Below are 121,896 nucleotides of genomic sequence, written 5' to 3'. Positions count from 1 at the left end.
AAATTACCTTAAGACGTGTTACCCCCAACTAATCCCAGTCCCTTCCTGGATTGATGGTGCAGGAGAACAGCAGCATCTGTCGCTGGAGGAAGAGCTTCCTGCTGGGCAGATGGGGATGAGGATGCTATGTCCTGGGGGGACCCTCGCTCCTCCTGCAACCAAGATGCTGTCAATCATCAACACGAAATGGAGGAGAGACTGAGCAAGGCACCTCAGGGATGTCACAACTGCTCCAGTGTCCAAGTGCAGCTCCAGAGATTTGACGGAGGTGTTGGGGTTTGAAGGAAAAATTCAGCTTTGTTGAGTTTTGTTTTGTTTTTCTTTAGTTTGGGAGGATCAGTCTTAAAAGGAAACATCCCACTGCAGCAGTTCGCTGCCAGGCCGGATCACCAGGCTCTGACTGCAGCAGGGACACACACCTGCAGGGCCTGTTGTGACAGGATGAAGGGTACTGGTTTTGAAATAGAGAGAAGTAGGTTCAGAACAGATATGAGGAAAAGATTTTTTACAATGAGGGTGGAGGAACACTGGAACAGGTTGCCCAGAGAGGTGGTGGATGCCCCATCCCTGGAAACGTTCAAGGTCAGGTTGGACGAGGCTCTGAGCAACCTGATGGAGCGGGAGATGTTCCCGTCCATCTGGGGCTGCCCTGGCGCCCAAGGGCAGGGACGCGGCTGGGGTCAGCGGCCAGGGACCCCCGGGCTGGGGCAGAGGGCCCTGCCCCGCTCTCACCCTCACCCCCCGCTCCCCGACCGGCCAGGCCTCCCTCAGGCTGCGGGGCAGGGGCGCCCCACCCGCGGGGGCTGCCCGGAGTGAAGCCGCAGCTCCCCGCGGCGTGGGGTGGGGTAGGGTGGGGTGGGGTGGGACGACCCCGGGCATCGGGGCCGGGCGCGGCCGAGGTGGCGGAGCCGCCTCTCCCTTCCCCCCGCGCCGCTTCCTTTTATAGCGATGCGGCACCGCGCCCGCCGCCCGCCGCCGGCAGCCAACCTGGGGCCGTGACGCCGGGCAAACCCGGAAGGCCGCAGGCTGCGCCCCGCGGGCCGCCCCGCCGCCCAGGTAGGCTGCCCGCGCCCCCCGCCGCGGGCGGAGCGGGGCCGGGCGCGGGGAGGCGGGAACGGGAGCGGGAGCGGGGCGGCTGCCGGCGGGCGCCCGCCTGCCTCGGCGGCTGAGGGGTAGGCGGGGGTGGGCACCTGGGGGGAGCCGAGGGGGAGGCGGGGGCATGCGGGGCCGGGGTAAAGGCTCGCCCCCGCCCCGCTGCCCCGCTGGTTCGGCGCAGGGCGCTCGCCGCCGCCCGGGGCAGCCCGGCCCCTTCCTTCCCGGCCCCTCTGTCTGCAGCGAGGGCGGCGGTGGGATCCCTGTGCCGGCCCGAAGGCCCGAGCCGCCGCCTCAGTTTCCCCCAGGGCGCGGGGGGGCTGCGAGGGCCGCCCGGGGCAGCAGGTGCCGAGGGGGCCTGGCTGGTGTCTGCGAGGGGCGCGGGGGTGGCTGGCGGGGGACAGCAGATCCTGGGGGACCTGGGGACAGGGGTGACAGACCCAGCAAGCGACCGGCGTTGACAGGTTGACACCAGGCAGCAGAGAGCTGGGGCAGTGGGCTTCAGGAGGAAGCCAGGGTTTGGTCCTGCGCCCTGTGTGCGGTGGGTGCTGCTTTTGGGTGCTGCTTATGGCCACCCCGGGCCAGAAGCAGCGGTGACAAGGTTAGCTGGCCGCTCCTTGCGCTGAGCTGAGTGCGGTGCGTTCCACTGTCCCCTGATGCTCGGACAGGTGCCAGGCTAGAGACTTTTCCATCCTCATCGTTCATGCAAATCTTGCACCTGCTGCTGACTGAACATCTGAAAGTTCAGCCCAGCAGCCAGAAATGCACTGGACTGGCCGGCAAGGAGGCGAGCACTTCTGCTTTGTGGGATCCGGTGCCTCCTCGTCTGGGCAGGGACAGTGGTGTCGCTGGGATCGTGACTGCGTGTGAAAACTACCCCTCTCTTAAGCAAGCTGTAGCGTTTCAAAAGGATTAGTGGGGAAATAGAGAGGAGATAGATAGCACAGAGCAACCCCTGAACCGTGGAGATTAACTGGCTGTATGGTTTATAGCAGCGTTACCCTTTTGTCATTTAAAAATGAACTCTTATCCCCAATAAATTAGTCATTCTCTAATATATATAACCCAGAAAGCCATGAGGGGTGTCCTGTTTATTCGGTGTTTGTTAAGTGTGTGACCAAAGCAGTGGAGAGGCCCATTTTTTCATTTAAACAAAACAAACCCCACATCTGCACCCTGAACCGAGAAGTGTTTTGAAAAGATGTGGGATTTTGTTTTGAAAAGGTGTGGGATTTCATCGGAAGTGCAACGTCGTCTTTGTTTCAGTGCTTGACTGAAACCAAGCCTGGCAGCAGGCTGCCACCCGTTTAAGGTCGAGGACGCCGGTACTGCCGCTGCGGGGAGGGGGGAAGCACTCGAGGTGCCTGCATGAGCTCTGAGGGACCCTCCCGGGTGCACACGGGCACCCTGGGTCGTTTTGGTGCTTGACCGGGCACGGAAACGCTGCTCAGGGTCATCTTACCTTAGTGAGAGGCAGCGCTTCGCTGCGTGGGCTCCTGCCGTGTTCCCCGCTTGGCAGGGAGCAGGAGCCTGTACCTGTGGGGCAGCAGGATGCTCTTCAGCTGCCGTTGCAGGTGGCAGTTCCTACCTGCTGCTCTGCTCTTGCTCGCTCCGCGCACTGATCGGACCGAGAGGCCTCGTTAGGGCGTTTTCCGACTGTGGTCGCCACTTGCTTTCCCAGGGCGCACCAGAGGCGGGTGGTGCGGTTTCCTCCATGGCTCAGCAGGAGAAGCACCCCTGGCATGATGGAGTTTCTGAGCAGGTCTGAGGCAGTGCTCTGCACGCAGACGAGGAAGGGCTTGGATCCAGCAGGAAGTCATGCCAACAGGACTTTTACAAACATTTCCAACGGCGTCTAGAGCATCCGTTTCTCTAACAGAGATCGATAATTCAGATTGCTCAGCAAGGAGCATGTGCGATGGATTTTCCATAATCTGCACTGCACAGCACAGCTCAGGCTTGAGGAAAAAATAATCAGGCCTCATTCTATGCCTCTAAATGTAAAACCAGTGAAAGAACCTGATGCGGTGAGGGTAGTGAGCAGCTTAACACCGCCTGTAGAGTGTGGGAGGGCACGGCCACTCTTAACTGCTGGTTATTTTTACTCAAAGGTATCAGAGGATAAATAGCGATTCACACGAATAAGGACTGATGTTTGACCGAGATACTTCCTGTGCTCATTGGAGAAGAACAAGGCCAAATGCGTTTTGAAAGTAAAAGCTTATTTCCTGTGAAAAACTTTTGCTGAAGTGAAGGGCGAGGTTGTTTGAGAGCGGGAGTCAAAGCTGCGGTGATTCAGGCCCAGTCACGCTGGCACCTGGATGGGGCTGGCCGGGCTGGTCCGACGTGGAGTGGAGGGCACCAGCACTGGCCTGCCTAAACCTGCAAATGAGGAACAGGCACAGCATCATGTGCTCCTCTTGCTTCACAGGGAGCCTGCAGACAGCCTCCAGAGCTTGGTTAGAGACTACAGGTTGGTTTGTCTGTGGGTATAAACTGGCCTGCTCTGGCTGACTGAACTCCAGGGGCTCAGCTGAGAGCCAGCCTGGGTCTCCTGGCTGCCCAAGCGAAGTAGATGCAGGAGTGTCATCCCATCATAGGTATCAGCACTGTTTCTGGAAGCTGAAGGTCATTCCTGCAGCGGTCTCTCAAGCCTGACCTAGAAAGGCTTGTCTCTGAGGTTAGCTCAGTCCAAGACCTATCTTCCTATCCATCTGGTTTAGGTTTTCCTTTCGTGCTTACCATGTCTGTGAGCTTGCTTATCTGCTGAATCACTGCCTTCACGCAGAGCTGCAGGGTTCCACCAGGAGCTGGGCCAGGCCCACTGGCTCCAGGTGTCTTTCGCCTGCGGCAGCACCGCTCCGGGGGAGGCTGCAGCTGGGAGCGCCGGGAGCAGAGCGCAGCGCTGACAGGCTGCGGGAATACGGCTGCTGGAGCAGGGATTTCAAATCTGTAGTCAGGCTGTATCTCACGTTGGGTAGAAAGCCCTTTACGCAGTGGCTGCAGTTATTTGGCTTTGTTCTGCGCTGCGCCGTGTAGAGCTGGATATAGCTGGGATTTTCTTTTGGTGCCCGAGTTCTACTACTGTCCTTGCTGGGTACATTTTAAAACTCTTCCTGTCCGTGTACTTTTTTTGTTGGTTTTTGAATACTGCACACATGAATTTATTCCCTTAAGATCTTTCTACACCAGAGATGCTCAAGCTGAGTGTATGTGTGACCTTGAGGCATTAGGTGGGATAATAGGTAGCTTTGGTTTCCATTCCCAGCAGTTTTTTACATGGTGCAGACTGCTTTTCTATCATCAAAAATGCAATTTTTATAAAATGCTGGGTTTGATACCCGCTTTGCGGAAGTGCTGTACAATCTACTCCAGGGTATCTAATGGACCAATGCTTTGTTTCTCAAAGGCTTGCTAGATAGAAGGGGAAAAATACCTAATTTTCTGACTGCAGCAGAAAAATAGGAATTTTATCTGAGTCTCACTAAGGCAGTCTTTGTCTCAGCCGGAATTAGGAAAGCCCCTCCGCATCAGCCTTGTTCCCAATCTGAGGTCAAACCCCATGGCCATAACCCTCTCTATTTAAGAAGAAAATCTAGACACTAGTTGTAATTTGTGCTATGAAAATCTAATCTGTGACCTAATTTGTTGTGATACCATGAAGAACCTGTCAGTAGCAATCACTGTAACCCGTGGCGGGGATGCACTCCCTGCTTTCCAAGAGCACTCGCTCATCGTAGCCTCGGAGGGAGCGATGTCACGCCGAGCGTGTACGTTTGGGCTCCTCTGCTGCCAAATTTGGGGAATCATACACAGGCAGCTCTCAGATCACTTGTGTTCTTTTTGTAAAATGGAAGTGGCACGGGTAGAAGTGGGTGGAAGTGACCCTCTTCTGCAGGCGATCCCTGCGGAACAGGCTGGTTTGAAACGTGTGGGGAGGAAGATGAGGTGCAACCAAAACTGGGCCATTTTCTGTGCGTGTCGTAATAGCTGTTTACCTGTTAATCACTCATTCACCTTGTCCGTGGCAGCGACTTGGATGCAACCAACTCGCCGGGTGAGTGGTTCGAGGAGTGACTTGTCTGCGTAACTTCTCACCAGCCTAAGCCGAGGTTTCATGGGCTGGTTCTCAGAGTTGGCTGGCGTCAGGTACAGCCCCTTTGGGTCAAGTTTGTTGTCCTTTAAGGAAAAAAAAACCAAGATCTTCCATGGTGTGTTGCTGAAACTATAGCACAGCCAATCTTGCTCTGCAAGGCTAGAGAAGGAAGGAAGGTTTTAGAGGTCGGGAATGCACAAATAATAGGGTGAAAAACTGGAAATCCCTGGTCCCTGCACTGCTACATCTGACTGGGAGAAATCTTAACTGAGGAACTATTGCTCTATCAGAAACGGATGGCAGAGCTGGGCTTCCGGTCTGATTGTTCTAGAAATAACAGTTCCTTTTTTCTAAAATATTATCTTTAAAGTGCTTTACTTGGAAGTACTAAATTACAATGTGCAAGGCACACAAGCTATTAATAGACTGCTGCGTTCTGTGTCCGTGCTTCATGAGACATCTTCAGCCCGTTTGGACTTGGACTAGCTGGGTTTTTGGGGTCCAGTAAGACACATGTCCAAAACCAGGTCCTAATCTATGGCCTGATGCTTTCCCTGTCCACCCTCACAGGAGCTGCCTGTGCTGCTGGTAAGGCATTAGCTCTTACACTTTTTATTTTGAGCCTTCTCTTCATTTTCAGTCCTTCTATACGTCTTGTTCCCTAGCATAAATGAGGTGTATGTTAGCACAGAACACATGCATAGCAGTATTTTGTAAACTCGTTGTCCTTTTATCTATGCTGGGCTCTCAGTGCTTGAGTTTCAATGTGTTATTTGTTGATTTTTGTTCACTCCAGGCTTTTCCCTCCACCCACTCACTTCCTCTCACAAATGTTTCCTCACTTCACCGCTTACTTTTTCACACATGTTTCGCCTGCAGCGTTGCCGCCCATTGCGGGCAGGCTCAGCGCTTCATCTGCCGCTCGCCTCTGCGGGAGACGGGCGATGGGTCGGCGCGAGAGGAGCAGGGAGAAGATGCCTGCATGTCTGTGGGCAAAGGTGCAGCTGCGGGGAGCGGGGGTCTGGCTGCAGGTGTATTTTGTAAAATACAAAACCTTGTAAACAGGGTGGAGGGAGGGAAGGTAGAAGAGGGAGGATGGTTAAATGCATGCTCAGGGACAAGGTGTCTGTGTACGCAGGGCACTCAGGGCTGGCACACGTGCGAGGTCCGAGGAAGGTGTTCCAGGCCAGAATGCACCCAGGCCAAAGGCCCTGCTCCCCGCACAGGCAGGCTGATCTACTTCCAAGACTTGTTCTTGGAGGTTAACAGCATGATTTAATGTGCAATTTTTTTCTGTCTCCTTCTTGCTTCTCACAAAGGTTTCCCACCTCCCCTTGGACAACACCAAATTCTCAACCATGGGGGGTGTACCTGGCAGCTTACAACCTTTCAAAAAGAGGGAAAAAAAAACCAAACACCGTGAAGATAGCATGCCTGCAGTTTTAAATTAAGCAAGGGCTAAAATTAGTAAGAACAGGCCTATCTGTGGCTGTGCAAACCAGCAGATAATTAATATTCATCTGATGCGGAGCAAGGCACGCAGAGGTTTGCAGCTTGCACGTCCCTCGCCGTGTCCCACTCGTGTCCTTGCAGTTTCTCTTCCCTGAAGGTCTCGGTCGCTAGTTAGCAGAGAGCTGTACGGGTGCCGCTAACCTTGTGCCAGTACCAATGCTGCTCTCAACGTGAAATGTTATTTCCATGTGAAATGTTAGCAATAGCCAGAGTGTTGTGACTGCACTCTTTTCCTGTCTTTGCTCGGCTGCTGTGAGGAGAGCTTTGGATGCATCGCGCTAAGGTCGCTCGCTGTCAGAGCCCTGGATGTGGCCCGAGTCCCACACTGGGGCCACCCAGTGTTTCCGCGGCGAGATAGGTGCCCCCAAAACACTTGTTCTTGTTTCCTTTCCCCAGCTGTGGTTTACTTTCCTCTGCTGTCATTGTGTTGCTGTCAATGGGGCTGCAGTATAAACCCGTCGCTGAAATAATTCACATCACAAGAATAACTCTAGGTTGGCTTGGTCCATTTTTCATTTTACATCCTGGCATCGTTTTCATTTGCAGCATGACCCATGCAAACAGGTTGGTTTGAGCAAGTTAAAGTGGGCAACCGACTGGTGGTGGGGGGTAGAAATGTGCTGACAGCGATATGAAAAAAGGATCTTAAGTTGGTGAGGAAGGGAGTTGTAGGAGGGGTGGTTGAGGTGTTTGGCCCCACTGGTGGAGGTGACAGTCTTTGGGGGTGGGAGTGATGCGTTTGAGGGAGGGGAGAAGAGCAAGAGACTTTTCTTCTCTCCCCCATCCCCTGGGAACTGCTGGGCTAGGCCCTGCACTCGCTGCTGGAGATAAACTCCTGGGAGTGGATGTTCTCTACCCCTAGCATATCCAGAGGAATTGGAGGTCTCTTGGAAATCAAAACGAAACAATGCCCTAGTGCAGCTTTGAAAAGTTTACTCAAAGGGCTGGCATTACTCCAGTGCAGTTAAACTGATGACCTCCCTTCTGTAACAGTGCAAGAGAGGGGGCTCTGCGGCTCTGGTTTGGCCGTCAGCAGCCAGCGGTGACTGCAGACCTTCACCTGAGGTGGCAAGGCTGGATTCCTGCCCCTCTCACCTTGCTGCCGTCAGAGTGCGCAGGGTGCAAAGGCAGGAGGAGCTGGACTGTGTCTGGCACATTTCTGCCCAGCAGCCTCTGGCTGGGATCGTGCTGGGGAGCTGTTAAGTGCCTGGGCTGCTGCAGGCAAGGGTCAGCGTTGAGGGACCATCCCAAAATGGGGACAGCCATGTGGTTGTTCTCTGGAGGACCGCAGCAGCTCGCAGAGGACCTGGAGTTGGCTTCTTCCCCTGGGCCGTGCCTCCCCTGAGCTGCCCCACGGAAGGACAACCGGAGCCTTTCTCTGTAGGCATCATTCAGCAGTGTGCTCCGGAGGGTGGAAAGCTGCTGCCGTCAGGGCAGAGTTACGTGCTGGATGATTTATATTCCCCCCACAACTCAGTGTCTTGCTAGAGACACAGGGACAGGGAGTAGCGTGATGGGGAGTATCTCTGCAGTCTGCAGACTCCAGGGACAATTTGAGTTTTCGTGGTAGTGGGTCTGGACTAGTCAACAAAGCTGAAAGGGAAAAAATAGGAGCCCCGTTCCCAAGACTTTTCTGCCAGTCCCAGAACTGAGGAGGGCAGATGCTCCTGCCTACAAATCTGAACTCCCTGTGAAGGGGTAGCTGTATGACCAAATATGATCTTCTGTGCATTAGTACGTCTCTCTGGCATCCTGCTTACGTCGAGGCCTTGGGAAATATTTACTGTATGCGGCAGCCTTCTCGTGTTAGTGCGCTCTGGGTATCGCAGATACCCACTGGCAATGGCTTTGCAGCAATCTGTCAAATGAGAGCATTGGTAGGATTCCCCGTGAATGAAGAAGCCATTCACATCTCTATTTAAGGGTCTGGACTGAGTTTCTTTCCCAGGATTACTGCTTTGAAAGGAGATTGTTTGATTTAGAAATGGCTCCAAGTTGTAGAACTTGTGCTAGGACTTCTTGTGCCCAGGATCCACAGCTGATCAGACAGCCTGGTTATTGGCGTTACCATCATTGCATTTATGAGCAAAAATTGCTTTAGGTCCACTCACACCTGCTGTAGGTCTGCTGCTAGCCAGATGTACGCCTGGACATAACGTGAATCACACCACCTCTGAAATAACTGTATTCATTTGAGGTATGATTAAATCTAGGACTTGTAGGTGCTGTTCATACTAAAAAAAAAATAATATTTTAAACTTGCTGAAGTTCTTTTTGGTCTGTCATCTTTTTCTTAAAAATAACCTACTTGATGTGAGAAGCAGTTGGTGGATGTACTCAGAACTCTTGTTCTGCGGGGGAACGCCGCCCCAGTGGAGATTGTGAACCCTTGCGTGTTGTTGCGCAGGGCTCCCAAGAGGTCGTGTAGCTGGTACAGGACCAGTAAATTCTGCCCCCCACAGACTCCTGCAGCACATCAGTCAGTTTGAGGAAGCAAGAGAGGAGAGTAGGGGCGCAGAAGGAAAATACTGTGCTCGAGAGAGCATGTCCTGTAGAAAAGGACTGATCCTGATAACCTTGTGTGCCTGCCGATCCCGCTGGCAGGCTGGAGCGCTTACGCAGAGCCCTTGGTGGGGACCGTCCGATACAAGGGCACCAAAAAGACCACGGCTTATCAGCACGTAGCCCAATGCTGCGAGGGTTTGGAGCTGTTCCTGGGCAGTTATTTTCATAGAGCTGAATATGGTCGTTTGCATATTGCAGAGGGTTTGGGCTTTTCCGCTTCCTCTTCACTCTGTTGGGCACCGCTGTACGTGTGTCTGTGAGGGAAGTCGCGTTCTCAGTCAGCGCCCAAACTGGTGTAACTTCCCCGGCAGGCACTCCTCTCTCCGCCAGCCCTGCTGAGGAAGAGGAAGGGGAAGGGCAGAGGCTGCTCTGCGGGGGGACCTTGGTGAGGAACTTCCCTCGTGTTTGTTCTCCTCTCCTGGTTCCTCATGCATGAGATGATCTGAGTCCTCACGCTCCCCCTGTCATGGGATGTTCACCAGATGGGGTTTCTGCAATCGGGGATGCTCAAGAGGAGCAATGGGCTTCCTGTGAAATCCTCCTGTGAAATAATAACACACGCCCCATCCAGATTACTACTCGCGTATCCGACATGCCCTGGCCTCTCGTCAGCCCTGCTGCTGAGGAGACTTTGAGGGGCAGACAGAAGGTCTTTGCTGCTGGGACAAACCAGGGCCAGCCCCCACCGGGGGCAGGCAGCACGGAGAGCCCATGCCCCTTTTGCTCCCCTCTACTGGGGACTGTCCCACCTGCTGAAGTTCTGGGGGAGAGGAGGAAGGTGAGCCTTGGTTCTGTCCCCAGTGCCCTACCTGCAGCCATGCCAGTGCATCCCAAGCCTTAGTCGAAGCGCAGGTGGTGGTAGTCAACACCCAGTTGAGACTCAACAACTTGTCAAGTTGGTCCTGCTCCAAAGCTGCTCCAGGCCTGCCCTGCCCTCTTCTTCAGGATGGAGCCCAAACTGACGCTGAGGCTTCACTGGGTTTCGTTAAGGTTTGACCTACCAGGAAACTCATTATCTGTAAGGCAGTTGCGGATGTGTCCTAAACATTTGTTCAGATGTTCTTTCGCACAGTGTGCTGAATAATTTCTGAGCTGGAAGAGTGGCCGGAGCCTCTGTCTGGTACCAGGCAAGCTACTCCCTCTTGGTGCATTTTGTTTTGTTCCCTGCACTGTTTTGTTGGGCTCCAGTCCTGCCGTGAATTTCACCGACACCAGTAAAACAGCTCAGCAGGAGCAGGGCTCTTTGGAGATGAAAGCATATCCAGTAGTGCAAAAGACATATTTTTAGAGGTCGCTGAAACTCAGTTCCTCATCTCAAAGCCTCCTTTTCCCCTGGACACTACTATTGCAAGTGCAGTAGGTGAATTCAGGGTCCACCTCCATGAAAGGATGTACCAGTTAAAAGAGAGAACTTTAAAATTTGCCCTTCCTTTCTCTGATGTCACTTTAATCCCTTGGGTGTACAGAGATTAAAAGATATTTGATGAACATATTAAACATTCATTGCACATTTCTCTGCCAGTATCCAGCTGACCTCAAATCCTGAATGAAATGAATTTGCATTTGTTTCTAGAAGTGTCTCGTTTTATGAATCAAAATGTCAACACATTTGCAAATGGTCCCACGTGAGACGTTTGTATCTCTTGGAGTTCAAATTGCTGGATCAATTCCCCATTAATGCTAACTAAGGGTGTTTAAAGGACAAATTCTCTGCCTACTGCAGTGAAAATTTACCCCGAGGTATGACATTTCACCTGCCACCGAGTGCAAGATTGTTGACTATAATGGACTGGAATAGCTAGATTTGCACATACTGGTAACAAAAAGAGGGTGAGCAGTGGATCCCATTACAGAAAACCTTTCCTCCTTTTTTTTTTTCCCTCCTTTTCACCCATCAAAACTTGCATGCTCTTTGCAATTTGTATTAGTGCACTATTCAGAAGCCCCTGCCTGCATTTGGGCACAGTTTAATCATGGACCATATGAGTGGGTAAAGAGAGCCCTGAAGAGCTTCCACTCAAAAAGGCGTGAAGAAATGGGAGCACCAGCGTACGCCTAAGGTCTCACAGCTGAGCAGCAGCCGCAAAGCCTGGCTCCAGCTCCACCGGTTCCTGCGCTGGGCCACAGAGCGATGAGCCCCATCACCTGCTCTTCTGGTTGCAGCTATGCCGCCTGGCAGGGCTTTGCCGCAGCTTGTCTCTGCTCCTCAGCCTGCTCTGTTTTGAGTTAGGAGAAAGGAGGGAGACAGTTGGCAAGCCTCAACCCCCTCCTCCTCAAATGAAATACGAGGGCAACTGGAAGGAGCTATCAGCAAGCTAAAGCAGACGGGATAGCTGCAAATATTTTGAACCCAGGGGCATGGTGAACCTGAGCCTGCGCTAAGGCATGTTTACCCGAGGAAGTGCCAACATAACCTAGGAGAACATACCATTAAATTGCACCATACTGTCCCTCCCTTGCGCTCTCATGGAAACCAGATGCCAGGATGGAAAAGCACCGGGAGCTGAATAAAAAAGCTTCAAGTGTCAGAGAGCCCTGCTCAGCCCTACCTTCTGCTGCAGGCCATCTACGCTTCCCGGCATTCCCTGGTCTCTTGCCAGTTCCCATCAACAGCTGTGGTTTGTGGTTGTAATGCTCAGCATTTGTCTCCTCTTTCTCCTAGCAGACCTGCATCAAAGCTGGATGTGCAGCATGTAGCAGTTTGGGAGTCCCAGCACTCCCAGAACTGGCCACCAAGGGTGAAATCAAATCCTTCTTTGCTCCTTTATCTTCCCCACGGTCTGAGACACCTCACGTGTGGGTTTGTAGTCTTCTAGGCCCTTCTGATAGAGTCTGTGAGGAAAGGTTCTAACAAAGTGCTTTGTAATACATTATTTTGTTTCTTTTAAAGAACAGGGAAGTGCCAGTAGTAAATCTCAAGCTGGATTGCCAGCCCAGAAGCAGCCTACTTACTGCATTTAGCAGATAAAATGTTCTTCATCTGCCATGCTTATTCCCAGTTTCTGTGCCTCTGTATTACTGTTGAGACTGCAGTTTGAATAGGAGCGGCTCCAAGATGGAGGTGTTTGTTAGGAATCCCACTCCTTGTTTCAGGAGGCCCCAGAAGTTCATTAGATGTTTAATAGCTTCCAGTCACTGCTTTGCTGGATGGACCTGAACTAGTGACCGAGAGGGGAAAGGTTCTCTCACACATTTACAAACCCTGAGGCATCTGTTCCCCAGACACAAATTTGTCTAATTTCCCTAAAGCACTGATGACCTGCCCTGAAATGATACTCTCATTCCCTTAGGAAATCCCTTGGGTTGATATCAAGTAGATAGTTGTTTTTGGGTTCTTTCCCAGAGAAAGTGCACTGTATTACTCTGAACCCTACACACAAAATAAATACATCATTGGACTGTAGTGAAGGTCCAAAAAGCTTTATTGAAGTGGAAACAGATTATTAATAATTAAGGTTAGTTCACTGTATTGTTTTTGAGCCAAGTAAAGCTAATAGAGCTTTTATATAGCAGAGATAAAAGTGTAGAATATTGAGACTGAATTGATTGCAACATTTAATGGCAACATAAAAGTCAATTAATGAATTGCAATGGTTAACCCTGCAATAAAGTGAAACATGCAGCTCCCAAGCAATGTATTAAGCATTTTTAAAGATTATAAAAAGCAAACAGACAAAAAACCTCAACCCAAAACCTTTTATTGACTAGTAAATGCTTCTTTTTTTTTTTTTTTTCCTGGGATAGAAACTCATATGACCATATTTTTACTTATTTTATCCTAAAGCTTTGGCTGCAGGTATATATGTGTGTGCTTCTCCCGTAACACCTTTCAGAATTAAATAAAGCCTTTACAATAAGTTGATTGGTCATTAACTGAATTATCTCAGGGCTGCCTGCGATTTCTGAGGGCAGGGAGGGTGGTGGTGCAGAGGGAACAGGCTTTGACAGATGCCTTTGTAAGAAAGGCTCTAAACGAGGGGAGTTCCAAACTGCTCTGTGTTTGAACTGCCCCGTGCTGTTTATTATCTACCCAATTATAGTTTCCTGATTTAAAAGTATATCTTCTATTTCTCTGCAATAACAGAAGAACATAACATTGAGAAGAGAAAACAGAATCATTGGGTGCAAGAGCTGTACTTCTGGAGGATGAGGAAGGTCTTAAAATGTTCTGCATTGACCAAATTAAAGGTTTATTGCACAATAAACCTGCAGCCATTCCTCCTCACCAACAGTCATTATATTGTCATTTTGTCCCTTTGCAGCCTTTCCAAAACCATCCATTTCTCCTGAAACCTTTGTCCAAGCCTCAGTCTGACACGAGGTCTTTTCCTGCACAGCAGTCTCCTACTCTCTGCCTTATTTCATGGTAGCCGTTCAATCTTCCGGTGGGGACACACACCCCCTCTTTGCCATCTGGCCACATTCAGGTCCTCTGAGTGCAGTCCCCTCTGTGCTAAACCCAAGCTTGTCACGCTCATCTGCAAAACCTTTCACAAGCTCAGGGCCAGAGTCTGTCATCCAAACGGTGGTGCGTTATGCCTTAGGACAGAAGTGACCCCATTAAAGCCATTTAGAAGCACGCATACTTAGGACTGTCTCGCTGCCCTTATGTTTCTCTGCTCCCACGTGGTTCCCCAGGCCCTTTCACGGCCCTGCTTAAGTCCTTGAGCAAACCATAGAAATGTAACGTTCTCTACATCCGCCCCTACCATCCCTTTAAAGTAAAATTCAACAAATAAATAATTAGGATTAAAATAATAATGGGAATATAATAGGAGCATGAAGAAGCCAGTACCATTTGCCTTTTCATGGAAGAGAAGAAGATATAATTGAAAAATAAAGAGTCCTACAAACAGTGTAACTCATGAATCCTAATTTCCTCCTTATTTGGGTTCTGTGCACCCTACATTTTCTACTTTCTCACTGCCAAACCTCTGGGCCCTTCCCCACTCCTGGCTCTCTTCTTCTCTCTCGTCTGTCATGTTCCCAGTGCCTCTGCTGCAGTTCCCCTCAGTCTCTGTCTTACATCTTACCAGCTGGGCAAGAGATGAGATGTGCAGGTTGACTGGGCAGTACCTGCATGCTGTTCAGTGTCCAGCATCGTAAACCAGATTTCCAGGGGGAAGCAGGCTCTCTGTCCTGGGACAGGGAGTATCGCTACCACAGGCCAAGGGCTCACCAGCAAGCTGGAGCCAGCTCCGAGCGATCACGCTGGGAAGCATACGGTAGAAGCACAGTACTGCTCCATCTTTTGCACTCAGGTTAGTTGGTTTAGGACTAGCTTGGTGGCTGCTGTTGGACATTGTATTTTGCCACGTGGAGATACCTTGCTGCAATGGTAGAAAACCAGTGTGTACAACTGATATCAGTACTGTGTTTTCCTCTCTTCTTTGGCTTAGGCTGTGAGCTGCTTGGAGCAGGAATTGCGCCAGTGTTTCTGTAAAGCACCATACAAATCTTTCCAACTTAGTTTTTTACATATGAAGTTATTAAGTTTAACAGTATCACTGCAGACTCTTACAAATTATCAGACTGGGAAGTACCACTGACAGGCTACCTGCTCTTCTTGTTTAACATCATACAAGAAGTCCAAGGCAAGAAACATGGTCTAAGCTTCTGCAAGTTACAGCCTAGTACCTCACAAGCAAAGACTATTTTGCTTCTTTCCACTTTTTAGGTTGTTCACTGCCGGAGACAGGAATAGTTTAGAACAAGAAGTATATAACCATATATTTAAAAAAAAACCCACTGGTTTGTGATGCATTCCTGTAGAGGCAGCATGGTAATGGTGGGAAGCTGCTTGTTCCAGTCTGATCATGAACACAATATGCACCTAAGCTCTGGCTCCAGGAACCCACGTGTCTCAAATGGGACTGTATCCAGGTTGGTATAAACAGGCACAGAATGCTTCCCAGCTCATGCGTGGGCTGTATCAGCTAGACATAAAAATAATATCTTTTCATCACTTGGGTAAACTCAGAATAAGTTTAAGTAATTGCAATGTGCGGTGTCAGCTTTACTCCCTTTTCTTGCTAACTGAATGTTAAGCAGCTGCATCTGGTACTAGATTTAGTCCTAGGTGCCGTATTCATGCTCAGGAAAAAGGAAGAGAAAGACGTCTGGTGTGCAGTGTTTCAGATGCTTCAGTTGCTCAGCAAAGGAAGTGTTTAAGTGCATGCCTAAATGCTTTGTTTTATGGCAGCATTCATCTGCACCCAGTCTGTCCCTCACAGTAGGGGGAAAAGTCGAGGCTTACCATTTCCTCTGCTAGCAAACTCTTCTTTGCAGTTAGACAGACTTTGCTTGTGTGAGCAGTAAGGACTCTCTTTCTGTCCTTCTAAGTACCCTGGCTTCTTAAAATGATCACTCTCAAGATTATTTTAATGTCTGATGCTCCTTGGAGCATATTGATGGACTTGCAGGAAGGCAATAATATAATGAGATACAACAGATGACTGTATCATAGAATCATAGAATCATAGAATGGTTAGCGTTGGAAGGGACCTTCAAAGGTCATCTAGTCCAACCCCCTGCAAGGAGCAGGGACATCCCCGACTAGATCAGGTTGCTCAGAGCCTCATCCAGCCTGGCCTTGAACGTTTCCAGGGATGGGGCATCCACCACCTCTCTGGGCAACCTGTGCCAGTGTTCTACAACCCTCATTGTAAAAAGGTAGATACAGTTGGTAAGCCAATACCTAAATCATAGTCTTTTTTCTCTCATTATTCAGTAGCCTTGTACTCAACATCACTTAGATCACAAACGCAGATGAATTTGGTTTATAGTAGTTCAAGTGGATGTTGCAAAACCAGTCCAGGTTTTGATCAGCTAAATAGCTAAATTAAATTCTGCTTTTCAGATGGGAATAAACAGCCAGGTCCTTTGGCTGTTTGGCACTTTGGTCCTTTGGCACTCAAACTAGTGGTGCAAGGACGGAACAGTGACAACAGTGATGCTGCAGCCCCGTGGGGTGCTGAGAGCCCTCAGCTCGTGGTCGTGCCACCGGAGATTGCGGAACACATCCTATGGGATGCAGCACGAGTCCTTGCTCGTGTCTCGCCCCGCGATGCCTAACACTATTGTTCTATGAAGTTCGTGTTTGTTCACTGAATTTTTAAATTGGCCCTTGAGACCGACACTCTCCAGAGCCCTTCCCTGAGGTGCTTTAATTAACTTACCTATTTCCCCACCGAAAGATTGCAACATCCCCTGTGATCTGAAGAGGAAACTGAGCACCACTGCAGCAAAGGAAACAGCTGTGACAAAGTCAAATGGTTTCTTGGCAATGTCCCTTGGCAACACCTAGACACAGCCAAAAATCACTTGTGAGCCAAATGCGATTCTGAGGGATTTGAATAACAAATGAATTAAGCACTTTGGGGGAAAAAAAAAAGGCAATAATTAAAAAATTCCAATGATTACATCACTACAAAGAATGTGATCAAAGTAAAATACCAAACTCATGCTCCTGAGGTAGGCAGAATTCTCAATGAAATCGATGAATATTTGTTTCCATCAGAGCAGCACAATTGTGTTTCCTCAGAAAAACCAAACCAAACAAAAAAAAATGGGTTCTCTTGCAAAGAGTAATGGAACAGTCCAGCCCTCTTAAATATTGCCTTCCCTGTTCTCTGAAACATTGATTCTGTCCATTAACTGGAATGCTATTACGCTGCCGATTGATCTGAAACATTTCGGGAGGAGGTAGGGAAAGAGGCTTGTGAAAAAATTCCAATTCAGATACATGGCTTATTTCCTACCGTGGTTCACTTTTATTTATAAACTGGCTTGACTGAGGGCTAACGGGAGGTCAAGTGTAACGCCTGCCACTCTGCATCGCCCTCCTGATTTGCAGCTCCCCTCTCTTAGTGAAGCCCTTACTTAGAGGCACGAACTGCTACCCAGAGCGGACAAATCCAGTGATGTTGAGGAACTTTGCTGGAGAAAGATGCGTTTCATACAAGCAGAGGTGATGACCCAGCACCTGCTGAAGTGATGGTAGCTTTTCCACTCCGCTGAGCAAAGCTCTGCCGAAAAATGAGGGTATCTCAGGTTTTTCCTCACCTGAGTGCCAGAAATTTAGAAGGGCAGTCTGTGGCCATGACCTCCCGAACTTGACAATGCCAGATTATCTCGATTGCTTAGCAGGCCTCTTCTCTGGCTGCCCAGCTCACCTGTTTGCTAGCAGCACAGGTTTTACCACTGCAATTGCTCAAAGTGCTTCTCAGTGCAATGGTGTCCGTGCGGTGGTTGCTGAAGAAATTCTGCATTTCACAAAATTTAATAAGAGGCTTAAAGATCTCGGTGTCTAATACCGTGTTCTGTTCTTTTCTGTAACAGGCCTACTACTCTAATTTATCTTTCTATTTTCCAGTAGAGATAAAATATGATTAAAATAGCTGCAGTTCCTCTTTCCACCTTCCCTTATGCTTACTGGTCTACAGTCTTCTTTCTAATGCAGGCTTAACACCTGCCATTTTCTCTTTATTCCTCTTTTTGCTTCCCCGTCTCATACGGGTGAGCTGCACTGTTGAGGAAAGGCAGCAAAATGTGAAAACAAAAGAGGTTTACATTGTAAAATCACCATTATCTTTGATCACTGTCCAACAGTGAACCTTGCCGCGTCATTTGACTTAGAGAACTGTTCATTAATGGAGAGCGTGCTGCATCTCTTAGCCGAGGCTCCCCACACGAAGAGACCGTGCTGATCATTTGCAGGGAGCGATTGCATCAACAGATGAGCGAACTCGAAAATAATCTCAGATTTTGTAGTGGCAGAAGAGGAGATGACTGATGTTAATTAGTCACGTGAAGTGACTGGGGCACAGCATGAGGAGATGATAGACTTTCACCAGGTCTGTCAGAGTGAAAAGAATGAACTTCTGAAGCGCCTTGGTTTCCCCACTTGCCACCTAAATATTAAAATGACCTTTTTGGGGCGGGGAGGAAAAGGCACTTTGAGATTGCAAAGTGCCTGTCTCATTGCAAGTATAAAACATTGTAATTGTTTGGCATTACAGTATCTGGAAGCACTTCAGGCATCCTTGTAAGCATCCAGTGATTTGACCTTGGCTTTTTGTTTTGTCTGTGCTTTTCAAAATTTATGTAGATCATTCATATTTTGTTGCAACTGTTTATATTTCTGAAGAGCTACATTTATAGCAGAGGATTTGTAGTATCCAAAATGAAAGCCCTAAAGGACAGCGTAGTGTGAATGTGACTGCCTCTGCAATCCCTGATCTGCGAGCTGTGCACTTGAGAAGGTGGAGAAATCTGGAAGGGGGAAGGCAAAACCTGATGTTAGCTTTATCCGAACTGAAAGGTGCTATGAACCACAACAGTGTAGCAAGCGAGCTCTGCAAAGCCGTCTCTCTTTTCTGTTCTTAAAATTTTGCTGCAAGAAATCCCCTCTCTTTAAAAATTAATCTTTGGATATAGGGGGCTTGCTTTCTATTTTCATCCGAGGTTAGTGGTGTTCTCCCCTCCCCGACAAACAAGATTGTTGTCCCTGCCCAGTACAAGTGGGAGAGGATGCCTCCCTTTCCTCCTTTTGACTTTCTCCCCTAGGCTACCATTAAGCTTAAAAGTAGCCAAAGTACCCTGACTGTGCGTGGCACCTAAGGGTGGGTTTGCTTCTGTGGTTTTACTTACCTGTGTGGCCATCTATATATAAAATAAAGTCATCTTTTGTCACTGGAATATATGCACATGTATACAGTACATACACATCCAATAGTACATTTGGAGTTTAATAATCTTTGCTCTATGAGAAGGCTCTGACCTGTTTTCTTTCCTAAGTGTCAGCTGTACCTACCTGGCAGCAATACTCCCACTGACAAAGCAATCCACAGGCATTTAGCTTCAGGATAGCACTTATGTCCTGTTACCACTCCTTTATTTGGCGATAGTAGCTGGCAAATATAATCTCTAATTTTGTTTTTTATGGCTATCACAGTAATAACCCAGTAAAATAATTTTCTATTCAGAAGGAGCAATTAAAAAAATTAAAAGTGAAGGCAGAACTAATAGAAAATTTGTGAGGTTTTTTTAGTCATGGAACATTTTCCAGAGTGGTCAATAATTTTTTATGCTTCATTTATTACATGGGACGTGGATGTCTTAGTATGCAGCTGCTGTTAAAGCATCGGTGATGCTCTGGGTCTGGGTGTTCTTACTGGTACTCCTGAAAGATGACAGATCCAAATCAAGGGTAAATTTTTGAAAACTCTAAAGAGTAAATATCATTATATTTACCAGTTCCACTAGGAAATTTTTCTTGTCTCACCCCACACCCCAAGCAGTTTATAATGTTATAAGCGTAAAAAATAATTCATCCCTGAGGCTGCCTGTATGGTTTCCTTAGCTCTGTGTAATAGGACAAAGTTCTGCAGTTTAAGAGGTGACAGCTCCCAGATTTGTATTAAGCCCACACAGTAACAAGTCAAATGTAAACTCGGAGCGTGACTCTGCTTCCCTCAAGTTCCGTTCAGTGGGCCCTGGATTGCCTCCTGCCTGGCACATCGACTTTCAGAGGTCTGCGACTTCAGAGAAGTAGATGTAGTAGTGACCTGCCAGCATCTCAGGAAGGAGGGTGCATCGATCTAGAGTTCAAGATTTGTATCCGGTAGTTGCAAAAGATCCTTTCCATAGCAGAAGTGAAAAGTCATGTCAAGCACTGAGTTTTCCCACTTACACAAATCAAGCACAAGCAGAACTGGGACTTCTCTTCTTCTGACATTTTGCCCATAAGCTGCTCCTGTGAAAATCTCATTTCCTATCTTCTTGGATATCTGCCCTGTTTGCTCCAATCTACACTAACGTCTAGGAGCCTCCAAGGCTTGCCTGAGCACTCCCCTTTCCCGACTTAGGTGAAGGCGCAGGCAGTGGGGTGTGAGGTGTACCAGCCTTGGTGTTGCCTGACTGCTACCCAAAACTGAAGTGCAGTGATTTCCTTTGAGTTCATCAAGCAGGTTTTGCAGCTGACTATACTCACAAATGGCTTTCTTTATATCCCAGGATACTCTTTTATCTACAATACTTCAAAGTTTTTCGTGTAGTGAATCCATATATCTTGAATCCTATCACGTTACAAGAGGAGCTGAGTTTATCAGTTTAAGTCAAGATATATACATGTATGAGAAGAAAAAGAAGGTAAATATGTTGACATATAAATAAATCTCTGAGGTTCTTTCCATTTTCATTCTTTCTCAAAGTGGGTTCGGGGGAACTTGGTATTCGCTGATACTTGGCAGTTATCAAACTGGTGTTTGGCTTCAGAAGAGAAAGTAGCAGAAGTGGTTAGACTTTCAGGTGGTTGGTTTGCCTCTTTCAGATTGAATAATCACCTTTGCCAATGATGATGCTCTGCTGTTGGAGGCTGCAAGGAGTTTTGTCTTGGCTGTATCCGTTACGCTGTCCTGCTCGGTCTCCGAACCGCTCCTAGCGCAGGGTGCGTGGCCATGCTGCCGTGACCGCCGGCGAGGCCTTTGCCGTGGGCTCGTCTGGGTGGGTGCTGGAGTGGATCGGGTCCGCAGCCTCACCCAACACGGTGTGAACCATCCCTTGGCTTCAGAGGAACCATCCAACGTGAAGGCCAGATGAGATTTCGTGGGAAAATGTTGAAAATCATTGTCTAGATTCCAGGTTACTTTAAGAAAAAAACAAGCAGAACTTTTTATTTTTCTTTCTCTATGTGTATATGTGTAATTTTACTAAAGAAGCAAGCCCCCAAACAAGGTATTTGTGTTATCCCGCTGCTTTGGCAGATTTATCCACACTGGCAGTGTAAATAGTGCAGGGTGTGTGGTGTCCCAGGGTAACGACGCCAAAATCTGAGAGATACCATACAGGCAAGGAAAACGTGAAACTTCATCCATAGGATGTGTACGCGGCGAGGAAAGGATGTAATTAAACCCAGGAAATGCCCTTAAAATGCATTTTTTGTGTTTGTTAACACATTTTGGATACCATTTACGTTTTGGGGGAGATGGAGCGCAGTACGGCATCAGCCATGAGGGCCGTGGGACGCTCTTCCCGCGTGGAGCTCTGGCAGCGTGGAGCTGAGGGATGCGACTTCCCGCCTTTTTTTTTTTTTTTTGCTCAGATCTTACAACATGATCCACCTGAGAAGAAATTTGTGCTCGATTTCCAGCCAGGAACCCTGCTTTTTGCAAAGAAGGAGCCTTATTTTCTTTGCCATCCTGGCTTTGCCAACTGCAAACATTTAAAACCCCTGAGCCAGGCCTTGAAAAAATAGCAAAATCACACAGCTGGCTTAAGCAACGATCCATAATGTTAAGTTAGTGGCTTTAAGGACTTGCTAGTGGAAGCTGGGGAGACGCCGGGGGTCTCAACCCGGGCGCCGGGGGAAGATGGCTGCCCCCTCCCCGCGCCGCCCGGTGCGCTGGGTTGCGCGGCGGCCCCTTTAAGGAGCTGGACCCACGCGCCGTCTCGTCTGCCCGCCCGCCCGCCCGCCTCTCTTTCGCTCCCCCGCCCCTGCCTGAGACACTGGGAGTCGAAGCAGGTGCATGCGCAGTGCGCTGGCAGCCTGGCGCGCTTGCGCAGTCACCTGCTGGCTGCCCTCCCCCACTCTCCCCCGTCCTCTTCCCCGCCGGTACATCCGGGTCATCGCACGCCCGCCCGCACGGCCGGTCCCCCGCGGTGCCGTGCAGCTCGCTCCCCCTCCCCCTCCTTCCCCCTCCCCCCGGCGCGGGCGGGTCCGGCGCTGTCGCCATCCGCGCCCTCCCCTGCGCGGGGCTCCGGCCACGCCGCTCCTCTCGCTGCCTCCGGCCGAGCGGGGGGAGGCGGCGGCTCCGGCTCCCGCTCCCGCTCCCGTCCATATCGCTGTCTGTGGGGCGGCTCGGTGAGTGTCAGCGGCGTGGAGGGCGGGGGTCCGGGCGGGGCGCCTCTCTTCATCCCCCGCGTTCCCCTCAGCCCTGGCGGCGCGGCCCCGCTCCCGCCGGGCCCGGCCTGCCCCTGCGGGGACGGGGCTCCCCCGCCGCCCCGGCTCCCATCTGTTGCTCTCCCCGCTCCGCGGGCCGAGCCCGCCTGCTCTCCGCAAGTTCTCCGCCGTCCCGCCCCGGCCGCTTCGTCCGCGCTGACGGGGGACGGAGAGGGGGCTGCCCGCCCGCCGGGGCCTCCCGCGTCGGGGCGGTGGGGGAGAAGGGGCGGCCGCTGCCTCCCCCGCCCGGGGGAACCGCGGTATCTGCCGGGGACCTGCCCCGTGCCGAACAACCCTCCTCCGGGCTTCCCCGGCTCTCCGGCGGGGCTCCTTCGCCTGCCGGCGGCGGAGGATCCGGTTCGCTCCCCGCTGCGAGTGCGGGCGGCTCCCCTGGCCACCGCAGCTCGACCGGCTTGTGGCAGCCGCCCGCGGCGGTCGGAGGAGCCGGTCCTGGCCGCCGGCCCTCGGCCGGCCCGGGGTGGTGCGGCCCCCGCTGCCAGCCCGCCCCCCTGGGGTGCAGGTAACGCTTCGGGACGGGGAGAGACGGAGTGACAGCGTTAATGGTTAACGGGGAGGGGGAAACCTCGGCGGGGGGGGGTCACCTGTGGCCAGCCGGGTTGCGGCTAAAACGTGCAGCGAGCTGAGCAGAATGCGGAGATCGGTGAGAATTCACCCTCGTTGGGGTGTATCCTGCAGTTTTGTATGCGGTGGCTGTGATGCTGGGGCTGCAATTCCAGGTGGGGTTAAGGTGAGTTGGGAAGCTGTCACAGGAGGGTGTTGTTTCTAAGCTATTCATTAAATACCTGATAAAATCAAGTTTGAATTGGATTTTAATTCTCTCCTGGGTGATTCAAAAATAAGGACACTTGCAACTGTTCTATTTTGTTACTTCTTAATCTGATACTGTATTTTACATGGTAATAAAATACAAGAAGTTTCTTCACAGAAACGTTTCACATACCAAAGAAATCAAGAGCCTGTGTGCTATGAAGGTTTTTGCAGTGTTTTTTCTTTTTCTGTTCCACTGCGTCAGCGTCCTGGATCCAAATGTCAGTGACAGTATGACAGCTGTCTTTCTGCTGTGATAGTGGAGTCTTACTAACATTTAAAATCTGTCATTCTGAATTTCTGATAATGTAGTATGGAAATGCAAGTGCTGATTAGCATGTATGTTAATTCTCAAACCAGTAAAACATTCTAGATTGATCTAATAATCTATGTTCAAGTAATTGTTGCTGTTTCTTTTGTTAAAAACTGCAGTCTGTTTTGCTCAAACTACCCTCCCTTCCCAAAACAAACAGTTTTCTTTCTTTGTGCGCTGACTAGACTTTAAATATACTTTTAAGTTAACGAGCATTTTCTGTAGGAGGTGGTGGCAGATCGGGCTGTTGGACAGGAGACATTTTGGTGATTAGCCTGAGGTTACTGTTGTGAAGGTTGGAACGTGAATGCAAACTTAGAAGGCTCCACCTGACAAATATCTTTGTTTTGCAAAACATATTTGTATCGCAAGTTAAACAGTAAAATCCTAAAACACGTGAATGCAATACTGCTGTTACATGAAGTAGGAATTTTTTTTTTTTGTCTGGCATACAGAGAGTATATACAGAGCTTCTGAAACGGACGCTTTCAGTAGAAAAGTAGGCAGCTTTTTATCCAAGTCAAACTGTGAGACTTATTTACTGCATGTATTAGCTGTCAGAGAGTAGGGACCATGGAGAGAAGTGATCCCAGAATGTGTTTTAAAAAATCGCCATCAAGAAGTACCGTGTTTGTATGAAAGTAAGGAGTGAATTTGATTCTGTCTGTTACGCAACTTCCATTTGTCGTTAGGTGCTCTAGATTTTCTTCATTGTTTGCAGTTTAGTTGGGGCCACCTGAGGTGAGGGATTGTTGAAGGGATTGCCTTCGGAAATTCTCTGCCTCTTCATATGAAACCTTTTCCTGCAGGAGCCTCACTGACTGTAGAAACGTGATGTTAGCTGGTTCTGTTCTTGCATGCGTAACTGTCTTGTCCCCTTATCTGAGTTTTGCACGAGTCTTAATGTCTGGATAAAGAGAAAAATGAAGCAATTTTTTTTATTGTGTCTTTCAGGAGTTATATATCTTAGCAGAATAACTAATTTTGAAATTAATTGAATGCAATAGCTAAAATAGTTTAGGGACATTATGTGAGGAGCTTGGAATTAATACTGTCAAGAGACAGAAGAGTGGGGAATATTTGTATTGCTAACTACTGAATTATTGAGTAATACAGTAACAGAAATTGGCTCTGTCATTTTGAAAGCATATGTAGGGGCCACTTTAGACTTCTGTAGCCGCTTAAATGCAGTAAACAAATGCAGGTTTTTTTCCCCTCACTGTGTGTCTAGGAGAATAGAGACACACACACAGCCTGCAAGGTGAGGGAATAGATGGAACTAATACATACCCTGTAATAGACACAGGCAAAATTAAAGCCTAGATGCAAGGAGTCAGATTTGGTTTTAAGCAGTCAGGTTTGTGTGTGTTAGTTGTTTGTTTGGGTTTTGGGGGGGGGGGTGTTGGGTTTGGTTTTTTTTTTTTGAGAATTAATAGCACTAGTATAAATTGAGGCTATCACCTTTGCCTGTCCTTCCTGAAAGCTTGCTGTCTTATAATTAGACCAAGAGTTCTAGTCATTGATGTAGGTGGGCTTCAGTTGAGAAGAATAACTCCTGTCTGCTAAGGTAATGTTAACTACCCTGAAGTATATTATAAATCAGTTTTACGACACTTGTTCATCGTAAAAATGTTCCAAAATACATCTTCAAAGCTGAAATATTTTGAGTGTTGTCAAATTGCTGCTTCTGGACTCTCAGCTGTCAAGCAAATGTGCTACAGGTGAGGTGTGCAGGCCAAGTGAATGTATGTGCTGAGTCCACACAAGGTTTGAATGTTGGTGCTGCGCTCCTGTGCTTAGTACCAGGATGCAGATTGTAATCCTTTTCGTCTGACTGAATCCCTCCAAGTCTGTCAACATGGCTTCAGAGGCAATAAGAGCAAGGGGACTGGGGATATGAAGGAAGCTGTGCGTGGATGGGAAAAAGTTAAGTGCTGGGGAATGTGAAGCATTGGCACTGCTTACTAGCTGTGGCACCTGAAATACATACATCAGTTAGGCAGGGTAAGATTTATTTCAAACAAGTTTCCAGCAGTAAATGATGGCCAGTTGTATGCACCTTTTGACATCTTTTCTGCTCTCATTCATTTGCATATGTCAAGAGCACTTATAAATAAATGAATGGTCCTCTTGCATACCTTGTAAGTCTTCCTTTAATATTAATCTACGGACATATGAACTTTATGTAAGAGTATTAGTATTTTCTTCCTTGAATTGTGGAAAACTTAACACCTCTAACTACCCAATGTGGAGAAGTCTGCTTTTCTCTTCGTGTGTATGTAGACAATGCTTATTTGATTGCCTTGAATTTCAGGTTCTCTTATAAATTCACCTCAGTTTCTCTCCTTCTGTGATTCAGGAATGTTCTTTTGAGTGCTACTCAGGTTGTCTGCTGCAGCTGACGGAGTGTTTCAAAATTTGCTGAGAGTACTGGACTCTCTTATATAGGCAGTGTTTTAAGTTTGAATTCCGGTGCTTACTGGAGGTACGTGTATTGCAATTATATAAACAGCAGAGCTTAACAGAAACCAGCAACAAAGAATGAGCAGTTTTAGAATTGACTAGGTAAAGCTGAAAGTATTTTTAGTTACAGCAGTTTCTCCTGTGTTCCCCATCTCCTGTGGTTTTAGTTCTATTCTCCTTTTTGGAAATGGCATTTTGTTTTCTCTGTCACGTGAAAACCTGATGTGCAGAGAATACCCTCACTGTGGAAATGGTGAAACTAGTTATAGACCAGGCATATTGAAAGGTGCGAGAAAAATGGTGCATTCTTTTGCCTTTCACTCACGAGAATTTGAATTTCAACGTAGCTGTTAAGCAGTCATGGATATGAGGTAAAGGCTGACAAATGTCGTGCTGAGTGTGTGTGGATGTGTCTTCTGAGCTCACATCTGTTGTTACAGCTTTTGTCATCTGGTTATGCCACTGTCTTCGTTTGCTGCTGTTTCTGAATCAGGTGGTCTTGTTGAAACTTCTAGTCATTTATTTCTGTTTGACTCTGAAGTGTTAATATTGGCCATGAAATTGACTTGTAAAAGGAATTTTGGTACTAAACTTATTATTTTTGGCTGTTTTTTTACACTACATTTTCAGCACCTAGAAAAAGTTTTTGTTTTTAGTATCCAGACAACTATTGGCTGATTTGTGTGTATCAGGAAAGGTTGTTGTTTGCAGTAATGAGAAGTTGTAGTATTGCATTTGGGAAATGATGTATGACTGACCAAACCCGGCATTTTTTTTTTTCTACTACATGGAATCATTATGAGACTATAGGAGAAATTTGGGACTAAATATCTCTAAAACAAAGAGGTGGTACTTACGTACAGTCTTCAAGTCTATAAAACTAGCTTCCTCTAATAATGTTTGTGTGGGAGGATTTATTTTTATTCTTTTACTCCTGTTTGGTGGAAATATTCTATGGTTTGTGGTCTTGTTTACTAAGTGCTTGGCTGGTTCTCTGGCTTATATCTACAGCACTTGGGATTCCCAGGTGGTCCCCGTGCGCATAGCATAATTGGGTCTGGGACAGCTTAGCTTGTGAGATTGAGTGCATTCAGTTTGGTGTGGCTGTAGCTACAAAAATAGCATGCCTTGCAAAACAGGCCTTCTGTCTGCTACCCACATAAAAACCTAAAGCTTGATCCTGTAGGCAGTTAATACGTCTGTCTGGAGGGCTGATTCCTATCAGCAAATGCTTTACCTGAATGGGTGACCACCAGGCAAAAAAAAAAGTTTTCTGCCAGTAATCGCTTTTATATATAGAAAGTGCAGCAGAGCACTGTCCTAGATACATTTTTAAAAGCACTTTTTACTTCAGACTGCAGGGCTTAACTGTTCCTCAGTAGCAGGAGGCTGTTCTGTGAGTGAACGAATTCTGTTTAACTGGTGTAGTTCAAAAGACTCAAATTCAGCCGTGAGGCAATTCTGGGTCTCCTTCAGTACTAGATGATTAAATTAAATGGAGTGTTAGCGTGAGTAACTTTTTCTGGTGTACAAGGTAATAGATGAGTTCCTAGGAGCCCTAGTTGTAAATTAGCTGACTGGAAAGGCCTGTTTCTGTGACTAGTGGCTCTAGCAGTTGTGTAACTTCAAAAGTTAGATTTAATTGTGTATGCTTCCAGTCAGGTGGAAGGGGACACAGGTCCCCTTATTATAGCAGTCTTGAGGGGAACATACTCACAGGGAAAGGGAATTCTTGTCTCTCTGTGTTGGATATCAAAGGTGTTTGTTTTGGCTTCTGATGTGCAAATCAGTTCGACCTTTCTACTGGGGGCGTGGTGGAAAGTAGTTTTCTAAATTCTAGCAGTGCTAGTCTGGGGAAAAAAAACCCAAAACAACAGAACCTGTAAGAATTAATAAGAAATATATTAATAGCTCTCATTTTTCTAAAAACAAGACCTTCCTGTTTAGTGTCCCTGAAAGTGAAACTTCTCAGGCAAAGTGCATTCTGGGCATGAAAAGACAGTTCATTTCTTTTTGTTACATTTGCACCTTTTATGTGCTGAAACATATGGTTATTTGAAACTCTTCCTTCTTAATGTGGAAGTGAAATATGTAACCACTGGGCTTCATGAGGCTTTATCTCAAAGATAAAATTGCTGACCTTTTATATAAATGAAGATCATACAGACAAGGCAGAGCGTTATGTAAGGATTTCTTATTTAGAGTTTAGATTTCCTGCCTGTGTGTAGAAGTCTTATGTGGGGAGTTGCGGATTTGTCAGCTGAACAGGCAATTGAATTGTAATGATGGTTTTGAAATTTCTTGCCTTGGGTACTTCCTGTAGAAGATGACTTGCTGCTTGTTCCCATGTGCAACTGGCTAAAGTCATATTCTCCCAAACACTGAAGTAGTACTTCAAATGCTTTAACTGTTCTTACCTTTGCATCTCAGAGTTCAGAGTTGACTTAATTTCTTAGCAGCAGTGACAGAATAATGTGACCTAGTTGATATTTCTTGGCTTGACATTCAGAGGATGATTTTACAAGAAGAGCTTTCAACTAGCTAAACAAAACCCAAGTTGTTTTCTTATCTCTTCTGAAGTTTCTGGTTTTAGCAATATTCAAACTTGTTACGGAGAAACTATCCATTGTTCTGTAACTATGGCTTCTTAATAAACACGGGGTAGAATTGTGTCCCGGTAGGGAACTTACTGTAGGTGGGACTGGCAGTAAAGTCTAGTAAATGACAACGTGAGAGACTGTTGATTAAGAACTAATACTTTGAGCAAATAATGTTGAATTATATTGATGTTAATATTGTGGCAGGCCTTCAAAGGAATTTCAGTCAAACTGCTTCAGTAGCTGCCAAAAGTGAGGCTTGGGAACAGATGTTGTAACTGTAGTCTTAAAATTTTTTGACAGCTCTTCAAATAGCTCTATTGTATCTCAGCTTTACAGCAGAGTGTTTTTGCAGGGCTTATGCCTCTTACTTTGCTTCTCTCCCCATCCCTAGTCCAGACTGGGCCTCAGTTTGACCCCATTACATTCCTATGAAAACTCATGCTCTAATAAACACGTGTTCAGCCAGGCAGCATGGGAGAAGAAACGTATTTAGATGGAGAGGACAGCTGAGGTGAGGAGTGATGGCAATTAACTAGGAGGAGCAGCAGCTTACTTGAAGCTGAAAGCAGGGAAGAGCATTAATTAGAATCTGGGACTGAGTTGGGGACAAGTTGTTCAAAAGCTAGCGGAGGGGTGGGCTTGGGAGCTTGTTGGTTGTGTGGAGAGTATCAGTCAAGCACTGAGGGATCGTGTGGCAATGATGGTGCCTTTGACCCAGCAGCACTTGGGGACATCAAAGGACATGGGGACGTGCCGTACAAAGAATATGGAAAAGAGAGCTGAAGGGGAGAAGGCTGGACAGGAGAAATAAGAGTAGAAGCTGGGGTTTTGTAAAGAAGGCGCATAGGTTTGTTGGACAAGGAACTCGAGATGGTACAAGTAGAGTCAGAAAAACTGTAAGGAAGGGACTACAGTGAAATAAAACATGTGGAGTTTTGTCCGTAGCTGTCATCTCTTCAACACTTTAGCTTAATAGTATCTCTAGGTGATAGAAATTGGTGTCGTGAGCGAATAGTTCTGATTCTGGTGATGTGCCATGTAGCTATGAGGATGAATTGTCCCGGCTCATCTGCTAGTTAAGTGTTTGTACTTCATCTTCTCTGTTGGGCTGCGAAACAGTGCTTAAAAGTAAAGACACCGCAGAAAGAAAGCAGCCTTGAATACATAATTGTATGCAGTTTCTTCTGTTAGGACCCTTGCTTTATCCCCAGGGTGAAGTGGCTGGTGCCAGTTTAGTGAACAAGTGCTCAGTAGTTTTTTCTTCGTTGCTTAATACCTTACCATGCTCTTGCGAGATTGCTGCAGAGATGCAGTTACTTTCCTCTTGGATAGTCTGGTACTGCTTTCTGTACAGTTACTTATTATCAGAATGGTCTAGTGAGATGAGGAAGTGGTTTGCTTCCTATTTTGCACATGAGGAGCAAGGGCACGAAGAAGAGAAGTTCGGCTGGTTTTGCATGGTTAGAAATGACTAGAACCCAAGTCTTTTTAGACTAGTTTACATATTACAGCCACATCCTCATCGAACTTGCGGCTTTTCTTTCGCTGCAATTCCATTTTAATACCATTCACAGTTTTTCTTGTGTTGGTTTATAGTCTCTTTGGATATGTAGCTGCCATAACCGAATTGGAGAACATGGCAGTGCTCAAAGTTATTCTGTTTATCACAGCAGCAGGACATGGCCATTTCATTTTGTCAAAAAGGCAAAGTTATTTCTGTTTTCTTTGTGTGTAAATATGTGACTTGTTGAGAGAAATGAGGAAGGATTAATTCTGGCATTGTGCGACTCTCAAGAACTCATACTCTGGTATTAGTAACTCCCACAGACTTTTGATATTGATGCGGGTGATGGTGGTTCCTACATTCCTTAGCTGTGCTGCATTCACACAGTTGTAGGGCCAAGCTTAAAGGGCCAAACTGCTATGTGTTGTACTAAGACACCTATTTTTAGTGTTTAAATGTCATGGCTAAGTCCAACTGGTGGTGCAGCTTTATTAACAGAATTGTGGACAGTGAATTCATTTCTCTCCTTTATGATGAAGGAAGGAGGAATGAGCTGATTTTTGTTTATAAATTGGGACACCGTCGTCCACATAGCTCTGCTGTTTAATTTGACAGATAGTTTTGTCCTACTGTAGCCACAGAAAGGGAGGAACCATAAGCTCTTTCTGTTTTGTAGAGCCTTGTGGTTTCTCAGGTTTCTCTTTAGAAGAGAGACTGTATCAACCAATGGAAGAGGTATAAAGCTGCAGTTTCCTTTGTCTTTAGAAGGAAAGGTAAAAAGCCCTTGCTACCTTGTTGGCTTTTGTGAGGATTTTTTTTTTTCTGGATCCTTTTACTAGTTCATCACTCAGAGTTTTTCTTGGGAATTTCTGTTTAAGAGAAATACTATGAATGAGGCTTCAGGCTTCTGCTGGTTAGAAAACTGTATAGTATTAAAAAAAAAAAAAGGAAGAAGTGTTTACTCCTGGGTGAAGAAAAGAGCAGCAGCTTCTGCTGATGGAGCTGTGGTTTTTTGCCTTTTCTTGCCAGGCCTGCTGTGTTGGCGTATGTTCAGTTAATATTTGACTGATCAGCTTTGGAGCTAGCAGGACTAGGAATGCTTTTGCTGTAGATTAAATTTGGTGGAAACTTGCTTTCTCTTGAAAGCTTTGCATTCATTGGTAGCAAATCTCTTTCCAGGTCTTAAGGTAGAGAGTTTTCTCCCTTGTTAGAGAGGGGAATGACCACAGGAGTGCTTTTGGTCTGCGAACTCAGTCTGTACTCTGGGTTTCTTAGAAGCACAGCTGGCTTCTGATGGGATACTGGGTATGTGACAAACATTACTGTTCAAACTTGAGGCACTTTTATGTGGAGAAGGACGTATAAAGATTTTAAACAATGAGACCTCGGGTGCTGTTTTCGGCCTTATGTAGGCTTTTTGTGCGTTTAGTTATGTGATTTGCCGGCTCTGCCCACCTTTACCTTTGTGGGTGGATTTATGCAATTGAAGTATCTTCAGTTCAAGTAAGAATTATAGTGACGTTTTACAAAGGAGTATGAAGTGCAACATGCTGAAGCATAGCTATGTGCGACTGAGTCAGGAGAGAGCTGGAAGTAGCAGCACTGAAAATGAAAAGGAAGTACAGTCATGATAAAACTTTGTTTAAAAAGGAAGAAAAAGAAAGCGAAAAACCAACAGTAACCACCTGTCTTCAGAAGAAGGGAACACAGCAAGGTGATATAGTTTGTATCTTACAGTTACTCTTTGTGTGTATAGATTTTTATATGCTAGTGTGTGTATGTATCTGTAAAAACATACATGCACCCACGTACTTGCGTGTGTGTCCATGCACTGTTCAGTATAGTTAGCTGCTTTGTGTCCCAATCCAGTACTCAAGTAGTGCAGTTTGTATCCTAGGCAAATTTGAGCTGATGTAGAACCCACGTATATTTTTAGGAAACTAATATTTTAATTGCTGACCAAAATACTTAAGTGATTTTCAAGCCTCTATTTTGGTATAGCAGTGATAGAGGCTTTGCTTATGCTCTTGTTCCATCTGTTGAGGGCAGATCCTCTCTGCCAGGGGACAGGCATGCATGCGCTCACTCATCAGGGCATGCTATGTGCTGCTGACAGTTGTCAGGAAATAAAAAATACCCCATACAACATAGCTCAATTTTCACAATGTGATCTCTTTACAGCACTGCCAGAATGATTCAATGCTGCTTAATTTTGTGTTGTTGATGTATATGCAATAGCTTCAGAAAAAGAACTAAAAATCACTTACTTACTTCAAGTAATCTGTGTTTAGCTTCCACAATTGTATAGCTGTAACTTCCTCAGAGCACATACCGTCTTTGGTGTTAATATTTTTGTGTGTTAAAAAAAAAAAAGCTGAATGCTTAATTTAAAATGAAAATCACAGTTGTTGTGCTTAGAATTGGTCTATTTCCTAGTTCTGAATCAGTGTTAGAAAAAACCTAAATAATATATTTTACTTTAGTCCTGATAAAATGCTGTTCTTGGCAAAAGGATTGGGTGTTTCATTTTTATTGTATGTTATAAATGAGCACAGATTTGATTTAACAATTTAAGATATATCTTAATAACATATTTATAAGAAAAATAAACTATTTTGTGTTGGTACTTAAGTGTATCTTTTTTTCAAGGACAGTATTTGATCTTAATTTGAAGTAGTGTTACAACCCATCTTTGAAAGTTCAGAGAAAAAAAATTGGAGACAGTGAGTGAAAACTTCGTTAGATATGTCTGAATACTAATCTTAGTAATTTTATAAATATTGTAATTCTTTAAAGGGCATTTTGACACTCTTCTGTAGTTTTTAGTTTGATTTAAAGCTGGTTTAGTTTTAGGAGATCTCAGAGTACGAATTTCTGCACTTCATCTGCCCTTCACTGAAGGAGGACACCTCATAAACGTATTTTTTCTCTTATCAAGCAGTTACTGTGTGTAACATCATATCTTCCTTGCTACTGTCAGCTGTGCTCTGCTTCGTAAATTGCTGAGACTGCTGTTACAGGATAGACTCATAACGGAAGCACGAAGTGAGGCTGTGTCCTGCTTGTGAACAGTGAATAGAAGTAACTGGAAGGTAGGGTTCTTGCCCTTGTGTCTGAATGTCTGATGAGATAGTTTCACTCTTATTGTTCTGTCCTTTCTAATCCTCTTTTATTTGACTTTTATGTAGAAGGCTGCTCTTGCTCGTACTTCAGGAAATATCTGACATAGGTAACATTCTTTGTATTTTCTTGTCTTTTGCTTTGACCCACCACACTTTTCTCTGCTTTGTTCTCCCCAGAATACTAATAAAAACAGAATGTTTAGAGTAGCTACTACTGGTAGCATCTAATTCAGTAGTACAGTAGCTCTGGTTGTTATCCTAGTGCTTCTGTCATTTAGCATCATTAGTGCTTCTGATCACCTCTACAAAGTCAAGGCTAGAACTACCTGAAAAGGCAATTGTTTGAATTTTGTCTTTGAACTTTTTTTTTTTTTTCTTTCCCCTACTCCCTCTACTCCTGACTGAGTAGGTTGAGGGATCCTGGAAGCATGCTCCGTAGGGTCTGTTTTTCATCTCTTAATGCAGGGCCAGTTGGACCGTTGGACCAGAAGTCAAGACGGGTTTCGTTTGAACTGTGCTTTGGAATAGAGGATGGCTAGTTGAACAGGACACAGTCTCAAGGTTTCTCAGTACTTGTAAGTGGGGCAGATTGTATGCCTGTATGCCTGTCGTAGCCTGGTTTTCTGACAAATACTCCTTTTGGGTCTAAGTTTACAGTGCAGATGCGAAATTTTATTCTTTGTGAGGAGCCCTGAGCACTATTCTTATCCTTTCCAAAACAGTGCTTCCAGAAAAAAAACATGAAATTTTCACTTTTGCAGTGAAACTAATCTTTAAGGTCAATACTTCAAGCTTTTCTAGTATCATTTGAGAACAGAAGTAGTAAATTCAGCATCTCCTATTTTTTTTGTCAGCTGGGATAAGTAACATTTATCATAGGCTGCAGATAATACCTGTTGAAAGGTGCAACTCTTGTCAGTGTCTGTATTGCCTGAGACTTTATAATAGCATATATTTCTTAGTTATATGGGAGTAATTCTGAAATCTAGATGAGCTTTTGTAATTTGTTTGGAACAAGTCTGAAAAAGGTGATCTTCTCTTCTTAGACAGGATGTTGTCTGTCCACCTCATGCCTTCCCTCTACCCCCCATTTTGTAGATTAATTGTGAAAATAAAGCCTTTTGGGGAAGTTTGTCTCTGACACAGTAGCCATGTCCTCAGCACGGAAACTTAGCAGTTAGTTCCTCCTTTGCTGTAGCACCTGCTCCAAATAGTTGACTCTGTGTACCTTGCTGATTTACTGTGTACTGATTTATCTTTAAATAGAAATTATATGGTCATGGTTTTTAAATGTGCTGCATTGTTGTTATAATAGCTAGTTAGACTCCAAAGAAATTACTTTAGAAAATATTTCTGAGAGCTACAGCCCCAGAACTGTCCCATGCTTAATGAGACTTGCTGCTTTTGCAATTAGCTTATATGTATTAGTTTTATCTAAACCTGTGTTTATAGAAAACCACGGTACATGTTGAGACTGAAACAATATATCAGGGCTTTTAGCCTAGCCAGAGCTGAAAGGATGGAAATGTGTTGTCTAGTCTATTTGCCTCGTAACAGGGGATCAGTTCTGTCTCCTTATCACATTTATAAGAAAACTATTACTTTTGCATTTGCCTGTTGCTGAGCTTCTGACTCACTGGAAGAAGTGGATAGTAACGCGTAATCTAATGTGTAATACATATAAACATACTATTTAAAATATATCCATATAGAATATATACTTAAACACACAATATTAAATAATATGTGATATGTGAGTTGTTTGTTTCAGAATCTAACAGAGGGAGTATGCACTGACAAAAACTGTACCAGCAGATATGGGATGTTATTTCGTTGTCTTTGAGGAGCTCTAATCCCGATCGCTCGATAGTTCTGGCCATGCAGCTGTGTAACGTAGATGACTTGAAGAGGTCCGTCCATTTCAGTGTGATGAAATGAACTGGAGTAGTACACTGCATAAAAAGTAGCTATCTAAAGCTTGAATTTACCTGTTTTAAGTGAACAATGTTACTTGCCCTGGCCTGAGTACTGGTCAGACTGAGCAAAACAAACTTGGGAAACTGGTCCAGATTTCAAACAAACAGCTTATGAGTTATACAGGTTTTAACTGGGGAACTTACCCACATTAACCTAGTGGTATTCATATTGGTACAATAGAGGAAATAAGGCAAGAACAGTTTCTTCTGCTGGCAGTCATGGCTTAAAATATAATAGGATGAAAGCTTAAATTTATTTGAAGTACTGGAGGGACTGAACAAAACAAATGCATATCTTAATTTTATACTGAACTTGCTCTTTAGAAAGGCAGTCTGTTGTCTTTAAAGGCAGTTAAGCTTTCTACTTTCTCTCGTGACTTTTTTTTAAAATACAGTAATTTCAAGGAATTTGTTTGCATTAATTCAGTCTTCATAAGTGTTAAAGCTTTTTATTTGTCTGTGGAATCCTTGGATTAAATGGTTTGGCTGTGAAGAGCACCAGATTTTGCTTCTAACAGGAAAAAGGTGTGTGGTTCTCTCGTCTGTGCCACTATGGAAAATGAGCCAAAGAACTCAACTGTGTCCTGTGTCAGTGCCGTATGTTCTCTTGAATGCAAGTCTTCTCCATTTAAGATTTTTTTTTTTTTCCTTTTAACATGGTTTGTTAGCTTTCTAAAAGGAGACCTAAGGATGTGACTCAATCTTGCAGAAGGAAGGAAACATGAAATGTAGGCTGTTCTCCTGTTCTGAACTTACAGCCAACCTTTGCAGAGGGCTCAGCTTTGTTGCTAAATAAATGTAGAACCGTTGCACTGTGCATGGAAAATAGATAAAGCATAGCGATGTGTGAGTGTTCTTGGCTTTATGAAAAAGACATTGTGGTTAAAGACATCTTGCATGTAAGTAAAACAAAAAAGCAACCCTACCCCCTAATTTAAATAATTTCAATCCAAAGGTGTGTCAAGTCCCATTCTTCCCTTCTCCTGTTTCTTAGGATGTGGGAACAAAATGCTTTGTATCCTTGTTGGTATGAGATGGGAGTTTGGGATGGCAGATTCAAGTCTGCTGACACTGGTGTGCAAATGAGTGAATTGTGGACAGGAGGGCAATAATACTGCTCGTTCTCCATTTTTATAGGTACTGGAATCTATTTGTCATTTATAGGTCTGAATATAATGATTCCTGTCATCTGTGGACCTAGAACAAATTTGTGCTCAGTACAAATTTTGAAGTCAAAGTGATGAGCCTTCATATTAAACTTCTTGGTTTACAGTAGTCTTTTGTCTGAAAGTAGTGTGCTAGCTAAGGGATAGAAGATGCAGCAGCCAAACATTTTTCTCTTTTATTCAATTTATTATGCAGTTAGTGCTGAAGGAACCTTCCATATTCACAGGAATGATATCTTCTTCATGGTAATACTGTAAGGGTGTTTGGTGGGTTTTTTTTTTGTTGGGGTTTTGTTTTGTTTTGTTCCCCCCCCCCCCCCCCCCGACTGGGATATGGACAGTGCACTCAAGAACAGTTTTATAAAAAGTAAAATAACAACAACAAAAAAAAACCCAAACAGCCTCCAAACCCTAAAAACCAATGCCCACCCCCCAAAGCACAACTGTTGGTTCCTCTGAGCCAGGGAGAGGCTTGCACAACCATACAGTTATCTTGGCATTCATTGCAGCTGAGGAGAGTGGGAATTCCCAGTACTCGGAGGGCAGGAACAAAAGATTGTGATGTGATTGAGATGTAATTGATAGCTGATCCAGGACTTTTGCACTACATGCCTACTCTTGATCTATTCTGCTGCTTGATAAGTCTACAATTTGAGTAATAGGGTAAGTGAAGCAGGGGAGACCTTCAGGAAAGCAGAGATGGGAGGAGAACAGGTGGCAGAAGATGAACTTTGTTAAAGGTGCAGCCTTGTTGGCTTGATAGGGATTAATGTGCTGTTCAGATGCCACTCACAGAGTACAGTCATGCAGGGCACTAAATTTCAGCAAGGGATTAAACAAAAATCATAAAGCCTCTGAAGAGCAGCCTTACTCTAAGAAAGGCTGAAGAGTTAAAACCAAGCAAACAAAAACCACCGTACCATCATTGCCTTTTTCTGCTCATTTACAGAGACTGAATCTGCATGGATTTCAGAAAATGGCTGACCTAGTTTCTTCGCTGGTAAATTATAATATACATGCCTGCTTTCTGTAAAATCTGGTCATTTAAATCATTTAAACTGATGTTTAAAGTGATTGAAAATCTTAGAATGTAAAGATAAAATACTAACCTAAATATCTTAGGCCTTGATTTTAGGGAAGTTGAGAGGCAATGTGATAAAGGTGTACAAAATAAATGATACAGCACGGGCTGACAGGGGATGAGTAACTTGTCTTCATGGCACCTGAAGTTGGCACCAAGTTCTGAGGCAGTAAGTGTAAAATAAAATCGGGCTTTTGTTTTTCCCGACATGGTACCTAATTGGACTCTGACACTTGCTGCCTGTATTGGTTGAAGAGGCTGAAGATGTGCATAGCTATCAAATGTGCGGCTGTTAACTTCTAATTCACGCAGTCTCTGCTCTACTTTTGAAGTGGTCCTGAGGATATTCACCTAAATACCAGCAGTTGGACTGGGTGAGCGTTTTGTGTGAATCATTTTGACTGTTCATTCCTTGCCAAAAACCGTCCATCTGGATTAAGTAAATGTGAGTGTAGTGGGTGGTGATCTATGTTCAGTGCAAGATCCTTTAACTCTTAAGGAGCAGGTTCAGAGCTTTTGTTTGTCCTTGGATTTTAGCAAGTATAAAGGCAAATAAAAGATACACCAGGGAAAAAGGCTTCTGTTACAAAGAGGATATTCAGCTTTAAGTAATGCTTGAGTTTGTTTAAGTTCTGTAAAAGTAGGAGCAGATGTGGTACTTATTCTTGTATCAGTGCTGCAAATCAATGTATTTATAGTTAGTGGTAGTGCTGGTTGTGATACTTATTGAGAGATTTTTTTTTTACATGAAAAAATAGAGGAGAGGGGAAGCTGGTCTCCTTATCTTGATAAAGGCTACTAGATACAGAGTCTTGTAGCTTGAGAGTTACTTCTGAAGTAGTCTTAAATTGGAATTTAATGTCCCTCCTGTGGTAGTTTTTGTTGTTAAAGATACTGAGAATTACTCATTCTCTAAACTAGAGAGACATGGGTTTGATGGACGGACCACTCGGTGGATAAGGAGTTGGCTGGATGGCCGCACTCAGAGAGTGGTGGTCAACGGCTCAATGTCCATGTGGAGACCGGTCACGAGTGGCGTCCCTCAGGGGTCCATTTTGGGCACAGCCCTGTTCAACATCTTTGTCGGCGACATGGACAGTGGGATAGAGTGCACCCTTAGCAAGTTCACTGATGACACCAAGTTGTGTGGTGCCGTTGACACGCTGGAAGGGAGGGATGCCATCCAGAGGGACCTTGACAGGCTGCAGAGGTGGGCCTGTGCCAACCTCATGAAGTTCAACCAGGCCAAGTGCAAGGTCCTGCGCCTGGGTCACGGCAATCCCAGGCACAAATACAGGCTGGGCGGAGAATGGATTGAGAGCAGCCCTGAGGAGAAGGACTTGGGAGTGCTGGTGGACGAGAAGCACAACATGAGCAGGCAATGCGCCCTTGCGGCCCAGAAGGCCAACCGCATCCTGGGCTGCATCAAGAGGAGCGTGGCCAGCAGGTCGAGGGAGGTGATTCTCCCCCTCTACTCTGCCCTGGTGAGACCCCACCTGGAGTACTGTGTCCAGTTCTGCAGCCCCCAACACAAGAAGGACATGGACCAGTTGGAGAAGGTCCAGAGGAGGGCCACGAAGATGATCAGAGGGCTGGAGCACCTCTCTAATGAGGACAGGCTGAGAGAGTCGGGGCTGTTCAGCCTGGAGAAGAGGAGGCTCCGGGGAGACCTGATAGCGGTCTTCCAGTACCTAAAGGGGCCTACAAGAAAGATGGAGAAAGGCTGTTTAGTAGGGCCTGTTGCAATAGGACGAGAGGTAATGGTTTTAAAATAGAGGGGGGTAGATTTAGATTAGAAATTAGGAAAATATTTCTTATAATGCGAGTTATAGAACACTGGACAGGTTGCTCAGAGAGGTGGTGGAGGCCCCATCTCTGGAAACGTTCAAGGCCAGGCTGGATGAGGCTCTGAGCAACCTGACCTAGTCCGGGTCAGGGGGGTTGAACTAGATGACCTTTGAAGGTCCCTTCCAACCCTAACCATTCTATGATTCTATGATTTATCACTATTCTATATGGAAGGTGACTTTGTAAAGCTGCTGATGTGGGGCTCTTGATACCTCGCCTCAGTCACCTGCATACTTGCATGAGTCTACTAATTAGCATCTCTTACTCTGCAAATTTTCAGACTGAGTTAAGCTTCAGTTAGTGTCTTTTTTTTTTTTTTTTACCACTGTGTACAGCAGATTAACCTAATGAATGGAAAAGGAACAAGTTCTCCTTTTATTTGTGTGAATTTAGCAATGGTGAAAGTGGAGGAGAGAAGGGCAGGAAGTTGTCAGAGAGCTCTACTTAATGTTTTTGGATGTTTGATAGTCTTGTTTAGTTTGGAATTGTACAATTCTGCATGAAGATAATGCTTTAATTTTTGTGTGGTTTCTTTTCTGTGCTGGTATTGTTTTTCTTCTCTTTATATAAATATTGTCAAGACTGGAGTGTTGATATTGGTCTGTGTGAACTGAACTTGATGGTTTTTGCTGCTTGAAAGTGAGATGATTCTGCTGACAGGAGCAGTTAAGGTTGCTTTTTAGTTACAATGATTCCTGTTTGTATTTAAAGATTCTGTAAACTGACTTTTTGTACCTCTTCTGGTGGCTTCACTTCTTCTGAAGTTAATAGCCTGAGTGTAGTCTAGAATGCTACATGAAAACACGAGCAAAAGTGCCATGAAAATTATTTTAATATAACGCCACCCCTCCAACTGTACCACCACCTCCCACCCACCCCACCCTCATCTTCCCTATCTCCATCTTATCCCTGGTGTGAGTTTAATTCCATCTTCTCACTCCAGTACTGGTTGCGAGTGTCCTGTGCTTGCTGGGTGGATTTGGAAAGGTAATCTTCCGCTTTTCTCCTCGCCTTTCTGACATACCAGACTGGGGCATGCCAGGCGTGGGGGTGGCCGTGTCAGAGAGGCTGAGCTGTGCAAACTGCCTCTCCAAATCCATGGGAAGGCACGACGGCAGCACTGGAGGGGCTGGGACCACTGTTCTCTGCTGAAGGCTGAAGGGCATAGAGTGTTGTGGTTGGCCTTGAGGGGTCCCGCAGCCCCAGGGGCCACACGGGATAGCACCCGGCAGAGACGCAGTGCCCTGGCTGAGCGTGGAGGCTGCTGGTGGATACAAGTGGGTACTCATCCACTGGACACGGAAGATGCGAGGATCAGAAAGGCAACCACACGGAGCGATCTGCAGACCTGTGCGAGTGAGTGGGAGTTGCGATGGGCCGAGGGACCCTGCACCAGGACTCTCGACTCTCCACCTGCTGAGCTGGCCCTGATCACCAGTGTTCCCCACCTCTGTGCCAGGCGTATGGGGAGCTTGTGGCTGGGGCACTCCCCATGGGGCAAGGTGCTGTGCTGACAGGACAGGGTTGCGGGTCAGGGAGGAGACTCACTTAAATAGGAGGTGAAATAGGAGAGGTGGCCCCAAGTATTTGGGAAATTCTCTGTAAACTGTGTTTACTGTTTATGTGTCACCCAGGCAAGTGCAAGGACACTTGCTGGGGATTACTGAACCCTCATGCCAAAAATGCGAGGGAGATGTGCGTGCTGGGGATGCTGAAGGTGGCTGGGAGTCAGGGATGCAGAAGATGCTGGGATGCCAGAGCAGACACGGTGCCATACCTGCTGGAGGTGCGCAGGATGCCAGGCCCGCCGAGGGTGCCCAGGCTGCAGGAAAGGGCTGCCCCTGCCCAGGCAGTCGGCCCAGGTTCTTGGAGCCTGAAAGAGGGAGGAGTGATTGCTGACAGTCACCTCTGCTCTTGCCCTCAAGAGCATCCCCGAGCTGCAGAGGTTGAGGTCGGTCCCTACCTTGGAGGTAGAAGGTTTCTGGATGGACAAAAGGCTGAAGTAGTTGGGGCATCAGGGGAGCCTGGAGTCACGCAGTGGGAGCTGTGCTGCTGGCAGCACCGTGATCCGTTATGTCTGTTTGCTGCTCAGGACTCTGTGGTTGCTAGCTCTGGCCTTCTGTTTGAGCATCTCCTAGGAGGGAATGTGGGGACTCCCTGTGTTCCACCCCGCCCCCAGGAGCCTCCCCGGCTCCTCATGGGGAGGGAAAGGGTTAAGGGGGCTGGGGTGCCCCCGCCCTCTACTGGTAGCTATGGGTACTGCGGGTTGCAAAAGCCTTTGACTGGAAGCCTTGATCAGTTCCCAGAGCTATGGTATATAACGCTGCTGGTATTAGTGAGACTTGGTGGAATGAGTCCCATGCCTGGAGCACTGGGATGGAGGGCCACAGGCTGTTCAGGAGGGATAGGCAGGGCAGGTGAGGTGGAGGTGTCACACTGTACGTAAGGGAGAGGTTGAATCGTATTGAGAGCCTCTGGGTGAGGATTAGGGGGATTGAAAACAAAGGAGGTGTGTGCTGGGTGTCTACTGCCCAGCCTGAGGAGCTGTTCTACAGGCAATTAGGAGAAATCTCTTGGTAGCCCTTGTCCTTACAGGAGATTTAAACTTCCCAGACGTAACTGGGAATACCATACTGCCATGACGAGTAGGTCAGGGAAATTCTTGAAGTTTGAAGATAACTTCTTGTCACAAGTACTCAGTGAGTCAAACAGGAAAGATGCCCTCCTAAACTTGCTATTTGTGAATGGATAAAGACACCATGGTCGCCCACAACTGATGTACGGAAATAGACTCTATAACTCGGAAGTTATAAAGTAGGTATGTTTATTGCGCACAGATGCATGGGGGATCGCTCCACCACAAACGTGCATGCCCGAGGTAGCAACCCATTCCACTTTTATACAATAAAATGATGAATATTTAACTGACGCCTATACATATTCATTACCTAAGCCCTCCTACTCCCGCTTCGCATGCTAATTAGCTTATCAGTCCTTCGTGCTTGTGCAAATTCTCTCAAAAATTGTGGGCAGGGGTCTTTGGTGGTCTTTTGGGAGGTCGCCCACAACATCCTTCTCTCTGAATTGGAGAGAGATGAATTTAGTGGACAGACTATTTGGTGGATAAGGAATTGGCTGGATGCAACCAGCCAATTACATCCGGAGAGTAGTGGTCAACAGCTCAGTGTCTGAATGGACATTAGTGATGAGTGGTGTCCTTTAGGGACCTATATGGGGACCAGTACTGTTTAATATCTTCATCAAGGGGGGTTGAAGTGCACCCTCAGCAAGTTCACTGACAACACCAAGCTGTATGGTGCAGTTTACACGCTAGAGGGAAGGGATGCCATCCAGAGGGCCCTTGACAGGATGGAGAGGTGGGCCCGTGCCAACCTCATGAAGTTCAACCAGGCCAAGTGCAAGGTCCTGCACATGAGTCGGGGCAATCCCAGGCACAAATGCAGGCTGGGCAGAGAATGGATTGAGAGCAGCACAGAGGTGTTTGAGAAGCTCAGCATGAGCCGGCAGTGTGCACTTGCAGTCCAGAAAGCCAGCCGCATTCTGGGCTGCATCAGAAGGAGCAGCTTCAGGTTGAGGGAGGTGATTTTCCCCTTCTACTTCCTCTCTGAGTAACCCAGAATTATGGAACGGTCGTCTAGTCCAACACTCCTGCAATGAGCAGGGACATCTTCGACCAGATCAGGTTGACATGGTGCTTTAAAGGTCCCTTCCAACATAAACCATTCTCTGATTCTCAGCTGTGAGTGGTGGGTTGGGAAAACCTGTTTCTAGATTCTTCTCTCATCTGGTGATTTGCCTTGATTTTTATGTTGTGCATTCATGGTCTGGATTGCATGTTTCCTTCTTGTTCTCTAAAGGATGAGTAGTTCACTAGATTTAGAAGAACAGCTTAGAACAATGTGGTACAGTTTTTAATTCTTGTGTTTGTGAGTGTTTTCATCACGTACAAGCTTTTGGCTTCCTTTAGCATTGGTAAAGAAGGAGCAGCTTCACAAACATAGTTGAACCTGCTCAAATGGCAAAATTGAAATGAACTTAGCTTTTTTTTTTTCTAGCTGAAAACTATGAACAGTTTGTCCTGATCTGAAGGTCCTCAAAAGACAGTCAATAACACGCTGTTGTGGAAAGCTAGAATTTAACTTGCCGTCAGATACTAATTATGCTTGTTATTTCCTTGTGACTGTGCTGCTAGTGAAAGTAGCCTGGGAAACTGTAGGCATACGTAGTGCTGAGAGTTAGTGTAATATCCTAAAGATCCAAGAGTTTGCTGATTTATTCATGATTTTTCATGTTAAACATAAGCTCTACCAGAAGTTAAACAGCACATTCTTTCAGATTCAGACCTATTTCAAAATAATGTTGCACTTCTCATCCTTTCAGAAATCTGTTCCAAATGTCACTTCTGTGCACTGTGCGCATTATTTGAGACCTTGGTTTACTAGGTTTGTCTCTAAGCAAACTTGGGATCAGAACTATCTGAAAGGCTAGTACTTACAAACTGTGTTGTTTAAAGATAATTGGGAAACTTATCTTTGTAATGGCTTCATACTCACAAAGAAACCCAAACTGAAACTAAACTGTATCTTAGACTGGCATAAATTGGGCATGTAACTGAAACAGTCATTTGGCAAAAGAAGTATTTGTTAATGAGTTTTTTTACAACTTAAAAGAATTTTGGTTGCTGAGCAGCGGCTTTTTGTGCGTATGCGTAAAGATGAGCAGGAAATTATTGCTGTTCCAACTGTGCAGTGGATTATTGTGCTAGCTACTGTTAACATAACTGGCATGATGCTATAAATGGTGTCTGGGGAAATGAAAAAAATCGTATATATTCCAGCAAATTTTTTTTGCTGTTATCTCTGTTGTACACTGACAAAGTATTTTTTGTTTTATATCTCAGTTTTCATTAAGCACCATTTGATTAGATCTGACTTTAGATGACTGCATTTAAAACTGTCTTATGAGAGTGGACAGCATTTTTCTTCCCATGATATAGCTGGAAGCTATGTTAAGTAGAAGGACTAGGCTCAGCTGTATGAGAAATAGGATGGAATGTTTAAAAAAAAAAAAAAAAAACCAAAACGCAAAACCAAAAAACACCATCAAAACCAAATCAGATCTTGCTGATGGTGGATCTCTGGTCTGTAAACTCAGAAGACAGTACAGTCTCACTGCATAAGCCAAGTGTTCATGTTGGCAGAACTGAGTTTTCCAGGGAACTTCTTCCGAGTATGTAACAATCTCAGTGCTGTTGCAGTCTTTAAAGAGTAAGGCAAATAGGAGAGAAATCTTTGTTTATTCTTAGGAGCTTGGAGGAATTGTATTGAAGAAGTAAGAAAAATAAAATGTATTTTAGCGCATAACAGTAACGTGATGACTGCCTGTCCTGCGTTTTGAGTTGAGGGCTGTGTATTGGAGTTACTCTGGAGCATGGTTATTTGTAAGAATGGTAAAGCCTTCAGAATAAAAGAAGGTTGATGAAAAGTTACAGTTTTGACTTAACCTGGCAGAAAGAAAGTTGAGATTATTTTTAATTGATAGATGGAAGAAAGCTGTAAGTATATACAGATAGTAAATCCTTTAAGTGCTTGACAGGCAGAACTCCTCTGTTTTAACGCAGAAGTTGATGGAAGTTTGACTCCAGTAAAAAGATAGACTGCTGCCTACCCCGTAACTACAGCTGCTTTAATGGAACCTGTTACAATTCTCTTTTCGTTTATTGTGTGGCTCTGTGTTCCTGGCATGACAGCCTTTCCCCCTCCCAATTTTTATAATGTTTATTTTAATTTCCTGTTCTTTTTTGCAGCTAACCTTTTTGTGTTCTACAGCAATAAAAGATGTCTTCTGTCTCCTCTTGGGAGATAATGGAGGCAGGTGATGAAGTGGTTAATATTATTTCCTACCACTACCTCTGTCTAGTAGCTCCTTCTGAGCTTAAATAAATTTGTAGCTGTTCTTGTCAGCATTTATAGTTTATTATGTTCATTTTCAGTTTCAGGTTTTTAAGTTTGTCTCAAGGCTTTTCTTCTGATGATATCAGGCTTGTAAAGAAGTGGCAATAATTCTTGCTAATCCAACTTTGATAAACTGTTGTCACTGACGAGTTACTCATGAGGGAACTGAAAGGGTTATGTCTGTAACTGTCTTATGAAATTCCAGCATCCTTCCTGCTTTTAGATAGTTTCTAAGGGAAAAAAAATAGACTTGAAAGATCAAGCCAACTGATCCTTTTTTTTTTTTTTTTTTTTTTTTTTGTGGGGAAGGGAAATGGGCATTTTCAGGTCTGATAACAGAACAAATCTTTAAGCTAGGAACCCCTTACTGTCTTGCAAGTCCCTTTTAAAGGATGTCCTCCTGTCAAATTGTGAAGGCAAATGCTTTAAATAAGTTTGGAGATAAAGGTAATTGTATGATCTTTGTCAGAAGCAATCTCCACTGTCAGTGTGAATTCAGAAGTAACACGGGATTGATTGCTTTGATGCCTGCCTTTGCATTCTGTGTGTTTGTGCTGGTTAATTTAAGACTAGTTTTGTATGTACCTTAGGCTTTAATGGGAGACTCCTCTCACCTACAAGGAGGTGTTTCATTCACCCTTTTTCTTTGCAGAAGCTTGTTCATATATGTACAAGACAATTACTTTCACAGTTTGTTTCCTATCTCAACACTGAAAGCATCCAGGAATGGCATTCCATGATTTTTGTTTCCTTTCTGCCATGGCAAGGGACAAACTGCCAAGACTGCTCTGTCAATGAAGGATACTTTTATATATTCTTTGTGAATATAGCTATTTAGAGATAGTGTGAATTAAAGAATGCTTTAAAACCAGAAGTACATTATTCTAGACTGATCGAGCAGATAGTAAGTCTTGCTTAACTTCCCCTATTAGTCAAGTAACAGTGGTAGGCTGAAAGCCTGCCTGCGCTTAACCTTAATACAATCAGCTGTATAAATTAAGGTTTTTGAATAGTTCTGAGTTAAGAGATCTACAAGAACAACGCTACTAGCTGCAGATATTTTTTCATTCTTCCTAGTACCTCCCTAGGTTCAAAGTTGACCTCGTATTTGAAAAAGTTGCCTGTGAAACTTTGGACAACGACTTTCTTCCATTTGCAGTGATTTCTCACAGAATTGGATTATTTTGGCCTGTTCTCTTTTCCTCAAATAATTGTAGGACAGTTTTCTGTGTCTTTCCCGACTAAACTGTGAATCTGGAACTGCTTGTTCTCTGCTTTCAGAATGGAAAAAAAAAAAAAACAAACCAAAAATATATACATGTGGACAGGTTTTGGTTTCTCTAACTTAAAATAGTGTGTATTTTGGTCTCTGAGTATCTATTTTGTAAATAGGGAGAAGTAGACTTGGTTAGAATTTTTTAAAGCAGAAACAAAGTCTTAAAGGTCAGTCACTTCAGAAGTGCTTATTTTCCTTAAAATATCCAGTTAGGCATTTTTAAAGAGTACACAGACTAGAAATAAGTTTTAATTCTGCAGCACAGGGCTACAGGCTAAGGAAAAGGCTGAAAGCTACGGATTTGCATGCTGGGGTTGATGTTTGTTGTAGTGACTTTGAACTGTGTTGCAACACTTCTGAGTGCTTTTCTGATTTGAATATTTCTGATAACAATGCTTGCACATCAGAGAAGCTTGTTGAGGGTGAGTGAGTGTCCAGCTTGATGGCAGATGAAATTCACTGTCACCAGATTCAAAATAATGAACACAAATAATATAACTTATTAAAAACATTGTTAATTCTTAAGCAGAACATTTTATTGTTAAAAAATCTTTTAGAGAAATCTGACTTTTTATTAAATGCAGCCATAAATTCAGATTAAAACATTGAACTATTACATTGTTCTCTTATAGAACATATTTCTGATTGTCAGCTTGTGAAAGGTACTGATCTGGCTGAGTAAAATTTAGTGATTTCTGTGTAAAGAGAGTGTGAGTTGTTTAGGATTCTTTGCTTCACTTCTTTCCATTGGAAAGACCTAAAATGGTGTAAGATGTGAAATGCATGTCTCATTTAAGCATTTTATTTACTAAGGGCACACAACTGAACTTTGATACACATAAAATTGATAGCGTGAAATAGTAGTTCAGTTTAAACCAGGAATTTTAGAGCTGCTCTTTTGTGTTTGTGAGACAGCAGCTTTGTGGGAGTACCCCAGAGTACAGTGACTGCTGAAGACCTTTTCATCAGCCGAAGCATTTGGAAGAGTAGAATAGATCAGATATATCCATCATATCCATCAGTGGGCCCATTCCTTTCTTTTCTTTTCTTTTCTTTTTTTTTTCCTTTGTGTCCCTGTCTGGGCTCAAGTACACTTTGCCTTTTCACCTTGTGTATCTTTTGAACTTCCATGTAATTCTGCATAAGCATGACTTAATTCTACTTGAATTTGGGTGCTGGGGAATGATCGATCCCTTTTGCCTTTCACCTGCCCTTAACCAGTGACAGACGTCTGAAAGGAAGTGTTTTGCCTTTGGCATTAGGGAGTATGGGCTTATGACAAAAAGTAGAAAGAGCTGCAGCTGAAAGGAGGTTGAGACTCACTGCCTCTAGGTAGTAGCTTTTATTGGCTAGCAGGAAGGTTATAACTGTTTTCTGAAATAAATCTGTTTCAGTGGCTTGGCGCTACCCCAGTGTACCTCTTTGACATAAGTGAGATCTGAAGCAGCTCTTTCCTGTTGCAGGCAAAGTGCTCAATGGCAGAAACTAAGCGTCTGTGAAATATTGTTTGGTAATTCCTTATGATAATCAAAAATTTGATAATGTATATACAGCGGTTTATGGTAATGAAGAAGTTGCTTCCTCAGAGTTTAATTTCCTGCTGTGTGTTGCTTTTGTAGTGCTGTGTATGCGTGCAAAGGCAGTGAACAGGGCTCAGTAAACTTCCTTACCCGCATGGAGTTGCTCATAACTAGTGTGAATTAGTTTTCGTCAATGTCCTTCATGTCTGGTGCTGGTTTCCAGTATCAGCAGGATGTGATACCATCTAGGGAAAGTTCTGTGTGCCTAAATTTACTGCTTTTGAAGGCACTTTTTGTGGGAGCAGTGCATTTCAACTTCAGGTTTCATAGTTGGCAAAGAAAGTGCAGCTGCTAGTGACCTCCTCTGCTCTCTATTAGGAATGTGATATGGAACCCGGAGTTAAAGACCACTTTTCTGAACAAGCCTTGTTTCCCTGCCTAATTTCTCTTCCATGTTTTTGCAAACTGCTTAACTTCTCTGTTATTTTATGTGTCCTCGTGGTGTTTGTGATCTTGGAGAGTACTCTGGCTGACCAACAAACCAAGAAGCTGGTTATACTTTTTCAGGGGTGGTTTATTCTTTAAACTCTCAGTATGTGACATGGGATAAATTTTGTGGATGCTCTTAGTGGTTTGAGTCTAGCTCTGCATCATCATCAAGACCACAAATTTGTCTTTGAATCTAAGGCTTCTGCATTGTAGCAGGTTTTTCTTTAAATTTTAAAGTACATCTAGTAGAATGAAAATTACTCTTACACTCATTTTTCGTCTTAATTATCCTAATGTAAGTTCAGTGTTGCTTTTTAACAAGTACATTCTAACTACATTGTCTTATGACACTCCTCTTGACTTGGATGAAACTTGTTTTTGTTTTTTCTCGGGCATATGGCGTTTAACTTGTGCATCTTTTCTTTTTTAAATTATATTTATTTGTAATCTCTGTGAAAGGATGACTTGATTGTCTGTATGATGTGTGGGGTTTTTTTTATTAAAAGTAATACTAATAAGATTTTATGGGTAGTACTATAGTGCACATTTTGAAGTTACTGTTTTTAATGTCCAGGATTATACTAGACTGTCTCAAATGATTGAATAACTTTCTGTAAGGCCTGAAAAGCTTAAGTTGTCAACAGTAAAACATAACTTCCATTATTTCTCAGGTTGATGCATGAGAGTTAACATGAATGTATTTGCCAGATAGGAATGCTGCATCTGATTTTTGTAGTCTGCAATGTTTCAGCAACTTCTGTTTCTAGTTTAAAAGTAGTCCAGAGATTTCCGAAGGAGTCTGCATGTGTGCTTTACCCAGAGTATCCTCACTGACTGCCTTGAGGGCCATTAAACAGCCTGTTCTATGCTTATCTCGTTTAAGATTCATCCAGTGCTACCCTTACCAACTCTTACTGTAGCAGAATTCAAAGACTACACGCCTGGCTAAAATCCTGTCCTTAGTGGGGCTTATAAGAAAGATGGGGAGAAATTTTTTAGCAGGGCCTGTTGTGATAGGATGAGGGGTAATGGTTTTAAAATACAGGGAAGTAGATTCAGACTAGATAAAAGGAAGAAATTTTTTTACAGTGAGGGTGGTGGAACACTGGAACAGGTTGCCCAGAGAGGTGGTTGGTGCCCCATCCCTGGAAACGTTCAAGGCCAGGTTGGATGGGGCTCTGAGCAACCTGATCTGGTTGGAGATGTCCCTGGTCCTTGCAGGGGGGTTGGACTAGATGGCCTTTAATGTTCCCTTCCAACCCTAACCATTCTGTGATTCTGTGAATCTGTGTCTTGCTTCATTGCTGTACTTCAGTTTCTTATCTAACTGTTAATTACCTGAAAGCAAATAGGAAGTCTGTCGCTAAAACCTGGGATCAAATGCATGTTTTTCTAGTTACTACAACATCAAACTGAGTTTCTGTAGTTGAATAACTCCTAATAAAACATGTTTGTAGGATAGAAGTAAGGTTAATAGTTCCTTGTGAAATTCCTTTAGTTTCTCTGCAATGATATATTGACTGAAAGTATATATGAGTGAAAACCTTTATTTCTTTCAGATTTGGTAGATCTCAGTCACTGGGGTTTTTTATGCTATTTTTGTTGATGTTTGTGTTTTTAAGCAAATAGTTATATTTACACAAAAATGAGGCCCAGGAGGCCAACATCCATTTCTGAGTGTAAGTAAGAAGACGTTGAATAAGTTACTATTTGTCGTGTTATTGAATCTTTGAAAGCCAGATTAATTTTTATTGAAAGACAAAAAAACCACTGAAAACCACTTGATCAGCCAAAGGAGTTTTGCATTGCTCTTTATGGAGCTGGTTTGTCTGTTCTAGTATGCTTTCTGCGATGCTCATGACAGTGCCATAAGGCAATTTTCTAGTTTAATCACAGTGACAAGCGTATCTTTATTAATGAGATTTATAGTTATGTAAATCTTCTCATTTCCTCTGTCTTGTTTTTGTCATATTCCAATATTCAGACGTTGCTGGCAAATGTCTCCTGTGTTGGAAAGTTCCTGCTGTAGGAAGTGCTGCTGTAAGAACACCTATAAATCATCTCGTTCTTTGGCGGTGTCTTTGCCACGTGAGATGGCCCTGATAAATTGCATAAGTTCATGAATGGCAATGCGAATAATTCCATAGTAGGTAATGTTTGTTCTAGCCCGTGCTAGGCATAACGAGCCTCGAACTAAACCCTGTCTGTCATGGAAGCTAACTAGCTTCACTTATTCTGAGACTTCTTACAGTGGAGATGATACAGAAGATTTCTGTATTTGCACTGAGTGAATCTGAGGCCAAGAAGGCTTTAATCAATGCTGTTACAGCAGGTGACTTAACTTCTCTGAGTGCTCTTAATTGTGTGTGTGTGTAGCCTTTTCCTGTCAGCAGCCAAACACGTATGCAGTGTACAATTAATCTGTGCATCTGTACTAAATCCAACACACCCCATAGGCACTGAATCATAGTCCTTGTGTAGCTCTGTAGTCACTGAATCATAGTCCTTGAACAGAGGAGTACCACCGCGCCGCGTGGTAGATCCAGTTTCTTCCTAGAAGGCATGCATCTATGGTGCATGTTGCATGCACTTCTGTTTATATCTCTTGCCCAGCTGCAGCTTGCTTTTGGGCTTCTCTTACACAATTAATCTAAGACTTTTCCAGATACTGTGTTTCTGAAGAGCTTGGAAGTCTCTGCTTTTCATTGTCTTGAACATAAACCTCAGTTGTGGCACTGCTTGTGCTCTGGTTGCATGATGTGGCTTAGGGCCCTGTGGGTGTCTCGTGAAGGAGCAACCTAAAGCACGCACCACCTGTAGAGCAACTCTCTTGTCACATGGTTTGAAAGCACTTTGCAAATGGAATCCCTGATCTAAATTTGGAGATTGCAGAAGCCAGGCACCTTGATTTCAAGTCTAGTTACACTTACTACCATTTATCCCTCTTGTTCTTGAAATTTGTGGTCTGAGGACTTTGTCTCAATGCCTACGGCTTTGTGCAGTGCTTGCACTGTAGGGTAACTCTTGTTTCATGTTCGTCTACTTGCAATCTTAAAGGTAAGTGGATAAAGGGAAGCTGCTATGTGTGCAAGTCTCGTATTGGAGTTTTACTTATGTACAGCAACTTTGTGTCTACCAGAATTCTGCTGGGCACTGCAATGAGTATTTTATGTTACTATGTGAATTTTGTGTAGTACAATGCCTAAATATAATCTAAATACAGCCTGTGTATTTAAGTTCAGTTTTCTGGCTGCATTTCTTCATGAAAAACTGTATTTCAGAATTTGTTACTCTTCAAGTTAAGTTTTTTCTTGCCTTATAGTAGCAAAAAAGCTTTACAATGTGACCAGTCTCTGAATAACAGTAGATTTATTTTTTTCTCCTTGACTGCTGTTCCAGAGTAAAGCTTGGTTTGAAAAAGATGAACTGACTCTTGTTGCAGTTTCTAGAACATGTCTGAATGTTGGTGTTTATTATTTCACTTCAGCAGACAACTGTAAGACTTGTTTTTAAATGCTTCCCTTGTTACTCCAAATACTGCGTAATATAGAAAAATTGTTGTGCTCCTATTTTGACTGATGTTGTAGCATGCACATGAAACGTAGGAAAAACAATTCTGGAGATGATGGCATCTGCAAGTACACTTTGAATAAAGATGTTGTGATCTCTCAATACAGCCCTAAACGGGAGGATGTGGGAAGCGTAAGAATGGCTTACAGTTTGTCAGATTTCCTGTGCAGAAATAAGAGTCCAGTTGCCTTTAATGTTTCTCTAGTGAGAAACGGATGTAAAAGCCGAGGTAGTCTGGAGACAACCTTCTCAGGGTGAGACTTGCAGCTCAAGGTCTCAAACATAAGCTCTGCACTATCTTTTTTTTTTTTAAGTAAGTATTGGGTCCTGAAAAAATCATTCAGACTGTTTAGGTAAGAGCTTAAAACTATTTACACATCAGATAGAGAAAGTTAGGTACTGTAAACATGGCTAAAAGCTGGAAGTAATGCCTGCCTCTCTGTGGAATGGATGATAAGCATCTCTAAATCCAGCTGATTAGGAAACAGGAAAAAAAAAGGCTATCTTGACCAACTGTTCAGATCCAGGGCTTCATAGCGTCTCTCCCCTCCCCTTCAGAGTTTTTAAATGGCAGACTTTTATGCTACAATCAGTAGGTTATTACACAAAAGGGAAACGTAACTCTAATCTCTATTTGAGGAGTCTTGAATTCAGCATCGACTTGTGAGCCAGGCTGGTGCCTCACTTAGCTGAAGCTGGGACACTGAATAGTGGTTCAAGGAGTGGATCCAGAAAAGACTAAGCACAGCAGAACCTGGTGAGAACTTTTTTGTGGGATGGAAAAGTCCTTGGGTTTAGTCTTTGCTCATGGTAGACCTTTGTCCAGTAGAAATCTTAAACTGTTCTTGGAGTTGGGGTATGCGACTTCTGTCTTCTTGTTACAAGCCTTAACTTATTGAAGAGTTAATGTAGATATACTCATACCTTTAACCATTAAAGTAGGCTCTTCAAAAGCAGTCCTACTGGTCTACTGGTTCTGGTCACACAAAGACCTTTTATTGTGACTCTGTAGAGAGAAGAAAAAATAAGACAGACCTTGTGTTCATTCCAGGGGTTAATTCCTGGTTTCTGCAATGTAATTCAGTCCCTTGGTCAGGTGTATCCAGGGAGCAAATGTATATTAACTAAGATCTAGGGTCATCTGTACTTTGGAATGTAGAAGTCTTCAAATTGTCTGTTTCTCTATATGGCTAAAAGTTTACAAGTCAAAGTGTACATATTGGTAACGTACTCCTGGCATCGGATTGCCAGAATTATCAGAGCTTTTGCAAGGATTGTGTGTTTCTGACTTTTTTTTTTTTTTAAAGTTATGTGATCTAAACTTAATTGTCCTCCTCCTTTGTATTGTATCAAGAATATCATTGCACCAGTAGTGGGAAAAGATTACTCCTGTTTCAGTCTGCATGTAACGGTACGTGCCTGCCCTTTTCACGCCACTGTGGAAACCTGTTCCATAACTCATCTGGGGGACATCATCTGTGTGCTGCCTCTTCGTCTCAGGATCACTCTAAGGACTTGAGTTGCTCTCTGAGAGGTAGATCTATTTTAAAGGGGAATTGAAGAAATACTGACTAAGACTTTTCAAGTCCTGCCTCAAATATAATCTTGACTGCCCAGAGTCAAACAATCTGTGTGTAATGCAGTAGAGTATTCAAATGATTGTAATGATACGGTTGTGCTTGTATTTCCTCAGTTGTCTTTGAAACAGAGGAATATGGTGGTTGTATGGCTTAATGGAATAGGTGTTTAGGAGTTTTGGTTTTCTGATTTACACAAGAGATACATTCTTTCTACTACTGCATTTACACTAGATATAGGCATAGGTTCTTAAGCTCCAAGAAGCTGGGAGAATGACGACCTGAAGGTAAGAAGTAGTCTGATAGTCAGAACTTCTGAAACCGTGAGCAATCTCTCCTGGATCTGGAGCACACACTATTCCCAACTGTAATAAATAATAATAAAAAAAGCTGATAAGGGTAGACATCCTGTACTTTTAAGGGAAGTTGTCAAACCATGCGACACTACTGAGCTCACAATATCAGGTCCGGTGGTTGAAAGCAGAGGTATGCTGCTGACAGGAGAAAAAGTGCTCACAGGTGGAAATCTTTTCTGTGACTTTGGAGTAATTAACAGAGGGAAAGCTGGTCAGTGTTCAGTTTGGTAACTTATGCTTCAGCGAATGCATTGTAAGCTGGACTAGTAATGTTTAAAACCTGTGCCAAAGGTTTGCTGTGGGGACAAGGGAAGGTTATGTGTCAGGCTTTTCCATCTCTGTCTTTGCAACTCTTAATTACCCATATGGTCTTTGTTTACGCACAAAATTAACTTCTAGTATGTGAATATGGTTTGTTGCTTTCCAGCTCAAACCTGTAAGGAAGGTCATATTAAAGTTTTGTAACTGATGTTCTGGTGGATGAAAAAGTAGTAATTTGATGTTGAAAATGGTCGGGGTATCTCTTGAGTGCTGTGGTGTTATGTGTAAGCAGAGGTGGGCGGTCTTCTGGAAGCAAATAGTTTTAACTTTGTAATGTGTCGTAGCATCGCTGTTAAGTGTATGGCATACAGCTGAAACTCAAACTGTTGAGTTTTAGTGTCATTATTTTGATGTTAAATACTCTATTTCGTTGCTGTCTGGAAAATAAAGGCATGAGAACTTCTTCAACTGTGTAGAAATAAACTACTGGAGATTTTTAAAATATTCTCTGACCACCAATTCCTCAAATCACAGGAGAATTTCCTCTTTCAACTGAAAATAAAAGTTTTAGCAGTACGTGTTGGTGAGGGGAAAAAAAAGTAGTCTATATCATTTTAGCGAGGGATAAAATTCTCAAATAAGTTTTGTTTACCATGGATCTGTCTCTCTGAATTCTAGTATTTATAGCTTTTCCTATTTTTGATAGGACACGGGATATGTTGCTTTCTACCTCTGCCTTACTGTGAAGAGTAGTCTGTCGGAAGCTCTGCAGGGATTATTTTGACTGCTCAGTTCATGTACTGCTTTATTTCTGGCAACAGAATTTTTTATAAGCTACTGTAAGCCTTCTGACACTTAATGTTTATGGATCTTTTTGGATTTTTTTTTAAACTTGTTTTTTTTTTATATTCTGCTTTTTAGATATGTCTTAACAATTGTTATGCAGCTGTAGCTACTGGCACCTGCTTCCCTTTCTCCCTTGAAGGCCGGTCTGCAGGAATGGGTTGGCAGGGAGAAACTACAGCAGGGGAGATGCTGAGCAGCCGGGAGAGGGAGCAGTGCAGAGAGCCCTGTGGGACTGGAGGGGCAGAAGGGTCTCCAGCAGGCTTGGATACTGCATTCAGTAAAACAAAATCCTGCGTGCTACCTCAGGTAGTTATGAGGAAGTTTAAACATTCAAATTTGTCAACATGATGATATGGGAGTTGGTCCAGCCTAAGTGGAACACAAGTTGTCTGTGTAATTAAATGATCAGTCGTGCTTGAAAAAAATCCGTTCTCTGATACTAAATAGGAAGCTTCTTATACTGTAGTGTAGCAGGGCAGAAGTAAATATTTTTGTTGAGTATGAAGGAAATTGCACATGTTGCAATTGCATAAATGGTCACTCAGCCAGGAGAAATTTCAAATCCTGTTACCAAGCTGTAAAGAGTGACAGGGCCGCTCTGCTCAGCGACGTACCAAGCAGTGTGTGAGTATGAGACCTTAGGGCTTCTGTTCAGAAGTCTTTTAACTGAATTGCTAACTTCGTACTGTTGCTTGGCAAGAGGACCATGAATGAAAGAGACAGAAACAGGGTGGTGGGACAAAGCCTGTGCTTTAACAAAGTGAATAAGGTGGCTTGGATGTTTTGTTTTAGATTTCTCTTCCTGCAAGAGGGGAGTACTAGTGCTTCGTTTAACACATGCAGGAAAAAAACCCTCAATGTTAATTTGTCAGGCACCTGCTTATCTTAGATGCTACCTTAACACAAATCAGCAAAAGTTGTCGTTGACTAACATTACTCTCTTTTTGTTTTTACTTTTGATCTCTCTGCTGTAACTGTTTGCTTCAATGTAGCTGTGAACAGGATCTCTGGATTTTATTTGTCAATTAAATTTTGCATAGTAACTTGGAGTCCTTGCTTTCTCCTCTTCTCCTAGCTGTGCTGTTCAGGTCACAAGGTTGTTTGGTTTTTTCTTTTTTTCAGACAGGGGAGGAGGGAATGGATAGTATCTTCTGATGATAGTTTTCACTGTGACTAAAATAATCTTCCAGTCTTGGTACTGCACAGCTCTTCCCCTTCCCTCCACCCTTCCCAAGCAGGGACAAATCAGTAGTGCTATGTCCTTTGTGATTAGAAATTTCACTGCAAAGCAGCATAATTTTTGTTTAAATGCTTGTTAATCAGGATTATGTGATGTAAGAGAAGCTACTGATAACTGATTAAATACAAATTAACACTGAATATTTCATGCCTCTTCAGCTGGATTTGCAATGACATGACAGGGATTTTATATTTCTAAAACAAATTTATGCTAAAAACCAAATGTTTTGCAGAATGTGGTTGACTTTGCTGTAGAAGCAGAAAGAGAATTATAGTACAAAATGGGAAGATCACTTTTTAAAAGAAACCTTGAGATGCAACATATTGACAGGGTGGATTCTGGTACCAGGGACAATACCTGAAGTAGGAACAGCAGTGGTTTTACTGGAGACAGGTTAATTGATGACATTCGAGTATTTAAATTAGTCAAAATACCTGAAACAGAAGCAACCTGGAAAACCCTAGATGGAAAAGGCTTATGAACCTTTCAGCCCAACAGAAGGGTGCTGGTTTTGGCCAGTTCATCAACCAGTTACTGTGCTTAGACAGGTAGACTGTTCACTGTATAAACCTACTCAGAATGAAGGTAAAGGCCCTTTGAATGCTTGCAGTAGATCTGTGCAGCGTTTCCATAGGAAACACTGTTCTCTCTGACTATACAAATACTAATTTTCTAAACCAGAAACTTAGTTTTGAAGCAGGAAATCTAAGTAATCCTACAGTAGGTTCAGAAGGGTAAAAACTGCCATTGGCCAAATTTGTCTTTAACTGATGAAAACTGTAGCAATGAAGCATTTTTTTCCAAGTGTGCAATATATACAACACTGGAAATAAATCTGGAACAGAGACCTACTTTTTTTTTCTGCTGCAACTATATGTAACTTGGCTCAGTAATGCAGAAATGTAATGCTCTATTTTTTTGTGCTGTAACTATGTGTAACTCAGTAATGCTGAGATGCAATGCTTTATTTCTGATGCTTGTGATCATAATTGCCTTACTGACTCATAGAAGAGTTTGTAAGGATGCCTCTCCATTTGCTTGTAACGTCACTTCCATAAAATCTCAAATGTTTTTGAAATTGACGTGTTTTGTTTGCATTCCTAAAGAATTATGTAGGTTCCATGGCACTGCAGGATTAACTTTGACTTACCCTTGGCAGTGGCTTATGTAATTGAAATACTGTGTGTTGTTTATGTTTAATGGGATTCTTCTGTTTGTTCAGATTCTGAAGACGAGCTGCTGCATCAGCAGACGAAGAAGGGAGTTCTCTCTTAAAACTGCAAGAAGATACTACCAACTGGTAAGCACTTCCTTAGGTGTCTTTGCTTGTGGAATGTTTCATTGTTTTCCATAATATTTTAGGCCAAAATGTACAAAGTATTTTGATGTATTGAAAGCAAGAAGTAGTTCATGCTTTTTTTTTTTGTAATTACCAGACAAAAGGCTCAGTAGCAGTGGATAACATGTGGGTGTTTAAATTGGTATACAAACTGGTTAAATTCCTGCTTTCACAGTAGGAGAGAAAAGACTAGCCTTTTTTTCCTGTAGTGGGATGTTAAACATTGTCCATTTGCCTTTTCCACTGAAACTAATGCAATGTGTCTGTACCTCTTACTATGTAAAGACTATTTAAAGTGTGATAGTGCAAACACTGAAACTTCAGATCTGATGCTTGAGAGCCTGGAGGGAGAGGGGAAAAAAAAAAGGAAAGCTTAACGAAATTGAGTTTAGAAGCACGTTAGTTTGAGTATCCAGGTCCTTTGGAAGATGCCATTAATGTGCTTTTATTATTCTATGACTGCTTGAGGCATGACTTTCACTGAAAATAATATACGATAATAAAACTAAGGTTGTATCACAATTCACAGGCATTTACAGTCATGTATAGGTTGCCTGCAGATTCAGAATGGCAGAAGAATCATCAGTGAAGAGTTATGACCACTTAGTAGCAGTTTACCAGCCCATGAGTTAAGACATTGAGCTACACTATTACAAGGCAATCCCAAGGAAACGTGAGAATTTAGGACATCTGAATATGTCTTGCCATAGCTAAATCATGTGCACGTTGATAGCAGGTCCCAGATTTACAGCTCACTTCTCAAATACTTGTAATTGAAGTGGCAGTCTTTGATATGGAGGAAGAGATCCACTAAGTTGTAAACTAAATACACGTTCAGTTTTCCTGTGATTATACCTTACTGCATACCTTCTATAATGCTAGAATCCTACCCTTCTGTTTGCTACTGCAGTTTGAGCTACAGGGCTAAGTAAACTTGTGTCAGGAGAGAGGTTTTAGGCTGGAGTGAGGTGATGCAGCTGGGTCCAAGGATGAACGCAGAAAGAAGCAGTGTCCTAGCCAGTAAGGAAACGTTAAGCTTTTATGACCCAAATAGTTACAGATGCTTTATTAATCTTCACTTGCTAGTTAATTTGCCTAAATTTTATAAGCAGTCAAGGATAACTATGAAATTGTATTGTGTAGCTGTTGCTAATAACCAGAGTTCACGGAGAATAGTAAAATACTTTGTTCTGTTACTCTACCATTCTGCCAAACCCAGATTAATGATAGGAAAGTTTTGAAAGCCTCTAGTGGTCAATAATGTGCATCTGTCAAAATGACATAGTGAAAAAAATGTTTGACTTTATGTAGTCTTTTTTTTATATATATAAATTACTTGTTTAGTAAGCTATTTGTGAGTGATAATTTTAATAGCTTTGTTGCCTGGCTCTGTAAAATAGCAGCTCCTGAAACTGAAATGTCTATGAGACTCCTTCCCAAATACTCAGTTTGAAAATGCTGAAATGTCCCTCAATTTACAGTAGAAAGAACCGCTGGTGTGTAGTGTGTCACAATTTGAGGTACCAAAGTGCCGTGCTATTAACACAAGTTTTGAACCACATTTTAATTATTTGATAGTAATCTTTAGGTTAATCCTTTTAATTATTCTGATCATATATGATGTGAATAAATAATATATGTCTGTCACTAAATTTGAATGCATAGCTTGTCCCATACAGAACATTGAAAAGCTCCTTAGCCTAGCAGTGAGGAGTCCTCTTTCCATTTCCCTACCTCAGCTTCCCTTCTCACCCCCTCTCTCTCCAAGAGAGAAGTTTAACAGGATGGCCATGCTGATTGAAACTGGGTAATTCTAGAAAGTAGCTCTTTTGTCTGCAACTGTGGTAAAGTATTTGACTTAATTCAGCATTTCTCTTAGGACCAAGAAGTACTTTTTTTTTAGCTTGGGGTATTGCTGCACAAACTTGGTTTCACTGTTTCCAGCATTAACTTTGGTCTGGGAAGACACGAACCTGAGCTCTACCACATTTTAGACCTGCCCCAGATCGCAGCTCAAGCCCCCAACTCGGGGAATATGCTGAAAAGAGAATGCAACACGTGCGCAGAGTGTGTCTGGGTCTTGCATGACTGCTGCCAAGATAGAAATATTAAGGCAACTGGACCTTGGTGTGGTGCAGACTAGCCCAATGGTTAATGTAAGATATTTTATCCAGGTGGTATTTCTTTTGGTTATGATGTTTCAGCTGTCCACTAGCACAGACTCTGAAGGACATACAACATATTAGTATTTGCCCCATTTTTCTTGTATTAGCTTTTCATTGCGTTAACTTACTTATATAGGATTATTTTCCAGAGTATCAGTCATTCAGAAAAGATCTTGATTATTATCTCCTGCTTCTATGTATAATATCTGATAATTATTCATTCTTATTTTATAGCTTTATCTCTCGTATGCAGCTTGAACTTGTCTATGTTTGAAGACTTAAAAATATTTCTATGCAAGTTAGAGTTGCTCCCCTGTAATGATGATGGGGTGATGTTTTGAGCAAGCCGATTGACATGTTGTGGAGTCCCTGTTCCAGCACTGATATTGCGGTGTTTGTGGATTACAGGTTTTACATTGTGTGCTAATTTTAACAGATATGAAAACACCTTCTGTATTATGTTTGCAAAGTGGAAGCAAATGCACACCTGTCATTTTGTTAATTTTGAGAACACTTTGTTGTGGCTTGTGTAGCTCCTACAAGAATAACATTTGTCTGGCTGACACATCTTCAAATATTCTGCTTCCTTCTGGGAAGAATCTTTAAAATCTCTTTGGTTACGATTTCAGTCTTCTAGTGCAAATCCTATACGTGCTAAACTTGAAGAGCAGTGAGGTTTGTTTCTAGTTGTCCCCATACATATGTGCCTACCAAAGGTTAGAAGTCAAGGACCTCATTCAGAAGAGATGCTGTGTTGAGTGAGGCCATACTGCATGTGTTACGGATGGCTTTAACTGTCTGGGAAGTTTATATAAAGTCAAATGTGCTGCAAGGTTCTGTTTTGTTTTAATGTTTCCTCTATTAAAGAAGGAAATAGGTGTTAAAAAATGCACAGCTCTGAATGTGTGCTTTCAGAAGGATTTTTTTGTTTCTTTCTTTGGGGAAACCTATCTAACCAGCGTAGAAGCTACAAATGCTTCTGAAAAACTTGAAAAGCTTTCACCACAGAGCCTACCTGATACCAACAGTGGGTAATGTGGGAGCCATCAAGGATAAAAGAATAATCTGTCAGAATGAGATTCTGTACCGTAAATACATGAAGAAAAAATGAATGTCTTTCTGACAACTGAAACCACTTTTACTTCCCATTTGTGCCACAAATTAAAAACAATCTGCTTTGGTATTGCCACTCTAAATATATTGCTGTGGCTTTGCTTATAAAATCTGTTTGCAATTCCACAGGGCTTCTTGAATTGATTTATCATCCATGTGATAGTGGGTTTGTTGAAATGGTTCTTAGTATATGGAGGTTAAGTACTTTTTGTATTTTTGACGCTCACTATAAAATACTTTGGTAGCAATTCCAATCATTTTACTGATGTTCTGTCAGCATGCATTTATTTTGTATTGATGCTGGTATCTAAGGCAAGAAAGAGGAAGAGCTGACCATTGTGGGTTTTCTTAGGCTAAACTGACTGTCTCCTATTTATTTGCTGTATTTCTGTCTTGGGGCTTGTTTAATGTCGCTGGTTGTGGTAGCGTGGGAATAGGTTGAGGGGCTAAAAGCTTCTGTGCAATCCTGTGTTTTTTAAAGGCTAATGGTACGTATTAGCAATGAATGTAAATCATCTGCCTGTGATGTCGTGTAATGTGGTATCTTTTGTCTCACAGTGGACATTAAATAACTTAAAACGTTGAATGAAGATGGTAATAATCTGGAAATGATCAGTGACAGGATTTTTTTTTTTTACTATAATCAAGCAGAATTCAGTGTAGAGCTCTTTCAAAACAGCCTTCCTTTACATGCAGTGATCCTACTGCAACAGTAAGTGAATTAAGTTTAAAAAGTGAGTTTTGAATCTGATTTAATGGCTCATTTAGCAAACTATGTTCTACTTGAGACTTCAGCGGATTTGTTTATGAAGGTAAAGCTGCTATTTTTCTCCACCTGTAAATAATTGCTCAGGACAACATGAACTGTTTAATTCTGTTTGTCCAATGAGCTTTCAAATCAAAAACATTAATTTAAGAGTTGTTTTGACTTTTCAAAAAGTAGCTTTTAAACAGAACAGCAAAGTATGTAAACTTTTCTCATCAGAAGGACCTTTGACCTGAAAAGCTGTGCTTGTTGAGACAGGTGACTGGACTTTAGTGTTATGTTTTAAGTGGTCAGATGTTGCTTATTTCACTTCCTGACTTACAGAAGGACTCTTAAATGCTTCTTAAAGGAAACTTCTAGATTTTGTGGGGCTTTTCTCTTGAGGTTTTTGTTTTGTTTTTTTTTTTTTTTTTTTTTCCAACTCTGTAGGGACTTGAACTATTACCATGTAGTCCTTCAGATCTGGTTAATATTCAGCTTAATGCTTGGCCATATAACTGCAGTGCTATTATTTAAAATGATAGAATATCTCAAGTTGGGAGAGACCCATCAGGATCATTGAGTTCAACTCCCGTCTCCTCTCAGGACTCCTAAAACTAAACCATATGGCTGAGTGTTGTCCAGATGCTCTTTGAACTCTGACAGGCTTGGTGCCGTAACCACTTCCCTTGGGAGCTTGTTCCAGTGACTGACCACCCTGTCATGAAGAATCTTTTCCTAATGTCCAGCCTGCACTTGGAACTTCCCCTAATGCAGCTTGCCTCCTTTTAGCTCATCATGGAGTTAATTTTGGAAGTTATTGAGCAGAAATACTGTGCATCTGTTGAGATTGAGTATCATTCAATTACAATGTAGGAATTAAGACCTTCTTGTATGCCTCCTATATTTTGAGGTTGGTTTTTTTTTTTGACTGTTGGACAAAGCTGTTGAATACACACAATGGTCCCTAGGAGCTGGGCCCAGACATTCCTGTGTTAGGGCTCTTGATGTTTTTTCACCTTGCATTCTGTAACTTCTGTGCATACTTCCATCTTAATGCTACTCAGTAAACATTTGAGGTCACAGGTTAAAATAACGTGGTTAGATTCTTCCCTTCTGGACAGCTAGTGATTTATATGACTGTTTTGAGTATTCTTGTTTATCACTTTTGCTGGCATTTAATCACACATGTTTTTCTTTGTATTAGAAATAATACATTAGAATAATCTGATCTTTAGCTGATCTGAAAAGCTTCCTTCCCCACCCCCCCCTTTTCCTCTCCCTTCTCCCTTGCCCCCTTCTTTCTTGAATTTTATCTGAAACAGTTATTACGAATCTTTCCGTGTAGGCTTGTAGGTGGAGCTCAAGGCACTCCTGGGTAAGCTGGAGGTGCTTTCAAGAGTCTCAGCGCTATATGACAGTTACTCTGGCCAGAGCAGAGCTCCTCTCGTCCTTCTTGGCAGAAACTGCTTCTTGTCCCAAGGCTCTATCATGAAGTGACTCTTGCAGTGTTGCCTCCTGGCTGGTGCATGAGTTAAATGACTACGAAGAAGCTTCCTCTACTGAGACTTAGTGGGGCAGCTCTAGGCACCTCTGGGAAAAGGAGCTTTAAAGCAAACTGCTTAGGTTTGCTCTCCGTCTAACCTGCTCAGCTCTTGAGTCTGAGAGAAGCATGTGGCAAAATTTATTTCTGTTGGTTTCCATAAGAAGAGCTTTTCAGGCTTTTAAGAACTACTCTATGTTCTTTGAAATCCGGAATAAACAAATCCGTTGCCTCTGAGCAGCAGAGGTGCTGTCTGTGATACTTCTGTAGCTCTACCCTCATCAGCTTAGCTCTAGGTTAATCTTAGAGTTTTACCTATCGGAGCGTTAACTATGGCTTCAGCTCTCGATTTCTGATACTGTGGAGGAGCCAGTTTATGGTTAGAACTCAGTAAAATGTTACTCTCTTCTCTGGTTGGTTTCCTTTGTGACAGAAGTTCCTTTCTGTTCATATGTCCTGGTATAGTCCTGAGGAAAGTGGTTTACACTGACGATAGAAATCTAGATTGTAAGAAATAAGGACTCCTCTGTTTAAGTGTTACTGAATAGGACTCTGGGTCTTGGGGTTGCTCAGAGCTGATAATGCGCTGCTAATAATGTTGAATGGGAAAGCCCTTTTGACCTTTTCTTGTTTTGCTGTTTTTATTACGCAAGTGGATGAGTGTTGCTGCAAACTTCCTGGGACAGGGTATGGTTTCATTTCTATTATGCTGATACTGAGTCAGAACTCTGTCTTGAACCCTGCCGTAGTCCTAAGAAATTATATAATTTGTATAGTTTAGATAAAAAAAGAAAGCTGTTGAATCACTTGCTTGGTATTCAGGAACACTTCACAACTGGATGTTAAGTGTAACATCAAAGGAAGTATCAACTGCAGAAAAATGGCAATGCTAAGTAGTCAGAGGGAAGTTAAACACGCAATAGAGAGCAAACAGCGATATCATTTAGTGTTGTAAAGATACCCAATGTATCTTCCCAGCTTAGGAATACTTAAGTACTTTTTTAAAGAGTGAAAGTCTGAATGCCAGAGAATTCTTCAAATTCTGCTTATGTTATATACCCAGTACTAAATCACTTCAGGATTTAAATTTATGAAGGTTCAAAAGAAATACAGGAGATAATATGCTACCAGAAATAGCAAGTTCAGTTGTTTGAATAATTGACTGTTAAGACACAGGACTTGCTTCATAATTCTTGCAGGATCTTTTTTTTCTTGCAGTAAAAGAGGAAGCTGTGTAGCCTGAACTAAAATATCAATTGTACCCCCTACTCCACCACCAAAAAAAACCAACCACCACAAACAAAAAAAAAAAACAATCCCAAATTAAACAACCCAAGAAGTCCCATCTCTGGTTTCCTAAAAGTCCCTATTTGTCTTCTAGTTACTCACCATTTACTATTCTCACTTGCTTTGAGAAGTGAAAAAGTTTGTTTGGAAATACTTAAATTAACTTTGATTCTGTTTAAAAATACATTGTCCTTGGTCTTCAGCTTGCAGCTTTTTTTTTCTATGTAGAGCTTTGATGACATGCAAAAATGAGAACTATGATAGTTCATTTTACTCTTTTTCACTAAACCAAAGTAATGGTTTTCTTTTTTATGTGGAAAACGTACCTGTAAGTGGCCAAAATAGAAGTTTTCATGCTGAATATTAGTCTTGTATATGTCTGAATATCCTCTTGTGTTATACAAGCTTTTCATTACCTGTAGCTTTCCATCTTTTTTGTTTTTAATTGGTAAAAGGAGTATATGTCCTCCTATTATTAATCTATAGTGCAGCATCTAAGCTTTCTTGAAATATTTTTTTCAAAGCAAGCCTAATGACTCTACATTCATCCTGAAGCCAAATCTTCCATCTAAGCTTCAGAGAAACTGAGACAATCCTTTGTGGACCTCACCTGGAGTATGCCTTGTAATTAGCTGCGTTCCTAACTTATCACACGGATTGAGAGTGCCACTCGATGTTTGGATGCGCAGTATGGAGTGCTGTATGCCAGTATACCTGTGTAGAGTATGAGTTACATTGGCATAAATGCATTTTAATCTGTGATTAAAGGACAGAAAGCCTAAAGTGTGCTTTTGGCAGGTGTTTAACAGAAGTCTAGAACTGCCAAGAAAGTGTTCATGTCGGATCGCCATTTCTGTCTTTAAATTATAAACCTAAAATACAGGTTTGAGCATAGCAAGTAATACAAGTTACTCTAAAACAGCACTGAGAAATCCTATAGGATAGGGAAAGGCTTAATATAATACATAGTCTTTTAAGATACAGTTTAGCTTCAGAGGGATAAATGAAAATGAACGGAGAAGAAAGATTTGAGCTGAAGCTTTCTAGAGCCAGAAGTCGAAAAGCTGGTTTTATAGCAGGCAACCGGTAGATTTGCTTCCTTTTAAAGAACTGAGGTCACTTTGCAGTACTGATAGACTACCTTTGTATAAACTTAATGTAATGTTTGATTACCATACAGATATAGAAACCTCTTATTTTAGAATCACTGATGTTAACATTGGAGTTCGCATTCATTTAGCATTGAACCATGAGTTTATCTGCGGATGCGCTGAAACTTCCTTTGAAACATGATCTTAGCTATGATTTATTTTTTATAGCTTAGCCATCTGTTATTGTTACTAAAGTAAAAATCAAATTTTATTACTAAACATTTCTTAGTGTTCTTTTTTTATTGCCCACAAGATGTGGGGTGTATTTGACTTGCGGTTCTGTTTAGGACTGGGCTTGGTTTTTGTTTTAATGTGTACTTCTAAGAGTAACCAGTTCTTGGAGTGGTTTCCTCAAACTTAAAATTAAGCCTGTAACTGAAGCAAGAGAGCAGGAGTGTCTAAAAATTGCCAGAGCAGTGTAGTCACTGAGCTAGGTCCTGTTCTGTTCAGTGGTATGTGGAAGGCAGTTAAGATTCATGGAGTGAGAACATCTGTGCCGTAGTCCACCTCTGCCCTGCACAGAGTTCAAGTTGGTGTTACTTACCAAAGGAAATCCTACTGCAAGCTTGACCTTCAAGCAAGCCATTTAAACACTTGCTCTGTGACAGCGGCAGAGTGGATTGTGTTTTGAAGATGACTACCAAAGCCTGGATGCCTAAAATCTCATATGAAGTACCTAAGTCCTGTGCAAGCTTTCTTTAATAGGTGTTAAGTTACTTCATAAAGCTTTTTCTGAAGTTCCCTAATGAGCTGAGGTACCAATAGAGTATGCAGAAGGTCATTTAGATTCCTATTGCAAAGTTGTTGTAATTTCTTTTTTACTACTCAATGTTTTCAGTTCTTAATAGGCAGAAAAAAACAAGTGTTGGAAGGCCCGCAAAATCACCATTCTTGTAGCAAATCTTGACTGACAGTTGCTGACAAGTCTATGCTGGTGTGTAGAGGCTTCTTAATTAGTTCAGACAGGGCTGGGCTGAAGACATTGGTTTCACACTGGAAGTTAATGGTTAGCTTTTCTCTTCTGAAATCTGTTTTTGTGTATTGCCGAGTTAAGCGGCATCAGTTCCAGTATGAGATGGATATCCAAAACACAGGGCTTACTCAGTGGTTAGCTAGTTATTAATTTTTTTCAAGTTTCATTATCCACATGATGCCAAGTTTACTTAGTGCATCTTCTATATTTGGGTGCCGTTTGACTTGTGTCAGCTACAGGCTTTTCCTCGACAGACTGAATGGTGCTTGGTTTTATTTTCTTTTGAAAGTGGATGGCTGCAGTTTAGATGATTCACTCTCTCTAATGGCTGTAGATATTTTTCCACATTTGTTCTCCAACTGCTGTGACAATTCTTTGAATTCCTGTTGTAGTTGGCCTGAGATGTTAGCATATGCTTCACCCTGTGGTGGTTAGACTGCAAATCAAAGGGCGGGAGGGGGTGTTGTCATACAGATTCCTAGGATGGGATGCATTAATCTTTCTGCTGTTTGATCCCATAAAGTGTTATTTTAAAAAAAAAAAAAAAGCTAAACAAAATCTATGAGCTGTTAGCCCACTGAATAAAAGGTAATTTTCCTGCCCAGAGCTGCTTCTCTCTGGTATAACGTTAAATACTTGGCTGCCTCAGAATCACAAGCAACTGAAAAATGGTTTGTTCTGTATTATTCAGTTTTCGTTACCTATTAAATTATATAGTATATATGTCTTATCTTGTGCCTGTTGGTATTCTTTCTGTATTAATCTGCAGATCCAAACCTTGAGAATCAGTCAGAGGAAGTGTAGAAGTTTTGCAGATCCTGTGTATTAACTTCGAGAACCCAAGTAATGCACTCTGAACCTTTTAATAGACAATTGTTCATTTAAATGCTCTTATATCTGAATTAAAGTGCATCTGGAAGTGCAGAAATTAATTGTTAAAGAATCGATCACACCATTAATTTCACATCTGGCTATTTTTAATAGATGATCACTGATTATTCCCCGCTGACTGCTGGAGAACTGCAAGTCAATTTCTTATCTGTTTAGACAGCGCTTTATTATATTGCAGAGCGATAAGTTTTAAATTTAAAATAGCATGTGAAGTGAAGTCACACCGTGCAAAAATCAAATATCTATCAGCTTGCTGGTATAAACCAAGTTGACAGCATCAGATGTGCTCAGTCTGATCTGTTTTGCATGAACACATGCTCATCACTACTAAAAGATAGGAATCCAGTTAATGGATTCCCGTGCTAACATCTCTGTGCCTTTATTGGTATGATCCAATCGACCTGTAATTCTCAGCTTTCCTGGTTGCTTCCCTTTTGCCTGATGACTCTACTAGGCCTCTTCTCTCCTCATACCTTCATTATCACAAATGTCCTGGAAGGCTTTGTTAATTATAACTTTCACTCATTCATTGAAGCCTTCAGGACAAGCTACCTGAGCATCAGCACGCTTGCAGGTGGTAAATGCTTGTGATAAGTGCAGTATTTTGTCCAGAAAGAGATAAAGAGCTGAGCAATTCTAGTTTTTTTTTCCTAATAATTTTATCAATTGGAAATTTAGATATTTCTGTTTAATAATCATAGAATCTTTAAGGTTGGAAAAGACCTCCAAGATCATCAGGTCCAACCATCAACGTAACACCGCCATACCTACTAAACCGTGTCGTGGAGTGCCACATCTACAAGTTCTCCAGGGATGGTGACTCTACCACTTTCTTGGGTAGCCTGTTCGAGTGCCTGATCAGTCTTTCAGTAGCGAAGTGTTTCCTAATATCCAACCTAGATCTTCCCTGGTGCAACTTGAGGCCGTTTCCTCTTGTCCTAGTTACCTGGGAGAAGAGGCCAACACCCGCCTCCCTACAGCCTCCTTTCGGGTAGTTGGAGAGAGCAATGAGGTCTCCCCTCAGCCTCCTATTCTCCAGACTAAACAATCCCAGTTCCCTCAGCTGCTCCTCATTCATGAACTAATTAATGAACCAATGCTATTAGGAAACATTTTTTGAGAAGTCTCTAGCCTTGCTGCTATAGTGTTTTTTTTTTTTTCTCTATTACTTTCATCTTTATTTCTATAGTCAAGTAATTCTGATGAATTTGAACGACTTTTTTTTTTCTTTTATAGCTCAGTGAATTAAGTTGAACTCTCACTCAAAGTCATCTTAACCAGAGCTCTTGACTTCCCCCTCCTCCCCCCCCCCCCCCCCCCAAAAAAAAAATCTATTTTGAGGTAGAATTTTTTAGTGTTCTTAAATGTTTTGTCCTATTTGTTTTCTGTTCAGTTTTTTTTTCAGGAAATTAGCTTTACTTTAATTTTTTTTCTCTCTCTATTCATAGTTCAGTTACGTTCATCCCTGACATGCAGGGCACCAACACCAGTCAGTGTTTGATTTTTTTGTTTTGTTTTGTTGCTTTGTCTTAAAGTACAAACTGAGCAGTCTGCAGTTATGAGAAGACAAAAAAAACCAAACCCATATTTAAAATATACCTAGGGAGAGTGGGTGAGTTTTAGGGCAGTTGCAGCAGCTCTTACAGAGATAGTGCTCTTAACCTTTTTGTTTGTTTGTTTGTTTTTTGTCCTGTGAAGTAGTTGTTGTCCTGAAGTAGTAGCTGTTGCTTACTCCTGAGAGAGTAAAGGGAAGTTGAAGCCAACTGACAAAGGAAAAAACAGATGCTAGTCAAACTTACAGAAATCCTAGTCAAGAGGGAAGCCTCTTTGAGAGAGATACATACACTGGGAAGAGTGGAGAAATGAATTTTTACAGTTTTAACAGTGTCTGACTCTGCTTGTGTCCAGTTCTGTGGGCTGTGAAGAGTCATTCTCACTTGGGTCTCCACTCTGCTTCTTGCCTGTGGTGCTGTAGGCCTTCAGAGCCTTCCCTAGCTAATGTTACTGTTGTTTCCTGTGAAGCTTTATGAGATGCTGTAGTACTCTGTATCTTCTCCTTTAAACCGTACCATTAACAGAATGATTTCACCAGCCTTAACGTAGTGGTTAATAATGTGTATAGCACACTGAGGCTGTCCAAGCAAATGGTTTTCGTTGGTGACTTGAAAATGCCTTCTCTGGAGGTCAGCATGCAAGCCATGGTATTTTTTTCAAGAGCTAATTCTGTGGTTGAATTAAGAATCTTGTGTTATTCTTTCTTTTTAAAGCAAAGTGGAATGCAACTGGAATAATTTGCCAATGTTGTTTTATTGCAACTTTGAGTCTTTAGTAATTATATTTTTTACAGGACATGTGTTCTTATGGATTATATAACGCCCGCAGCCCTTTTCCCTAGAAACACGTTTGTTGCCAAATAACTGTATTCCCTATTTATTTATATGCCTAAAGATAAAATATAGTTCTACATTCTATTTTTTAACCTATTTTTCAGCAGTCACAGTGGCATATAGATTCAGAACTATGTTTATGAAGTAGATCCAGAAAAATAGTACAGTGGCTGGAACAGATGCGTGCTTGCTTCTACAAGGTCATGTAGCATTGCATTTAAGACTCTTTTTGGAGCAAAAGAATGAATTTTCATGATCTCTTTTTCTTTTAAAACAGACTGGAGGCCAAGAACAGAGTGCAGCACTGGCTGTAGGTAAGAACTGCAACTTAACCTGCTTGAAAACTCTCCTGACATACAAGAAGCAAAAATTATAATATATTCAAGTGCAGAAAATGGAACTGTGATGAATGTTAGCAATTTTCTCTTGAAGAACTCCTTTTCCTCCATTTGCTTCTGCAACTTTTGAAATTTCTCGTGTTTACTAGGAAGTCCTGGTCCTGAATCTACTCTGAAGATGCTAAACAAGGTTACAGGTGTTTGTTTTTTTGATTGCATGGTACCTCACCACACAGCCTGGTAATGATTTTGAAAACGCTTCACCATAGTGATGTGAAGAAGTCCCATTGATTCAATGAAGGCATTTTTAGTGTGCACAGATTATAATAGTTTGACCACATCTAAGAACTTATCCTGGAAGATTGAGCTTAGACTTCCTGGAAGATGTAAAGAGATAGCATTTTGGTCTTTTTTCTTTCTCAGTCTCTTTAGTAAAATTACTGTGTAACTTCAAATCTTTTCTGAACCAGATGTCTGATGCCAGAAAACCAATATTCTGAACTGTCTTGTAAGAGTTAGCATATGCTCATGTGAAGGTTTTAGCTTTTAATTTTATAACTTGCTACTTGTCATTTAAGATAATGCATAAAGTATGTGTGTTATACTTCATGTTTATGGTGCTGTGTCAGCATAGCTAACTATCTTCTGTCAGATCAGGAAGGTAATGCTGCCAGATGTGAGGTAGGATTTATTTTTCTTCCATTTCTGATTAATCATCAAAAAACTCTTTGAATTCTCAGGAGCTGATTAAATTGATTTGTCATCTGTTTTGTTGACAACAGTAGAAAACATTTCTAAGTTCTATGTCCAAAACTATTTGAATACTCCATTCAGGAATTAAGGATATATGGCATTAAAAATATGTCACTAAAGTAATTGTCCCTTGTTTTAATGCGTGATTTATGTATTAAAATACTTGTTTTGCAGGATTGCTGGTTTTAATAAGATTTGTGTCACATTTTTGTAATTCTTAGAAGAGCTTATAATGATGTTTGATCAAACCAACAGTCCTTCTAGCCCACTGTCTTCTCTCTGTGGGGCTATGGAATGAGTCTAGGAATTAGGCAAGCATACAGCAATATTCTACAAATCTATAAAAAGCTAATAGAAAAACATTCCGTGCCAGCAGCCACAGTAGTACCTTTTTCATTTGGTAGCCTTTACTTCCAAAGTCATGGATAAGTGTATTAGCAAAGTCTCAATTTGAACTAGCGTGAACTTTTATTTACAGCATCATGTGCATTTGCAGAGGATACACTGCAAGAGTCACTAAACTGAGTCAGACCATGTCTGACTAGTCTAGCCAAGTACAGTCTTCAGGAATCACCGTCTATTGAAAGCTTTGGTTAAGCTTCAAAGAATGTTGCTTTCTGTATAAGGTTAAAACTTGAAAAAAAAAAAAAGCTTAATATGCAATAAAACCTGAACCTTCAACTGTGAGCAGGTGCCTAGGAAAGAGCAGGAACAGGGAGAGCATATTTTGACGATGTAAATGTTTTCAGGTCAAGTATTTTTCTGAGCCAGATGTGATTATTAAATGCATTCAGTATTCTTTGATAGTTTTCTGTTCCACATACGTACCTGGTTTTCCCCAAGAACTGCTGCAAACTCCTTGTGAGGTGAGATGAGATGGACTTGTAGAGTTCACGGATGGACTGGTGCAAGGAAGTCATAACTGCACAACATTCTGCATACTTGCTACCAATCTTAACGGATCGCAAGTTTTATAATGTCAGTGGAGAGTAGCAAATGTTCCTTTATTTCCAACAGGTAGATTAAAAGAAATTTTCTTACAATATCTTACACTTATGGGACACCTTTAGTTTGATTTTAAGATCAAAAGAAAATTTGAGGTAAGTTGGGAGAGATGGAAAATGAGATAAAAAGATTATCAGATTTAGCACAGCTAGAAGAATCTAGACCAATGTGGTCTGGGTATTTTTTTTTGTTATGTTTTGTTTTACACTTGCTTTCTAACAACAAAAAAATATCCAGACTCAGTAAAAGTAGTTGATACTGAAGAAGCAACTGGAAATAATTAAAGACAACTGTAGAACCTTGGTCTTGCAAGAAATCTTTTGTGAAACTTTAAAGAAGCAAACCACCATGTTTTGCTTGCCCACAATGGAGTGGGGACCAGTTTCCCACCTCAGCCCTGCCTAATGGATGTCTGTTTTGTTACTGTTTCTGAAAACAGATGGGATGGGGAGAAGTACCAGTGATCCTCTGTTGTGCCATCAGTAACTTGATGTGTTTCATTAGCCTTCTATATCCTGCAAAAATACTTTGTCTGGTGTCTCAGAAAAGGAAACTCCATAAAACTGTCAGAAATCTCTCCTGAAATACAGAAATCTCCCTTTCCAGCTACATGATTTGAAAGGCCATGGGACTTCCCTTCCTCATCAGGAGTTCAAAGCTGGCGTGTCACTGAACTGAATTTGCAGATGGACAGTCAGTGTCAGGTTCATGCACACAAGGTTTGCAGTTTAGTACTGTGGCATTCAGAAAAAATCCCTTCCAGTAGGATATGTCAATTAATATTTATATCCACAATTTGATGACTGAATAATTTGTCATAGTATTGTTAGTGTAGGATTTGCAAGCCAAGTCACTGAAGAGGTGCAACAGTTTGGAGCCAAACAAAAAGAAAACATTTCATTTGAGTATGCGAGCGATGCAGATGCTTGTGCTCCTTGTCCTGGTACGTTAGATGGCAGCATTACCAAGGCCTCAGCGCAACTTCATCCAGCTTGGGTACTGAAACCTATGGGAGTCTGATTCTTGTAGATGGGAATTCAGCTAGTTTGAAAGAAGACGCATTTCCAAATAAAACTAGGCTTGAAGAGGAGTGCTTTTTTACAAGTGAAGTACCCACTAAAAGGTGGCAGATCAGTTGGACTAGACATTATAGTGAAGCTAGAAATTGAAAAGATTTATTTTTTTTTTTTTTCCTAGCAGTTAGCTAAAACTTGCAGGTTTGGGGTGTTTTTTAGTTGGTGGTTTTTTTTTTTCTTTACACTACAGTGAAAAGCTGGCAAGAGAAGGACTTAAACCCAATAGAGCAATAATTTCTGTGTGGTTTTTGGAGATAAGAGCTTGACAACTGTTAAATTAAAGGCTGATATCTTTGAAATACAAAACGTTCTTCATAATGTGGTAGTATAGCACAGTTTTAATAGGCATAGCATCTTTTATAGAGTAAGAAGCTTTTCTGTAAAATAATAAAAAAGCAGTCTGTAAATCTCCCGCATTTCTTGTTAAATGCTTTTTTGCATCTTTATGTACCTCAAAAATAGAATGTTCTCAGCTTACTTTGAAAAAAGATAACTTCAAGATCAGCCACACCTTCCATGATGGTGTCATGGTGTCATTGACTAAATGCGATATTTCGGCTGATCCCAAAGGAAATTTCGGCTGAAAGGAAATTGCAGACTTTCAGAATTGTAAGGTACTAAAATAGTATGAACACATTTGTTAGAAGGTTCCCTTTCTCTGTGAGCTCAAATTGTAAGGTAGTGACCTCTGTTGGAGGAGTTACAGCACTGCAAAAGGCTTTTAAGGTTTCAAACGTTGAAGGAGAAAGCAAAGTGTACTTTGCATTCAAATGTAAATGACCCTGAACTGAAAAAGTAATTTTTTTTTTCTGATGGTTGCAATATAATTGAATTTAAAAGAACATTATGCAGGATTAAATTGAAAGCCTGTTGAGCTTGTATATTTTGAAAGTAAATATGCATATCTAATTATTTTCTAGCCCTAGATTCACTCTTGGAAGAATTGGGCAGTTACTAGTTGAAGGGTAAATCAGAGCAGATATTTGGAGCACAGTCTCTCCCCTTTTCAATGCAAGTTCTGTTTTAAAAATAAGAGTAATCCTTCCAGACAAATAGGGTTTTATTTCAGACTTGTGTGGACATGCTTAGTTATTTTATTGTAGCTCCTGTCAAGTAAGTTATTCAGTGTCAGCTGTGCCACTAGAATATTCCCGAATTAACAAGGCTTTGACTGCCTCTTCTGAAGGAACTGTGGATTCTTCAGTGCCTTTCCCTTGGTTTCCTTTAAGTGGAAAAATGGGCTGAATAAACACTGACCTGACCGTACTTTACAATTCTGGTTTTGAGGAATGTGAGCCTTTTTTCACTAGGCTGTTTTCCATGGCAGGCCTCCATTTGCCTGATATGACAAGTTTTGAATTTGGTTTTGTTCAGAAAGGAGACTTTATTGATGATGTGTGATCTCAAGAAAAAAAAAAGAAGTAACTTCAGTTTCAAATAAAACAGTTTATTGTATCAAAGCTCTGTTTAGCCAAAAGGACTGACATCAGAGGCAGCTTTAAACAGCTTAAACAGCTTTTAAGTAGCCTGGATACTTACTTTCCTATACAGAAATATTTTCTGTCTGGCTGTATAAAGTTCCACTCTTCAGGTAAGACACTGATGGTTGAAGCCCCAGGAATTCAGAGGAGTTCTTTGGGGTGGTGGTTGTTGGGGTTTTTTTTCTGGTTTACATACATTTTATTATTCTTATTATGGTTGATTTGCAATTAGTGGTTTGTGGAAGAATAACCGCTAGGTGTCAGGAGTGGAAAGCAGTGCACAGAGCTTTGCGTGGGTTTAGACTGTGAAGTGTGTCATAAAAGTGTATCTAAAAACTGATGGAATCTTACATTTGCTAGAACAAATTGTGCAGCAATGAATGAAACTGTATTTTATGCAGAACTGATGACTGCAGTGGCACTTTGTATATGTGTTTGATTCAACAGTTAGATGTCAGTATCTGAACATTTCGCTTTAATAATATTACTATAGCTATGATGAGTCCTGAAAATGAGACCAGCTTATCCAAACTCAAACTTGGTTTAAGTTAATAGCATCAAGCTGCTTCTTCCTAAATCCAAAGCTGATAATTTCCATGTGTTGGTGTCTTTTCGAGACTGTGAGTGATAACTACTATTTTTTACTGTTACCTCAATAATTATTTCTTCTCTAGATAATGTATTTCATTACTTGTGATTTTGCTTAATGACAGATCTTTATTACTTTAAACACCATGGATAACAATAGTAGGAATTAGAATGTGTCAAAGGGCATTCTTGTGGTTTAATGCCAGCACCACCCAGCCACTCGCTCACTCCCCCCTGGTGGGATGGAGGAGAGAATAGAAGGGTAGAAGTGAGAAACTTCATGGGTTGAGATAAAAACAGTTTAATCATTGAAATTAAATAATAACTTTAAAAATTGTAATGAAAATGAATTAAAAAGAGAGAGCGCAAGAAAAACAAGTGATGCAAATTAAAGCAGTTACTCACCACCAACTGACCAATGCCCAGCTGATGCCCAAGCATCATCCCCCCTACCAGCCACCCTCCCAGGTTTATTGCTGAGCATGATGTAATGTGGTATGGGATATCCCTTTGGTCAGCTGGGGACAGCTCTCCCAGCTCTGTCCCCTCCCAACTTCTTATGCATCCCCAGCCTGCTTGCTCGTGGGACGATGTGAGAGGCAGAAAAAGCCATGGTGCTCTGTAAGCACTGCTCAGCAGTAACTAAAACATCCCTGTGTTATCAACACCGTTTCCAGCACAAATCCAAAACATGGTCCCATACTTGCTACTATGAAGAAAATTAACTCTATTCCAGCCAAAACCAGTACAGGCATCCACACTTCTCTATCACTTTTGAGAAGAGAAATAAGTGTGCATTAGACTGGGAAAAACATGGTTGCATCCAAGGAAAATGTTACGACTTTCTGAAGAGTGATCCCCACAATGCAGTTTCCATCTCTGCAGCACTCTCTAGCTTTTAAGGTTGAGGGCAGATAACGTTCTCGCTGCCTGCGAAGCTTAACTGCTTCACGCAGAGAGAAAACGACACTGGCTTCTATAGGCTGTCTGCCCAGTGATACTGTGTGTTGCTAAGGGCTGCCTTGGATTCCAGATGATGTGGGCAGCTGCCTCCTATTGAATGTCTCTTTCTTTTTTTTTTTTTTCCTTTTTTTTTTTTTTTCCCCCCTCCCTTCCTCCCTGTTCATGGCTAGATACTATAGGCAGAAATTGTTCAGTAAGCCTTGAAACAATTGCCAGGCTGATAGGATTATCGTTCTAGAAAAACAGTATAGGGAGGCATTCAGCTAGGCTTTTTTTTAATACTGTAGTGTTATACTGTAACATAGGACTTCTAAAGCTATAAGTGTTTTTTGCTTACTGGTTTAACAAAATATCTATGAATCAGAGGTTTATGCCACGCGTACGTGACTAATTGAAAATTTTAAATTCAGTCTCAGAAAGAAAATGTCTACTCTGTCATTAGATGTGCTTTCTGTATTGTGTTGCACTTAATTTCCTACCCCACAGCATGGATATGAGGTTTTTGTGGAGAACACTTTTCATACTCTGGATGTTCCTGTTCAGTCTTAAGCTGAAATAAAAGTAGTCTTGGGAATAGTGTATGCTTTTCCAAAAGGTGAGCTGATGTTTTCTTGAAGCAGGCATTCTTCAAGGGTTGCAAACACATTTTTTACCTGTTTATTTAACTAGTTTATTTAAACTAGTTTGAAAGCATGCTATTGTTCCAATATGACAAAGCAAAATTAAAAATGTCACTTACAAATGTCTTTGTAATATTTTACCCTTAGTTTTCCAGCTGCTCACCAGTTGCAAGCAAAATCCTTGTTAATGTACAGTTTTTCTTTCAGATACGAGAGGGGGAAATTTCTTTAGTGCTCCAGTGAATTTAGTTGCATCATGTATTTCTATTAAATTTCCCCTGGGCTTAGCTTAGGAAAAAAAAAACAACCTGAAATGTGTCAGGGATGTTTCCAGCATGAAGGGCATGCGTGCAAGGCTTGTTTTGAAAATATGCCTTTGCTTTCCGCTTGTCTGATCATGACACTACATGAAACATCATACAACCCCATAAGGCTGTAATGGGCCAAATCATTGTAATCAAATGTGGCGTTCCGTATGTCTTCCTCTGCAAGTAGGTCAAGTTTAAACCATGTTCTTGGCTTGCGCTCTGATTTCCCATAACCTGTTCCACGTGGCTCAAGTATTGTGCTGGAGCACAGAGTACGCCAGGAGGAATTCTGGGCAGCTTCACAGGGACAATCAGTTTTTGGACAGACTAGTGGGATTTTTCTGCTCTGATTTAGTGATGTAGGATTCATGGCAAGATAAAACTTCAGTCATCTAAAGGATGCTTTTACGAAGTCTTACACTGTTAGCTTACCTAATAAGTTACCTTAAGGCACTACACTAAAATCTTAAAATCTGTAAGACCTCTGGGACAAAACAGTTTGCAAATTTTTAAGTATACTGTATTCTGAATGAGAATACCACATAAAATAAGGCAGAGGTTGGCAATCTGAAGCTGTGTAAGAACAGCTAGGTAGTGATCTAAACTGTACTTAAGCCTGGGCATGTAAGTATTTTGATGTTGGTGACAGCAGTAAGCAAAATTCTTCTTGATAAGGATAACAACTTCAGTGTGGATTTTGTTGCAGTTGCATTGGAACAACTGTGGGTAAAAAGGTGTGTTAGCACCCACAAAAATCACCACTTGTCAATATTCTGTGTCAACTATTTGTCTCAGAGACAAAGCCCAGTTGTAGGATTTAAAACTCAGTAGAAGTGCTTGCTGTTGGCTTTGGTCTTTGTACAGGCTCAAATCTTTCTTGAATCGGAGCTGACTGTGGCAGTATGCTCAAGAAGGATGCAGTTCGTGCTGGGAGATGTCATCAACTAGGCAACAGTAGCTCAGCATGAGGGCTAGTTAACTTGGAAGCACATCTGACTTTCTAAAACAGTAGTTGTACTTGCTCCAGCTGAAGTTGCGGACTTTAAAGGAAATTGGAAGAGTGCTTGGTAAATCAGTACTGATTTCGCATGCCACTGTGATGGTTAGTTACCAAGATAAGTCTTCATAGAACTACCAGAGTCTTCTGTGCTGGTGATGCTTTTACAAGTCATCAAATAGAAAAGGTCCCTGAAGATAGCTGTAATGGCTGGTTTTGTAGGCTGTTTCTTTTATTACATGCAGATTATCATCTTTAATATTAGAGCCAGTAGTGGACCTTTTCAGGTGTTTTGGGCACAGCAGAAATGCAAATGACAAGCAGTCTTGACTAAAACAAGTATCTCTGGTAGATCTGGATCTGTCAGGAGCATGAGGTATCTTTGAGCTAGGTTACTTTACTCCAGATTGAGTCACCTATTCTGCTGACATAGCAGCCTCTCAGAAAAGGTCAGTTTTCATTTTTTTCCCATTATAGGGTTCTACATGAGTGCAGCAGGTCAACTCTTCTTGCTGCTTAGCTACACCTTTTGAAAGAGAAAAACGTTCAGAAGTGTAGAATCCGTCTAACCTGAGCCATTGCGTGTTGACCTGAAGCTGCTTACACGCAGCTGGGAAGTTCCACACTGAGACACCATGGTTTTATTTCTAGAAGGCCATTTCAGAGCTCAAGATACTAGTGCTTAGCTTTGCCAGAAGAATAAATTCCTATCTGTTGGATCCTACACTTATTACCTTGAATGGTAAGGACAGAAGAAATGCTATATTAATTGTATCTTCTCAACTTAGACAAAAGTTGAGTTTTAAAACTCTTTTTCTAGCTTCTTAAAGTCTTTTTTGCTTACAACTTGAAGGAATGGTCATTTCCACAGTTCTTAAAACACAGCAAATCTTCTGGTGTTGTAGAATACTTGAGTAACTGTTAGAACTCATCTTGATACAAGTTTCAGAAATATTATGTTTGTCCAGCTTCTGCTGGATTTCCATTCACTCCATAAAACCTGCATCTAAGGGAATGTTCTGTTAAGAAAAGAAGTGTGATCTCATATCTTTCAGAACCTGTGATGTGACCGAAGTTTGTCAAGATACTTTTAGGATGCTGAATGCACAAGGGAAGAGGTCTGTTACAAACTTTATTACAGACAAGAGTTCATGTAGTTTTGTATTTACGTAAATTGAAATGTATTCATAGAATCATAGAATGGTTAGAGTTGGAAGGGACCTTCAAAGGTCATCTAGTCCAACCCCCCTGCAAGGAGCAGGGACATCCCTGACTAAATCAGGTTGCTCAGAGCCTCATCCAACCTGGCCTTGAACGTTTCCAGGGATGGGGCTTCCACCACCTCTCTGGGCAACCTGTTCCAGTGTTCTATAACTCGCATCGTAAAAAAATTTTTCCTAATATCCAATCTAAGTCTACCTCCTTCTATTTTGAAACCATTACCCCTCATCCTATCACAACAGGCCCTACTGAACAACCTCTCTCCATCTTTCTTGTAGGCCCCCTTGAGGTACTGGAAAACTGCTATCAGGTCTCCCCGGAGCCTCCTCTTCTCCAGGCTGAACAGCCCCAACTCTCTCAGCCTGTCCTCATAGGAGAGGGTCCTCCAGCCCTCTGATCATCTTTGTGGCCCTCCTCTGGACCTTCTCCAACTGGTCCATGTCCTTCTTATGTTGGGGGCTCCAGAACTGGACACAGTACTCCAGGTGGGGTCTCACCAGGGCAGAGTAGAGGGGTAGAATCACCTCCCTCGACCTGCTGGCCATGCTCCTCTTGATGCAACCCAGGATGCGGTTGGCCTTCTGGGCCGCAAGGGCGCATTGCCTGCTCATGTTGAGCTTCACGTCCACCAGCACTCCCAAGTCCTTCTCCTCAGGGCTGCTCTCGATCCATTCCCCGCCCAGCCTGTATTTGTGCCTGGGATTGCCATGACCCAGGTGCAGGACCTTGCACTTGGCCTGGTTGAACTTCATGAGGTTGGCACAGGCCCACCTCTGCAGCCTGTCAAGGTCCCTCTGGATGGCATTCCTCCCTTCCAGCGTGTCGACGGCACCACACAACTTGGTGTCATCAGTGAACTTGGTGAGGGTGCACTCTATCCCACTGTCCATGTCGCTGACAAAGATGTTGAACAGGGCTGTGCCCAAAATGGACCCCTGAGGGACGCCACTCGTGACCAGTCTCCACTTGGACATTGAGCCATTAACCACCGCTCTCTGAGTGCCTTCATTCTATATATATCTCATGTTGTCATCTTGTTGCTGTCATAGTTGAACTACCCATTCTCATAATCTTCAGTTTCTCTGTTTTTCTCAGAGAGGCTGTTCACTGAACTGTTACCATTAGTTAGTTGCGTCTTCTGCTTCAGTTTGTTCCGTATCTAATGTTTCATTGTAGTGCCAAACCTTTTATTGTGCTTCTCTATTTGTTAAACTCACTCCCAGAAAAGAAACCATATGTTCTTATTCAAAAACTTTTCTGAGGGGTAAAGGTCTCAATGAACGTTTTTGTGTTGCAAAACAGAGTCCCTGACCCCTTACTCATTTTAATAAGTGGTAGGGATTCAATTACACAATCCGTTCTACAGTGGCTGTGTGCTCTTCTGTGAACTTATCTTCAAAATATTTCAACCCTATAAGCATGCCCCTGCTCTCACCTTCAGAAGTAATGTTATCCAATATTTAAACCACATGCATGCCCTTGTAAACTCTTAGGAGACTGGTTAATATCAAAATAAAGGCAAAACCTACTTAGAGGCATTTACTTGAGGTATTGAAAATATTTTTGTGGAGGAGAGGACATTGCAGCTGAAGAACTGAAGCATGGCAGTAATTGTAGGTGTAGTTAAATTTCTCTTTAGGTAGTTAACACCACTGCGGTGTATTTGCTACTCGTTAACGTTGGAATTGAAATATGTAATGTGCTGTTCTGAGATAGCGGTTTGGTTTTTAAATCTGAATCTACAGACCCAATCACCACTAGGAAGCTTGTACTTTTGCCTTTTTATTGACCCTGTTGACATTTTTTTTAAGAATGCCTCTATTTCAGCTTTTTCCAGATTATCAATGTCTTTATTGGGGAGTGGACTAAGTGGCTTATTCAATTCTGTGTTACAGAATATGCTTACGAGACAAGAAAAAGCAATTTCTCTGCTTTCTGATGTTGCTTGTTTACACAGCCTGGGTGCATTTGAAGAGTTCACTAAGCTATGGAATAGAAAGCGCTGGAAAAGCTGCTTCTTTGAAGAAGCATGTTTTGGTAAATTAGTTTTTAAGATAAGTGTCTAAACTGGACACCCTACTTTAAAACTTCCTTAAATAGTAAGTGTTTCTCTCTGGCTCAGAAATCTGACTCCAGAGGACTAAGTGCAAATGCTTAGGAAGCAGGACTTGCATTTTCTTGAGTTTCAAGGAGAAAGCTGGATGTGCAAAAAAGCAAGTGTACAGGTGATGAAGTTCTATGTACAGGATCTACTGTGATGGGTTGGATTGTGCTCAGAATTTCTTTTCTGAAAATCGAGATTTTTAACTGTTGCTTGGTCATTCTGTAGAAGTTGGGGCAAAGACTAATGCATCTAGTTTTTGAAGCAAAGGCTGAGTAATTTTCAACAATCTAGGATTAATTCCCGCTTCTTTTTTTAGCTTTTGTTGATTGTATGAGTTGCTGCTGAATCTTGTGGATCCTGAAAAATAAATCACATGCTGTTCTTAGTTTGCTTTTCTCTGTTTGCTTTTCTCTCGCAAACCAGTTGTATTTTGCTTATGGAACTCAAGAAATCTGTCGACACAGGTTCTGAAAATTTGTTTTGCCAGACAATTTATTTTGACTTCACATTGCTTCAGTTTTCTTCATTCTTAATAAATTGATGGTTCTTGCTGTCATGCTACCTCCCTCCAGGTAAGCATCAGTCTTCAGTAAAAGTACAAATCAGGAAAAAAAGAGCATACACTGGTAGGTTGGTATAGTTACACTGATTAGAAACGTGATATTTTAGATCTTATGCCTGAATTCAAACATCAAACTGTTGATCGCTTATTCTTAAATTATTTGAAATCAGATTTTTGGGTAGTGTCTTGTGTTCGTCTTGCAACAGCACTCCAGTGAACTGGTATTTCAGGGCAACGGTTCTTAAGTTTATTTTCAGCCTCTGTAAAACATGGGAGGGTCCTTGGAAAGGGTGCCTTGTTATGGAATGCAGTTTTTGTAGTCCTACTGAAGGTGTTGATTTCTGAAACTTACTGTAATGTTTGAAACAGTTTTGTTAATTTATCTGACCTCAAGTAATCTGATAACTACTTAATTTTTCTTTGACTATTCCTTTCTTTTAGCTGGGGTGTGACAACAAGCATAAGAAGAACTATTGAAACCTGATTATCTCCTGTTTTTGGAAATGTCTAATTTGCATTTAACTCATCGCTTCACATAATTTAACAGGAAAAACTATTAATTGATCACCGTTTATTACTACTAAGAGGTTTTCCAAAATTCTTTTTGGATTATGGAGAGAGAGTTAAAAAATCAAGCTTATGATGACACTAGTTCCATTTGAGGTTGCTTTTGTCCTGAGCAATAATGACTGTTGACTGTGAGTTGCTGCAGTTTTGCAAAACAATTGCTCAGTCATCATAGGTAACATATTCTTTAAACCTATTAAGCAAAGATGTAAATGAGCTAGTAATTCAGATTTTTATTTTTGTCAAAGCTATAACTCTTAATTTTTTCAACAATCGCTCCTCCCTGAGAGGAAGGGGAGTGGAAGTGCGCTGTACAGTGCACATTTTCTACTTCCCATCAGAAGGTGGTGAATCCAGTGTGCAGAACCCAACGGGAGCCCTGCTCCAGTGAGCACCAGGCATGTACTTAAAATAGGACATGGTTATTGGAACTAAATTATTTTGCCATTTTTATTTTTAGGTTTGCTGGCATGGGTAATCTCATTAAGGTGCTAACCAGGGACATAGACCACAATGCAGCACATTTTTTCTTGGATTTTGAAAGTAAGTCTCTCGGCCCTTCACAGCTGGTGCATTTGAAATGGTAACATAGGGTTGCTTATACCTGCTGCAGTGAAGGCTAGGGGACTCAGTTGTGAATTTGCAATTTGAAAGAGTTGCATGGGTTTTTTTTCTGTTCCTTTTTATTTATTTTTTTTTTCCCCCTCCAGTAGTAGCCAAGCCACCATCATGCCACTATGTAAATTTTCTTTCCTTTTGCTTAGTCATTTTGGATCTCTGTGGTCAGTGATGTCCATCCATCTGCCTGCAAATCAAGTAATCATAAAATGAAAAATTCTGTCAGTATGCCATAGTAATCTGTGCTGAGCAGTTGTTCACTGTAATCCAGTCTTACGCAAGAGTGAGTACTAAATCGCTCCTGATCCTGGTTTGGTCATTCATGGTGCAATCAATGTGCATTTTTTACATCCAGAAGTCCAAAGTGGAATTGTCTGAACTTCACAGATGTATTAGGCACCTTGTGTAAAAGATCTGTGGCATACCTGCATTATCATTTCAGTGTGCAGAAAAGGATACATTTTTCTGTAATCACTTTCTAACAAAATTATAAGAGTTGACAAAATTAAAGCTCTTTCCTTCTGTTGTCTCATCAAGTGAAAATCTGTAGCATGGCTACCATGTCAGTGCTTGCAAATATGGTACTTGGCCCTTGTCGTGGTATTCCTGCTCAGGACACTGGTGCTAGGGTGTACTGGGAAAGAATTAGTCACTGACAAGGCCTTTGGTTGGAGTTCTGCCCCCTTCTCAAAGGGGTGGCAGTGAAGATGTTGGTGACATAGTCGGTTCTTACAGGAAAGCAGCACCGTACCTCTGGGATCACCAGCTGTACGTCCTCGAAGTGGGGCTCTCCCTTTACCCATCAGGGCGGCAGCCTGAAGGATGAGTTCATGCCTGATGGAACTCTCTGGTCTTCTTTCCCCAACCACTTCTTTCAACTATATTTGGGCTGTTCCTTCTTATAAAAAGAAAATTTTTCTTTTCTCTCATTCTTGTCTTGGCAGGTACCTTAACATGGGGAACCTTCTAAAAGTTTTGACATGCACAGACCTTGAGCAGGGGCCAAATTTTTTCCTTGATTTTGAAAGTGAGAAGATGATTTTATATATCTATTACTCTTTGCCTGCAGTAGACTGCGTTTGTCGTGTACTAAATGTATGTTTTCACTTTGCCATCCTTCTAACAGCTTTGCACGCCTGAGCTATGGATAATTGTTCAGCGAACTTTTGTAGAAATAAACAATCTGTTTTAAAATAACCTCACTTTCTAAAATGTGAACTCTTTATTTCAGGGAGGGCCCTCAGATTATACTTTACTGTTGGAATCTGATATGGTTCTTAATTTAAACCAAAATTCTGTCTGTTTATAATAAAAACTTTTAAAAGAATTTGAATAATTTGAAGACTCAAGAAATTGCAAGGAGATAGATGCACCTTAAAAGAAGGACTGAACGTGGAACATAATTCTCTTTTCTTCACTTCCATTGTGCCTCTGAATAATGCTGCATATACAATTGGCTCACAACAGCTATTCATAGCTCTCCACTATCACCATGCTAAAGGTGTGTATGTGAACCTTATTTGATTTGGCATTGAAATTTGACAGCTAACCTTATCCCCCCCTTAAAAGGGCGGCTCAGGGAGTATAGAGATGAAATTGCTTTTGAAAGAAGAGACGTATAGCTTGTCTGATCAATGCCAGGCAGTCTGGAAGGTTCACATATTGCTAGTATTTCTGCTTTGAGTTTTTATTGCATGACACAATATAGCCTAAGAATGGCAGGTAAGTGGTGTTGGCTGCTGCTGTGCATGTTTAATTACTTTCTTTTGGGATATGCTGTTGCTTTACCCAGCTGTACATCAGCAAGGATAAAATAAGAAAACTAATGTTCAAGTGCATTATGACCATGTAATATAATACAATGGAATAGCATAACAAAAAAAAAAATTAAGTGTTGTTATATGGATAATTTGAGATTCATTATATCTTCTTTTCTTCCCTCAAATTATTTTTCGTTTATTTGATGAAACAGTAGCAATGGGTTATATTAACATTCAGTTTCACATTAGAACTTAGAGAAATAGATTTTTTGCTTTAATGATGTTTGAAGTTAGAACTTCTCTAAACTCTTATCCTGTACTGTTGCTTTTGTCAGTTGTCTCTTCTTAGTATATTGTTCCTGGAATTTGGTAGCTATACAAATTATTCATAAAAGGAAGATAATAAAGGGTTGTGTTCAAAAATGAGAAAGCAAGACTTGTTTAAAACCACTTCCACATATCATCAGAATAAATATGACTTAGTGAAGCAGGGAGAAATGATATGGGAGTTTTTTTGAGTTGTAGAGCTCCAGCTTAATCTGCAAATACTATTTAATTGGACTAAATTAAATTCTAGTTAGCTGGATACAAGAAGCATAATTCTAAAATCAATTGCAGTAAAAATTGCTGCTATTTAAAAAGTATTTATTCTTTAGCTGTCAATTTTGTTTTAAATTGCATGTTTTGAGCATGAACAAGACTTGGCATGAGAGTAAGCAGGTTGCTGACATGAAATGTTTACATATGCAGTCAAATTAAGTGATTTATATTATGGCTGAATTGTTAGACTGTTCTTTATTCATTTTGGACCCTGTCCTGCGTTTGTTTCTGCTGCTGTGTTGTGTATCCGTGCTTCTTTCTACTCTGTTTCAGATAGCTTGCCTTGACAGGATCTTGGCTTTCACACAGTCAAGATCCTTCTTCAAGACTTGGCACTTAATCTTGTGATACTTAACGTTGTGTTTTTATGTGGAAGAGCAGCTAAGCTCTGTATTAAAACCAAATTTGCCTATATGCCTGCCCCAGTAATAGACAGTTTGAAGTCTCTTTTGCTCTTAAATCCATATATATCTTTGGGGTGAGCAGGCTAGTTAAACATTTTGTGCATAATACCATTAAGAGCTAAAAATCTAATGTCCATAAAGCTTTATAGGGATGCAAACTCCAAATTGAGAAAGGTTGTAGACTAGTTTAAGACTTTTCAAATATTTATCTTGGTGCTAGATTCCAGTGATTTGTGTGACAGTCTATCAGAATACATGCAAAAGTGTTCTGATAAGTGATATAACAGGCTCTTAACTTTTCCTTGCCTTAACACTGGTTAAGCTTATGTTGTCTTTGGTCGTTCACCTTACCTATTTGAAACAAGTAGTTGTCGTCAGTATTCTACTAAAGTCTCTGCAGTGCCACTTTAACATGAGCAGAGGAAAATGCACAGCTTTGTAAGGACGATATGGGTAACATAAACAGCCACCTACAACGTGGGAGAATTACAGCTCAACTTTTACGTTGGTGTCATTACTGTCACCGTGCAAAGCCTTTCCAAATTTACTGATTTGAATAGTAGCTAAAATACAGAGTATTTCTGTTTGCAGATGGTGATTTCAAGCTAGTGCTGAAAATACTCTGCATTACCTCCAGAGAACTTGGCTAGGTTTCAGAGGAGCCACAAAGATAACATTCTCCATAGGAATGATAGAGATGAATAAATTATTTCATCTCCAGCAGCCTGGGATTTTTCTCTCCCATGCTTATGAGTTTTGTCCCAGTCGGTTTCAGATGACTTGATGTGTTCTTCCCTGGGAAAAATCTCAGTTTAAATAGTGTTTGCTGTGCAGTATAAACTTTTCACCCCAGATTTCTCTCCCTACTAGTTCTGTAGGCTAGCCAAATATTTTTTAAAATAGTCACTAAATGTGTGTGTTCTCTGCATGCAATATGTTGCCATACTTCTGTAGTATTTAGTTCACATGACAGCGTTTGTATATTGTTTCGAGTCTGCTCTTTTGTCTTTAATATGTTATCGTGTGAGCTTTCTGGACTCTGAATGTATAATGCATCTGTTGCAGTAATGTTCTTATTAAATTTAAAATAAATTTAAATATGAGCTCCCCATTTACTTGAGGGACGTCGGTCTTTTCTTAGTATTGGATTAAAAAAAAGGCAAAGCCTTGTCATAAAGTTGTAGCAGGAGTTTACATCCTTGAAAGGGAAAAAGGGACATCCCTGAAACTGTGTGCCTCCTTCGTCATGCTGTTTGGATGCATGGCGTTGCTGGTTGCTTTCTCTTGAGTTGTCAGGACTGACTCCAGAAGCACAGCTCCCTTTCCTGCTCTGTACATTCCACATTGAAGAAAATGAGTTCCGCAATTAGTGATTCTCAAGTTAAAGTCCTGTAGCTTGAGTCCTCAGGTACGTACCAATGTGGGAATGCCACGTCCATCTGTTCAAGGTTACAGCAGTGCTTAGGAAGAGAAACCTTTCCCTCTTTCTCCATCTGTGATGGACTTCCAGAATACAGTGCCCTGACCAGTACCGAGAAGCAAATAAACCAATTGCTGTGAGCCATCCAGCACCAGGGCTCAAAGATTTTCTATATTGTGCCTTTTAAATCTATCCTAATACATCCTAAATATATTGTGAAGTGAGTATAAAATAATTTATTTACTTCTTAAATGTGAGCTCTTTTCTAGGTGCAGAAGAATTACAGATAGGAGAGGAACTTAGTTGGGACAAATCAGATTTACAGCTTTCTTTTATTGGAGAGAACTAAGTGCACCAAAATGAAATTTATACTAAAAGAAATAATCCAGTGCCTACTGGATTTTAAAATGTGTATTTATAAGTTGGTTGTAATAAAAACAAACAAACAAAAAAAACCCACCTTCTCAAATTAAGTATAAACCATTGGTTTAGGTTTCCTGGAACATCTTAGGGAAATGAAACACAGTAGTTGACAATTAGATTGAAGTGAAACACACTAACAGAGGGGTAGAAGGTGTTGACTTGTGTAGCCAGCTGTTCAGTGAAGACCGCTTCATTTATATCTGGAAGATGATTTTGATTTCTAAACTTGGAAGGTCATAGTACTACATCTGTTCTGCTTGCTGGTGGGTTCTGAAATTAGGAGTTGTTGTTCTCACGGGCCCTTCTGCTGTGCCCCTCCATGTTAAAAAAATGAACTCTTCTTACTAGAGAGGGTAAAGGAAAAATGACGTGAAAAATTAAATAGGCAGGAGAAGTGCTCAGCGTGAGACGATCCAAGTGGCAAGTCTTGATTGCATTATTTAACAACACAATCTGGAATGCTGCAGAGCTTCATGTTTCAGTCTGTATTTCACTATAGCGTTTCATGTTAGTGCATGAACTGCTGTCAGTCAGCTGGTGCTTACCTGTCTGTTCTTTTCCCTCATTTTTTTGTCTTCATGTCTTACAGCAGTCTTCAGCAGCTTTCAAAATTGTTGATGTGACCTTTGTGATGATCTGAAAAGCACTGGCCACTTTGACTCAATGCCTAATCAATGTGGTGCTCTTATATGTTTGGTTTTGGTTTTTTTTTTAAAAGGAGTGACCAGCTTTTTTTTTTTTACCCATGCTAATTCTTGATGATTCTCAAAATATCACAGTTAAACTGTTGCAAGGCCTATATGTAGGCGTATTTGCTAATAATGCCCACTCTCTATACATTAAACAGTAAAAAAAAAAAAGTATTATGCAAAAATTACAGTAAAATCCAGACAGGCAAAGCATGTGAAATTTACTTTCTCCTAACACAAACTTTGTTTTTAAATGTTTGGTTTTTTTCTAGTGTGTAACACTAGGGTACTGTGATTTTTTTTTCTTTTTTTTTTTTTTTCTTTTTAATGTAAGTATGTACCTAACTTCCATCACTGTTAGTGGGAGTTTTATGGCTCATGGAAAAAGCACTCTTAAAAATACATTTTCCAGACCCTTTAAGCTGCACAAAATCATGAGGATATATTTTCCATGGATAGCTTTTTTGTCCCTATAGAAAAGAATCTATGGTTAATATACTCACTTTTTGGCATTGGAAATCCTGGATTAAAATATTGTGTTATTTATTTCATGACATGTTTTGCCCATATAAACAGAGAAGATATTTTTTGTAAGAATTTCAGTAGCAGTTTTAGTAACTATTTTTTTTTTTAATTTCAATCTAAAAGGAGCTAACTTTATAGCTTCCATCAGAATTTTAGAAGAAAAATTGATCTCATATCAGGTAAACTAGGTCTGAGATATTTGTACCAGGTGGTTATTTTTAAAAGTCAGTCTTCTGTTGATTCTTCTCGAAACATACTTCTTACTGAATTATATTCCTTTAAACATGTATGTGCAGCTTTTTTGAATTGATGATCAAATATACTTTTGGAAAGTCTTCAGCTAATTATAGAAAACTGGGAGACAGCGTATGTCCTTAAAGAGGGAGGAGTTTAAAAAAAAAAGAGAGAGAAAAGTTTACACTAGATCTTTTTGTTCTGAACTCTGATTTTGCAATTAATGCACTAAAGAATATGTTTTGATAATTAAATATGTTTAGAAGTAAAAGATACAATTCCTTCCCCAGCCAGTAAAAGGGGAGGCAGGGAAGATGGAAAATAATCTGATGCAGTGTTTCTAGATATTCTAGATATCAATAGACACAAACACCTTCTGTAGAATCTGCAGTGAGTGTGTCTTTGGAGTGCTTAGCTAAGTCTCTTCCGTTGAGCTTGTACTGCACTCCAAGGTGAGGTTGATACGATAGTTGTAAAGATGACTTGTCAGGATTTCTTCTCCTAACCCAATTTTAAATAAGCTGGGAAGGATAGATTCCAGGTGGATTTTTGAATGCTAAATTAAGTTAAAAGACTTCTGAAATGAATACAGTTACTCTCTTAGAGTTCCCCACACATTGTAGTAGCTCTTCAGAGAATGAAAATTCTTGATGAGTTGCTGCATGAAGAATTTGTCCCATAGGTGATGGTGTGCCTATTGAATTCCATATTGTTGTTTAAAAAAAATATATATTTAATATGTTCTGCTGTTTAGATGCCCAACCTACAGAATCTGAAAAGGAAATTTATAATCAGGTGAATGTAGTGTTAAAGGATGCAGAAGGAATACTGGAAGACTTGCAGTCATATAGAGGAGCTGGCCATGAAATACGAGAGGTGAGCTAGAGCATTATGATTGTGCACAATCTGTGATTGTTCGTTGTCTGATCCTAACCAAATACTGCTGGGTTTTAACTTGGCTTGCAGGAGCTGTTTTGGCAGAGCATGTTGTCTATTAAAATTGCTGTCTTGAATTTCTGCTCTGGAATGTTCCTTTTTAACAGTGAACCAGATGTCGCTTGTTTCAGTAATATTAATGCATATATGTAATAGCAAATGATGCTTTTCAAACTTTTTATGGTATTGTTACTGATTTTGCTTCATATTCCCATGTAAGCTGCTCTTGAGTTAGTGGTGAATTTGGAAAGAGTGTGGTGTGACTACAATGCAATATTGAGTACTGTTGACATCTTTTTGTACGTTAATTGGAGAAGTCTGATGTGTGGTAATCCTAACACAAAAGACATCTCACTTTCAATCCCTTTTAATTGGCTTTTATTTACTAAAGTAGATGTTTGGAAGAGAACTAAAGTTTCTTTACAGCATGTCACTCCATTTTTCCTTTACCTTTAAGAAAGGGTTGAATAAATACTTTCAACTCTCTTCCCTTCTTCCTCAGATGCAGCAATGGGGGCTGTTTTGCTGCTAAAGTGGAGTTACTCACTGAAACATACTGCAAGAAATACTGGTAGATAGGAGGAGTCTTTCCTTACTCCAGATGAATTTGAGATACTCATAGCTATTCAGCTTTAATTAAAGTACTATGAGTTTTTCTCTCTTGAGTTCATTAGGTGATTTGAGACGGGTAACTGTCACACAAAACCCTTAGGAGGGGAAATAGTTTATTTGTTCAAGGAAGGAGCGTGTTCAGGGAGAGGCTGTAGGATTGGGTAGGAACATGTCTCAGAAAAAAGCCTGCAGCTTCCATGGAGAAAGAAGTCTTCTGAAAGGAGGTAGACATCACAGGAAGGAAACTTTCTAGGGACCAGAGAGGAGTGTGCTGCAACTCATAGCCCAGGATTGACTGAAACAGATTTTGGAATCAAGGATTTGACGGTGAAGATGCAGCAAGACAGTTACGAACACTCTTATTTCTGTTTTCTTGGTAATTTTCAGTTGCTACGTAGTCTAGTTTCTGTCATAAAAACCTGGAGAGATTGAATTTAAGGCTTTGTCTGGGAAGCTTACTATAAAGACAAGGTATACACCAGTTTATGCTTAAATGTTCCTACTGTAATACTTAGCCTGAATTTCACAGCACATTTATTTTTGTTGTTGTTGTTCTTCCCAAACAGATTCAGAAATTGGTGACAGATACCAATATTAGGATGAGGCTTTGATCACTAAACTTTTTTGTTTGGAAGTACCCCAGTAAAGTTGTTGATTTTAATTAACTAGATCTGTTTAGGTACATTTTCTTATTTGAGAAGCTTTATTTTTAACAAATTCTTTATACTCTCCAAGTTATTTATCTGTTCAGGATACTTACTTTCAACGTATTTAGAGCTTTTTGGAACAGATGTGGGTTAGTACAGGCTTGTCTCTCAACTGGAAACTTCTTAGTAGGTAGAATCTTTAATTACTCACTCTTCAAACAATTGCCCTACATAGATACTATTTTTAGTAGTATATCAGTTATTGTTAATCTAAACATACTTTTTTCTTTTTCTACTTTAAGGCAATACAGCATCCCAATGATGACAAGCTGCAAGAGAAGGCATGGGGTGCAGTTGTTCCACTAGTAGGCAAACTAAAGAAATTCTATGAATTTTCTCAAAGACTAGGTAAGTGGAATGGTACTAACTTGGGGGGTTTTCTCTTTGTTAATTAGTGTATTTGTTACATTCAGGTGTGATTGCATCTAGGTCAACCCCTTACTAGTAGACAAAAGCTCACATTGGATAGATTCCTTCCATACACTGGACTGGATCTTATTTATATGATACCAAGAGTCCTTAAAAGTGACTATTATTCACCCGCAAACATCAGAAGTAATTTGGTCTGTGGAAATGCCTGATCTTGGTTCATGCAGGCGCAGTAGTTAAGATGACGCTTCATGCCTCTCAGAAAAAACAGCTTGACTGATGTTGTGTCTAAGCTGATAAAACCTATCAGACTTGCTTTGTTTTTTCACAAACTATCTGCTGTTACCTGACTTTTAGACAGAATTATTAGCACAGCTCCTGAAAAAATGAGCTCAAAAAATGGAAGCTTTTTACAGACAAATTCTGCTTTGTTAAAGAGTTGAGGTATTTTTCTCAAGAAGATGAGCAGGAAGTTAGATTATAGGTTTATATTAAAAACAAAGCATTACTATTTCTGGTAGGTGTGTAGTTCTTGAATTCTGTGTTATCTTGTAAGGCTACAGTGCGCTAACACAGGTTACTGAAATACATTTTTCACAAAAGTTGCAGACAAAGCTTCAATAAAACTTTCCAATAAGATTTTTCATGGCTGTCAGTGCTAATTAGACTCAATCTTTACAACAGTTTGTAAGTAATTGTGATGTGTCACATAGAAGCAATTCATCAATTCATCGAGCCCCTTTATTATTAATTACCATGTATTTTGGCAGATGTATATTTTAAGTCTAGCATGCAGAATATCAGTCAGTAGAGATACAAGGAGCGGGTGCAGTTGTTTATTGCAAAATGCTCTCCTGTCATTTAAGAGGCCGGATTGCGAGGTCTGTTGGGAGCCCTGACAAGCACTCCGTATTCACCAACGCAGCACCTGGAGCGAGAGCAGGCTCTTGCTAAACAGTTTGCAGAAATTCTTCACTTTACACTCCGATTTGATGAACTCAAGGTAAGAACTTCTTGTAATTCTGTAAGCACAAAGGCTAGCAAAAAAGAAAACAAGTCTGTTTACTGAAGCAGTCTGGCTTGTGTTCTGCTCTAGAACAGAGTATGCAGTAGATACTCAAATATCTACTATGCTTGGCTTGTTCGCATGACCTAAAGTTAGATTAAACTGGAAAGCAGATGAAATATCATATTAGCTTTAGGCGTTTGTTGTATTTCAATTCATATTAATCATGTTTCTTCATCCAAATTTGGCATATATTTTGGAATAATGCTGCTGCTTTTAGTATGTGCACACCCATAGCCCAGCTATTTTCCTGCTAATTTGGAAAGAACTAAGCTGAAATGATATTAATTTGCTGGCCTGATCCTTGGAGTAAAACTGGTCTACTCCCCCCCCACCCCCCACTAACTTCAAACTCCTATTTAGGAGACTGCTCCTTTTCTTGTTCTTGGTAGATATTTTTCTGAAAAGTCAGAGAACTTAACCAGAAAACTTTGTTCTACATATTACTTCCCAACATGTCACAGGCCTTTTGACTTCAGAAGGCTGGATATTTTCTTGTTCTCAGTATTACATTTTATGAAAACTTAGCCTTATCGTTTTTAGGTTGTCACAACTCTTTTGCTTCCTTGTCTCTCTAGATGACAAATCCTGCTATACAGAATGACTTCAGTTACTACAGAAGAACTCTGAGTCGTATGAGGATTAACAATGTCCCAGTAGGTAACCCTTGGATAAGATGAAATGTAATCTTATACTACCACCTATTTTTTTCCACGTGCAGAACAACTACATTCTTTTTTTCCTTCTGTTCTATAGGCAGAGGGAGAAAATGAAGTAAATAATGAGTTGGCAAACAGAATGTCTTTATTTTATGCTGAAGCAACACCAATGTTGAAAACCTTAAGTGATGCTACAACAAAGTTTGTGTCAGAGGTAAGCATATAAATGTGTGGCTTGGATAGTGTACTTCAGAGCACTGCAGGGCCAGGCATCATTTTGGAACGCAAAACTCTTCTTCCAGGCTTAATCTGGCATCTAGAAGTGAAACTAGTGTTTTAGGCCTCGAGAAACATGAAGTATCTTTGTCAGATGCTGTAGAGGTTAGAGTAAGTGCAGCTAGCCACCTTGTGGATGTATTGCAAAAAGTTAATGGACAGCATTGCAACATTGGTAGCCGTAGCTTTCCTCAAGGAGGGAGATGTGAGAGGTACATGTATTGCCTGCATTTTGGTGGTGATTTAGAGCAGAAACTTGAGAAAATTGAAAGGGAAACAGCTTGATTCTCTGTGCTTGAAATAGGGAATGGAATTGACAAGACACTTCTGTTTCGCTGTATAAAGTCAAGTATACTTAAACTATTGTGGAATAGGGGAGGAACCTGAACTGGAAAAGTATTCCAACATTCTGACACATCCCTATTTATCCTTAACAACCTAAATAAATACCAGTGGTAAAATCCAGTCACTAGAAGTATTGTGCTTGTGATTTTTGTCTTATATGCAAAGAATGCGCATTATTTCTTAATAAAAAATAATTGTACATTACATGGTTAATACAAAGATATGTTTGTTGTTTAAGATATTTTCCAAAGTTGTTCTTTACACTTGAAATGCCTTGAGAAAAGTGGACTCTTATTTTACATTTCTTTGAGATGTTTGTCTGCAATAATTTTAAGTCTTACTGTTGCAGCAGATGCATGTATTTGGCTATAGAAATGTCTGTCTTTAAAGAGCAGATTAGATGATTCCTTTAAAAATCCCCAAAAGTCAATAGTTTCAGTGCTGTGTTTAGCTACAAACAAGCAAGCAAAACCTATATGGTAGACTTTGCTCTGTAAGTCACTAATCTTTATTGTAACATTTTTAAAAATCGGTGTGAGGCTACCTGACTTAACTGCAGTTTTGTTGATGTTTGTAATTCCTCCATGTTGCCATGCCAGCAGATCACTGAATTGATTTAGGTTTTGTAGTATAATATTTCACAATTATTAAAGTGTAAACTGTTTATCTTCTTCTGCAGAATAAAAATTTACCGATAGAGAATACTACAGATTGCTTAAGCACCATGGCTAGTGTGTGCAGGGTCATGCTGGAAACCCCGTGAGTATAAACAGAGCTTGTATTGCGTGTGAGTCATCTCTGTATTTAAGACATGATTTGTGATTGATCAGGTGAAAGGAATATGATTGGGGTAATTAGCAGCTATGATGTGGGTTTTTTTTTTTACCAGCTTAGTTGTTTACCTTGACATGAAACTAACTTGTCTCATTTTGCTAGCCATGCAAATCATATGGTCTACTTTTCTGAAGATATTAATATTTTAAAATAGAATGGCTATAAAAGCTAGACAACCTCTTGGCACTCTTTATAAGTGGTGTTCTCATGTATAATTCAGGAAAATAGACTATTTGAGCATGATTCCCTAAGGCCTTCTGAAAGAGGGGTTATGGCCAGTGTGTTGGATGGTACCACCTTGCGAGTTGGCTTGGCTGATGGCTGTAACAAAATTACAGTGCCCCTGTCTGGGGAATTACGAGACGACTTTTAGACATGAAGGCACATGAAGGCAGTCTATTGTCTACTGTAAATTTGAGAGGCACTGGGAGTATGAACAAAAAGTCAAACTAAACTTCCATTTTTTTATGTTTCTTCTGGATTCTAAATAATTTCCCATTTCTAAAATCACTCAGGCATGAGGCATGTCTTATTTAAATAAGTTTCTGTCCAAATACCACATTACCTTTGATTGGGAGCACACTAAGTGCTCCAAACATTTGTATTCTTACCCTTCTTAAGAATCATCTGTTCCATTCAAGGAAGTAGTTAAGCATTGTTCATTAAGCTTGCTTTCCCCCCCACTTTTTTTTTCTCTGAGTCAGAAGTTTGGGTTATGTGTATGTTAGAGGATGATGGGGAACAGGGAAGGAAGCATTGAAAGCAAAGTTAGTATGCTTCATTTTAATCTTCTTTTTTCTTCTAGTAAAAAAAAAAAAAAAACCAAAACCCTGAAATGATGTATCAGCAGGGCACTATTTTAGGTTTGAGGATCTTTGTTAATCTCCGGGTAACTTTTTCTGAGCAATAGTCCGCCTTGTAGGCAGATTATTGAAAGGAAAAATAAAAAATCTCAAAAGTTTGTGGGGTTGGTGGATTTTGAGATTTTGGCTTTGTTTTTTTTTCTCTGAGGATTTATAGTAGGATTTTTTCTCTTTAATCTTATTTTGTACTTGTCTTGTGTTTGATAGATAATAATCTTTGTTTTTAACTTACAGTGAATACAGAAGCAGATTTACAAATGAGGAAACAGTATCATTCTGTCTGAGGGTAATGGTGGGTGTTATCATACTCTATGACCACGTGCACCCAGTGGGCGCTTTTGCCAAAACTTCAAAAATTGATGTAAGTTTACTGTTACTAAATAATCTTTTGAGTGTTTAAATTATGTGGAGGCTCCTTTTCTGTCCTCCAGGTTCTAGTAGCAGATATAAGCTTTGGATTGATGCTAAATGGATAGTGGTAGCTGTTAGCAAACTGTTTACATAAGTAGTGAGAAACACAAACTGTGCCTTCAGGGACATAAATGGTCATTGTTAGGTCATGAAACATCTGTTTTGATGGAATTCACGTAGTGTCTTGAAATACTTGTAAGCAGCGGTTGTATTGAAAGATCCAAATCAGAATGACTGGAAATAACAACATCATCTAGCTTGTTCCTCACTATCTGATAAAAAGCTAGCAATCATCCACAAATCTTCCGGTCTTAACTTTCTGATGTTGTTTGATAGTAGGTCCATGGAATACACATGCTGTTACTGTGTGCTGCTTCGTGGTTGTTTCAAATGGACTGTTATCCCATTGTATTAGCTATAGAGTTCTGTCATTATTTCACTGACTGAATGTAATAATTCTTAATGGGTTTATGATAAAAAAAATTGTTTACAGTTTCTTTTTTAAGGTTGATAAAGCAGAGCTTGACAACAAAGTTGTGTTGTCTAAAGATTATTAAGTATCTAAATCATTCGGTCCTAGGAAAATATAATACTGAAAGCTTAATTCTTTTCTAATATCAATAAAAAGTCTTTACACTGCTGCAGTTTTTAAATACATATTTTTTTCTCTGACAAACAATATAAAACACTTCTATATACTTAGAAGGTACTAGCATGAAAAAAAACTGTGGTGTGGCTTTTTTTTGTTTGTTTGGTTTTTTTTTAACTCCTAGATGAAAGGATGCATCAAAGTTCTTAAAGACCAGCCTCCTAACAGTGTAGAAGGCCTTCTAAATGCTCTCAGGTACTCTTATTCTTTTATTTGAAATATTTTTATGTGAATTTTCATAAATTGTTCAAGGTATTTCCTTCGGCAGTGGAAGTATTCAGTCAATGTTACAGGTAAAAGGTGAATGTCGTTATTGCAGGCTTCTTCTCCGATGTGTCTTGACAGGGATGCATGAGGAAGCGACAGTGTTTTAAAAGTTAGGTCGTAAACTTGCATTTGTTAATTTTAAAGTAACTTTTTGCATTGGCCGTATCCTCAGCTGTGTGTGGTTTGACTATGACTTAATGATTTTCGTAGAATCATTGCAGTTGGAAAAGACCTCTAAGATCATCAAGTCCAACCATCAATGCAACACCACCATGCCTACTAAACCATGTCCCAAAGTGCCATGTCTATGTGTTTTTTGAACACCTCCAGAGATGGTAATTTAGCTGCTTCCCCAGGGAGCCTGTTCCAGTGCTTCACCACTCTTTCAGTAAAGAAATTTTTCCTAAGATCCAACCTAAACCTCTCTTGCCGCAACTTGAGGCCATTTCCTCTTGTCCTATCACTAGTTACTTGGGAGAAGAGACCAACACTTGCCTCCCTGCAACCTCCTTTCAGGTGGCTGTAGAAGAGCAATGAGGTCTCCCCTCAGCCTCCTCTTCTCTAGACTAAACAATCCCAGTTCAGTTGGCCGCTCCTCATAAGACCTTGTGCTCCAGACCCCTCACCAGCTTTGCCCTTCTCTGGACACACTCCAGCACCTCAACGTCCTTCTTGCAGTGAGGGGCCCAAAACTGAACACTGTATTTGAGCTGTGGCCTCGCCAGTGCCGAGTACGGGGGAACAATGACTTCCCTGCTCCTGCTGGCCACACTGTTCCTGATACAAGCCAGGCTGCTGTTGGCCTTCTTGGCCACCTGGACACACTGCTGGCTCATGTTCAGCCGGATGTCTACCAGCACCTCCAGGTCCCTTTCCACCAGGCAGCTTTCCAGCCACTCTTCCCCAAGCCTGTAGCGTTACATGGAGTTGTTGTGACTCAAGTGCAGGATCTGGCGGTTGGCCTTGTTGAACCTGATATAGTTCACCTTGGCCCATTCATTGATCCAGCCTGTCCAGGTGCTTCTGCAGAGCCTTCCTACCCTTGAGCAGATTGACACTCCCTCCCAGTTTGGTGTCATCTGCAAACTTACTGAGGGAGCACTCAATCCCCTCACCCAGATCATTGACAAAGATATTAAACATAACTGGCCCCCTCTGCGTTTGTGTCCTTACTTGAAAAGGTGTATTATTACTGTGGTAACAGTTAACTGTGGCTGGGTGTTGTATATATGCACTCACTTTGTCTTGCCTGGAAGTGTGCAGTTGTACTTTGTTTTTCTTATCTGTAGTGAAACTGCTTTAATGTTATTTGCGCTCTTTTTTTTATCTTTAGATGTGGTAAGAAGTGAAATAATATGGTGTTATAAGTGGTTTCCCTTGTAAACTTTTTTCAGATTATTAGCTAAAGAAAAAAAAAATAAATCTGAGCTTAATTTGAGACTTCATGTGAGTATTTCCATGCCTAAATCATTTTTATTCATCTCTGAACCTCCTGTACATGATCAGTCTTTTGAGATGATGATCAGTAAAAACACGAGCTTCCAGAGGGGAAAATACTGTATTAGCATTTATTTTCTGATTAGTTTATTGTGATTGCATCTGCAAATGAACACCTATCTTTACTGATACCCCATTTTCCCCTGTTGTGGTTGACCCTGTTAGTAAAGTAGGTGGAAAGTGCGGTTCAAGTTCTCACTCCGTTGTGCGTTATTTTGTGGTTTGTAGCGTAAATTCAGTCTGTGCTGTCGTGCTGCCCTTTCACCACACCAACCCATTTCATGCATACTTACTTCAACAGTCTTGGTTTCATACATTTAATTACTCAAATGAGTAGGATATTTAAATCTTTTTTTTTTAAATCATATTTGAAATTGTTAGGAAGAGATACAGAGGTGAGCTGCTATGTGCGGATGTGGTGAAAGCAGATTTACTATGATATCTTGAGAAATTAAGTCCAAATTTCAGTCTTTGATTCTGGAGGTGTGTTAGAAGTTCTGTTTTCTCAAGAGATAGGTAATGTGTCTTTAAAAGCAAGCGGAAGGTGGTATGGATTTTAGAGGGAGATCAGCTGTTTATAATTTGAAATTCATGTAAGTATTGTAATCATATTCAGCCTTTTTCACACGGGCAGAATACCAAGTGCAATTAACTTTTCAGGATTTTAGAAAACATTATGCCTCTCGTTTGTGGAAAAGAATAAATTACCAAAAAGTGGTGAAATAGATATTGATATTAATTTTCAAATCAAAAAGTCATTGTATATTCAAATGAACAATTAAAATATCACTGCAGTTGTGGATAACAATGAAATTGCTAGTTTAACATGTTAAATTTAGATTGCAGAATAGATTTTTACTTGCTTTTAGATAACATTTAGAAAAGGAGAATCAGGGAAATTAATCCTAGGAAGAAGCCTGCATTGAGGATATACAGTACTTTCTTTTAAAATAAGAGATGACTAAGTTTTTTATAGTGATTTAAAAATATGCTGATGTCCTACAGAATTTTTTAGGAGAAAGCAGCTGGAATAAAGACATGTATATACTCCTAGTTTTAGCAGCAGTTACTTCACTAAATAGGAAATTAGACTGAAAAGTGATTAAATCCCTTCCACTGAGGAATCTTAGAAAGATTTGGTCTCTGGAAGCTTTAAAGAGAAGTGTCTGAAGCTGTGTTTTGTTTGAAGATGTTTCCTATGGACAGAGAGCTCAGTCTTACTGATAATTACCTATCACAAGCAGTAACGTGAGTTTGCTGTGAAGTGGCCCACGAGTGCAGAAGCCAACATCTAGCTGTGGCTTATTTTTAACTCCCTTTGGTGCAAAGGTGTTGGCTTACCGTTCTGCTTGATAATAGCATTTTCTGATCAGAATGTCTGACTTGTGTGCTTGGTAACCGTAGAGTGGATGGTGATCAGTGGCTGAGGGTTTTACTCCGGTACAATCAGGTAGAGCCATAAAAAAAGGAATTTTATATGTGTTAAGCCAAAGTAAAATAGCATCTATGCTCTTCTCAACTTAATTTTTATTTCTATGTTTAGGTACACAACAAAGCATTTGAATGATGAGACTACCTCCAAGCAAATTAAATCCATGTTGCAATAACAATTACCTGGAATTCGCACCTGCTGTAGACAGACAGTATTCTGCAATGACTGAGATGCACAGATTTTTTTTTAAGTGATTGCAACTACTATCTTGTTCACTCTTGCTTTTTATTTTCTCTCTTCCTGTTTACCCTTTTTTTTTTAATCACTTTCTTGTTCTTAAGTAAGCTCAGACTTCTTTTCTGTGCCAAATCAATGAAAATTATCAGTTCTGGAAAGTATTTCTACTTTTCAGAATAGCCATCTTAAGTGGCAGCTAATTATGCGTTGCATTTGGATTTCTCTGTACTGGGGAAAGATTTGTGACTTGAACTAAATATTTTTAAACTTGTGGTTTTTTCTTTTTTTGAAAAACTAATATTTAATATTGCTTCTTCTGCATGGCAAGACTGCCTACTTCTGCTATTTAAAAATCCCTTGATGACTTCATTTTCTATTGCAGCTTATTTTCATGTGCAACCATGAGGAAACTAAAAGCAGATTTGTTTAAATTAACTGTGTTTGTACAAAATGGTACCCAACACAAAGGTTTTTTTAAATGAGTAAAAACTGTTTTGTTTAAAAGTTACGTTTGCATTTTGACTCATTTTTGTAAGGATGTATGTTGTATGTTTAACCTTTAATAACTAACGTTAAACTGTGGTGTGTGCGTAGCAAAATTACGTATGCATGTTCATGTCAAATGATTGGCTGTGGATAAGATAATAAAATCAGCTTTCATTTTTCTAAGTGTGGTTTGATTTACCAGTATTTTGAGTGAGATGTCTTCGTGCTCTTTGGATTTTTACAAAAAAATAAATTTATAAATTTTATATAGTGAAAACTCTGCTGTTTCATTACCAGTAACCACTAGTCTAATCCACTGATTTAAGCCTGACGTGTTTCAGAATTCTTGCTCTCCACTCTGTGCTGCTTCCCTGTCCCCAGAAATATTACTGTACAGAGTTGAGGGGGGAGAACTTTCGGCAGTCGATACAGATCCTGGTGAATGTTGCTGAAGAACCTGCATCTTGGCTACCCATGTTGATGTCTCAATACACTCATCAAAAGTGAGGCTGCCAGTTCGGTTCTTTTCGTACCAATGCTGGTGAGATTAACTTCCCTCACTCTGCGCTGGTGTATACTCTTGTGGATCTGGATATTTTGAACTGTATGTAAAATCTGAATAATCTCAGCATACTAAAGAATGTTTCCGTTTTAGTTAGATTGCAACAAGTGTTAGGCTTTAAGTTAGTGAGGAAAATAAAGTTGTTTTTTTTTTTGGGGGGGGGGAGGGGGAGATTTGAAGGGAAAAACAAGAATTAAGAATTACTGGAAAGAAATTCCCTGGGAAATGGCACGTTTTGCATTGACGAGCAAACATTAGTGCACCTGGTGTGTGGTGCTGTTGTGATTATGCCTAAAATGAGCTGTCAGCCTTCTGGAAAGGAGACTTGAAATCTGAAGGCCAGCATGAACTCCCTTGGCTTGCTTTGCTGGATAAATAATATTTTGTAACTTTACATGGCACGTTAGCTCCAAATACAACATACCAGTGTGACCGTGCTGGATTTCTTGTGGATAACCCTTCTGCACCATCAGGAAGGATTCTCCTTATCTTCTGTTTGTTTTTGGAAATAAGAGATCTGCAGAATTTTAAATCATGACATTTGAAGAGTTTGAAGAAGGTGCAAGTGTGTATTGCTGGTACCTGGACATTTTTCTCTGTTAGACAGGATAATGTACTTTTTCTTTCCTGCCAAAGATGCTTAGCAGAGGTCCCTGCTGCAGAGAAAGCAAACCATGTGCTGTGCTCGCTACAGGAGTAGAATACGCTTGTTTTGACGTGATACTGCTCTCTAGTCCTTTGGCAGCATCATAGCTGAATCCAGCTGAGAAAGGACAAAACTTTATTTGGGTTTTTTTTTTAAAGAAAAAAAAATCTCTCCCAGAATTGTATGAATGTTACAAACTGTATGCAGCCAACCATTTTGCCTGTATCTGAAAGGGCAGCTGTCCTTACGAGTTTATTACCCCTGGGAAAAAAAAGAATTTCATCTCACCCTTGTTACTGGGAATACTGTTATCGATTAATAGTCACAGGAGGGGCAAATCATACTTCTGTCCAGGATTGTTTTTTGGAAGTATAGCTTTCTAAAGGAAACCTGATTTACAAAGAATAGATTTTAAGCACAACTTGAATATTTGATAGTTTTTTATTTTTCATCTTGTTAGAAAACACTTGAAATGGTAAATCCTGCCTGGGTGCCATTATGGAAAAACCAGCCGTGTAGCAATTTCTTCTTCTTTGTCAGCCTCAGTGACTGCTGACTAAAACAACATAAAACTTCTTCAATTGACTGTTTTGGGCAGCTCTTCCTTTCTGCTCCTCGCCAGTATCTTTGCTTTTAAACATCCTTGGTTCTTGTGGTCTGGGAATAATTGGAGCTTTCCTTTTTTTTTTTTTTTTTTTTTTTTTTTTTTTCCTCCAATGTTTGTGTTCTGCAGTTTCTCTATACGCAGCTGGGAAGGAAGATTAGAGCTGGCATGCCTTTGAGTTGGCTGGCCCACAACTCTGCAAGCTTCCCTACTCAGGGGCTTTCCAAGAGAATAAAACAGCTTCCAGTGCATCAGGCATCAGCTCTTTGCATTTTTGAACTGGAATCGCTGTGTGCTCACTGCTCAAGCTTTGGTGCTTGTTCCTTGCAAAACCGCTCTTTAATCTTCTCCCTCTTTGTTTGAATTCTTCTATTATCTGTGGTAGCAGGCAGAAGAGGAGCTGGCAGGCTCAGCACAAAGTATTGGCCACTAAACAGCTTTTCTGTAAGTTTTGGGAGGAAATTGCTCACTCCCACCTCTGGATGGCACCACTCTGGTGTAAGTGATAGCCTAGAGCCTTGGGGTACTGGGCTGGATGGCACTTGATCGTTTAAATAAATGCTCTACTCAAACTGGCCATCCTCCCTCTGCTGTGAGCTGGTGTAAGCACGCCATAGCTGTTGGGGGTGGAAGGCCTTCTCCTCGTGGCCCGGTGTCTCTGAGTGTAAACGCTGTTGCTGCTCTCTCATGGAACTCAAATTCCAGTATCCCTTCCTGTCTGTATTTTCTGCTTATAAACCACATCAGGATTGCACTTTGCCAGAAATGCTGCCTGTTTCCTAACGATTTCACTGTTGCTGGAGCAGGTCTGGACAGCGAGATCCTGCAACAGCTTATTGCAGGTGGACTTGAAGTGTTCCCAGGCAAACATCTCATTCTGGATGCAGCATCCTCTGGCTGCTCTCTCCTGGCTCACAAAGCCAATGCCTGTGTGTCTTCTGCAGCAGGGAAGTGGTGACTCTTCAGACTGTTGCTTCACTGTAAGGATGCTCATCCTCCTTTTCTTTGGGTTTTCTAATCTTCGTGGTGTCTTTCTGTCCCTGAAAAGATTTACACCACGGAAATAATTGTAAATAATTAACCAGGAGTGGTTTATGCAGTCGCAGTGAGCTTATAGTTAATTATGGCATTGCAAAAGTGCATCTGTGTGGAAACTCACTGTGATGTTTACCGGGCACTGCAGAATGTGTACTGATAAGTCCGGCTTGTGCCTTGAGGATGCCCTTCCTGGCTGTGGTGATAAGGTTACTTGTTTCTCAAAATTTTGAGAAAATGCCTCTTTGTGAGGCAGTTTCTTTTATCAAAATAGAGAACTACCCCTGAATTACCAGGCTGTTTGCTCTTGCTCTTTCTTTTGGTCTTTTTACTGGCCTAAACAAAGTTGTGGGTTTTTTTTTTTTTTCCTCGCTCCTTTTCCCAAGTCCAGTGTAAAGGTGCTGGCTGATCAATAGCAGCAGCTCTCCATCTGGGAGCAGTGAAGCAAGGACTAAAGCAATCCTGGTATAAAGTTCATGCTATCAATTTGCATATGAATTTTGTAATAAATTGCTATCACATGGGATATTTAAAAACTGGATGATTGCATCTGACTTAGTGCGTTGGGTCTGGGGCAGTGCTTTGCTTCCTCCCGCTTTGGTACCAATGATCCTTTGAGGTTGGTCTCATCCTTCTGTTTCATTACCATGATGATACCGGAGTGCCTGGACAGGCTTAGCACTTCTGTTGAAGTTACGACACAAGAAAGGCTGTGCCTGCTCAGCAAATCTGGCCAGGTATAATCTGACCCCATCTTTTGAGTCTGAGCGATGCTCTGGTCCCTTGTTGTCACAGCTGTAGCAGCGTGAAGCGTGTGTGTGGAGTTCTGTGGGGCAGAGGTGAAGTCATCTCATTATTGTGGGGATGCTCTGTGAGATGGACAAGTGGTAGAATGACGTTTTGAAGCCCTGTAATTATTTCACCAGCAAATGCTTGTGTGTGTGGTATGCTGGTAGCAAGTTACATGGACTTGGCATGGTATGAACATGCTTACTGAGGTTGCCCATGTGTGTGGATGGTCCTGGAGCTCCCAGGGCCATGCTCACCTGCAGCCTTTCCTTGCTGCCCTACTCTCCGTGTCTGGGTGGCTCACAGTCACAGCTTCATGCAGGACCCTTTGTTCCCCTTTTGAAAAGCGTTCATCTAATGTATACGGAAATGTGCTGTCTGTTGTCGTCTGTGTGCTTCTGTGATTAGGAACATGTTGCTGTGGGGGGCAGAGCTGTCTAGTACAAGTAGCTGGTGCCCATGGTGATGAAGTGGGAAGCTGGAGATCTGTGCCCTCTCCTGGCTCCTGCCATGGGGTTCCTCGTTGGAGATGGCAATTCCCTTTTGATCCCAAGGTCTCCAGAGATATCTCTGGGCATCTTCCCCTTCCGCACCATCCAGGGCATATCGTTGATGACCCCATCTGCAGAAGCATGGAGAGCTCCTGCTGCAGGTGGCATTTATACATTCTTTATGGCTTTGTTCCTTTCCGGTAACCATGTGCACCATGAACTGACTGAGGCAGAGAAGAGGTGGCCTCTGTAGTCAGGGGAGTCTCAAGAAAATCCCAAGTCAGAGCTGGCCTGGAAAGAGCATGTGTCTGGCCTGATCTGTGACCCATCTTTTCCTTGGATGCAGGCAAGGAAGAAACCAAGCTGCTTATTTTATCCTGGCTCCCCATCTTCCTGCATTGCGTGATTTCACATGTGCCCATTGTGTCAAAGTGATGCTCGAACATTGGCCGGGTGCTGGGCTGGTGTCCAGGCTTGGGAAAGGAGCATGTGTGCACATCCAGCTCATCCCATGCGAATGGAAACACACCCGTCATGTGAAGGGGCATGAGACATGCATCCGATTGCAGGGTGGAGGGAGATGTTGTAGTATAAAATTGATGTCCCCATAACCAGCTATGTGACCCCTGACCACTACTGGTGTAATTGAAAGCAGCGTGGGAGTGCATTTGCTGAAAAATCTGAGCTTAAGTAATGCAGAAGTCTTAACTGTGCTATTTCCTAGCTTTTAAGTAATTGCCTTTATCATCTTTAGCATCCTTACTGATGTTTTTAAGGTGATGTGCTCTATGTTCAGTGATGTGCATCTTTGAGGTCGCTCATAGTGCCTGGGAGTCAAATGCCACGAAGGCCCAGGGTAGAGGTGCTTTCTGTGCTTACCAGCTGATTGACTGAGTTCTGGCTAGAAGAACGATGATTTAATGCCGTGGCAAGGAAAGTTGGCTGATGTCACGAGGAGTTTCCTAACACATCTCTTACGCTAATGTAAACATCTTGCAAGAGAAGTGGAAGAGGATGGCTCCTTGGAGACACTTAATCTAGACTGAATAAAGGGCGAGCGGCGTCCCTTAGGAAATGCTGCTGCTCTGAAATGGGCCAGACTGACTGATGGGTCTTTTCCATCTGAACCTGAAGTTTGTACTGGAAATTATGCTTATGAAATGTTCCTGTGTAGGCAGCTTGAGGTGTCAAAATTCAGAAGCTGGGAGGCATTGGACCAAACCATCATCTGTAGAGCATCAGTAGTAACTAAAAATATAACTTTGGCCAGAGTTGCAGAAAGCACTTTCCTTTGTATTGCATAAACCAAAAACCTCTCCTGGGAAAGCTGCCGCATGGCAGGAAAGAGAACCTGGCTCTCCTGAAGATGGCAGTGATGCTCTTCTCAAACGAGCCGTGTTTACTGGCTGAATGCCACTGTTCTCTGAGAGCGACTGTCCCACCCACCAACTCTCCCGTCTATAAATTACTGCAATATTACTTTTCCCTTCAAAGACTCAGTGATCCATTGCTCTCTTTATTTCTCCCCTCATTTCGACACATTAACACAACTTGCTTCACGCTCTGGCTTTGCAAATGAGGAACAATTGATACCGCGGAGTAATTGCGGGTCTGCTCTCAAGGAGGGAACTCGTTTAAAAAACGAACGTCCCCAGACCCCGAAGCTGTGCCTCTGCCCATCTGCAAGTCTCTATAAAGAATTTTGAAACACGCTCTTAATCAAAAGCTAATTAAAGGTTTTAATTAGTTTTTACAGGGTGTGGTTGGTTATGGAAGGCACCGTGTGGGTCTTTGCAACATGGGAAGCTCTTGCTCGGGAAGCAGGGCAGGTAGAGCAGAGCAGAAGGGTTTCAATCAGTCACTTTGCTGAAGCACCTTCAGCCTCACAAGGCACCATCATCTTCAGTGTCTATCCCCCTTCACCTCTAGCAGAGATAGCTGGCTCTCTTCAGCGAGGCTTTGGGGATGGTGCTGTTTGTGGGGCAGCATTGGCTGCTCTTGCGCTCAGTGAACTCATGGCCCCTTCCCACGGTTTGGACCCGTATTGACTCTTTGGGTCTGAGCCCTGGTCTCTGTGGCCCCAAGCAGCTCCCCAGCGCAGAGGTGGCTCGTCTGAGGCTCGGATCTGGAAACCCTTAAAACACAGATCCGATGGGAGACCAAGCCCACCCCATCTGCACCAGGGATAGATTTCTCCTGGAGTCTGGGGCCGCTGGAGATCAGACTATGGGAAATTTCTGTGGTCTGAACCTAGATCAGCATTTACAGCTGTTGCTGTGAAGTGTGCTCTGTGAGTCTGTGTGTGTATTATATATCGTTTAAATAGCCTACTGTATCACTGCTGTAAACACTCTAAGTTCACAATAAAACCTCTGTTGCAGGTAAGGGAGGAGCTGATATTGTGCGCTGCAGTGATTTCTTCAGTCTGCTGCATCCCTCCCCCCACCCCTGGGTTGGAACTTTGGCCAAAACTGCTTTGATTTTCTTTTTTTTTTCTTTTATCTTTTTAAAATAATGTCAATAACAACAGGCGCAGCTTGAGACTGCGTTCAATGCAGATAAGTTTCTGGGGTCTGATTAGTCCGAGGCTATATCCCACACTCAACTTCTCTTATAAAGGCAGAGTTTGGCTCTCTGAATCCTCACCGTGTTTTTGGGTCTGAGCAAGCGGCCGAGGGCTGCGCGGAGCAGCCCGGGGAGCGGCTCTGAGGGGCTGTGTAAGGGGATTGGAATTTGGTCAGTCTGCGCCGCTTCCTCTTCAGCAAGGCTTTGGAGATGGAGGGGGGCTGCCCGGAGCTGAGCGCTGAGCTGGTTTTTGGGGCCGTGCCGGAGAAGTGGCAGCAGGCATGCTGGGCACCACTTCAGTCACAGCCTGATTCTTTGATAAAACAAGCAACGCGTGAGCATCGTGGAGCAGGGCTTTGGAGCTCAAACGATGTCTGTGTGACCGAGTCACTGATGAGATTTGGGATGTCGTTTTTAAGGTGATTTTTGTGTGAGGGTAACATATATGCTGACAAGCATGGGGTGGACTGTAAATGAGGAAAGCAAACTTGCATTGCAGGAGTTTCTGGGGATGCTAATGGAATAGTATCCAGAGGCAGAATCTTCCTTTTCTTCTCCAGGAGTGATTCAGCCACTCAGCAGCCCTGACCCTCTTCTAAGCAGCAGCCAGTTGCCAGAAATACCCATTCCTCAGCAGGCAAACAGCATCAGTGCTCACTGACCCTCAGGTTTCAAGCCCAGGCTTTGGATTCAGGTCAGGAGAAAGGGCTGGTAACTCTTTAGTAGCATCGTTGGAAGATCATCACTTAACAGAACTCAGGCCAAATGCTGCTTCCCATCCCATTGGTGTCTGTTAGTGCTGCTGACCTTTAGGTGCCATCTCATTGAGGAGTGTTCCAGGAAAATGCATTAAAATAATTTCAATTTTTTTTTTTTTTTGTACAGGGGTTCACCCAGTGAACAGCAATGCCAAACGAACTGGCCAGGATTGGTGGTGGTAATCTTGCCAGGTCCCTCAGGAATCAACCTGCTCCCACTTACTTCTTCTGACATCTGCATGCAGCCACTACTGAAACTTGTCAGGTGGGCTCAGTCCTAGTGCAGGCACTGCAACGATCGTAAATCGTGGCACATTCAATGTACCAGACTGACCCTACACCTTCTCTAAGGGATTGGTGGGCCCTAGCCTATAACATCCAAAAAATCACCAGATGTTCGGGACAGAAGTTTGAGGTTGACCATTTAATCCTTTGGTGACCTGCTGCAGCAAAAGACAACACATTTGGGAAGGAGATGAAATATTCTTGTGTTGAGGTGGTAGATCTGAGGACCACCATCAACCTTCCCAGCTCTCCTTTGGCCCTGCTTTATATAAGACTTGCCCAAACCCAGTCACTTCCACAACAAACCACTACACACATTCCTGCCTTGGCAGGTTGAAAGCGGGAGGGACAGTAACCTGTGTATGTATAGCTCGGTATGTCGCGAGACTCCAGGATTACCTCAAATTTAAAATGAAATAATGAATAGATCCAACACTGTATGGAGAAAAGAGAGGTAAAGCAGGCTGTATATAATAATCAACAGTTCTGGTGAGTTGAATAGGTCATTGTAAGTCAGTAAGTGCTGTGGTCTTTACTTATTTTCTTCATGCAGTTTATCTGTAAAGGTGTTTGAGCTTGAGTTTCCTGTGCTGGGAAGCTGTTTTCTCATTTTAGCTTTCTCATACACTAGAAAAGCACTTTAACAAATAGTTTGCAGCATCTACTTTGTGTGTATATATACATATATATATAAAAAACCATATATATTATATAAATAAAACCCAGATGTTTGTAATGGACAAACCATTAATTGCAGCTCCTGGGGGTGGGAGTGGGGAATGTAGCTATGGTAATGGTTTGTCTGTAACAAAACATCTAATTGTATATAATACAATATTTCTATAATTTGTGTAGGAAATCAAACGTTTGTAGCAAGCAAAGTATAAGTTACAATTGTTTTTTCTAGGAATTTAGGAACTGCTAAGCTCGCTTACACTGTGAGCCTTCTAGCCCAGGATTTGACAATGGCCAGAACAGGGCGGACCGGGGGTGTTCCAAGAAACCCTGCAACATGCAGTCAGATTATCCCTTATCTCAGAAAAGTTTCCATTCCTTCCCTTCCCTCTGTAATTAGAGGTTAGCTAATGCCTCAAATCATGAGAGTTTACATCTTTCCTGAGACTTTATTTCAAAAATAACTTTAAATATTTACTGCTGTAACTCTGGTCATGCTCGTTACTCATTGAAATGTCTAATCATGGTTGGAGTCTTGCCAGGGTTTTATCTTTCAGCTTCATCCCATTTTCCTGCTGCACGATGATCCAAGGATGAGTGAGAGCAGCGATCTGTAGAATGACCAAATAAAGAATGGTAAGAGTTTGGGGAAATTACTGTAAAGCAACGAAGTTTTCCTATATATAGTTTTTCTGGTTTATGTAACTTGCTGTAGCAGGAGCAAAAAAGCACAACCACCAGGTTTGGCACCACGGTTTGGGATTGTTCTCCACCCTGATGACTCTGTGTTGATGGCAATCCGGAAGCGTGCTGCACAGAGCTGGCCTCTCCTGACAGGAGCTGCCATGTGCTGCTGGCTCGCAGCCATCTCACGTGTGGGGGTCCCAGACCTTGGCCGGACAAGCCCCTTCCCCACTGCCTTCCTTTCCATGCATTAAGGGCAGGTCTTGGGGGCAGAGCTGCAAGTATTGCCCCACAGGGAGTGGGCGAGAGGACCTCTCATGACCCAGGCGCAGAGACATTCAGGATGTGGGATTTTGGAGAGGCTGGGCACAACGTGCTGGGGAACTTGGCCCGTCTGAGGCAGGTAAGTCACGCCACCATGGAGGCTGGACCCATCTATTGTGCCTGGAGAAGTGGGATTTATCTGCATGCATGCATCCAGCAGTTGCTTTTCTGGTAACTCAGTAGCCAAATGTCATGCTCGTGCCTGTACGTGGTACCAAAACGACCCATGGCCTTGTCTGTTCTTCCTGTGAGCCATAGGCTGTGGCACTGCAGAACAGATATCTGAGAGCAGCCTCATTAAAGGGTCAGGGTATGAAGTGATGGTGGTTCATGCGCAAGAGAAAAACGGTAGTTGGTAACTACTTAGAGCAGAGAGCTTTCCTGAGACACCTCAGTCCCTCTGGGGTTATCCTTGTGGGGTCCAGAGCAGTCTCTCTGCCGGGCGTGCTGTTACTTGGATGAAAGCAAGGGGCTGGGGAAATGAAAGAGGGTTCTGGTGGGATGATAACCTCGTCACAGACTCCTTGTTTGGAGTTAGTGATGGATGAGATCTTGCTGATAAACTATCTGCCATGATATTATCAAGATGGATCTCGGTGTTAAAAGCTGGTTTGATGTAGTGGAGTTTGGTTTCTTTCTCACTCCTATCACAGCGATAAGACTGTGTTCAGCTGGGATAAATACTCTGCTGTATTCCACAGCCTGGCTTTTTTTTCCCCCCCTCAAAGCTGCTGAATAGAAGGGAAAACAAATGTAATCTGACTTTGAAAGTTCAGTCAATATTCAGTGAATAATCTTTTCACTATGGAGAAGGCCTTGCATTTGCTCAAAAAATTCATAGGTGCTTTCCAGTGTTGATGGGTGGATCTTCAGAAAGCAAAGCATCTTTCTAAAAGTCTACTGACAGTATGAGTGTGTTTGTTTGTATTTAAGTGCAAATCAAGGTACCTCGGGACATTTGATTTAAAGAGCAAGCCCTCATAGTGGTAGGAGCTGTAGAAAGAAATAAGAGAGTTGCTGCTCTAGTGGTCAGGTCAGTATGATTAGTGGTTACACATCAGGATGCAACATGGAATGGAAGAGGCAAATTAACTGGAAGAATTAACTAGTCATAAAATTAAGTTTTCAAAAAAGACAATACCCTAATTCACCTAGCTGTTGTCTTCTGGGCATGACCCAGGGACTACTAGTCCCTGGGTGAAATAGGCATTGTGATCTAAAATAGGGCAGTGTGGCCATGTAGCAAATTTTGATGAGAAGTTTGCCAAAAACTGGGGAAAAAGCTGCGTGACTCAGGAAAGTCAATCCTCACAGGTCCCAGAGGTGAGGAATGATCTCCTGGATGCCTTCTGACCTCCTGGGCTGCCTCCCCAAGGACCTTGAAGGTAAAGGCAGCCGCTCAGGTCAGTGCTGGAGGGGATGCTCCAGAGTGAAGCTGAAACTCTTCAGGGTGTTGCTCTTTATCCCATCTTAACTATTGCTTAAAATCAGAGTTGTTCTTCAGGCTTTGGTTATTGCTCTAGCAGGCAGTTTATCCGAATGAGCAAATAGGCACGGTGCTCTTTTCCTTCAGCTGCAGCTGATTCAGATCCTATTAGCATCTCTGACTCCTTGAAATTGCTCTTTGTCGGACGCATCGCCTGGTGCTCTCCTGCACACAAGCGGAGGAGCTGAGGCGGTTGAAGTACGAGGCTTTGGCCTCCGTCCCCACCGTTCCTGGCAGAGAGGCGGAGGGAGCACATAAACCCGTCCTCATGCATTTAGATGTCTTCATCAGCGGAGAGCACCGTTTGGGAAAGAGACATTTAAAAATCTCTTTCTTGGGTTTATAGGTTCTTTAAAGCCACTTAGCCATTTGATAGCAGGTTAAAATTAGTCCATACAAGACGAGACATCAACAGAGTCTTTTCCCAAAGCTCCTTATTAGCATTGATTTTTCAGTCAGGAAAAGAGTCGAGTAGTGGAAGATTAAATTAATGATACTGCGGTCTGTACGGTTTGCCTGGAAATGCCTGGTGTCTTGTGCAGGGACCTTGTCACGTGGCTTTCCATGGTACAAAACCTGAAGATTCAGCAACAGGAAGACAAAAAGGTCATTCCCATTTTTAGGGTGTTATTAGGACTGAGATAAAAATAATTTTTCCCCCTCTGTCTTTCATTTTGCTAACAGTCAGTGGTTGACACAACATGACCCTTGTTATTCAGAACTTCATTTAGATAAGCTCCTGGTGATTGTGGTCTTTGAATTAATGAGTGTAGTTAGAAATAATGTGTTGATTCTTTCAGAAAAATCCAGTAAGAATTATCATGGATTTTTGGTTTGTTTGGTTTTTTTTGGGTTTTTTTTGGTTTTTTTTTTTCTTTTAAAGCCATGTGTGAGGGAATGCTCTTCAATATGGTGTGCTGGAAGGATGGGATGCATTCCTGTCCTTGTGTCTCACTGCTTGGCTGTTGCTGACAAAAGGGCTGAAACAACCTCTGTTGAAGTTAATGGGACATTTTCTCCTGGTGTCGGTGGGCAGCAGAGCAGTGTGACAGGAGAAGGCAGCCTGGCCAAGGCCGGAACATGCCCTGCCCATATTCCTTGTTGTCTTGGATACACAAGGGTCCGTGCATTAGCATCCTGACGTATAGTCTGGAAGGAATTAGCTGTTAAAGAGACGAAGATAAAAGGGTCTAGAGGGTAATGAGCTTCCCCAAGCACTTTTATTTCTGACAAGTCTTTTTGTCTTGGGCTAGTCAGACCTACCTTGAACGATGCGAAACAGGAGTCCCGTCTAAACTCTCTCAATAGTGAAGAGACAGGTGTGGCTCCAGGTTGAGTCATCCTGTCCATTGTTAGACAGACAAGATGATTAATGGCTTTCTAAATGTACCTCTCTCTCCCTGTGGGTACAGAGAGAACATAGGTGGTGGCCATGTTTATTAGATAATTCTAGATGCGTTAGATCAGTCCTGTATTTTATGGTTGCCTTTTTCTGAAGGGCCACACTTGAACCAGCACAGGTATGTAGTGTATACTTGGATGCTTGAGTTGTAAGGGGTCTGCAAGACCAAGAAGGTCACAAAACTCAGGCACAAATATACCCTGACATGTTCCATTCTCTTTTTTTTTTTTCTACTTTGGAAGCAGCAGGGACTGGATAGCCTGAAGTCAGTGTACCAGTGATGTTAGATGATTGGACCATAGAAATTTTTTGAGAAAAATCTGCAGCTTGTTTTGCACCAGTGAAATCACCAGAAATGCTACCCTTGTGCAAAGCTGTAATTACAAACATCTTAAATTTTACAAACATCTTAAATTTTTTATGATGCGAGTTATAGAACACTGGAACAGGTTGCCCAAAAAGGTGGTGGAGGCCCCATCCCTGGAAACGTTCAAGGCCAGGCTGGATGAGGCTCTGAGCAACCTGATCTAGTCAGGGATGTCCCTGCTCCTTGCAGGGGGGTTGGACTAGATGACCTTTGAAGGTCCCCTCCAACCCTAACCATTCTATGATTCTATGATTCTAAATGAGAACAGCTATGACAAAAAATTAACCATGAGCTTTGTCTGACAATTGACCAGCCACCAGCATTTTCTGTAGACATTATCAAATACCTGTTGATAAGTGAAAAATCCTTTTTTGGTTTGTTTGTTTTTCCTTGAAACATTTCACAGACCCATTTCCAGTTCCTTGCGATATATCGCTGGTTGGTCAATATCTTACAGGCTGCAAACCACTGGGTTAGGAGATATTTGGAAACTGGACTTGGGCATCCCGTGGGAGGAGGATCTCAGAGCCTGCGGAAGAACTGATGAAGTGGCTTCTTTGAAGGAGCAGGCCTGAAGGTGACCATGGAGGGACAGCAGTAAGGAGCCAACTCTGCTTATTATCTGTCAGTGGGGCAATGGTGTGCTGAGCCCCATGGGGGTGGTGGCCTCTCTGGGGACAGGGGATGGTAGCTAAGGAGAACTAAAAGGAAGGAGGGACTGGAAGTAACAGCTGCATCTCCCCTTATTTATTTTAGCCTCTGGGTTCTCCCTTAGAGGGATTATAGAATTTTCCAAGCCCAAATTTTGTCTTGTGCAGAAAAAAAAAAAATAATAAGTGTTCCAAGTGTTGTTTCTTGGAATGCCGATGTGCCAGGCTGGGGTCAGGAAGATGCGAGCCCCTTTCTCTGCAGCTTCGTTAGCTCTCCTTCTGCCTCTCCCCAAAACCATGTGTTCGAGCACTGCAGGAACATCATGTCATCGACGCTGTAGCAGCCAGTCACTTCATCCCGTTTGGTGCCACCATTTCATAAATCAGATCAGAAGACAACACTGGGTCATTCTGTCCTGACTGAAGTGATTAAGGAGATCTGTGCTATTAGCTGCAGCTATCTTCTGAAAGTGTCAGACTGCCTGCCAAGATTTTGCCGTGAGTTAAATAAGCATCTGCTGATGGAGGATTCAGACTCCAGAGTGGAGACGATTGTACATAACTGCAAAATGAAACCCCACGGATCGAGCAGCCCCCTCAGACCACCAGATGCTGCATCTCTCTGCCCCTCGGTGTTGTGATAGTGCAGAGAAAACTCACATGCCTGGCAGTTTTGTCCCAGCTGTGTGGATTTTGTCCAGCTGAGATATCATGTGGCTAATAGTTGTTCTTTGGGGATGGGTAGTGGGGGGGAGAAGTTCTGAAGAAATAAAATATTATTTTAAAAAGACAGGACTTTTTCTGTACATTCACTGTATTAATTCAGTGGTTCCCCCAGATGCCTGGCAAGTATTGTGGCTGTGTCTGAGAGATTTTGGAGAAGGACCCTTGGCACTGACATTAAATGCAGTACAAGAAAACAGAGAGAAGAAGAAATTGCTGCTTTGAGGAGGGAGAACTTTTGCAGCACTGCAAAACGGCATGGGGAGCTTTTACTGCGGGCTGAGATGGGATTAGCATTCCTGCAGCAGTGTTTTGAACTACCTCCTGCTTGTCTGGAGGTCATTCAGGACCTGCTGCCCCCCCCGCCGTGGCAGCCGGCCGTTAGCATTCTTCATCCACAAATGGATGCTGGCTCACACGTCGGCTCTTTAATAGTTCCCTTCAGGATCTGAGGATGTAAAGCATTAGGAAACTTGTAGTGTTGTAATAAAAGGCACTGGGGATGCTTGGTAAGACAAAGTATTAGAGGTTTCCTTCTGCATAAGTAGTGTATGCGTGTGTGTGTATATATATATATACACACACACACATTTGCTTCAGGTTAGCGCATAGACAGAAAGTCAGGGCTTACCACCCTTTCCTAGGTTAGGGAAAGACTGTTGATGTTTTTAACACATGAAATGTCAATTGATGACGAATTTCGTACATTGTGTTTTATTGGTTTCTTAGGATTGCTTTGCAGCCACATAAGGATGGTGCAGAAGTAGAAAAGAAGCATCTTTACAACAGGAATGCCTTGTACATTGGCAGTGGGAAGGCAGGAGTCACAGGTTTTATTTCTCTTAGAGTTTTAAATGTTATCTTGCCTATTGCTCTAAACCTCTCTGGACCTCCAGTTAAATGTGGTGCTAAAATGGGAATTCTCCAGGTGCTGCGAGGCTGCAGGAAGCTGACCAGACTGGTGGCACAGCAGGAGAAGGACCATTTGTGTTGTTTGGCCAGTGCCTGTGTCCTAGGCTGTCACTGTCCCAGGACATTTGCTATATTTACCGTTAACTTCGCTTCCAGTGAAAGGATTCAAAATTGTGGGTGTTTAGGAGAGTGTGTTCACTTGCAGGCAGTTAAAGAAATGGCATAAGGTCATTGTCACTGAATTCCTAATGTGATGTGATGGCAAGGTTCAGCTTGGTTTGCTGGATTCAACTTCTTGTTTATAAGGGTGTCTGCCTCAGTGAAGAAAGAGCATCTCAAGGAGCATCGCAGCAAGGATGTCTCAGCTTTAAAGAAGGAGTGGCCATGGGACCTGGGAAGGATGGGAACGGTTGCTCCTCTAGCCCACGCTGTGCTAATGGGGGGTCTCCCAGATGAGTCCTACAGGATTAACTCGTCTCTCCAGGCAAGGATTTTCCATTTGTGAAGGTAATAGTACCAAGCTGTGCAGGACGCATTTCTTTCCTGCTAATTCCGTGCTGTGCTGGGAGAATTGGCCCCTTGTGAGCTGGTGTCAGCGGCTGCAGGCATTTCCCCTCTCGGCATGCCGCAGCCATATGGACGCAAGGACACGCGCAGCTTTCACAGCCGGTGGTTTTGCTGCAGCTGACTTTTTTTTTCTCTTTAAAGTTTTGATTGCCTGAGATAATACTCAAGCTCAGAAGCAGTGTGGCAGTGATGATCCCTTGCCTGGCTGTAAGAATTTATTTGCTTGCTTATCACCCACCCTTGTAATACCTTAAGCACAAGGTCAGGAGAAGAAAAGATTTAAAAGCGTATTTTATAGGCTCATGTAAATAGCAGTGCCATCAACAGCATTATCCCAGCAGGATGCTAGACCTGAAATTCTTCTACGGAGCTTTAAAATAAATTCCCAAAATTCCTACTATTCCAACTATTTCCAAAATAGGAAATAGTTCAAAATCTGTTAATTTTCTGATGCATTTTATTGAGTTTGTACATAACTTTGTCAGCATTCACAGGGAGTGAAAACTGTTGTCACATCCTCAGCTGCTGCAAGCTGGCACAATGCTGCTGAAGCCAAAGGGGGAACGATAATTTCCATCAGCTGAGGTTTTTGGCACTGTGAAGTGGTGAGGAAGGGACACAAGTGGTTTCCCCTCGTGCCCCATAATGAGTGACCCGCTGTGTCCAGCTTCTGCCTGGCAGGTTTATAATTTTCTTTTGCTACTTGGCGGTTTCAGTCTAACCCCTTTTCCCCACTGCTTTCTGCCAAAAGCGAAATACAAGAAATGAGTCAGGTCTCCCTCACTCAATGCATCTCAGAACTCCTTGGAAATAACGGTCCTGCATTCTAGTAGTAGTTGGCGTGGATCTTTTCCATCCACAGCGTATGGCTCCTAATAATGGGCCTGCTTTTCAGGCAGTTGCAGAGGGCTGTCAGTGGAAGTCGAGAGCACTGAGTGTCTTGAAGAACATAATTATTCTCCATCACAGTTTGGGGTGACAGATGTTGTTTTGTGAAATATTACAACAAACCTCAACTGGGAGACCAGGGCACCCTTCTTGTATTAGGGATTTTAGCAAAGCAGTGCATACATAAACATATATATATATGTTTGGTGGGTTGGTTTTTTTTTCAATATTTTTTTCCTTTTCCTCTGGTTTGTCGTGCACGTATCTTCTCCCATAAAGTTCCTGGAAAAACTTGTTTCTTGACCATGGGATTACTTTTAACCATGTATTTATTTCCTTAAAGACATCCACCCACTATTTTTTTTCACTCCTTCCTCCTCTCAATGTCTTCTCTTGCCACAAACAGACTCATTCCCAACATCTAATGTTAGTGATATCCAAGGGTAAGTCTGAAGTTGGTGCAAATTTGCCATATTTTTTCTGATTTTTCTGGGGAGAAGGAAGGGAGAATGCTATGCATGAGCTGTGAGTGTCCTGTAGCCTCCTGTATGAGTAAAAGTGCTCTATGTGGGCCCAAGCACCACAGCGCTGGAGCACAGATTGGGCTTGGACACGGGGGTGTGGAGCAGGGAGCAATAGGGGCTCAGATGCCAGGGCCCTGCGCTTTACCTACAAGGCTGTATAGCATCTCACCTCAGTAGCAAGTTCTCACCTCTTTCATACCAAAAAGTGTACTGCTAAAGGGAAGAGCAAAGCAGCCTAGTTGCTTCTCGCAAGCTGCCAGTGTCCCATGTGTGGGACCTCCCGAGGGTGGCAGATGATGGGGAGTGGAGATATCCTCAGATGAGGTCAGGTAGAGGGTGAGGCCAAGGGAAATCTGCTTTACTTCAGCCTCTCCCACCTGATTGATCTGAGACATCTCTATTTCAACTGTTTGAGAGTTTGTGACCCAGTGAAATGTCGTGTGAAAGCTGAAAGCCCTCCAGGTATCTCTGGTAAGGAAAAGCTGCAGTGGTTGCATCTCCAAGCTTAAGTTGGTTTGAGGACCCACCAAACTCACAGACATGCTCAGCTTGGTTTGCATGAAAGAATGAGCTGTTTTGCTGCGTTCAAATTGTGTGCACTGTATGCTGTGGATGAAGGTAAGTGGTAGTGGGTTAAAGTACAGCCTTTTCACGTGCTGTCATCCCTCATCCTGTCCTTCCCCCAAACCAGGAGTCTTTTTCACTCTCCTGCCCTTAACTTGAGCTCTGTAGGACACCAACTAAGGGAACATACTGGCTTTGTATGGTGAATTAATGAGTTCAAATGGTCACCTTATGCAGCAGAGATGTGTGGGAAAGAAAACCTGTGTCAATGTGAAACATGTGTGCGCCTGTCCAGAGGAGGAGACGTCTGATTCATAAATCAGTGGCGGGGAGGTAAGGAGAGATGTATGGGTTTGGTAACAACTGTTGGACTTAAATGGTGCATTTTACTCTTTTTCATCTTCAGTCTCGCAAGAAGATCATATTTTTGACTTATATGTTTTCTCTCTGCTGCTGACCGGAGTTTAAAGCATCCGGGAGGTCAGCGTGTTCCCATTTTTTTGTCCTCTTGTGATTCTTGGTGATGCTCTGTGCACCCAGGCACTGTCAGAATCTGCAGGATACGTGTTTGGGGGAATGAAAGAAGACTGTGAAAGCTGTCCGAGCTGTGTCTTGCCCCTTTGGGCTGGTTGGCTCCTTGGGGTGAATTAATGCTTCATGAATAGGACATCAGGAAATGAAAAAAAATGCTTATCTACACTGGAAGCACTTCCAGAAAAGACATGTGAATGCGTCTTAGGGGAGGAAACAGAGAATATATTGTTCTGCTTATATCAATTGCCCCTTTAAAAAAAACTCAGATTGAACTCACAGTAGCTCTACACGTCAGGCAGGGAGTTGTTCCATCACAGTGAAATCTGCAGCCCCCCCAAGAAGCCACCTGCACACCTAGGTGCAGGGAGCTCTCAAGGAGGGGGTTAATGTGGGTCTGAGATCCAAAAGTAGCTTTGTGACTGAGCCTGTAGTTCACAGGATCTCCTTTTCCCTAGCATGGTTCCAGCTTAGTTATCACAACTGTAGCAGGATTGGAGGTTGAGGTGACCCCCCAGCTTGGGGTGCTGGCCTTGCCCATGGAAGCAGGCTAAGAAGGGAAGAGCTAGTCTAGGTCAGAAAGAAATAGATGGAAAGAAGAATGCCCAGGTTGCTGGGAGATGGCAACTCTGATACTTTAGAAATGCCTCCTTTTTTACTCCTGTGTTATCTGCATTAGCAGTCTCCACGCGTTATCTTCTGGGCTGAGAGAGAGGAAGGCTGTTCTGAAGCAACCTGCACCATGTCTCTTCCCACACCGCAAAGATTAAGCAGGTCCTGCCAGGACGCTGCAATTCCTGTGTACGCCGTACATAATGTTCCCAATCCCTTCGGCACTCGTGGTAGTTTTTTTGCAGCCCTTCCTCAATAACTAACTCCAACTGGCACAGCTGAGACATCAGCAAGCTGAATCCTTGGAGAGCAGCCAGCTCTTGCTTTTATTTTGCACTTGTGTTACTGATGTCAAGCCTTTGAACGAGGCCACAGGCCCCCATTAGAGCTCAGGGCAGACTAATGCGAAGAGGGAGTTCTTGTCTTGTGGGGACAGCAAGAGTCACAAGATCTCCAATGGGATCTCTGACTACAGGCGTTTGTTGTGGTCCAAGCCGCTGCTTATTTCCTCCAGTGACGCAAACCCGTGTCAGTCCTTTTTGGTGGTTGAGCGCGTGCAAAGGGAGATGCTAACCTCTCCGGCATTTCTGCGCTCGTACATGCGCACGTGTTTGCGCAAACCCAGAGATGACAGGCTTGATTCAAAGACAACTGGGTGGGGTTGTTTGGTCTGTGGGCTGCCGGAGATCTGAACCAGGCGCTGTCAGGCTGGAAATCTCTAAATGAAGAGCTGGAAGGAGCGTGGGGTGTGTAGCACTTCATGTCGCTGAGACCAGCAGAGGCTAGGTCTTAAATTTCTCAAGCTGCAAGCAAGAGCTTCCCAGCAAGAGCTAAACACTCTAACAGATGTGGGAAAGAAATAGCATGCTCTTAACTAGCCTGTGATAATAATCATAGCCTTGGAGATAAATACCCTCCTGCCAGTGGTTTTCAATGCAATCGTTTACGACCTGGTCAAAGCACAGAGTAGGCTTCACGATTGTGTGACATTGAATTTTGCCTCCTGCTCTGCAAAGAGAAAAGAAAACTCTTCATACTGAATGGTGCCTACAGCTTTACGACCCATAAGCTGTCTGCGTGTTTGTTAAGACGAATTATTTAGTCCTCAATACGTCAGCAATCTCTTTCCCGTTTGATAACAACACTCCTCTCTGATCTCTGGTTTTGCTGTAGTTTGTTGTATGTTTTTGAGGGGTGAAACTGGGGCAGGACTAGGTGTGAAAACAGCAGTGTAATTGTTGTTGACTTGCACCACCCGACTGAATGGCAATAGTTGAAAATGCACCTGCAGTGTGCATGCAAAGGGATTTATCATTTCCAGAATATTCTGTAGAACTTCCTATTTTCCGCTGATGCTGACCTGTCCCTTCCTGTCCTTGACATTGTACAGCTCCTTGAAAACATTGCCCTGTTCCTGGCGATAAAAGCAATTCCCACTGATTCAACTGGTGCACGAGTAACAACTTGTACAAAAAAACCTTTCTGGTTTGGAAAGAAAACGTCCATTTTCTCTGTGGAAATGGGAAATTCAGTACACGTAAGTTCTTCCAAGGGAAGTAGATCTCTTTTATTTTATAATTTTTTGCTATCTTTCCGTATAACTTAACCAACGCGTTCCTGGCCTATGATGAGGATTTCTAGATGCTACAGCAGTAACTGAGGTTCCTTTGGTTTTATTGTGTTCTGTACAGGCAGATGCTCACAAAATGAAGTTCCTACCTGACATCCTCAGTGAGACATGGGATAACTTTAAAAATCTGTACCTAAGCTAAAATATTTGGCTGAGATATTTGGCCCTGCCACCTGCAGCTGTGGGGCTCCTGTGCAGAAGGCATTCATGATGCTGAAGTGGATGTGGTTGTGTCTCCAATGGCTTTTCCAATAGGAACCTTTGCTCTTACAGTTGGGAGAGAATGTTTCTACAGAGCGAAAGCACCATGTGCTTTGATTCGCGCTGATGTGAGTTGGAAAGTATGAGCAAAATTACTGTAAACATTTTATTGCCCGATAGATTTTTTTTTTTTTCCCTCGTACTTTAAGATACTGATTTTTTATTTCTTTAAGTCTCAGATCTAATGCTTGAAATAAGTGATTTTTTTTTTGCCTGATTCCCAGAGGGTATAAAAAAATAGATTGTCTGCTATTATAAATTAATTAAAATACAGATCAGATCGTAGCATTACTACAGGTGCAGAAAGACTTTCTTTGCCTTCCTAACTTCTCCAGTCTTGTTACCTGGCATGACAAATTTCCTACCATTTACCTACCAGTTTTCTAGCAGCTAAGTATATGGCCAGTCATTCTTCTTCGCGAAAATCAGCCAGTCCTTTTTTAACACGGAATTAATGAAGTGATGAAAATTTACATCAGCAAAGGATTTATCACAGTATTTTACACATAGGCTTACCACGGAATTAAAGATATTGAATGGCTCTTAAATGCCAAGCATTGTCGATAATCCAAGACTTGAAGTGTTAATTCTGCCTTTTTATGGCTAAGCTGGTAGAGAATAAGTGTAAAAGAGATTTTTTTTCCCCTTT

The 121,896-nt window shown here is 42.1% G+C and overlaps 1 protein-coding gene across 4 annotated transcripts; it reads left to right on the top strand.

The window, feature by feature from the left end:
* The first annotated feature begins 1,033 nt into the window (after positions 1–1,033).
* On the top strand, positions 1,034–100,978 carry CYRIB (CYFIP related Rac1 interactor B). Of its 4 annotated transcripts, XM_086741272.1 has the most exons (14): positions 21,896–22,127; positions 57,439–57,516; positions 70,088–70,124; positions 82,854–82,936; positions 83,956–84,038; positions 89,821–89,942; positions 91,564–91,669; positions 92,557–92,693; positions 93,335–93,412; positions 93,513–93,629; positions 94,716–94,795; positions 95,968–96,094; positions 96,918–96,988; positions 100,101–100,978. In XM_086741272.1, exons 5-14 carry the CDS (start codon positions 83,966–83,968, stop codon positions 100,162–100,164), a joined length of 975 nt encoding a protein of 324 aa, XP_086597398.1. In that variant the 5' UTR covers positions 21,896–22,127; positions 57,439–57,516; positions 70,088–70,124; positions 82,854–82,936; positions 83,956–83,965; the 3' UTR covers positions 100,165–100,978. The 4 variants fall into 4 exon arrangements, with proteins under 4 accessions (XP_086597397.1, XP_086597399.1, XP_086597398.1 ...); XM_086741271.1 differs by lacking the exons at positions 21,896–22,127; positions 82,854–82,936 and adding an exon at positions 1,034–1,056; XM_086741273.1 differs by lacking the exon at positions 83,956–84,038 and having other exon boundaries at positions 21,895–22,127.
* The last annotated feature ends 20,918 nt before the right edge of the window (positions 100,979–121,896 follow it).

Source organism: Chlamydotis macqueenii, chromosome 2, assembly GCF_036417535.1.
Source record: "Chlamydotis macqueenii isolate bChlMac1 chromosome 2, bChlMac1.mat, whole genome shotgun sequence".
Taxonomy (NCBI): Eukaryota; Metazoa; Chordata; class Aves; order Otidiformes; family Otididae; genus Chlamydotis; species Chlamydotis macqueenii.
This window is presented reverse-complemented; position numbering and strand designations above follow the sequence as displayed.

Excerpts from the sequence above, each read along its gene's own strand:
- CYRIB (XM_086741271.1), top strand. The coding sequence starts at position 83,966 with ATGGGGAACCTTCTAAAAGTTTTGACATGCACAGACCTTGAGCAGGGG. Across the intron at positions 96,095-96,917 it reads CCAAAACTTCAAAAATTGAT|ATGAAAGGATGCATCAAAGT; the intron begins GTAAGTTTACTG and ends TTTAACTCCTAG. Across the intron at positions 96,989-100,100 it reads GGCCTTCTAAATGCTCTCAG|GTACACAACAAAGCATTTGA; the intron begins GTACTCTTATTC and ends TTCTATGTTTAG.